At 40.8% G+C, this 105,644-nt stretch overlaps 1 protein-coding gene across 3 annotated transcripts; it reads right to left on the bottom strand.

The window, feature by feature from the left end:
* Positions 1-28,559: 28,559 nt before the first annotated feature.
* On the bottom strand, positions 28,560-91,678 carry WAPL (WAPL cohesin release factor). 3 transcript variants are annotated; one of them, XM_027897916.1, is made up of 19 exons: positions 91,603-91,678; positions 87,847-88,370; positions 74,124-75,170; positions 68,486-68,601; positions 54,140-54,235; positions 51,195-51,347; positions 50,808-50,944; positions 48,705-48,816; positions 43,343-43,570; positions 39,060-39,171; positions 37,984-38,081; positions 37,125-37,201; positions 35,753-35,928; positions 35,314-35,429; positions 34,436-34,597; positions 33,084-33,291; positions 31,851-31,939; positions 30,721-30,816; positions 28,560-30,370 (listed from the first exon to the last, which is right to left on the bottom strand). In XM_027897916.1, exons 2-19 carry the CDS (start codon positions 88,346-88,348, stop codon positions 30,305-30,307), a joined length of 3,591 nt encoding a protein of 1,196 aa, XP_027753717.1. In that variant the 5' UTR covers positions 88,349-88,370; positions 91,603-91,678; the 3' UTR covers positions 28,560-30,304. The 3 variants fall into 3 exon arrangements, with proteins under 3 accessions (XP_027753717.1, XP_027753716.1, XP_027753718.1); XM_027897915.1 differs by lacking the exon at positions 91,603-91,678 and adding an exon at positions 90,895-91,090; XM_027897917.1 differs by lacking the exons at positions 51,195-51,347; positions 91,603-91,678 and adding an exon at positions 90,895-91,090.
* Between the last annotated feature and the right edge of the window lie 13,966 nt (positions 91,679-105,644).

Genomic DNA, 105,644 nt, shown 5'->3' with positions numbered 1-105,644 from the left:
TAGCCTTCTCAGCAGGAAATGCCTGGGAAGGTACTGTCACCTCTTCTATTCTTCAGTCTGGGAGGGCTGCATTGTCATAGCTCCCCACCCAGTACACCACTAGATTTGTCAATCTTGGAAACAACTCTATTGATTTTATTAATTCTGAAGGTAAGGTACTCTTAATTTATAAAAAATATTCTTTTTTTTAGCTTTGGTTGTTAAGGTGAGTGGTCTGTTCCATACACTTTATCTTCTACTCCATTATTGACTGGAAGGATGGAACAACCTGTCTTCTGTTTCACAGTATTTCTTCACCTGGCTCTGTAGATATTTAGGATTCAGGGACTGCTGCAGGGGGCTGGTTAATTTAAGTTGGGGGGTGTTTATTTGTTTTTCTGTTAAATAATCTAAACAATTATGAAAGTATCAGAGCGCAAGAGAAAAAAATCCCTCATACTAGCATAAGGTGACAGAAATAACTCAAGCACTAGTCGGGAGGAGGGAAGAGCAGAAAACATCCCTCAGACTTTGCTAGTACTTAGCTGTCATAATAATATTTTTTTTAATCTCCTATACTGCCACATCACACCCCATACAAAAAATAATAATACCCTGGGGATCTTAGTATAATTTTGATTGGACTTGCTTCCAACAAAACTGTTATCTGGTGAACTACCACAACGGTTACAAGGGCAACGTTTGTGCAGAAGGAAAAAAATAAGTCCAAACATTTCATTTCTATGCACAGGTTCATCCTGTTTTCTCATCTTTTTAACTGTGGGGGGGTTTTTTCTTCTCTTAAATTTTTATCCATTAGAAATCTTGGCCTTCATTTAAATGAAACCCCTCGCATTTGAGCCACCTGGACTGCAGAGAGAACTCCCAGCACTGTGGTAACAATATATAAGAGGTGAATCAGCATTTGAACTCAGAATGATGATCATCCCAGTTCTTCAGCGCTGAGAACAGGAACAGAAACATAATCTCTACAGAAAGTACTTTTGAGAACTGTAGCTGGTGCATCCTCACCTGTCATCTGACTGAGCTTCTGCTGGGCTTTAGGGATCCATCCCACACACTTGGATTTAAGGTACAGATGTATCAGACTACAACTGATCCAAGTTAGACTGTGCTTGACAGACTGCAGGCAAACACCTATGCAAACATCATCTTCCCAAGTAAGCAATTTATATGGATGGGCTGGATAAACCACGGTGTTATACAGTCATTAAATGAAAGGTAGCAGTGAAGACAACATCTGCTGCAGGATAATGCAGAGTTACACACTCCAGCCAGCTCCAAATCTATTCCCCTAAAACATCAGGAGTAAAATTTTAACCTCTGAAGTCACAGCAGTTGCACTTTGGCTCAATCCAGCATTTAGCCATTGGTTAGGGTAAATATTCTTCAGACAAATCCAAACATCAAAATAAATATTAAAAAACAAAACAAAAAAACAACAAAAAAAAAACCCCAAACAACAACAAAAAAAACTTTGGAGGTGTGTTTTTTTCTTATATCATCTACAGTTTTTCTGGTTGCTTTACCTGCTGTCACGTGAAGCCTATATATTTCCTAAACTTTTTTTCTTCCTTTGGGAGTGCATACACTGATTTGTTGTACAGTTTCCCTATATTTATTCATTTATGAGAAATTTTTCCAGAGTGGCTGAAGGATTTAACCACACAAATCTCTTTGACTCTCAATGGGATTTGTTTTCCAAAATTCTCTAGAGGCTTTTGAAAACTTTAAAACCCCAGTCCTACAATAAGTCTGCTTTGTGTTCTATTGTACTTTTATTTCACAGTCGTTCTACTGAACTGGCTTACAGACATGCATATTTGCTGATCAGCACATTTTAAGGAATCCCAGAGAACACACATAAAATTCACTGTCTCCTGTAAGGTAATCATAAATCCCAACAACAGAATGTTTATGTGTCTTATTCTGCCCCAGCTCACATGTAAGTAAGGACACCAGAATTCAGGGAACTGACCCTGAAGGATCAGCAGAAGCCAAGAGTGAGTGGGAGAAATGTTTCATTGGGTAGTTTTAAATCTCCACTCATAAATCAGAGGAAACTGTGAACTGTTTGGAATAGGATATCAGCTACTTTATTCCCTGTCACACATCAGGGCAGCACTTTGGATCAAATTTACCCTGCTGAAAATACTGAATTCCTCAGCTCTACCGAGCATTTCAGAATAATAATACGGAGGAGGCAGATGAGGTGAATCATAAAAGATCAGAAAAGGCCTGATCATTGTACTAACCCTTCAGCTTTCCCCCATGACAGCGCTCACCAGGGCTGTTGCACCAGTGCACAAGGTGAAATAGTGGCCAGGTGTGGTGGGGTTAAAAACCTTAAAGATCTCAGCTGGGATCAGCCACACAGCGTGCCCAGTGTAGAACATGAAGCCTTTCATTCCTTTGTGTCTCAAGTTTAAAAATTAAGTTGACTGACAGAGTTCAGCCCAGACTCACTGCTCTCAGTTTGACTGCCATATCCAGGTTCATGACTAGGTCTATTAAGATTAATTTTTTCCCTCTTGAGACATAGCTGTGTTTTTCTCCAACAAAGCGACATCCTCTAGCACAGTCTGTACATTTATGGATTGTTGAAAGTCTCTTAACAGAAAAACATGGAATGAACTGTCCAGATTATTAATTAAACTCAACAGGGTTAAAATAAGAAAAATGCATTACAGAAATACACCTGCTGAAGCAACAGACATTTCAGCCTAGGAAATCATGACTCAGCAAGCTGTACAGCTATTGCAAACAACTCTCAGTGACCCTTTCCCATGTTTTAGGCAAGAGAAAAATATGCAAACCTGAAGTAAACTAGTTTTCAAGAGAAAGATGTTAAGAGGGTTCTCATTCAGAAATTGTTATGCCCTAAGTCAGTTAAAATTGTACGCAGGGTAGGTGAAAACAGCAAAGATGATGAAAGGCTGCAGGAAAAAAAGATATCAAATACCTCAGTCTAAAGAAAGTTTAATTACAAAGTAATACACATTGAATACCTACATCATTACCCACCTTTTGGAGTGAATAACTGGACCACCAGATTAGTAACTTTCTCTTAAAGCCTATATTTTCTGTAGGCTAAACAGAATGAGTTCAGCTTCTCTGAATACTCTGGGAAACAAATTCATCTGGCAGCACCAAAAATAATACAAAGCCTGAAATGGCAACTAGTGTTGGTAAGCTTTTATTTTTTTCTAAAAACCCCACACCTATTACTTTAGGGTCACAGTTTGTATTTTACCTTTTACAGCTCATATGAGATCAACTTGATTTTTCTTTTTTTCTATCTTTTTCCTAATTACTGGTAAAAATTTGAATTCAACTCTGCTTCTGATCTCCTAACTTAAAACAATTTAATGGAAATCGGTAACACTGAATCTAAGGAAATTATCATCAAGCAAAACCAACAAGCAGGTGACTGCAATGGAAAACCGAACCCGCCCCACCCTGGTCGGCTTGTTGTGATCAAAGAGAGAATACATCAATTGTAAGGTCATTAAAAAACAAGGGAAATACAATTGATATTGATGTAAGAGAAAACAAGCTTAGAGAAGTCTAATTGGTTATGCAGTCCTTTTAATGGAAGAACTACTCAAGTGGGACAAGGCCCACTACGTGCCCTCAGTCTCCTCCAAGAGGCAGAGGTCTCTTATTATTGGTGGACACGCCTGATTAACTCCTTACTCAGCCGCTCATCTGGCAAATGACCCGAGCTCTGTAAGTGATCCCAGTGGGACCACCAGGGTTTCCCCAGTTGTGAGCAATTACTGATTGTCCTGTTATGGCATTCAGCTGTCACCCCTGTGCCAAAGAAACCCATCTGATGCCACAAAATGCTTTTGTCACACTGCCTTTAAAATGTGTTCATGTGAAGAGACATTTTGTGGAGCAAAATAACAATAGATAAGCAATTGGAGTGAATTAATTTTACCTGATTCAACTAGTAGCATTACAATTACAAAACTAGCTCAGCTTGCTACAGAATTCTCTACTGATCCATTTTATCTCAAAGAGGGGTAGAGAAAGAAATACTTTTAAAGGTACCTTATTATCTTCCTGATTACAGATGAGGGCAGGAGCTGAGTATGGCTCTCACTGTCTGTCAGCTTCACTAAGCACTGCGTCAATAAAAAAACCAAAATCTAACAGAACTTGCGGAGTCACTTATTCCACGGAAATAATGATTTAGCAGTTAGTTTCACCATTAAGAGTCAAAAAGAAAAAAAAAAAAAAAGAGGAAAAAATCAAGATAATTTCTTTATATCGATGATAATTTTTCCTGGAAGAGAGACATATATAGTGGGTTTTTATTTATTTATTTATTTATTTATTTTTACTTGTGAGTAATCTCTTATTTTGGATCAGAGTCTTATTGTACAGTGAGGAAAAAAAAGCCTCATCGAAACTGGGGTAGATTCTGGAATTCAACCTGCAGGTTAATTTATCTCAGCATACCAAAAGTAAAGGTAGAAGTTTGACATCACAGCTGATAGCTAAGATTTGAACTTTAGCATTACAGATTACTTTGATTCAAATGCTGTCTGCAGTGTCACTCTCACGAGAGTTATGACATGGAAATTAAGATTTATGTTGCATTTACTTATTACAGTATAAGAAAAATATACACAATGATCCTGTCTTCCAAAATACAAAAGCAAATTTAATTGCTCTTCTGAAACTATCCTGAATTAAATACATGCAAATTGTGAACTTATGTGTTCTGAAGACTTAAAGGTAGTCAAATAAACTCATTATCGCAGTTTCACACAGACTGAAATGGAAAAATAAATCCTGTGATAAATATCTTGCAGCAACAGGTACGAGTGGCCTAAGGATTGAAACTGGCCAGGGAATAAATAAATAGCAACAGATGGGTTCACTCTTTCCCTGCCTCTTGTGGCATTAAATCTTTCTTGAAAGAGAAATCACACCTACCCCTTTTCCTAAAAGAAGAATGGATCCCTGACAAGGATAGAAGGTCAACAGCAATTTATCTATGTAACTCCCTGATAGAAGACTGACACATTTTATCAGCCTGCTCTCTTACAGATGCAACCTGATAGATTCAGTTATTTTGAAGGGCACTATTCCTTTCTGCCCATATGCTGAGAGCAGCTTTTGCCAAAAACACAGGAAATATGACAAAGTTGCTCTGAGAGATTTAAAAACAAGCACATGCATATTTAATTACTCATCTATGTGAGAAAAGAAAACTCTGCCTTAAGAAAACCAGCAACCAAACCAAGTTTTCATTTCCTAAATGGTCAGATATTATTCAAGTCCAAAGCAAAAAAGAACATGCAGGTAGGCCCCAGATCCAATTTCAGTGTTGATTTTCAGTGCTCTTCGTATGCTACAGCAATACCTGGCAACAAAATGCCCTGTGCCCACAGACATATCACATTTCAGCACGCTGCTTAGAGCTTCCCGTTTGTATATTTTTCTGACTTTTATTTTCCGACCTCTCTTTTCATAAGCAACGTGATTTACAGCAGACTCAGCGCTTGATTAGACGGGGCATGAGTTCAAAATGGGAGGGGTGTGAATTTACTGCTCACTGGCTACTTTACAAACTAAGTCTGAATGTGGGTAGAAATTTTAACTGTTAAGCTCTAGCCAGTCTTTGCTGAAACACATATGAATTCCCAGCATTTTGATAATGAAAAATTCACTCAAAGTTGGGTACAGAGTAAAAAGGGTTCCCTGATATGAAGCATCATTCTTACTGTACAATAAGTCTCTGATCCAAAATAAGAGATTACTCACAGGTAAAAATAAATAAACAAATACATAATAATTTTTTTTAAAAAACTATGTATGTATTTATTCCAGGACAAATTATCATCAGTATAAAAAATTTCTGACCTAATGCCTTATTTGAGCTGTAAAGCACTAAACTAATGCTCCTAGAGATCGGTGTAAGTAATACTGAGTAATACCAGCCCTATTTATATTGGGAAAAAGACCAAGCCTATGAGAATGCTGAGGCAGAACTGAATCACACCCTGTCCTTGCAGCTGCCCAGCACAGACTTACTGAACAGGACACAAATATGAATGTGCAAGCAGTTGCCTGAAACCTTTTGTCCAAAGAGGGTGCAAATCGTGGTCGGACTCCAGACCTGTGGCAGGCAGTGGGAAAAGTCTCCCACTGATTTTAAGGGACTCTTGTTCAGCTCTGCAATGTTTGTTTCCATGAAACCCAAGCTATGCTGCAGATTTCCAACCTGGCTGAACTTCTAAGCGTGAATTACAATGGAAACTGGAATGCAATCAAGTGTTATTGACTCTTCAGAAGTGGAGCCAAATTCACTAAAAAGCACTGTTTAACAGATAGGAATATGCTGATTTCCCCAAAATTGTGAGGATTAAAATGGCAGTGTTACAAAAACACTGAATTCTGTTTTGAGGCCAAGGGAGAGAGGGAAATAAGCAATCTGAGCCTGTTCCAGGCTCACAAAACACAGAGTATTGCTGGGCTTGCAACACATCCAGTGATAACAGAAAGTAGCAGGGATCAGCTGGAGTTTTGTGGTTATTTAAAGGCTGCTTTAATCAATAAGTTATTTACATGTGCAATTTTCCAGCTTAGCCACAGAAAGGTGGCAGTATATTGTTCAGAGGTAAATCATGTATATTAAAGTCTTTTTGCCTTTCTACCTTATATGTGCAAGTTGCTGTTACTTAATACTTATTACAGCATATTTCTGTATTTTTAAGCTGGTGCTTTGCTTCTGAGACCCTGTAGAGGGCATTAGGAAACACAAACACTGCCTCCTCCCAAGTCCTGCATTTCTGGGACTGTAACAGGAGCAGAGCTAATGAAGATGGACTGAAATCCAGCAGATACACCCACTTCTTATCACTTCTGCTGCACACATAGAGGATCACCATTTTTCTGCTGCCAGATATAGCATGGTCTGTGATCCAGTTCTTTGACCTGAAATAATTTCTTTTCACTTTCTTGCAAATGTGGAGTTTGTCTATGAGTTTGCTACAATGAGGTTCTTCAAGTCCCACTCCTAATATTCAGGGCAGAAATACTGAAGCAACATTTCCCCTCCTAATCTTGTTATTTTCCTCTTAGTCTTTAGTACTTTCTGCTTTTTCTTCACCCTTTGCTCTCCTGTTTTAGTGCAGAAAAGAAAAGTAAATCACCACAAGACTGGTGTCCATCCTGGAGGGTGGTAATAGCAAGTCTGTACCTGAGAAGAGATCCCGTGAATATCCACCTGCAGTAAGATGGGTCTGAGGAAGAGGACAGGCCTGGATAAAGAGTAGCTGTCATGTTTCAGTTATGGAAAAGAGTCTTTCCCACCAGGGGTCATCAAGGACAGTGACAGCTTCTTTTTGATCTTTCATAACTCTTCTATTCCCTGGATGGTCTGTTAATTGAATAACCAAAACAGGCCAGGCTGTCACATCCTCTTCTTATCTTCCCAGGTTTCTGAAGTGGTTGAAGCTCACGACAGTCTTGAGCTCATTTCTATTCAAGACCATGTGGAAATATAAAGCACGTTGGCAGGGGTTGTCTATACAATAGATCCACATTGGATTTATCAAAGTGGAAGGCTGTATGCCTCTTGGTTTTCTTCAAAAGAGTGTCTAATAGGATTAATTTCAAGGCCGTGGATGTGAGTTACCATGTTTTCTTCCAAACAAGGCAGAAGGGGCCACGGTGCAGGGCGTTATGGGGCTCCCTGCCAGCCAGTTCTGCTTCAGGCTTCTTTGCCAATTAGTCTTGCAATGTCTGCTCCGAACAAACAGGTTACCAGTGAGCTTCTCAATCAGCATTTCTGTATCCTATTTTCTCTCTACAATCACTTGTTCTTATGCTCTGGAGCTGGCAATTCAGAGACAAGAGATGAAAGGTAGGAGAGGGACAGACACACAGAAGCACATCTGCACCACCTCCATTCTTATTCCAATGGATCTCATTAGGGAACATCTGCCTGAATTCCCCCAAGCAGGATTGTAGAGGGAAGGTGAGAAGCCAAGGGAGCTCACAGGGAGCTGTCCAGGTCTCAGTAGAGGACAGAGGCAGTTGCCACTGCTCTGAGACCTGTAGGCTACACAGTATTTATAATAAAGGAAATGTGTATTTGCAGCTACTTCTCAGCAACTTTCCTCTGAAAAAGGACATTGCAATTTATATTAACCATAAAAGCTGGATATTGCCTTTCTGAGATGAGGGCAGGGGTGAGGAGTAGAAGAACTGAGGCATCTCTTTTCAACAGAACAACTGCATCTAGAGGTACAATTAATGGTCACATACCATGTTCCCTGAGTTTTGATAAAGATCTAGACCTAAGATTTATAAAAATTAAGCACTGGAGATTCAGAGGGGCTTAGGAAATGAGAAACTAGTCTGCTGACAAACCTTATGCTAATAGATGCTTGCAATTTAGAGAGTCACTTAACAACATAAAGCCTTTGCAGATTTTTGAGCTAAGCAGAAAGAAGTCAAAGTCAGTGCTCCCTACTCCAGCATTCTCTGATGCAAAATATCAGTCTGGGTCATCAAAGTGAAAAATTCTTTGAGTTACATCTTTGCTAAACAATATACCTATACCTATGTATGGTAACACTTTAGTTATGAAGACATAGGTCTGAAAGGCTACAGCAGTTAGATATACCCACTAGCTGAATTTTCATGCCTATTATTTATCATTGCAGAATCTATGGTTATCACAGAAAAACGTCTGGTTCCTATTTCTGCTGAGCACTACCTGTGATAAAAGACATTGTAAAGCTTCTCTGGGCAACTATTTACATCTTCCCTACCGTTCCCAAAGAATCTCTTTGAGGGCTGCCATAAGTCTGATGGAGTTTTTGCTTCATATACTGTACTGAATCAAATTTTCAGGAAGTGCTGTATTACAGACCTCAGAACCTCTAATATAATTTGTTCTACAGGCCTCTCTATTTTTCTGTGGGATCTCTGTAGCCTGGTGAGAGAGCAGCTAAGAAATTGTACTGCCTGTGTCACAGGGTTCCACATAGTGTCAGCTCAGCTTGGGGGAGGTGACCCTTGAATATTAACTGGATTTCTTGGGACCCTCTTCCCTCCAGGGCTTTATCCCATGGCACTCTACCAAGCAGATCCCTGATGAGGCCAAAATCTGCTCTCCTGAAGTCCGGGGTAGGGAGTTTGCCATGCACCCTTTTCCCTGCCCTGAGGATCTTGAACTCCACTGTTTCATGGTCAGTGCAGCCAAGCTGATTCCCCACATTCCCCACCAGTCCCTCCTTGCTGGTGACAGCAAGGTCCAGCATAGCACCTCTCCTCGCTGGCTTCTCTGTCACTTGGAGAAGGATGTGATTATCAGTGCATTCCAGGAACCTGCTGGATTGCTTATGCCTTGTTGTAGTGTCCCTCCAACAGATATTGGAATGGTTGAAATAGCACGAGGACCAGGACTTGTGAATTCCTGTCTGTCTATTCAGTCTTTCAGGTTGAACAGCTTGTGGCACTGTAATGTCACCTGTCCCCACCTTCCCTTTAATCCTGAACCCTAAGCTGTCTGTCAGCTCCTCATCCATTCCCAGGCAAGGCTCCCTGCCCTCCAGCTGGTCACTGACATAGAGGGTAACATCCCTTGCTCATCTCTGCTGCTTGTCATTCCCAAAGAGCCTGTATCCTTCCATTCCAAAACTCCACTCGTAGTAGCCACCCCACCCATCCCTGCGATGCCAATAAAATCATATCCCTGCAGGAGTGTGCACACCTCTAACTCCTCTAAATTACTCCCAATGCTACGAGCATAGAGGAAAATTCAGCCCCCAGTGAAGATGGAGAGTGGCTGAAATTCCTTTGTGCTGCCCTTCAGATGCTCTCCTGCTGAGCTGTACTGGATACTCCTCAGGTACTCCTCAGAGTGCTCCTGGCTGTATCACAGGTCCCCAGGTGAATCAGCAGCAGTGGATAATATTCAGTGGACTGTATAAGGCTTGTTAGTCTCTCAGTGACAACCCTGACATGACCCCCCAGCAGGCAGCCCGTCTCTCTAGAGAGAGGTCAGATGAGCAAATGGGTGCCTCCATGTTTGTTAAAAGAATCACCTGCTACTCTCATCTGTTGTCTTTTCTTAGTTGTGCTGGTTGTTACACGAGCAGCAGATGGGGCTGCCTTACTCAGTTCCAGCCTCTCTCACGATGTGAGGGGTCTTTTCAGCCTGGGGAGTGGTGAAGTGGTTCTGCAAGGGCACCTCAGGCTTCGGAGGACATCTCTTCCTCCTGCAGGTCCTTACCATTGCAAGCTTTTATTCTCCTGCATCACTTGCCCCTCTCCCTCCCTCCCTCCTTCCCACCCTTCTGCGTGTGCTGGTGGGGGAGTTTGTATTTGTTTGGCCATGGGCTGTGGGTCCACTGCAGGCTGCACTTGGAACCAGCTCTCCAGCTCCTTCCCAGCCTCCCTGATGTTACTCACCCTTCTCACCACCTCCTGCAGCTCAGCCAACTGTTGCAAATATGCAAATTGCAATTAGAAGGAAGTGTTAGAGCAGCCACATTAGCACTGATGTTGCAAACACACTGCAGCTTGATTTACACAACAACATTTTGACAGCACAATTATGTCAGTTAAAAACAGGGAGAAGAGTGTGGTATCGTAGCTGTGATGGACAGAGCTGATGAAATCACTCCTTGTTGAGGTCACAGTGAATATAAGATATTTTTTTCTGAAGCAGAACCAGAGCTGCACAGGGACTGCTCAGTTGGCTGTCAGTGGATAACAAGCTGTGAAGGCAAGAAAGTATAGCCAGGCAGCAAAGATGAACAATTGGAAGCAGTACAATTAGCACATAGAGGATCCACATAGCACATCCACAAGAGAATGACCTCTTCCTTTTTTAAATGTTCATAATTTTCGCTAGAAGAGAAACTCCTATTTAAATCAGTAGGCTACTGAGAATCTGCCACTGGGCAGGGTCTATCTAAAGTTCATACAGCAACTGGGATGATCCCATAATTATACCAATTAAATTGCTATAATTAGGAAGCTGGCTCAGCTCCAGCTGAATTTTGCAAATGCAGTCCCCTCATAAGCCTTCCCATACTTGAAAGTCCACACAAAGAGTTAGTAACAAACTGTTTGATTATCAAAAAAACCATACAGGATAAAAAAGAACTGACTGTGCAGAAACAAACCTCTTATTTAAATTATTGCTATCAAGCTAACATTTACCTCGTAGTCCTTTGAGAAGTCAGGCTCTGGATGAACATTTTACACCGTGAAATCAATGAAGACACCAAGTTCTTTTTCCAAAATGAAGAGATAGAATTCCTGTTTTAAATGAGGAAAAAAAGCATTGACATTCAAGAACAGTACAGTTTGTATTTCTGTGACAAGATATGAGCAGCATGAATTATGACTCTGATATTAAGTAGTTCTGGTCCATCTACTACTTTCCCTCAAGAACAGCTTCATTTTCCATCTCCACTGAAGCTAAAAAAAAAAAAAAAGACCAAATTATAAGCAAGTTTCTTCTCCAATTCAGTTCTCTTTAAATCAGAACAGGGGAGTTAAAAAAGTCTTGGACAGAGGGCAAGGAACTATGTATAGCTATAGCAAAGTCAGCAGTATTGTAGCACAAAAACAAACACTTGAGTTTTAAAATAGAAACTGCATGCCTGGATTTTAGCAAGGAACCGCTTACAGCCCTTCTCATTCCTTGTGTAATGGACAGGAGAAGGGGGTGGGGGGAACCCTCAAAACAAGGTATGTATTTCATCTAAGTTGTTCTCTAACCACGGAAATTAGAAAGAGATTTTGGCAGTGACAGTCCTTAAGAAGTCAAAAACCTCCTAAGCTTCTAAAACTGAGTAAAGAATACACTTAAAAGTGCAATTCCTTTCTATGAATTTCTATATCCCACTGGAGTCTTCAATCTGCAACACACCTGTATTTTAACAAAGTGCTGCCCAGAACCAAAGTATCCAAGCCCCATCAGTGAATGCACTGCAGTACTCACTTCTGCATTACATAGCAAGTTTTCTTCTCAGGCAGTATCTTCAAACTTCCTGCTTCCTAATTATTAATTGATTAAGCTCCAGCCATCACCTGCTGTGACAAATTAGGCAATTTTCTATTTTATGTAAAGGTCTTAAATGATATAACCATTCAGATCACTAGTCAAAGCAACTAACTGGGGTTTTTTTGAGTACCCCGTCATTTTATTATGAAGAACCTTTTTAGAGGTTCAAAAAGTAGCATTTCAACATTTGTTTTATTGTTCCTTTTTCATTGAGGTGAGGACTGTGCCCTGCTGCATCCCTAGGGCCCAGGGTCTGTTTCATGTTTAGTTTGCTGTTTGCTGCTTAAATCCTTTCACACAGAACTCACACCTACAGGAACAACAGTGTCTGATATTGAAGTAAATGGAACTGAATGGATCATGTCACTAAGCATGGATCCACTTGTTGGTAAGCTCCAAAGAACCTGTGACACCAAGTAACTTCCACAGCTGTCTGCTATGGGCAGCAAATAATGCCCAAAGTGACCACATAATCTCTTCTAATCTCTACAGAAATATGAGCCTTCAACATCAGTGCCTCAAAATATGGCCTGTTTCACATCAGCACCACCTATAAATTTATAAATTACAGCAAACTATCAGTGCTGCTCATGCTTAACTTTCCACATCCAGCTTTTCCACAGTCGTACTGATGCTGCTCCGTACTGGGTACACATAACCCTCAGGCTTTGCATTTAATGAGAGCAGATCACGAGCTGGCACACAGGAGAGGGACCAGAACCGTGTAGTGCATGGTGGGGAGATGTGAATTGGGTAGCACCAAACTCTGCTGCCATGGGGGGATAATGGCTTGGCAGGTACAGCTGGACAGAGATGCAGGAGCGTGAGCAGCCTGTGGGGGCCACAGTCCCGCTCTGGAGAGGAGGAGTCACAAACAAACCTTCAGAATGTGGATGGTAACATGTAGAAACATGTTTTACTCATTTGGTCTGGTCTCTTAGGAAAAAAGGGCAATGTAAATTTGAACAAATATACTTCTGTAAATATTTGTGAAATTGGATACTTCAGCCACGTACAAATCAATTCTTTTTTTTTTTTTTCTTATCAGGAAACACAGAATTCACAATTATTTCCTACAGTTCCATATGCAACTGTAGAAGATGATCATTATTTTTTCCACAAGGGAAAAGATTTCCATAGGAAATTCACAGCTAGTTGTGGCTAGTGTGCCCCAAACACAGCCCAGGAGAGCAGCAGACAAGTGGCTGGTTCATAGATAGCTCATAAAAGAAAATGTCTTCTTTACCTGCAGAGTTTTATCGTGAGTTCTGACCCTTAAAGAATTTAATGCCTCACTCCTGTACTCCTGAAGTTAAAATTTCAGCATGTCACCCTCTGGTGGCTACTGAAGGCAAATATAAGTGAGTGAGACACCTGGATGCTTTTAAGCCTTTTGGGGTCACACGGGGTGAGCTTAGCAAGGCCCTCTTCGGGGGAACAGCCAAGCACAAGAGCGCAAAACCCTTTCCTCCACGTGTGCTGGCGTAGGGCTGCCTCCTTTCCACAAAACCCAAAGGGAAAAAACACTGCCCAGCACCTGAAAGCACCACGAGTGCCGTGCCCTATCTCCTGCCTCAGGAAGGTTCATGTCTGGAAATGGCGGCAGCCGACAAGGAGCCCTCAGGGCTCAGGGGGCACCTCAGGCTACGGGCCGCCCTCACAACTCCCAGAGTCCCACCCAGGGGAGCAACACCCAGAAACCAACCTAAACTGAACACATACACTTAAAATTTTCCTTTCACCTCTCCCTAGTGGGTTGTTTCGGCTCCATCCCTCCCTGAGGAGCTGCTTGAGGCTGAGCTGTGTGAAGGGAAGGGCGGGGCTGGGTGGGATTCGTGCCCACCCCGCGTCCCACAGAAAGCAGCTGCCAGGCTGGGTGAAACCGGGCAGGCCGGGGGTATGAGGGGTGCCCACAGCCTGCCATGAGAGGCGCTCGGGGTTTTAGCCCGGTTGGAAATTAAAGCACCACACAGTCAGTCACTCAGCCCCTCTCACTCCCCCTCACCACGGTGGGAGGGGGAGGAGAATCAAAGTAAACTTGCAGGTTGAGGTAAGAGCAGTTAAATAATTGAAAACAAAGTAAAATACAGTAATGATGCTAAATAATAATAATAATGATGATTATAGTAAGAAGGGAAAGGGAAAAAAAAAAACCAAAACACACCAAAAAGTGATGCACAATGCAATTTCTCACCACCTGCTGACCGATGCCAGACCCCCCTTCCCAAATCCAGATCTTCCCCCTTTCAGGTAAATCCCTCAATTTACATACTGGGCATGACATTTTCTGGTATGGAGTACCAGTTTTGACCAATTAGAGTCACTTGTCCCAGCTATGCTCCCTCCCAGTTTCTTTTGGGTACCTCCCCACTGGCAGAGCACAAGACAAGAAACAGAAGTCCTTAACTTAGTATAAACACACCTCAGCAAAAAACAAAGCATGGGTGTGTTATCAACACCATTCTCATTCTGGATTCCAGCATAACAGCTACTGAGAAGAAATTAACTCTATCCCAGCTGAAACCAGGACACAGACCCTCTGCCACCTCATGTAGGGCCCGGCCGCTGCCACGGGAAACACGCGCGTCCTCATTTTCCAGCCTGGCCTAGAAGCGGGATTGCAGAGACATTTAAGCTCACAGCTCGAACACGGCGAGCCTCTGGGGATTGGGGTCAGGGAGAGCTGGTAAATGCTTGACTCAATCCCATTTGTGAATTAAACTAAAGCATGGGCTTAGCAGCCGTGCTGCGGGTTTAATGAAGTTCTAGCTGGTGCAGCCTTGCCTCTCATTAACTCAGATGGGCTTTCTGGAACGCCCCAGGTTGGGGAACGTCAAAGGACACCTGGGCCAAGTTGCTTGAGAGGCCTCTGGCCAAGCACAAACCACTTCCTCCGGCCTGCCAAGCTGTGCCTCGGCCCCTCCTGACTGGAGGCACGTCAGGACTACTGATTCCCACCCCCAAATACAAAGTCCAGCTGTAACCATGGAGAAATTCCCAGCCTATTGATACTTCCAGTGAAAACTGGGCATAGCTCCTGAAAATAAGCAAAGTATTATTTAAAAAATGATCTGTCTGAAACTTGGGCTGTTTTGACAACCTTTTTATAAAAACAAAGCCTGTTTTCTACATTGTATTAATTTTTAAAAGCTTGGCACTTGGTTCTTGTGAAAGCAGCATTTTCTCTGCCAAAAATATTTTACTCTCATAGCACAGAGGTAACTAAATCCAAAAAAGCATGTGGAACAAAGTCTCTGAGAAGATTTACCCAATTATTTGACAGGCAGAGGAATTGCCTCATTTTGCCTTCTATTTTAATAACGAGGGCTCTTCTCACTTCCCTGGGTTGAACAGGCTGATCTCACCAGCAAGCTATTTTTCCACTCAAGCATCTGCCAAGCCAACTTGGAGCAAGACTGTAATGCCAGCCCGGGTTCTTTTATTGTACGAGCAGTAATTAAGATCCCAGATGTTGCTACTTTGCACCTGTACAGCCTTGTTTTTGTCAGCAGGGCAGGCACTGCTGCCATTGCAGCTGGAATGTGACACAGCAGCATTACAGCAGCAGTCACTGCATCCTGCTGATGCAACAATTCCTGCCTGTGGCCCTGGATCAGGCACTGCCCCCGTCAGACACAGCCCACGTGCTCTGCGCTGAGTTTGCAAGGCCTCAGCACCGAGTCACGCCTGGCCTGCTTTGGCAGAACATTTGCTGACCTGCCTGCAAGTTTTCTTTTAACTTGGCTTAGCTGTAACAGCAGTTTTTCTCCTGACCACGTGGCCATGGATGATTTGTTTTTACTCTTGCTTATCCTCGTACGGTACCACCGTAGCTGGGTACAGACAGGAAGGGCAAATTGTTGTTCTCTGAGGAAGGAGATACTTACAAGCAACACAACGATGTGGTGCAGAGAAACACGGACCTGGGGTGACAGCAGAGGCCTGGAGAGGTGGAGACACAGGGGACAAAAGATGGGGGACAGGCTTGCCACTGGAGACCCCACAGCTATGAACAAAACAATAATTGCTTTCCATTAGAAGTACAGACCAAGAGTTAGACAAAACCACCATTTCAGGGATAGCAGAACAAAGAACAAGTTTCTGGCATATGCAAGATGCAGCATGTACAGTAATTTTGGATATCATGTGGGTTGCAAACCAGTGAGGAAGCAGCAAGGTGTGAAAGCCTGTTGGCAAACATGAAAAAGACCCCAAGTGAATCATGGGGTGAGAAAGATGCAGTCATCATCACATCCTTTCCAGCCAAAAGACCCCACGTGCTGGTGAGCAGCCTTAGCAGATCCCTACCCCTGCACTAAAGGCAGCAACCTGAGGACCCTGAGGAGTAGTGGCATGGTAAGTGTGGTACCAGGAATTTGGGAAGAATCTAGGAACTGGGAGTATATCAGTTTTAGCTGTGTTATTGTTATATTATTATTATTTTTTCAATTCTTTGTGCATATAAGTGTTTTTTTCTTTTTCTGTAACAATTAAGTTTGGGCTAATAATGATTCTTAGATTAAACGTGAGATTCCAACTATACTAACAATAAATTCTTGGCTTTGCATATATGATTTGTTTTCTCTGTCTTCATAAACAAGATTTCGAGGGTAAAATGCTTTAAGGCTAGTCTACATTGTCACAGTCCAAACACCACAGCTCAAAGTGCACTCAGAGATGCGGGTCCTTGTGTGTGGAGGAGATTCCAGACTACAGGTCACCTTTCTTGAAGAAAGTACAGCAAGCCAAAAAAAAAAAAAAAAAAAAAAAAAAAAAAAAAAAAAAAAAAAAAAAAAAAAAAAAAAAAAAAAAAAAAAAAAAAAAAAAAAAAAAAAAAAAAAAAAAAAAAAAAAAAAAAAAAAAAAAAGTAGTAAGAAGAGAATTCAGCAAGATTTAAAAGTTGTCATGGTAATGTACTCTTACATGTAAATTAGTCTATGAATTTAGGCAAATGATACCAAGAGCTGCCAACTGTTTAAGGATTTTCATCTCTTTTGTAAGAAAGATTGCAACTGTTGCAATTAGTTTAATTTTTTTTAAAGTATACATTTTTTCTCAACAGAATAGCAGATTATTTGTTGAACTTAAGACATTTATAAATTTCTTTGAAAGAATCTTCAGCTTCTTGTAAACCAACTGTTCTGCTTCCCCCCTTCTAAGGATATATATTTATATCCTGGGCAAACTTGCCACTCTGTGATGTCAGAAAGCACAGCTAAAACTCATTATGCCATTGTTTAGCCTTCCCCCTGGCGAGGGGGCAGGAAAGGAATCAAAGAGGTTTTTAGGAACATTTCTACTAATTGCAGCAGCACCTCTGAAATAAAGGTTAAAATTAATGAAACGTTGACATTGTGATGAACTTCCATGGGAACGAGGCTTCAGACACGTGGAATCTATTGCAAATACTGACTAAAAATACCCCTCCTTAATAATTAACACAGAGCTGGACTTACACCAGAGCAGTGTACATTTCTGGGAACAGCTCTTTGAATCTGTGTCACTTCCATATGCAATTAAGTTTCGGGAGCCCTGTTTAAAGCCTGGCTTTCCTAACTACGCTGAAGGCCTCCCTCCTCCTTGGACAGGCCCAGCACAAGCAGCATGTGATGGTGCAGGGGCTGAGCTCAGTGTTGCCACTTCGTGGGGCTCTGATCTGCTGCTGTCAGCACTCAGACTGCCCCGAGCCCGGCCCTTGGCAGCGGGAGTGGGAGGGTGCCTGCTGTTCCAGCTGCCCCCTCACTGATCCCCATGGCCAGACATTCATCTCACAGCTCCCTCCCTGTCACTCCCAGGAAGCCGCAGGGAAAATGGCATTAAAGGGAGAGCAGAGCTGCCCTGAAAGGCGTGTGTGATGCACCAGGCAGTGAGCAGCAGAAAGGCTGGATAAGGAGGCTTCTCCCCAGCCCTGGTTTCATGTGACCCAAACTGCTCAGGGGGATACGTGTGACCACGGAACTGGAGCCATCCCCAGTGAGCAGAAGCTGGAACTCTACCCAGGGTCAAAGTGGGAGCAAGATCTGCTGCCATGGCGTGTCTGTCTGTCTGTGGCATTTGTTCAGTATTTTTGGAAATGCAATCTGAGTGTAGCAGATTATACAGAGAGGACTTGGGCTATTTTTGAAAAGAATACAAATTATTTATACAGGAGTCGGTATGCATGTGGAGGCTGGGAGAAAGCAGAGAGGTGAAGGAAAATTAGAGCTAGAAAAGGGGATGAATAGGTATACAGTGAGCTCTGGAAAACTGATATACAAAAATTATGGAAGAAATGAGAATAGACCAATGCTGCCACCCAAGCAGATGCAAAGAAATCCCTCTGTAGGATGTGGAGTGCTTTGGCAGTGGGGGTGGAAACCGTCTCCCTGCCCTATGAGAGAGCCTGGCCTTGGCCAGTCTGCCCCTCCAGGATCGTGAGCCAGGGACATGACCCTTTAAGCCCAGCTAATCCCGAGGCACAGTGGTGTCTGGGACACTGCTGGGTAACTGAGGAATTAGGCTGGCAGTAAAGCTGCTCCTGCTGCATGTGCACCCTGGAGAGCACACGTGCTGCCACCAACAAAGGGCACAGTGGGACGGAGAGGGAGGCACTGCAAGATTTGAAAGGAGACACCAGAGAATTGCTACTGCTCCCTCATGCACTGCTGTGCATTTGAGCTGCCTGGTATGCAAAGGCTACTGTTAAGAAGCAAAATAGAGTGAGCTGTTCCCAGGATTGTGGGGGAGCAAGTTCCACAGCTTAATTCCATGCTGTGTTAAAATGTACTTGCTTTTGCTTATTTTAAATTCTGATACCTGGTAATTGCACTGGGCTCCCTGTTATAAGAACGAAGGAGAGCTCCGGGAGAAGCAGTCATTTCCTATCTTTTGGTTGCCCAGTCCTGTATCTCCAGTCATTACTTCTTCAAGCTTAAGAATTCTGGGCTATTTAATCTCTTCTGACTATTCCCCATTGCTGGTTATTCAGGTTATAGAGCAGAAGAAAGGAAGATAAAGAGGCTGAGCTTTCTATCTGCCCTTCTTGCTATTTCCTAAAATCCATGCTGAGGTCAAAACAAGGCAACATCATGGATGCATCCCATGGTACAAAAATGGTTCTTGTTTTCTTCTTTTTGTTTCCTAGTAACACCTGATGTTACAATTATCTTTCTGCCCTCTGCTGAAATTGATCAGCCAGGCTCCCACCCTCCAGGGAACAGTTAATTTGCAGTTTACCCTGCCCTAAGTATGGAATTATTTTTCCTCTCGTGCATTACTTCCATGTTTATCAGTGACAACCTTCACTGGGCTTTTCATCGAGCTGTCATTCCTTAGAGCCTCTCCACCTCTTGGCATTCAGGTTTGTATCTGATTCTCACAAATACCCAAATACCCCCAGACTGCAGAAGGCCTGCAGTCCATCACCCCTCCCACCCAGCAGGCTCCTCTCACCAAATCGGTCACAAACTCCTGCAACAGCACAGCACTCGCCCCACGGCCCTTGGGAATTCAGCATGTCCTCCTTTCCTGCTGGGAGGAGATTTCTGCTCAGCTCTTCTAAGCCCTTGGATTGAAGGTTATGAGTCCAAGAGAGGGAGGACTTGTCACTCTTTCCACAGCTTAGGGTCTGTAGGAAGCTTTAGTAAAAACTCTAATTTTTTAACTGTATTTTTGAGTTTGGCAAGTACACCCTACTTTTTTTTTCCACTAGGAAAGTAGCCCAGCCCTGGTGTGTAAGACCCAGAGAGGTTGTGAAATCTCATTCATTAGATGTTTTCAAGTCTTGGCTAGACAAAAGCTAGGGCTTTGAAGAAGCTCAAACTAGCTTCGAGCACAAGTGGGGACTAGATGGCCTCCCAAATTTCTTTCAGTGAACACTTGCCTGTTTTTATTTTAACTGTGTCACACCTGTCTATGCTTACTCATAAGGTCCTCTGCAGTTTTTAGGAGCAATCCTTACTTACAGTTTCTCTTGTTCCCCCAATATTTGGCTAAGTACCTCATCAGCTGCCTATGTTTTATTGTAGTGTTTAACTTTCAGCAATTTCTTTTGGAATGAAACTAAACTTGCTAGCCTGTGGTTAGTAGGACTATTTCTGAAGCTCTTCTGAAAGCTTGTGGTCACAATCTTTTCCTCTTGTTCCAGCTGTGACATGTTATAAACCACAGCCATTTGCTGAGTTGCTTTAGGGCTCTTGGTCCACACCAGTTGGGCCTGAGAGTCACTGACACAGTTCTTCCCTGGACACTGGCACTTCATTGACTCTTCTCCCTCCCCCAAGTTTCTGAGAAGTCTATTTTTAATCACTGTGCTCTCTGTCTTCAGATCCTCTGCAGATAGTGACAAACAGCAAGAGAGCAGAGCACTGTGCATCTGGCAGACACTGGTGGGGATGTCTCCTTAGTGAACCCTGTGTTTAAGTTGCAGTGCTGCAAGGAAGCTCTACACACATACTACATTCACACACCATCTCTTTCATAAAGTCATCTGTTAACTCCAGCAAACGTGGTGGCTTTTCTCATTTAACCCCCTGCAGGACACAATCGAACACTTTGCCTTTCATAAAACCTCATATTCCCATCTCAAATTCCACATTATTTCCAACAAGCCTATGTTCAAAAGATCTGCCCTGAACACACCCAGAACTGACCAGAGTGTGTTACCTGTTATGCAGTAACAGAGTTTCCAGCCAGTGTGACCAGGGCAGCATAAACCACTACAACAGCTTCAGAGCAGCAAGGGACTCGTCTGCTCTCCCTGTGCTGCATCCCCCAGGAAAGGCTCCAGGTGCATTTAGAGCTCCTTGCATAAATCAGGATTCTGGAAGCCAAGCACACACACACATTTACCTCCTCTGCCCTTACACGCATAGCAAGGCAGAGCTCAGCTCTCCTCCAGGGCAACGGGGCAGAGAACCATAGAGACAGGACTCCAGACATAGTTCAACAACCCTTCAAGGGCCCTGACAGGCACAGAAGCTCAGCAAGAGAATTCCTGGGGGCCGCAGGGGCAATCAGAGGAGCCGGAGGAACAATGTGCTTCCAGCAGTTACTGTGGATCTAAAAAGATGAAGGAGTCGGCATGAAACCTGCTAGAGGAATACCTGCTGCTCCTGAACTTAGGATCTTCAGCTTGTTTGGGCAAGATGTATTCGAAGCTGTGCTGTTAATGTTCCTGGGCCTCCTGGTTCTCTCCTTATGCAAGTAAAAACAGCAAAATACCTGTAAACTTCCTCTCGCTCCTTGCATTTCGATGCTTATGATGGTTTTTCTGAAACATTGACAGCAAGAGATTGTTTCACACCTTTCACAACATCTCTAACAACTAGCGTTATAATCTAGCAAGTATTATTACAACTGGACATCATGGTTGATGAGTTCACTTCTGACTAAACCACCTCTTATTTTCTTTTTGGAAGCAGACCACAGTATCCTGAAATGCAGCAATTTTAAGAGTCTTTCCAGTAGACCAGGATGATTCCCGTGCCCTCCTCCCCTCTCTCCCCGAGGAAAGAAGAGAAATTCCAGAATGTTTCTTCCTGGTGCTAAAGAACAACTCTGAGGTACTCCTGCAAAGGACTTCTCTCTTGTAAAATCATACTTCAGCACTGATACTGAAATGAGATAGAGGGAGATGAATAGACTATGATGTAAATAGATTTACTGGCCATGTACTACAATTTTCGACTGCATTCAATGGAAGAAAGCAAAGCAGCTTCCAAGGAGAGCACCTGGCAGCTTAGTGCCAGTGTTGTCCTGGAGCCTGACATCATGTTTGCAGATGTTACACTTTGCACCACCAAACTGAGAGCAGGACACCGACCTGGGCTTACTTTGCAAAGTTCTGTGTTGCAACACTGCTTACGGGGCAGCAGTGCATGCAATCTCCACGGCAACTGCTTGTAGCTTTGCAGTACGCTGGGAGACAGCAATCCCAGAGAGCATGCAGTACTCCTGGAATATCATTTGGGAAGTAAAAGGCCCTCACAGGTGAATTGCTGGTCCATTTGGAGACCCTCAGAGCCTTCAGCAGCTGCTTGGTTTTTGAAGAAATACCTGATACTTCAGAACAGGAGGCCCAGATGTTGATCCAGTTTCTGATGTCATAACTTGCATGACGGTTCTTCACCCTGTCAGACCTCTGTCTCTCTGATTTCATCTCCAGGGAAAGCTTGTTAACTGAGGGTATTCTCCATCCCCACTGCTGGCCACAGGCAGATAAGTTTTTAGCATGCTAGTGCTGAAACATCCTTTTCTTTCACAAGTCTGAATCTGTAGAATTCTTATTTTATCTCCAGGAACACCAACAATTTCACACACTCCTGAAATAATCTGACATTTACTGGTGTTGAGGAAGCTTCATCAATTAAGACTGACTAAGACGTGCAGAACAGTCCTGCTCTTCCAGATCTGCTTCTCTTACATATGCCTAAAATCCTGTTTGAAAGAGAGAGAATCTCCACCCCTCTAAGCGTACAACTCCTGCCTGGGAATTCAAGCCACATACTCACAGTCTAAGTCGAATTTCACACATGACAGTAGTTAGTGCAAACTGCGTTCACAGAATTCCTTCAAGTCTTTTGGTCGTACCCTTCTAAAATCTTAATTCATGGATTTCTAGACCCAGGAAAGAATCATCCCAATGGTGCCCTGTGCTGCTCTCCCTGCAATGGGGCTCACAGCGGCTCAGCAACCAGGTTCTGAAGGCAGGCCCAGGAAGCAGAGCAGGGTTCTGGTGTCAGCAAAACCTGGTGTTGAGCAGAAACAGCCTGAGCAGGTGCCCTCCCCCACTTACATCTTAGACCCTTCCTCTGTGAACAGCTCGAGCTGTCTGTGAACAGCCAGAGCCCGAGTTGGACACTCGCAGTGACCTCAGTAATCCCCCTCTGAACACACCACCATCTCCAGACGCATTTGGCCCCGTGCCCCTGCTCAGAGGACTCCAAGCCCACGGGCCCGGCCACAAGCCAAGCTCCCCGAGCTCTGACCTCAAGCTCACATTGACACAAGAGCACTTTTGGCCTTGCTGAGCACTGAGCATTTCTGAGGGTTTCTCCCAGAAAAAGGGACACAGACTGAGCTCAGCTTTACCAACATCAGCACCATGGAGCACACACTAAGGTGGTAACTTCAGGCTTTGAACTGAGCATTCTGAAAACTGTGTCCAGGTAAAATCTGCACAGGGTAGGAACGTGTAGACAGCTGTGGTTCAAGAGCCACTTCACTTGGTCCCAGGTACCAAAGGTCAAAAACCAAAGCAGATTCTAAGTGATTTTCCAAATTAAAAATGACTAAAGAATGTACATTATATATGTTAATCAAACAGCACAAACCAGTTCTCCTGAGAACTTCTGAAGGCTAATCAGAAGTGTTACATAAAATTAGCATATATTTCATCTTTGTATAAACCTCTTAACACTGTACACCACCAACAGGACAGCTGTATATTTGTGTCTTCTTGTGAGGAGCACCAAAATTGATTTAAGTTTTTATATTTACAATCCTCAACTGGATGCTTACCAGACTAACAAATCAGAATACTGGTTTGCCCCAGCAATCTTAACTTCTGTTCAACAAGAATATATAAAATGGCTTGAAGTCCATCATAACTTACACAAAATAAGGAAGATGGAACTTTTATGGTTACCTGGGAAAAAACAGCTACAAATCTGTTCTTGCAAAATCCTCACTAGGACTCTCACTGTAATCTAAGGTATCACTCATAAAAAAAACATTGTTTTGCAAGATGAAGCTCCATCTTAAAACTGGATGTATGACATGCATGAAATGCTCAGCCCACAAATTCCATTGGATTTTTCCATTAGAAAGATTAAATTTTTTTTCTTATTTAAAAATGTATCACCAGGCTTTAAAAACAGCTAAGGCAAAGGAAACTAGAAACAATAACTGCATCTGTTCTATTTAATTTAAAATGCTCCATTTCTGCTGCTAAAGTATGATTTCACTATAGTACTTTAACCTAGACATTTTTAATTCAGGTAAGGAAGCTTTGCTTTGAAATTCCTTGTTGAACAGAGACAAAATCTAAAATATGAGCCCAACAAAATGACAACAGATGTTTTACAGCATTTTATATAACACATTACTGAACTACTTTTTGAGGCTCAGTAACCTGATTATCAACCTTTTGAACCTAAATTCATGCCTGAGAGTAAAGCTCTGACACAAAGTGATCTTACTGCAAGTTTTCCTTGTGATTTATACTGCAATTCCAACACAGGCTATAACTTTAACAGCAGATCAGAAAAGATCTTAGGCTGGTTTTTTTTAAACTTTTTGCCTTAGAAATGCTTTTCAGAGCGGCAGGTCTGGGACAAGAGGCCAACAACACATCCATGAATAAAACCCCAAGTTCTACAGCTTGGGCATCATTTCCAGGGGCAGCAAGGTGGGTGCATTGCTCCTGAATGGTCTCATTTGACACAAAAGCAACTCCTTCCTTTCCTTTCTCATTCTAACTCCTGCAGTAATGCCCTTCACCTTGATTTTCATGCTTTATGTACTGATAACAATGAGATAAAAATAACTATATATGTGTGTGTGTGTGTGTGTGTGTATGCACATACATACCCATATTTTTCCATCAAGGCTTGTTAAGCACCAAGTGAACAATGTAATGCAGGAGGACACCAAACAGCAGCAAAGGGCACTAGGACACATCACAGCCACATTCACAAGCCTTTCTCCCATCAAACAGGCTACTTAAACACGTTTCAATCCGTGTCAGTTACTGGCTGGGAAAAAATAAGATTATTTATAGCACCTGTGTGTTTGTTTGTTGCCTTTTTTTTTTCTTACTTCAAATTGTAGCCCTTTCAGTTTTGCTCAAGTATTGGCTTCTACTCATTAAACATTAGGGAATTTAAAGGTGAAAACAATGGAAGCTAAGAATCCATTGAAGAAGTCTGGTTTGTGTCTTTAACAGAAATACAGATGGTAAATATTCACCTCCCCAATGAAACCTTAACACTCTGGTGCAACTTTGACTCAAGTATTTCCCCCGGTTGAATATCCCCCTTTTTTCATTGTCTCTATTCCTTGTTTTCAGTGGTGAAAATCCCCTCAAATGGGTGAAATGACAGAGCTAGAAAGTTCAGGGAAGAGAGCAACACACACACACACATCCTATTATTACTCACTCATCTGACCAACACTGAACTGCCGGCCTAGGACACAATCACAGGGTCAGATTTACAGGCAGAATAAAAGCCATTTCATCCACTTCACACTCCAGGTCAACACTCTTCCTCCTCACTTCTAAAAAACTAAATGCAGAGACAACTAAATCTCCTGCCATAATACAGGAAACTTAAAAGGATTCTCACACTAAACAGCAGATCTAAATAAAATTCCTGTTATTCTCTACTTCAAGCAGAGTCCTCTTTTCCCTATCACCTCATTTTAGAGAGACTTAGAGATACAGTTTGAAGACAGGAGGTGACAGATACGACACGTCTGTCTCTCAAATGTCAGGTGGTCTCCAGTGCAGTTCACTTGCCTCCCAACAAGGACCGCTTTTTCCAGGGCTCCTGACTCCACCCTCCCATCACCAGAGTGCCTGTTGTCACGGACACACCTATCATACCCAGTATGGAAACGCGGGGCCTAACCCAGAGCTGAAGATGAAGTTCAGTTTTCACAGTTGGAACAAAGATTCTGTGGCATTAGTAAACCAATCTACCCTTGGGTAACGATTTCTAGCAGTTGCATTATTTATAAGGGTTTCACTTTTATTGACAGTAAGACTATCTGAACATACTGATGCTGCAAACAGCCGAGTAAGTTACAGTCCCTTAGGCAGGGGACCTCTAGGGCAAGTAAAAAAGAATATGTATGAAAGGCTTCTGTTCCAGGTAGCTAAAAGAATCCAGTAGTGTCCTTTACCCAAAGACAAATTAACATATTACACAGAGGAAGAGAAGCAGCAGCATCAAGAATTACACTGGCCTGGTTTTGAAAACACTTGGCTGGTAGAATTCAGGGCAAATTCAATCTCATTATCTTCAAAAACCCAATTAACAGGTCATCCTATAAGGAAGGGCTTGGTGCAGCTACCTTAGTCCTCTTTATCTTTTAAACTCAAATACACATTTTTGTTTTCCAAGCCCTTTAAGCAAGAAAAGTACCACATCCGTGAAAAGAAACTTGACTGTGGCTTGGCTAAAAGTGGCCCCAGCCAGCCAAGCATGCTCTGATGACAGAAGGCTCACTAACGTGTCTGACAATGAAAACATCTTCATCAACTCAGTGAGGTACTTGAGCCCAAAAACATGGTTCAAAGCAAGAAGTTGCTTTAAAGTATTTTTATACAAATTTTTATATTTTTATATATAAAACTCAGACCAATATAACACCCCAGAGCCCTGAGATCAGCTCAGCTGGTCAGAACACGGTGCTAACACCACCAAGGTTGTGGGTTCAATCCCCAGATGGTCCATTCACTTCAGAGTTGGGCTCAGTGATCCTTGTGGGTCCCCCTGAACTCAGAATACTCTGTGAGATCTGTGAACTCACAATACAGAGGTGATATGAGAATCCCCACTGTCACCCTGCCCACCCAAAGAGGCCGTGCAGCATTCCCTGGCCCCCCACACTATTCCAGCTGTGTGCCTGGCACTGATGCTTGGCTAGGGGGGAAGAGGGAAGCTTTTATACCTTTGTGAGCAGCTTCTACTGACAGCACAGAAACAGCTCTGCTAGGCCAGCTTAAGGAATCCTCTCCAGCACTACCGCCTGCTCTCCTGTTGAGCTCCTGGGAAACCAGTGTCGTCACATCGTGCCAGCTCACTTTGCTATTATGCAAATCGAGCACTGCAGACAGTCTGAAAGGGAAGCAATTTATGTGAAAGGCTATGACTCCCAAATCTTCTGCAGAAACTTCACAATTGTCCCATTAATCTGAAAATGCTGACGTCATCTCAAAGCATCCACACACAGGGCTTCCATTACATAACTACCAACAAAATAAACAAGAGGAAATACTTTTACCAGATTTTTTTTAAACATTTGCTTACACAAAGCTGCATTTGCCTCTTACAGTACCACATACCAATAACATACCACTCAGCATTTCAAACTCCAGTAACGTTCCTTTACAGCACAGAAATAGTTACATTATGCTGAAGCTTGTTGAAGTGGCAACGCGATGACACATCACATTCAACTCACTTTACAGCTCATGAATTATTGCATATTGTACCCGTATCAAGTTGTACCAATTAAGGAGAAATCCATGGGGAAAAAAAAAAAAAATCCATCAGGAAATTAAAGCATCGTTCATATTAATCGAGAAACAGAGCAACGCGCATGGTAATTTCCTCACTTTTCACTGAATAAAGAAGCCATTGACATGCCCCTTGATGTGAAAAGTACCACCAGAATCACAACCGCCCCATTTCCCCTACGCTCTACCACATTTCTGTTACTCTGACTACAGCTCCTGAGAGTTGATACTGAAGGATCAGTGGCAACTTAGGTAGAGAACTTCAGAATGCATCCAGAGACACAGCACATCACCTCCAGAAAGCGTCCAGGCTCGGCTGCTTTGACTGACCACAGCCTCAGGTCCAGGCACTGAATTTTGTTGTCCCAACACACAAGAGAAGAGCAAAGCACCACCTTCAGGATGCTCCACTACTATTTTTGTCTTTTTTTTTTTTTTTTTTTTTTTTTTTTTTTTTTTTTTTTTTTTTTTTTTTTTTTTTTTTTTTTTTTTTTTTTTTTTTTTTTTTTTTTTTTTTTTTTTTTTGTTGTTGTTGTTGTTGTTGTCTTTTAGCAATTTACCTGACACTGCCTTCTTGCTGCAACCACTCACAGGAGTGTTTTATTGCATGTTAAAAGACAAGATATGTATTGAAAGTAGCAATTTTATTTGAGTTAAAATTATTTACAAAAACCCAAAGACATACTTCATGAAACTGGTACAAACTATTTTTCCTGCCGTTGGCTTTTGCTCCAAAGATCACAGCTGAGAAATACTGTATAAAATAAAAATAGGATTGGATTCAGAAAAGTACTCTACTGTTCTAATTTCCAATTGAGAGTATTTACACAAATATTTACAGTGGAAAAAAAGTTACTTTAAAACTTTAATTTGCAAGTTGGCCTCAAGTACCCTTTAATGCAGAGTTATTTGAGGGTCTAACACACAAAAATGCACTGCAGTTCACAGGGTGATTTCTCCCCCCACCCTCAAAAAAAAGTATCTGCATTTGTCAGTGCTTGACAATTAGTTACATTTAAAAAAAACTGTTAAACACTGAGGTAAATCAATTCCCAAACAATTACCAGTGTAACAAAGAAAGGTAGTTGTCCCTGCTTTCCCCCATCATCACATTTGGATTTTCTTGTCTCTTGCAATTGCTCCCCAGAAAACTATATAATCAATTTGAAATCCCATTATAAGTGAAAATCTCTAAAATCAGAAAAGTAGATTGGCCAAATATCCAATAATTTCCTCCTGATATAGATCATTTACATCCAGCTTCTCCCTCTCTCTCAGTACTGCTTTTACGTCTCGTTTTTTAAGGACGGGGAATACAACCTCAAAAACTTTTCTAAGTTACACTGATACACTAACTTTTAGAAGGTGATGAGAGAAAATGCAAAAAAATATGACCAACATAAGATTTTTGCCGCTAATCAGTTACTTCCTTACAGAATTCCCAACAATCTGCATTATCAAAAATAGGAAGACATAGAAGGCAGCCACTGTATGTAAAAAATTTACAGCTGGCACTGATACAAAAGCACAAGTTCTTAACTTTATACATGGAGATAACACAAGATCTAAAAGCAGGTTAGATTTCCTGTTATTTCCTCCTCATTATACATAGAACTAATATTCTTATGGCTTCAAGTTTTACAAATTCAATGGAGTAACACGATGTAACTACCTATACAGGTATTTAAAAATGTCAGCGAAGCAGATCTCAGAACAGTCTGCAAATATTCAAGACCACCTTAATAAAAATAATTACCAATTCTGTTGGTCTGAATAGTGAGTGCAAGAAAAAAATTGCTAAAAAAAGTCATGTATTTTCTGGGATTCTTTGTTCCACTTCAGTCTTCAAACACAATGCTTTGCTGTGAACTAGACCTCAGACTGAACAAAATCTTAGCTATATCAGCAATTTAAGGCTTTGTGTTGTATGCATTTCAACTTCGTCATACTACAGAAGAATGCAATAGAAAGATTATGTCAGCTGGAAACATTAATCCCCATTGGTGTTTTAGCTTCTTTAAAACTCTCCCCCCTAAAGCATCCAAATTCTCTGCACTGAACATTATAAAACACACCTTGAGTTCTTCCTTGAAACAAATTAAAACAGCGTTTCAAAGTTTTTGCTTATTAGAAGTGTAAACTACCCTGGGATTAAGTATCTTTTTTTTATATATATTTTTTTTTCTCCTTTATTTCATTTGCTTTTTTCAACAGGGCACGACTTTTTACAGTTCCTATTTCCTTAGTGGATAACATACCCTCAGAATGGCTTTGTGTGTCGATGGGGCTGCATGCTTGGAACTACAAAGCGTTATGGTCTGGCAGGTTACAGTACGTGGGCCACGGTGGTTGTAGAACTGAGAAAGAGTTCAACGACCTAATTTCAATCAAAACAGTATAAAAAATAAACTATCCAATCCTCGCCTCTTTGGATTCCGACAAATTTTAAATATAGACAGTAGTTAAAATCACAAAAGTATTTAAAAATTTATATTTTATGATTTTGGAATTATCTAGTAATAAAAAAAGCAAGAGCAAATTAAACTCAAATAGGAGCGGTGCTGCTGTCCAGAACTTCTTTATTAGAACATTTGTTTGATACCTCAGTAGCTAAGCTGCCTTTGCACCTGGCTGGCATGAAACAGTGGCTCAACAGTAAACAGCAGTTGCACTATCAGCAGCAAGGTTTTCCCCTTGAAACTTGTCACGAACAAAGCAAGAAAAAAAAAAAGATAGGGAGGGCAGACCCTGCCAAAAATATTTAAATACTGCACTGCATCATAAACAGCAAGGTTTCTTTATTTACTTTCCTCAGAACCTTTTTCCCCTCATTTTTGATAGTTGCAGATTGATGTAGTAACTGTCTTTTGGAAAATGCTGAATGCATGGTTAAGAGACCAGGTAGCCTTAAAAATCCGAACACGAATGACACAGATGAATGCTCTTGGTATATCCTTCAAGGACTTCTTTCATGACTTCTTCTTTTGTCTAAGGGTAGCTCCAGCATTAGAGTGCCTGCAGCGGAAGTTAAGTATCTAGCAGTGTTCCAAGTATTCAATCACCCTAGAGATAGATTTCTGGCCTGTTGTTCCAACTGCACACTGGAAATGTAACAGAAAACAGAAGTAACAAACAAGCATTTGTAGCACCTTGTCAAAATATTTGAGAGCTATTCTAATTGCAGAATTTTAGTATTGACAATTATATATCAGTAAAAGCAACTACAGTTCGTGCAGACAATCAAAAGTATTTTCCTGACCAATCACAATATAATGACAGGCAAAATTAGGACAGACAAATGGGTCTTCAGTATTTAAAAAGAGAGTATCACCATGTGCTGTTACAAAGACAAAACTGAAGACTTAATGTTTCTAAAAATACATGAAATATTAACAAAAAACAAAGTGACAAAGATATCTACACACATCAATTTAAAATATATATTACTTACAGTAAGGTTCATAAAACTGAGAAATTTTTTGAGCATTTCAGTCATTATCGAGAAGTCCCCTTCAGGTAAGTACTCCCTCACAGTAGTCACATTGATCTAAGAAATAAAAGAGTCTTTTTTCATTTGGGAAATATTTTTCCAACACAGAACTATAGTACTCTGCATGTGATATGCAGTAAGACAAGTATTTTAATAGGATTATTAAGATGGCTTTTGCTGTCATCTTTATGATTTAAGTCTCTTTTAAGCAACACTCCTATGTTTACAGCATTTATGTTTCTAGACAACAACAACTGCTAAACTATTTTTTGTTGTTGGTTTGAGGGTTTGTTTTTTTCCCCCTTAAAAAAATAGGAAAAAAATAAAAAAAGAACTGTCAGACCTCCCCAGGACCCACAAGACTACCAAGAACTAAAAACCCCACCAGATCACTCTTCTGACGTGAAGAGACTCCCCCTTTACAACTGCTAAGGGTTGAAAATTACTGAACTTACTGTCACTCTCACTCTAAACACTACAGTTGTACAGACACTAATCAGTACAAAGGCACAGGCAGCACTTTAAAGGCCATTTCTGCCACCACAGAAAATTTAGTCGAGCCTGGAGGCAGGTCTGAACCTCATTTTCATTCAAGCATATATTTGATAGGAAACTTGAGGAAGTTCTCAGTCATTAAAGTTCTGTACTTTTAATTTCAGCTTTCTATTACATCTTTCCAATCTGAGGCAATCATCTTGAACTAATATGGGCATACACAATTTCATGTCATTTCAATGGGGGACAAAAAATAAAGCAGACTGATAAAGAATAAACAACTCTGATGGTAACTTGCTTATTAAAACTACTGAGAAAGCACAGGCTTGCCAATTTTCCTTTGCCTTTCCAAAGTAAGTTCTTTTGCTGGCTACGACTAAGGGGAGAGAGGTGGCAGAGGTTAAATATTCAATTCCAACTGTTTTTGAGAAATATACTGACATTCAGAAAATTTGTTTTGGATGGAATACGTCTGGCAATGTAGCTTCATCAATGTACTTGGTCAGAGTGAAGCCGAACTTAATTAACCTCTTTCAATACAGCAAATTATTACTTCACTAAAAATTATAGGACTTAAGAGCAACTTATTCCCTTACTGGACTCTCCTGGCAGAGACAGCCTAGAAGCAATGCTGTGTATGAGGCCACAATGCAGTCTTCCATGTGCTTCCCAGCATGCTGAAGAGCTGTAAAAAGAGACAACTGAGTGTATTGTATTCTCTAACCAGCTGCTAGCTTTTACTGCTTCAAATACAATCTTTCATTATCGCTTTCCAGAATTCTTTTTGCTCAGACAAAACGAGCTCTTGGACTGAGATTTCAGAGGCAGGAATCAGGAAGCACCCTACTTACTGACTCAGCAGCACGTTCTCGGCAAGAAAAATGGTCTTCATTCACTTTTAACTCATTCTGCTGGATAGTATTTTATTATCTGCCATTTCCACGTGCGAACTTTATGCTGAACACACCAAACTACAAAGTGTAAATGTTGCATGTGATACTGAAAGCCAGTAAGACTTCCACCCAGAGCAGTTTATAGTGTTAGGGAAGCAGACATAGGATTTTTTTTTTGCTGATGACTCAGCACTTTTTGCAAACTGCAAATAACTGCAGACGGCACCAGTTGGTGGGGCTACAAAAAGGAGGAAGGGTATAAAGCAAGGTTGGAGAAAGTAATGTACCACACCCATGGACAACAGATTAAAACACTATTGGAAGTAATACACTGCACCTGCATGTGGAAGATTAAAGAAGGACTGATGTTTCAGACGTGTCTCTATTCCAGAGACAAACTACATCACAGCTTAGAGATACTCAGAGTCCTGGGACAAGTTACCAAAGATGCAGCACATCAAGGCATTACACAGACACCTGAGATACCACTGAGGGAGTGAGGAGACAGACACAAACAAGATGGGGACAGAGGAGGTACACATGCAAATAGTGGGACGAGGGTAAAAAGCCCCAACCCTTTAAAGTAGCTTAAAACAGGAACCCTGGGACACAAAATTAAGGCAGATAACTTACAAGGACTGTTTCAGAAGAACAAAAAGGTCCCTAAAAAGGTTTTGGGTTTTTTGTGTCTCTTTTGGTTTAAATTTTTTTAAGAAACTGATAAAAGGTACTATTAAAAAAATAAAAAGTAGCATAATTCCTTCCACTTCTCATACTTCAGCTCTGAACTGCTCCTACTTCTGGTCTGTAGCAGTTTCACCTAGAAATCTGAGCCCAAGAGACTGCATGTAGATGGGAAGCAGAGAACAAGGTAGGACCTCACGCAGTCACACCGTTCTTTGCCTTTTCTGAGCTCATCACAGCCAGACAACGTACCTTTATTAAGATCAAGTTCTTCATCATCTTCTTCCTTCTTAACCTTCTCTTCAGTACTGTCTGACTTTTCTGTGGAGACCCACTGGATCTCCCCACTTGTCTCCTGCCATTCCCCACTCTTGTCATGCTGAGCAGTGGGAGCTTCTTTAATCAACTCGTCTGTCTGGCTCTCGGCCAGCTGTGCCGCTCGCTCACACTCCAGGAATAGCTGAGGGGGAAAATTTCAGGACAATTTCCGTTATAAGTTAAACCCTAAACACTCTGAGTTAACACTGGAAAGTTTATTTCCCATTCACAATTCACCCCTTAGTACAGTTAGTCTTCAATACTTTTCTTAACAATAGCCTTTTCTTCTTCACAGGAAAATATAATCTGTCCCAACAGCTCCACAGCGAGACCTCCCTCCCCAGGGTTGAACTGGTTGCCAGGCTCCTCTCGGGCCCTGTAAACGTTTAATTGCTTTCTTTGAGACATGGCTTGAGGACTATAAGTTGCCATAATTTCCTGTCCATCTTTGTTATCTACCAATTTTCAGTTTCTTCTTATGCTAGCTACACACCCTTGGCTTTCTTAGCTTTACCTTGATATGTAAAAAGCAGAAGTATGAAGGAGTAATTTAAAATGACTTACCAAAAAAGTGAATAACCAGTAATCTCATATTGTGCATTTATATCTTGTCAATTATTTTCCAAACCATAAAATGACCACTTTTAAATACTGCCAAACTGCATACATTAAGACATTTAATATCATTATTTTTATTGTTGATTTTTTGTTTAGTCTGCTGCTAGACAGTTATTCCATACACTTAAACAGAATGCTAAAAACAACCACAAAATTAACTCCATTGACATAAGAAGTCTGTCATTTCCTTTCCATTTTTTAATTTTGGTGTGCATGGTAGAACTCATTCGCCAAAATTACTGGTGGATTTCTTTTTTTTAACAAGGCAGTCAATACAGTATTCAAGAATGCCGTTTCACATCCAAAATAACAACTTCTGTATGCAAGAGAAAAGTATCTTACAGTTTTTACAGCTGGCTTAAAACAAAAGTCTAAGTAAACCATTTAGAAACAATAAAACCAGAAATAAATTCTATAGTAACAAAAAAGCTTTATGGACACGAGAGCAGCCTTTGGATGTCTGTGATGATGATACCACTGTCTTTTATCAGTGGTAAAAGCTGTTTCTGTAATGGACAGCACTGCAAAAGGCAGAATTTTGAGCAGCACCCTCTCCCCCACCGTGTTGTACTGCTTAAAACACTAAACAGAAAACATTCAGTTCTCCCTTCTCCCCTGACAGTCTGATATCAAGAAATGGGAGCTCTCAGAGGACAAGCATTTCTCACCTGCACTAAAGCCTGAACAGCATCGATCTGTCCAGTGATCTTCAGGCTCTCGTCTCCTTCTCCCGTGCACAGGGAGTCAAAGGAACACGATGTCTCCATGTTGACAAGGCAGTGCCTGTTCCGGGCACTGTATTCCACCAGATTGATCAACAGACCCAATCCCTGCAAGAATTGGAGAGTCAAAAAGGATTGCACACGTTAACAAAAGACATTCTAGCAAAAAAAACATCTAGCTAGACAAATGTCTTCTTTAGGCCTTACCTGAGGATACAGAACTTGTAGCCTTATGAAACAGCCTGATAGACAGAGGGAACTGGATTTAAAGCAATGCAAGGCAGAGATCCCTGTACACGAGAACTTTTATAGAGGCATCTCTGTTTTTCCAGTTCTGAACATGCAAACATTTCTGGAGCTGAGAATTCATTTACAGGTTAGGGATTCATGTGTCCAAGCTTCAGATTATGTTCTTATGAGATCCTTCACGTACACAATTTCACTGTTGCTATTTAGGACACACTGGGCCATTTTACATAAGCTGAGGTAAATTTGACAAAGCCTTTACCCTAAATAATAACATCATATTTCTGAAGCTGAGAAGATGTTTGAAAATTAGTAATTCACAGTCTTATTTAGCTAAACCTCTTTGTTCACCAAGCAGTGCACTTTTTTCCCCACCAAGCGCAGTAAAAAAACCCTCAAACTCACCAAATCCTTGCAGAAATTTTAAATACCTCACTAAGTGTGTATATATATATATATATTTTTTTAAACAATGAAAACTGTAGAGGAAACTATTCCTTAATGCAGAACCAAAGTAGTTCAATTGACAAGAAGGGGGCAAATCATTTTCTGTGAATGGAACAAACACAACAGCTTACCAGCACCCGAATATCAAATCTCTGTTCTTGAGGTAGGAACTTTGGAACCTGAAGCACACAATTCATTGCTGTGCCTATCAGACCATCCTGTTCACCTGTTTTTGTACTACCCCATTCTGTAAACAAAGAGAGTTGAGAGGCTCAATTTTGCAAATACTCATGTTCATAATGGTAAGAAGATTGATAAAAACCTTTTTTGGTCCTAAGGACAAACCAGCCTCCCCCAGCCCAAGCACACACCTCAGACACTTTACACTTGCGATTACTCATCCAGCTTGCAAAGACAAGTTACCCACGGCTCTAAGCAAGCATCTACCACACATAACTGCTTCATTGCACTGTACATGCAAAAACCCTCATCAGTACCAAAAAAAAGGTTTATATTAATGTCTTATTTGATGCTTTAACAGAGAATATGCAAAAAAAATTGTTGGTTTACCATTATCATTTGTCAGGTTGAGCAAGACCCCAATGATGGCCCTCATACAGTCTTCCACTGCTTTACCCACGTGGTTGGTTACATTCTGGTGAGGCAAAGGCTTGTTGTCTGGTAAACAGATACTGTCTTCAGCACGATTATATCGCTGGATTAACTCCTCACAATGCTGCAGGGCTCTGCAGGGAGAAGAAGCAGAACAAATTTATCTTCACAATATACAGAACCTTCATATCTGTTTCACCAGGAAAAAAATTCAAACAGGGCTCATGCAGAATTTTTCTGATATCCAGATGCCCAGTCTGTAGGGAGAGATAAACTTATCACCTATAAAATCTTTTATAAGCTCAACTGAAATTATGAAAAACAAAGACCAGGGAAGCTTTGTGGCTTAGAGCTTTATCAGCTTGGTATTTCCAGAGGAAAAGTTAATTTTCTTTCCCAGGTTCAACACTTGGTCTTACAAAAGATATCTCCTCTTCCCACAAACTCAGCCTCTCATATCCTCTGGCCATCAAGGCACAACATGATCTGACAGTGTTATCTCAACTTTCTCTTGTTCTCTTCTCAGAGCTATTTCCATTCTGTAAGAAATGACACGTGACTTCCTAGTAGTAAAATCTTCATCTTGTACCACTAATGGACCACAGGCACAATTCTACTGCGTAACATCAGTTTCATGTTAAACCCCCTACACTGATTTAAATTACAAATAAAACTACAAATGTCCAAAATATATACTGGTCTAAATAGCATTTGTTTTGTTTTAGTTTAAATTAATACTCCAATATCTAAGCTACAACCATTAAATTATGTTTCCAATGAGGTCTGCAAAGTCAAACTTTCAGCTTCATTTGCTCTCTTATGAAGAGCAATACAGGGGGCAGACAGTCTCTGCCAGCCAGCTGAGACCTCACCCAGATTGATAAACGGCTTAGAGGTGTTTGTACAAGAACCTCTGCCAGGGAGAACAGCCTAGAACAGAATTGCACCATTTTAATTCTTACTTACGCTGTCAATTCTGTTATGCTCCACTTCAGCAAATACATAAGCATACTGAAAACAGAGCAAATAAGTGTAGCTTCGTAACTGCCCTCTTCTGTGTTCCTGCTAAACTTGGGACAGATGGAGCTGAATCCACAGTTTACAGCTTCTACAGAACCAGCAGTAGCAGCACTACAAAGCTGGTAGTACTCTGTTAGTTGCCCATACCCTCATCTAAATTAACTTCAGCATTACTTAATGGAAAGCAACAGTGGAAATTGTGGCATTATGCCCCCCTAGAATATTCTGGTACAGCCTTTTGTTTATTTTTCCCCCATCACGTGAAGTGTTGCACCAAGTAGTCTTTTTTTTTTTTTTTTTAACAACTTACTTAGCAGAGGAGACTATGAGTTGTGAGTCTTTGTATGCTATCAGATAGCTCTGATTTTCTGGATTATGCACAGTTACCTAAAAAGAGAAGGAGAAAGTAATATTAAAAATAGGAGGGGTTTTCTTTCCCTCACAGAGAAGCATTCCCTTTCACTACTACCCCACTTTACTCAGTTCCACATTTCTTGGTTATTATCCAGTGTAAACTTTATCTTCTCATTGTCCATTACTACATTACGAACCATTCTTAAGCTCAAATTTGAATATTCTAACACTAAAACAACGCTATTCTAGTGTTGCTTGGAAATTCCACCTATCCAGTTTAAAAGCAGAAAACAGATCTGAAAATTTTTTTCTCACCTTTGAGAAGGGATATAATCAGGCAGACACCCTGCAACAATTGTTCATCTTTCTCAGTTTTCAGCTTGTGTTTATACTGCCTTGGAGTCTGTCCTTTTATTTTAGTGAAGGAAGTTACCACTAGTAATAGCTGATCATTATGGTTCAAATTAGCAATTCTTAAAATATACATTGATTTATTGCTTCTAAGAAAATACTGCTTCTATAATGATCAGCTATTACTAGACACACACTAAAGAGTCAAACTCATGCCATGAAAACAACATCCATAAACAGCAGCTTTTCATAGAAACCTCAGAAAAAGCATCGTGTTGCATTTAGTTATTCTTACCAAAAATAAATGTGGAACGCAGAGCATACATACAGAACACTGATAAACACCAGAAAGTTAGTACAGTCTATGAAAAAAATAAATTATAAAGTGTTCCAATGTAACTGTATCCTGAAAAGGTCTGCTTAAGAAGGGTTTTCAGAAATGCAATGTGTCTGCTCATACTCACACTTTCTAAGACCCGTAAACATCTTTCTGCACCCCATAACGAAGCAACCAACTTCTCTTCATTTTCATCACTGCTTAGGTGATCCACACATTCCTTAACTAAACACAAAAAGAAGTTGTTTTCCACTATCAGAAAGAGGTCTTCAAAAGCCAACTGCACAAACTAAGTAGCTACTCAGAGTTGCTATCAACCTTGTTTTACACTTTACACACTTGCAATCAATGCTAGGAAACAATTAGGAAGACACGATCAGCATTTTTCATTTCTCCAAGTAAATTTAAAAAACAAACCTTAAAATTTTGGCTTTACAAGTTTGTGACTGTTGCTACAAATTACCTCATCATATATTTTATTTTCTCCCGAGAAAGAAGAGATTAACCAGCACATGACCATGTAATGGACTGGTTTTTAGCAGAGAAAAGAGACACAGGAAGCACACACTCCCCACACTTCACAAATCTGAAACCATAACTAGAAACCATGTGCAAGTTGAACACTTTCATTTCTCCAAGCATTCCTTTGTTCTTCCTCTGCTTACTTAAGACCAAGCTTTATTCAGCTCAATATTCACTTTAAAAATGTCACTTTTCCTACCTGTGAGATGCTCAAAAAAACCTGAAACATATCTTTGAAAAATTAATGAAAACAAATCCTCCACCGCGTTTTCTTGAAGGCCTGACTTCCTCTGGGATATTTAGTTAAAAATTATTAGGTCTGAATATAATTACAGAAGACTGCAAAGGAGATCTACTCAACAAAAAGTGTGCTGTATTTGTGTGCTGAACAGAGATATGTAACACAGTAATCTTTACTCTAGTTTAAGACATTTTTAATCTCACACATTACATGCAACATTATACACATTCTGTTTAACATTAAAACTGCTTTTGACCCCACATGCAACAGAATAAAGTCACTAATATTTCTCAAAAATTTGATACTGAATTGTGCACTTCATTTTTAACACAGCTAATAATTTTACTGGTTTTACCCACAGGAAATGAACATTAGAAAAGCAAACATCTGATTATGCTTCATTATTTTTTCACACTGCCAAAGCAGCATCTTCCATGTACCTTTATCTACAATATGATCCAGACCACCCAGAAGCCGCAGTTCTTCTTTAAACCAGTCCCCAGCTCGCTTTGAGGTGAGTGACAGTAACGTCTCCATTGCCAAATGCCCGGTCTGAAAGAGGCAGGTTCTGGAATTAGTGAAATCCTCACAGGCAGCTGTACATACCAAATCATACAAATACACGTCACACAAAAACCATACAAACCAGCAGCAGAGATTCTGAGTAGAAGAACCAGCAGAGGGAGCAAGAACAGACTTAAAAATATGCATATGTTTAAAAAAAAATGTGGGTATTAATAAAGAGGTACTTTGCATTTTCAGTTTTTCTTTATTTTATTAATAGCTTAGAAAACCCAAGCAGACTCAGTTCATTTGTTTCTTTTGTTATCAAAAGAAACAACTGGAGGAAGGAAATGGACAAATCATTCAGGCAGGAAAAAAAAAAACAACCAAGAAAAGCCAGAGTGAGCACAGCTACTCTATCTCTCTGATACGTTCACTCTGTGCTCGTAGAGCACGTTTCCTTCCAGCGTAGGAGTTTTGTGTTTTTAATTTTAAACCCAAAGAATAAGCAATTAAACTGAAACACTGTAGAAACATTACTCTATTTACTGATTTACTTTTATTTTTAGAAAAGAGGAACACATATAGAAATTCAGCTATAGCAAAGGTAAGTTCACTCCCTGCAAATGGAAGTTAAAAGAGATTTTAGGTGACTGTCTCAAATAATCCCCTGCATAACCAAAACCAACACCATTTGTTAAGTTCAGACTATAACTTGTTTTTCCAAAGGCCTCTAATAAAGACATGTTAACAGTGAAACATTTGTATACATACAGATTTACATCTGTGCAAAAGCAACTAGTACAGATTTCTTGTAACACCTGGAAAACACAGAGGCAAGTCTGAACTACCACAAGCTTAAGTAATTCATACACGGTGCATAAATACAACAAGGAAAGGTTAAAGAAAAAGCCATGAGATCTCATTGAAACCAACTGAATTTTATCACTCTCAGGTTACCTTCCCTCCCTGACAGATTGGATGAGCAGTGCTCCAAGGAGGGCTCTGCTTTCTTGGAGCTGTGCAGGATGTCCCAGGACAGCAGCTCAAACCTCAGCCCCTCCTGGAATAACAGCACTCACCAGGCTCGGGCTCAGGTGAGTCCTCTCACTTTACAGACTGAGCTTGAAACATGGATGACTGAAATCATGCATAATCTAAACCTGACTGATGGAAGCTCATTCAAAACTCTCCTTGGAGAACTTTACAGCTACAGAAGATTTAGTTAACTTCCTAAATACCTTCGCCACAAAAGCTCAAAGGCCACACAAGGTTTGAAATAGGGTGATTAGTTTTCTGCCAAAGGGCAGTAAGACTTAAAAAACTCCAGGAGAACATAATCTGATATTTGTACTACTGGCCATAAGAACATTTTTTTTTTTTTTTAAATAATAAATCCAATGAAACCTTGTAACCCTCTTGCTTTTAAGGGAAGTAGTCCATGACATCAAATTTTTATGTCAATTATGACAGAATTTTAACACCAAGTATCAAAACGTGGTTCCCTTAAGCTTTCAGCCTCATGCTGAGAGTGAAAACCAGAATAACCTCTTTCATCATCTGGAAAAAGAAGTCACTCCTGAGGGTTCTCGTTATGATGTGGCAGAGAGGAGCTGGCTACAAGCATGAGCTCCAGAGGCTGTGCTGACTGACAGGCAGGGGCCGTTCGCTAACACGAAGCTGAGTTCTTCAGGTTTTATCTTCTTCTAAGCCAGTACAAAAACCCTGGAACAAATTCAACCCTCCTTTTTAGAAGAAACTCCTTTTTAGAGCTCCTTTTTAGTTTCTGGGTTCACGTTTTTAATAGTAAGAGTAGAACCCTTTGAATACCTGTTTGAGTACTCAAAAATTAGTCCAACCTAGTTTCTAGACAGTCACACAAACAACATGGTCTGTGGGAAGAGACAGCCAGTACTGACCATCTTATCTTGCTCTGTGTAAGATTTGAGAAAGAGAAGGTGTAACTCTAACTGGTTAGGCAAAAACTGGAGTTAGCAAAACATTTGCTGCAATCCTCCTGTTTCTCAGTGGATATGTCTGAGTCTGAAAAAGCCCAGATCTTTTCTTTACTCCCAGAAGATCTGCATTTTTGTTAGCATTTTCTGCCTGTCATCTGGTACGAAACAGATTACTTATTGTATCTCATGACAGAGATCCATCCGAAAGCAGCTTGATCTTCTACATATGAAGTTCATCATTGTCTCAACTTACCATTGCTACTATCTTAAATTGGAAGAGAACCCAATCATCTCATTTGGCTTGCAAATATTCTCTGAACACTATATAGTCTCTGCTTCTAGATGGTGCAGCTGGGAGGAAACCAGTTTCCATCTGTGAGGTACTACAGTATTCAGTGCATTTACAGCAACAGCTCGAAATCAATTTAAAAAATAGAGCTGCCTCAGAAAAAAAAACCCACAAATAAAACAGCTGAAATTGATGGCCTAGGATATTATTACTCATGAACAGCTTCCTCACAAGACAGAGAGACAGAGTCCCTTTTGATATATCCTCTCCCTTTAAAACCCATGCCTAAGAAAACACAGGAACAGAATTACAGTTCATAAAAAAGCATCAGGCTAGATCAGATTATGAATATGAGAGAAGCTCAAGCAGGAGACAGTGGTCTTTGTGGCTGGATGCTTTAGCAATGAGGAACCTGTACCAGCTGTTCCATGCTTAATAAAGGGAGCTGTCTTACATTTTATAGTGCAAGAGATATCCTGGCACTGACAAACTGTGTGCTATGTGAGCTGCCTTCAGTGCCAAAACAGCACTGAAATAAGACTCTGATTATACCAATTCCTAGCTGATCACCACCTAGAGAAAGATTTTCATTCTTTGTTGGTATTTTCAGACTGTAAACGCAAAGTGGAGAATATCACCTCAGATTCCTTCTTCCTTTGCAGATTTCCAAGGTCAGAAAATTAATATCAGCCCCCTACCTGCATGGTTCATATGTTCACAGGAAACAAAAAACAAATTTCTAAACAGTTCTCCACTGTCACCACAAACTGCTTACCAAGATTAAGAATGATGTCATCAATACCATCTTCCTCATCCAAAATTCAGGTCTTGCTACATAACACTGACTTTTCACACCAACTCAGCTATCTGTCTCACAGCCAGAATTTGGATGGAAAACCCCCCGAAGTAAACCCTTCCTAAAGTGTCACAAAAGCTACAGGAGAAAATGCCAGCTCAACAAGGCATATCATCTTTTAGTCTAACCGAATATGGAATACAATCTTGACTGCAGATTACTGGCAGGAGTTGGAACACTACCGGCAGAGATAAAGGTCTAAAAAACTCCCTTCATAAACAATAAATCAGAAGCTTCTCCTGTGGGGTATAAATATTACAAGAAAAATGGCAAAAACCTAGTAAGAATTTTGAACAGAATGTATTACAGGATGCTAAAAAATTAAGATCACACCAACATCCACTACACTGCAATATGGTGAATGCAAAAACATATTAGTAATTTTTGTCATTTATGACCACTCATCTAGTCAATCTGTCAATCAATTCTTTAAATACACTCTTTCAAAAAGCCTTTGTAACTTGCCCTTTATTTTCTAAGCTAACATCAAACCATGACTAAATTTATTTTTAAACAAAAACAGTTCACTCTGCTGCAGCTGAAGGTATTTTCATGAAAAGCAAGTATGTTGAGAAAGGGAAGAAAAAAAATTCATCCACATTTATGGTAATCGACAGATCTGCCACCACACTTCGGGCAGGGAGAAATCGGTTTCTGTAGGACAGATTGTCGGGTTTTTTTTTTTTAATGGGAAAACCTGTACCACATTTTTAATTTACCCAAAACACTCTTATTCCCATGCACAAGCCCCTATCTGCTTGTGAAAGTACATACAAAACTGAGGCAAAGAAATGGAGTCCAATAATGTAAGCATGGTTTTCAAACACACGGTTATTTAAAGTGGTACTTGTTTGTAACTGCTCCCTTAGCAGGGGCAAATGGACACCCAGACAGCTGAGGAACACCGTAACTTTTATCCTACCAACAGCCTTTTAAAAAGGGCATTTTAAACTGGAAGAAGAAAATTCTTGCAGTGCAGTCATGTATATATCAAGGGTAGACAAAGTGACACGACTCCTTCGCTGGGGATAAGAAATTAGAGATGATGCTCACAAGTCCCACTTTATTAAGCATTCCACAACTGCCAAGGCGTTCCAGTAAAAGCGTGTTACCCACCGTGATGTTTTCGAGATCAAGATGTTTGTTGTGAACAGTTTCACACAGTCTCCGAATTTTTTCCTTAATTTTGTTCATGTCTTTCTCATTCAGCAGCTTGGCAGAAGAAGCGTCTTGTTCCAATTCCAAAAGCCGTATCATCAGATCTAGACTAGCTCTGTCTAAATCCATGTTCAAGCGATCTCTGCTCAGGATGTACATCAGAGCTGCTGTACAAAGGGACAAATTCTTGGGGTGGGAGAGAAAGAAAGAGACCAGTCAGTTTTTAATAATCATTCCAAGCAGACCTTTTACCATTTTTCATAAACGAGCTGAAGATTTATAAAAGAAAATGCCTGGCAAGTCCCAGTGTACACCAGCACTCTCACGAGCACTCACTGTTGTACAGATTCCTTCTCCCAAGTTGCTAATGCTTTCTCCTAACAAATTAAACTGAGACACAAAGCACTCAGTATTTTAGAAAATCCAAGTAGAAAAGCACAGGTTTCTGGTTTTGAGGGAGTCAGTGCTGCAGACAGAATAAGAAACAGAACCTCCAGTAACACAGTATTACAGGGGAGACAGATGGCAGGGGAACAAAGTGAAAAAGCACAGGGTACACCGCAGGGTGGGTGAACATTCTGATTCAAGGGGATGAACTGGTGACAGCACCACAAAATACAGAGACCACAGGGACAGTGTCTGGGCAGGGGGCAACACAGGGGAAGTACCTGATGACAAATTCTGATTCTGCCAAAAAGGTCTGTCAGTCAATAGTTTATCCAAACCTTTCCAGCATAAACTCATTTTAGTTCCAGGGGAATTCTGCTTTTTGGAAGCAGTCAGAGCATAAACCAGTTTCCCCCTGCCCTGTCCCTACATGTGAATGTTATTATCCTGACCATCCCTATCTCATACAGAACTGGTGTACAGGGATCTCTTACTGCCTAAAGAAGATTAAAGCCTCCTTAAAGAAGGAATTAAATTTCACCTTCACGAGGATCCAAAAAAGCAAAGGCAGAAGTTGACTGTCAGGAAGAGACACAGAAGACAGTGAAGAGGGAGAGCAAAGCTATCCATTCCCAGTGTTTTAAGTACAGCACTTGCACCGAGAGCACTGAGCTCCAAGCCATGGTAAAGAGCAGAATGTTCCAGGGAACTGAGCTGTGCTGGGCACAAAACTTTCAGAAACCTTTGATGAAAACTGGAGGAGATAAGAGCTGGGGTGTGTGTAGGGTATGAGTGTCCTACAGAGATCAACTCTCTAAGAGTCAACAAGCTGCATGCATCCACTGCAATTGTTTCTGTATGAGGTAAATTAAAAATGGAAACAAACCAACTCTGTGACCTGAGTGTTGTACAGCTCAACAGGAAAGGGCAGAATTTCTGTGTCATACCTCATTAACATCTTGTTTAGAGTTCAGCCAACCACCAAAGCAATCATTAACTGCTGTTTATTTTAGAAGCAAGTAATGATCATACTTGGTCATACTAAGCAGTATCAGCATTTCCAAGACAGGATTAGGCAGATGACAGTCTATCAAAAGGTATGTTAAAACTCCTTCCTGTCTGAGCCAAGGAAATTCTCAGGTGAATGAAGACTTCAATCTGACCAACTACCAAAGATGCATTTGAAGTACTGAAGGAAGGAAGCAAGGGTTTCCAAATCCACAGCTCCTTTTGTGAACACAACCTTGAGACAAGGTTGTTTAAAAAAAAAACCAAAAAAAAAAACCATCCAACAAAATCTTAGCTGTGAACATCACTACTCAAGCCTTTTATCACTACTCCAGCCTTCCCTGATATAAAGCAGAAAGCAATCTATGCAACTTGTCTACACAGACAGGGTATACATTGTTCTCCCTTAATTTTTATTACCTTTCCCCAGTAAGCCTTGCAATTCTTTAATTTTAATTATAGAAATGTTTACTCTTGATTTACTTGCAGCTGGCTTATCCTGTAATAAATGTCAGGTTCCTGGAAGACTCTGAAAGACTAGGTTCTTCGGAATGACAGTGAGGAAACAGGACACAGGAGCACAGGTATTTCAGAGAAACTAAAGGTTACTCCACTAACCATTGTTCAGCTAATGTGGGACCTAATAAAGCAGTATCTATGAAGAACTATTTTCTAATGACCAGCATTATCTAGGTGGGTTTCCTGCTAAAAAAAAAGAAAAAAAAAATTGCTTAAGCCCCCAGAGGAGTTTCTATCAGCGAGACAGCATGCAGCAGTCAACAGAGGGAAACTGCTGCATTTATAATCTGGGTTGCCAATAATTAAGCATTTCAAAAAGTCAGAGACTGTTCTTAGATCACTGCTCAGAAATGCTTTACAGATACTCCAGTCTGATAAGGCCAATCACACCCATTTTGTAAAGTCCTGTGCCAAGCCATTGCCTGTCCCAGGTTCTTTTCTTTTCAGCCCATCCAGCTTTCCATTACACAGGGAGCAACGATTCTCCCTCTGCACCCCTTCAGATCTGCCTCCCAGGCTATCAAATGCTTAAATTGTGATCTGAAGTGACCAAGATAGAAGGTCTCAGGCTGCAGGACTGCTGGGATAGCAAAAAGGAGAGGACTAGCTCTGTGTAAGAAGCAGCAGACTCCTGCCACAGCACACAGACGGGAGGGACTTGGGCCAATAGGCCTCCAAATGCTCTCTCTGTGCAACAGGAAAAGAGTGATGTCGTAAATGTAAGGACCTCAAATGTGGAAGGTGCTTATGACATGGAATAAACCTGCTTTAGCCTCGTGCCAGTGATTTGGGTTTTCTAAAACTGTTTTCTCTTAGCCCCTATAAGCAAGTTGGTTTCATCTTGAATGAAACAACTCTAAATTTTGCTCTGATCTGCTGTTCAACCGCCCTGCCTGCTGAAAGCTGTCTCATGCCCTAAAGGTACTATACACAGAATTCTGAGCTGAGAAGGAGGGGGAAATTGTTAGTACAACTTATTTTTGATCAGTATCCTAAGAAAACAAAGCAGCCAAAGAATACAATCAATCCCTTAAAATCCCTCCCTTACAGATTGCAGTACAGGGGCGGGTTTTTTTTGGATGAGCTTCCCCGATCCCATTCTATTCCTCAAGATGCTTAAGGCACATTCTGCTTCCAAATAAATGTGGAGAGAAGAAAAAATTAAAATAAATAGAATTTGCTCTAGACAGAAATTTTATGGCATATCTAACTACGGATTTGCACTCCATACCTCTACAGAATTCAGGAAAACATCCTAGTTGAACATACACTCCAGAAACAGCAGACCATTTACACCCACTCTCATCCTTGTCTTCTCTTGCTTGTTCTATTTATACTCCAGCTTGTGGGAACAGATGGTTATTTTCTAGGGTTCAGCACTACATTTAATACACTTTTATTTTTTTTAAAGTTATTCACATGCTGAAGACATTAGAAAACCACGTTTCTGTGCTTAACTACAGACAGTTATTATGAAAATATAGTTTTTATTTTAAAAAAATTAATGATACTTCATAACCTTCATAGAGCATCACTGAAGAGACAAAATCAATTAAGAACTTAAGCTCAAACACAACTCTACAAGAAAAATTTGGTGGAACAAGTAATTTTCATGTGATTATTTTTGGGCATAGCTCAGTAAGATACCTGGTTATTTTGTTGTCCTTGCTGGTTAAAGAAATGCCAACTGCCAATCTGCAACTGCTATTTTATACTCCTTATGGAAAGTTAAGGTGTCCACTCCACCCTCAGTCTCTTCCACTGTATCAGAACACTGAATGCAATATATGTTCATATCTGTTTCTATCAGCAATGTAATTGTGGCACTTTTCCCATCTCCAAAATACTTGAAAGAAAAATATTAACCAAATAATTGTGCATTTTTCCCCTCAGTTGTTATTCATCTTAAATGGCTTTGAGCCACGCCTGCAAAGACTAGTGTAATTTATTATTCTTGAGTTACTTCAAACTGAGATTTAGTACACAAATTTTATTCATTTTGAATAGTGAAGTAATTAATGAATGGGAATATAGAAAGACAGCTTGCTTATACAGAGAAGACCACGTTAGAGCATATACTGTCAGCAGTCAGGGCACATATATTAGCATTTATCAAGAGTAGTTTAATAAAGCAGTAATTTCAAGATACTTTAAAACCTGCACCGAGAATGTACTGTAACTATATTAAAACATGAACTACAATTTTTTTTTCCTTGACAAAAGGGAGCGTTTCATCAAATATACTGAAAATAGTGAATATAATCAATGCTTTTTGCGACTGCAGACTAATAATAGCAGGCAATTTCCTTTTGAACTGCATGTGCTACTTCTTTGGAAAAATGAAGGAATAATGGTAACTGTTAAAAGGCAGCCAAAAATACACCCAGCAAAGCTTGTCCGCTTTCCAAGGAACCGTAGCTGTCCTCTGCCCATCTCCTGCAACTCAGTGGTAGCAACTGGCCTAAATAGCGTGACTGCACTTTATTTATTTCTAGTATCACTTGGCACTATTTTGACAGCTCACAAAATAATGAATTCATTGAACCTGGTGCCTGTGTTTGACAGTTAGCCATCGCTAATTTTTAAGGGAGATGGAAAATAAGCTATTACTCTAAATCAGTTACTTAAGACTCCAAAGCTTTTCCCTCCACCCACAGTAAGATGTCAAACAGCATCTCCGAAATATCCATTTCTGTGGGTGCAAAGTTTCATTCTGCATTGTATATCATTCTTCTAGAGCTATTAGAGAAAATAATAAACCTGACTGGCCATACAGATCTACTACCCATTACTACCCAGCAACATCTTGTATGTTCAGTGTCTGTAAAAAGATCTCAAGGGACACCCCACAGAGGTAACACTGCTAAGAAGGAAAACCCAAACTGCTTCAGTTTAACCCTCAGGTCATGTTATCATAAGTAGCTAAAATTTACCTTTTCTAGATTTCTCACAGAACACTCAAGGCATCCCACAACTGCAGTTACAGCAGTGCTCAAGGAGACAGGCACATGACATGACAAATTCCCCCCAGTAGCTACAGAAAAGGTGATAATTCACACACAAGCAAGTGTGGAGATGAGCACTTAGAGCCATCTTTAAATACAAGAAGGAAGGATTCCTTTCACATGTATTGTATTTGAAAGAAATCGAACACAACAAGAAAACAATGAAAAAAAGCTTAAGAGATGCCATAAAATAGCAATCCAAAGTGCAGCCAGCTTTTTAAAAAAGCTTAAATAATTTCTTAAAAAAGAATTTCCAAACCCAGAAGCACATGAACAGCGGAAGAGGGATTTGCCATTGGAACACATTCTCAAATGGAGCCACTGATTCCAGATGCACACAGAATTCACACACAGTAGACAGGTATCAACTAATTCTAACAAAATATGCAATGTATCCATACCTGGTGGTGCTGGGAATCATCCAGTGTTTTGAAAACCATGGCTACCATCCCATGTGCTCTCAGATGCATTCGGAAGCTGGGCATGGCGCACTTGGTCGCCAAGCTGATTACACTGCAGAAAATTAATTCTGGATTAGAACAACTGAAATGACCACCCCGAGAAAAACAGCAGGTAAACAAGTCCACAACACAGGACTGACCAGATGCCTCAGATCCTGACAAACTCTGTGGGGATGTTTCTTCTGAAATTTATAGAAGGTGAGTTTGCAATTGGTGAATTTGCAGCGGTTTATTCAGCAGTTGCTCACCAGCACCAAACTATGTCGGCTTTATTCTAAGCCTGGTTAAAAACAGGATTTGAAAAGGGCACCTTGAACTTGCTTCTTAAACAAAACAAAACCAAAAAAAAAAGCCAAACCCAGTAGTTTAAGTGAAAACATTCACGGATTCAGCATGAAGGTCTGATTTAGAGACATGGGAGAGCTTATTATGGACCAAGGCAATACGAGAAATTGTAAATGTGAACTTTCACTGCTATCTGATGGTTATCTAATTGACTGACTAGTCCCACTTATTCCTGACACTACTTTTACATTACACATTTTTTATATTTATTGCTGCATTTTTGATTGATGGAAACACTACAGATTTCAGAAAAAATCTGACAAATATATTAGTGTAATCAGTGACCAGCATAGCAGCTCATTTCAAAAATGCAGCCCTTCCCCTGGTTTTATCAGTAAGCTGCCATTTCTAGCACAGTGAAGCAAAGCAACTATTAAAAATAAATTGCTTTCAAATGTGCAGTAATGTGGGAGTGTTTCTGCAGTCGAGTCTTCCATGACTACTGAGGAATCTGATCGTAAGAGATTCACACAGTAAGGTGTGGAAAGAACAAGGGGCCTTTCTGTCTCCAGTCACAACAGCAGCAGGGAGAGCTTACCTACCAGTTTCTGATTCTTTTACGTCTATTCCTATCCTTACACACTGACTTCCTTTGGAAAAAAACTTTTCTTTTTAATTTGTTAACTGAAAGAAAACATTTTTATTGTGTTTATACAAGTTATATTCCATTATATAAATCTGGAAAGTAAAGGATTCAGTTTAAGATTTTAGTACATTTGCCATATGAGCAAATTAAGAGCACTCAATATGAAAAATACCCCAAACTGTCATTATAGTAGTAATTTACTCTTAATGTATATACAAACTGGATAACAGAGTTCTTGTATTTATAGTCCAGCAACAATATTCATTGCTAGCTTCTGAAGAACAAAGAAGAGATTTTAAAATAGCTCTGTTAAAGGCATATAAAGCTTTTTTCCAGTCACAGTCAAGCCACTAATAAAGCATTGCCATCATTGTCTCTATGAGTTTAAATTTTATCTTCTCTGTTATTTCAGTTTTACTGAACAGAGAGGAAAATGTACACGTATATAAAAATTACTATAAATGGTTATTATATTTAACAATATGATAATTACTTTTACGTCCAGGGAATGGACACCGATATTAATTCATCAACTTTTCAAGACTAACATGTTTCATACTAACTTAACAATAATGTGTAACTTGGATATTAAGAGTGCAATGAGTGGTCCAAGACAACTGAAGGGAGCTTCCAATTAACACTGAGACTTCTTTACTTCCAGTGTTATTTCTCAATAGAAGATAAAGAACATGCAGCTGGATTTAAATGATAACCCAGTATTACATCAGTTCTAGACTACCATCAGCAAAATTTCCAGTCTTAGGGATTTTATTTTAGAATTGAATTTTATATATAAAACAGAACAGACACCATACATTAGATTGCACTAAACAAAGAAAAGTTATCAGAATTTTTTTTTTTTAATTTGTAGCTAGGATAACAAGTGTGTCAGATGTCTCTTAAGGTACAATTTTCTATTTCATCTTCATAGTTATACTGCTTTTGGTTATTCACAAGATACCATCTTGATTATTATTTTCAAATGTTATTCTTCATAGGAGAAGTGCCAGGTAAATGGCAATGACATTTTAAAGCATGGTCTCTCCTCTGACAACTATTTAATTCAGTATGTCTTCAATACAGGTTCAGTGTTTTATGTTAAAATGTCTTACCTAAGGCAACGTGTGTTTAGGGGTTGATTGCTCTTCAATCCACTTAGCAAGTACTCAATATCATCTGTGAACTCTTGATTTTCACCAAATTCCACTACATCATTGAAGTGCTTTACATGCTGAACAACAGTGTATAACTGGAAAAGACAAATATTTTGACCTAGGTAAGTTGCTCTTGGGATTGATTATAATCTTAACAAGTACAGTGTAAAAATCTATTCAGTTTTAAGTGCAAGGAAACATTAATAAGTTAATGAAGGCCATTCAACTATTTAGATAAAAACATTATTTTTTAATAGGAAAGCCAAATTTCATTTTGACACTGCTCCATCAGTACTTAGGATTACTGATAATTCTTTATCTTAAAAATTTGTTAAAAATACTTACTTCTTTGTCTTCTTTCCTACATTTCAATGCAGTTACTATCTCTTGATAGGGCTGAGTAGGTATTGTCACAGTTTTTATCACTTTGGGAGGTGGTGCAGGAGCCTTAAAAACTCCATCATCTTTATGAATTGCCTCCTTTGAAGATAGCCTTACCTATTAATAAGAAAGTGCTAAAATGGGCAGATGTTTTGAGCACGTAAACATACACTAATACATCAGGAAACAGTACAGGTGTGCAATCGTCAAACTCACATTTTGGGACTATTTAGTCCTTGCCTTACACTACCAAGATGTACCTAAGCTGTGGGATAATGTGCCTATGCTTAAATTAAAAAAACAACAAACACAACCACAAAATCCAAAAAACATTTCTAAGTATCAAGAAAGCTCCAGCAGAATTCTGAAACTAAAAAACATAAGAAGACAAAGAAAAGTCTTCTGTCTTTTATACTGGTTCCTTAAGCTTTAGGCTAAGTCAACCAAGCAAATTCAGTGTTCAAAAACAGTTAAAGTTTGTAGCCCCATAAAAAATGCCACACAGAGAAGCGAGAGGCATGGTGCATGCCTCAAACAGGTACAGCATGCTCTTGTAAATTCATGGTATCCTCTGTACACGAGCCTTATTCCTATTCCTGCTGTTAACTATTTCAGGAACAAGATATCATAGCACAAAATACAGCAAAACCTGTTCTGAACTTAAAACAGGCAGGAGAGAAGTTGATGTTAGGTCCAGAATAACTACTGACAGGTTTCCAGACACATCAGGCAAGTATTACAGGTTTCTTCTCAACCTCCTCTGCTGTATTAGTTTGAGGCTACTGTAAGCTTCAGTGTCAGCTTATCTTCAGATTACTACTTTGGCACAAATTCAGACACGAAGACAAGCTACAGAAAGCAAGGCATACAGGAAACAGACTTCCAAATGCCAAATTCTCAATGTAGTGCCAGTGGTCATTTACTTACCCTCAATCTCTCAGTAACATCATGTACTCAGTTTCCTCACATGGAAAAATGAGAATGTTTTTAATGTGTGACTGAGAAAATAGAATTAACATGCAGGCAGAGAGGAGGCATGAACTTACTCTCTCCAGAGGGCAGCTGAAGAGGAAGCCTTCTTGTGCATTGTACATTGACAGTCAAAAATAAAACAGAAGCCAAAACAAGCTGCTCTATTAATGGAGCATTCTTCACACTGCCTTTATCAATGTGTGGCATTTCAGTATTCACTCAGACAACGTGGCAAAATGCTAATAAACCACTCTGAAAAGCTGGTTTAGAGCACATACTACAGGACCCTGATCTTATCAGTCTGTGAACACACGAGATCCACTGAAGTATCTCATCCAAGCCTTGGTCCACGGCTGCCCCTTCAAAGCCAGTTCCAAGGGAGGTTGGAGAGGCCATAAGAGAGAGCACTTGGCATAAGCAGCTGACTTGCTGTGGGTTTTTCACCATAAACCTGAGACAAATTTATGCCAGTCTTCAGGTAACAGATTTATACAGAAATTAAAGAGGCAGGATCACCTGCACAGGAATTACCACTGAATATTTGGGTTAAAGCTCATTTACCTTGCAGTTTTTAACACATGCAATTTACAGCCATGTAAATCAAGGTTTAAAAGTGACTGAAGTAACTCCTGATGTACATCTTAACCTGAGGAGCAGATACAAATTCCCCCAACTGGTTTGTTCAGCCAAACCTCTGCCATGTTCCTGAATTAATATTTTGATTGTTGCAGTTACAAAGGGGAAGTCTGAGAGAAGACAAAAGTGCCTGTCTGAATGAACGATCCAGACATTTTCCTGGCTTGAAGTTATATTCAAAGTCTGTCTGAGAAGACTCAGACAAAAATCTGCCTTTAAGTCAGCTATCAGAGTACTACACAAAAATCAGTATCAAAACAAAGGTTCAGTGAGGAACAAAAGCTTCAGTTCAAACGTACATAATTTAAACTGAGAAAGGGGTTTATGAAAAACCTAGGGCTGAAATTTCTGTCCTCAAACTCTAGTAGATATTGTTATTTTCAAATGAGTCATCTGCATTTTCCAGGCTGTGCAGTTACCATCCAAGGAAGGCTGTTCAGAGCACTGTGAGCAGGCAACTAAAACCTATCACAAACAGGCAGTATCAGAACACCATACACAGAAGTAGAATTAAAAAAAAAAAAGAGACATCAAAAGAAAAAATAAAAACCTCACCACAAACTGGTGACAACAACAGAAGCTGAAGACTTGTCACAGCAAAAAAGATCTACTTCCTGATTTTCTGTTCTCAGGCAAGTACTGCCAGCAAGGCACCAAATGAAATGAAGTTTACTGACAATGTACAGTGCTCTCTTAGCATGATCAGTAACAACATCTACACACAAAAGCCCAAGACCCTGGATTATCAGGGTCTCAAAAAAGAGTTAAAAAACAATTACTTTGAGCCTCAAAACAATCACTGACTTTTGAACAAACAGCTTCTAGTACGGTTCTCACCTCACCATGTTTTTTGTAGACATGCTTATATCCAACATGTTCCTATTAGCATTTCTGACTGTGCACAGAAAATGTTTCTTTCACAGTATCTAAAAACTCAAGTCAGCAACTGACATCACTCCATTACAAAGGAAAAACAAATTAACTCTCTGTTTAAGTTTCTCCTATTTGATCTGCAATTTGCTGATTTCTGTGGCCATAACTTGAAGGTATTTTTTGGTAACTGTATACTGTGATATGGAAGTGATATGGAAGATTCCATTCGACAGTATTTTCGCTGACAATGTCTTTTCTAGCAAATACCCAATGGCTCACATCACAAAGTGGACTTCATTCTGAATTACTGTGACATTACCAGGTAACAAGAACTTGTTGTTGTTGGTTTTGTTTTTTTTTTAAATATAAATCAGTGAATCTTAAAAGGAGATTTAGTAAACTTGAGAAAAAAACGACAGTCTACTTACTGGGACACTGGGAGTTTTCAAAGCTGGTGGTGCTGGCAGAGCCTCTGATTCTGGCTGGTTCCAGTGTCTAGCATTATACACAGCTTTTGTGGGAGACTGAAAAAGAAAAATAAAAGTTATTTTTTAAGTAAATTACCAGTAGTCACTGTACACTTCCTAAACTACTGTAGCAACAATGTAGCCATACAAGGAAAATGAGCTTCATTTTTCTCCCTTCTGTATTCCTAGCAACACAAGTTCTCATCACATATATATATATATATATCTCAGAAAACCAGACAGACTGTGAAGCATCTGATGGTTTGAAAGACATACAGACCCACTCAAATGGCAAAAGATATGATATGTACATATTTAAAGAATTTTTCAGTTGTTTAATCTTTAAAATTTACTCAAAGGCAAAAGGTCTGCAGCCTTCCTATAGACAAAACCAGACAGCTCTGGGGGAAAAAAACATGCTGGTAAACATTATGTCAGTAGAAATACGACTAGTTTAGAATCAAAATGCAGAACTGATACAGACTTTGATGCTCTGAGGAATAAAAACAGTCAAATGAAACGCCTTAATCCATATTAATAAATTAAGGAGCCTTTTCTTTTTGTCTTGCTGAAAAATGTGTCAAGGCAAATCAAAATGCATCGACATTTACTGTCCTTGAATTTCTGGGAAACATAACATAATTCTTAGAGAAAGCAAAGGCAGACTATATTTCTAGCACTTGAGTTTACCAATCTATTTGCATAACAATATTCCAGACTAATACACCATTGCAATTTTCACAATTTCCCAACAAGCCACGTATGGAATAAACTGTAATAAAGTGCTGCCTCCTCACAGCACTTTACAGCACTTAAACAGGAAAAAAGAATTTAAAAAAAGAAGAAGTCAGGCAATAAAAATATTTTTCTGTCAAAATATGATGTTTCAGGTGTTTAACCCAAACACAGCTCAAGTGCAGCCCGCAGAGGGGCTGTGAGAGGCAAACCCAGCAGCAGCAGCAAGGCAGTGAATGCCACTCCGTGAAGCGTAACAAGGTTCTGCCATGTCAAGAGCTACAAAGCAGATTTTGTAGCTCGTGGGTTTCTGTATTACTGTAGAGTAAAACTCTACTGCGCTGCATCCTTCCATTCTTCACAAGAGAAAGCCCTGACTAACAAAATTTCAAGGAACATAAGCAGAATGAAAGCCTCCATGAGGTTCGTAGGCAGAATGAAAATTACTATGAGTTTCAGGGCCTGAAAGACCTGTCAAGCACTAAATCATTTGAGTTTCCAGACAAGAGAAAACCTCTTTCCCTCCTATAGCGTGCTTTGACATGGTCAGGAGAAACAACTTAGATGGATTGTTAAATTATGTTTTTAAAGCAGTGCTCATTTACCGTTCAGCAACGTGCACACAGTAGTTATTAAGCTTCATCAATTTTTCCAGGGAAGCTCTTTTAAACAATATATATTCAGCTCAAAAATTTATACTGAGAAACCAGGTTCATTTCATGCTGCTACAGTTACAAGCAGACACCTGGGCCCACAAATAGGAAGACTGTGCCATACAGATGTTTACTTGAAAAAAGTTAACCAATGAAAAAATGGTGAAGAAGTTAACTATTTTCTCCTACACGTTTCAGAGCAGCAATTTTTTATCCACAATCTGACTCAGGATCTTCAATGAACAAAAGGAAGGACAACTTAGTAACCAAGATGTTTTCTTAAATGAAGAAAGATGCAAGTTTCCCAGACGTCTGTAATGGAAAAGAACCACTAAGTATTTTTTAGACACTTCTTATTCCTTGTATCACTCACAACTGTTCCACAATTTATCTCAGCGTCTATTTATGATTGGGAAGAGACAGTGTAAGTTTCTGGGTGCCCTATCCTGGTATATGGGATAGTTCAAGGAATTAACACACTCTGTCAAGTAACCTGCATGGATGTTCACCATATCAAAGAATCACAGATTGGTTTCGGTTGAATTGGAAGGGACCTTAAAAATCCTAATTCCAACCACCCCTGCCATGGGCAGAGACATCTCTCTCTCAGTTTGAAGCCATCACTCCTTGCCCTGTTTCTACATGTGCTTATAAAAATGCCCTCTCTCTCCAGCTTTCTTGTAGGCTCCTTTAGGTAGCGGAAAGATGCTCTAAGGTCTCCCTGGAGTCTTCTCCTCTCCAGGCTCAACAACCACCGCACTCTCAGCCATCTTCATATTTGAGCTATCCCAGCCCTCTCATCATCTTTGTGACCTGCTCTGGACTGATTCCTACAGATCCACGTCCTTGTGCTGGGGGCCCTAGAGCTGGATGCAGCTCCAGGTGGGGTCTCATGACAGTGGAGTAGAGGGGAGAACCCCCTCCCTTGATCTGCTGGCCCCACTTTTGATGCAGCCCAGGACACAGCGGGCTTTCTGGGCTGCAAGTGCACGTTGCCGGCTCACGTCAAGCTTCCCAAGTCCTCCTAAGGGTTGCTCTCAATCCATTTTCCATCCAGCCTGTATATTTAATATCAGTTTCAGCTGATGCATAATAATTCCTAATCTTGAAGGGAAGCTTAACTACTACAATTCTGACAGCAGTGTACTGCATTACAGCTGCCAGAAGTCCTGTTAGCATAGGATATTCTTTATTAAGAGTCCCAAATCTCAGTTATAGTCTCAAGCAGTATTCTATTCCTGCTTAAAGGATACTAATATATTAATATTTCTGAGTTTCCTGTCTGGGAGCACCACGCAGCACAGAAGCTTTTCAGGTCCCTGCAACAGCAGTGTCAGGCTCAGCACATGCAGCTTGAGATGCTGAATGGCGATGCAACCCACGCAACAGGATCCTACATCCGTGGCATTCTTTTAGCTCCACGCAGAAACAATGGGCCACAGACCCACGCAAGCTCTGCTGCAGGACTTGAATGAAGTTCGGGGGAAAAAAACACGCCACGCTTGGGACACCAAAGCCTCTGCCTGCACATTCCTTGTTCTTCACACTTCTGTGCTCCACAGCGAGCCAAACACAACCCGTGGCGGGCACGGGGGGAGCAGAGTCACACTGGCACTGGAGCTTGTCTTAGCAAGGCAGCAGCCGGGACAGGCCCTTGCTGACCACGCAACAGCCGCGCCTGCAACCTTGGCTTTTCCAAGCTGAGCACCTCTGCTGCGCTCACACACACACAGAGGCACAGCCACAGCAAGCGAGGCCACTGCTCCGCTCTGGAGTAAGAACAAAGCACACAAACAGCTGTGCCAGCGCAATCAAAAGGTCCACACGGCATCAGGGTAGCAGAGAGCAACAGCTGATGCGTAGGAAAGAGTTCAGCAGGGCAAACAGATAAAAACAAATTCTTTCTAAATACTCGGGGCTCAGAGGCTTTCCAAAGATGGCATGCTTTTTATTAAACAGTCAAAAATGGGCTTTTCTTCCCTGGTTTTCCTTAATCCCTTACTGAACCAAAAGCTAAGGTATCCCAAAGTGTTTTGTGACCTGGCACTTCACAGCTCGCTTAAGCATTACCAGTGCAATGTAGAAAAAAGCGCTACATTTTATGTAAGAAAACAAGCAATGCCACCAATAAATGCTTGCCCTGAGAAACAAGGACATCTTCATTTAATAGTTCTCTTGTAACAGAATCAAAGTGTATGTGGAAATAGTAATAATTACTACCTATGGTTTTAGGTAGTTTAGGTTAGTTTTAGCCACCATCCCTTGCGGTATCTTCCACTTTTGGATCAGAATTGACCTAAAAAAGTGATTAGGCCGGTGATTCCATGCCTTCCCAGCAACATTTCCTGCTTCCCAGCATCCCTAGCTGCCAGTGTCTGGTCCGTCTCACACTGACTGCACACAGCTCTACCCCCAAACACAACTGCAAAAATCCAACACTGCTTTCCAAAGAAATATGTTCTAATCAGTTCTAACACATCATGCAGAGACTTTGGAGCCTCTTTTACTACTCACATGGACTTCGACATAGCAAATACGTCCCTCCTTTACAACCACTGCTTAAAGTGACCTTCACATTGTCCCTTGCAGCGCAAAATTCAAGATGAATTTCCCAAACAACTGCAAAGAAACTGTGCCAACACTGACCAACCAGTGAGCTCTGTGTAGACTTGCTCTGGATTATCGTGTGACAGAACTGAAGGCAGGAAAAGCATCAAAGATCACATGAATGCTAGTGAAGAAAAACTTTTCTGAAGTGCTTGATCACAAAAGCAAAGAGGTTCGTTGGTTGGTTGGGTTTTGGTGGTCATTTTTTAAGGCAACTCAAATGCTTGTGTCCCTGAAGAAGCAACGCTGATATTTAAGCAGCAGGGATTTAAGAAACTGACTTACTTTCTCTTAAAGAACGCTGCAATTATTCAAATAATGCAGACTTTTCTTTAATAAGTCCTTCTCTCAAGATTAACTTAGAATAGATGCAAGTGGAAGTGCATCACTCCTTTGAATTCTGTGTTCTTAAGGCAAATAAGTTCTGCAATATTAATCAGCTGTAAGAGCTTCTGCTGAATAGCAGAGGAGTTTCCTTTTTCATACATACAGAGCTGACAGTTGCTTACACAGAGATACATGTCTGAAGGAGTGCAAATATTCCAGGGAGGGTATAAAGCATATGGTACTGTGGGACTCTGCATGTGGTTCTTCGGGGGTGAGTGGAGATGGAAAACCAGAACTAATGCCAGGGACTTCACAAAATGCACAGAGCTGTCACTTTTATAAGATCATCTCCAAATGGCATCAACTGTGGGTCATGCTTAACCTCCCATCCCTGAAAGCCTCCACGCTGAAATTTTCAAGAGCTGGCACTCTGCACATACTGATGCAGCACTGCCTGCCATTCACAGATGTAAGAATAGCAGAAAATAAGAGCCAGGGATATGAGTCACACAGAAAATACGAGCAAAATGAGAAAGACAGCATCTATTTGCAGGCAAGAATGCTTTCCAAGGTAGAAGACAATGGCAAAAGAAAACCCAAGAATATTTTAACAGATATCCTGATAAATGCATTATTTATATCTGAAGTGCATTCAGTAACACTGTATGCCAGATGCTTGTCAAAACTACAAGTTCCAAAAAAAACCCAATAAAGGAAATCTATGATTTACTATTCAGTATTGATAATCATTAAGAGTACTACCCTGTCCTGCATATCTCACTTTGAACAGAAGAAAGGTAACAGGCATGTTATGCAGCACAGACCTATTGATAATGGGCTGTTTCTTTGAACAATGAGAGAAATGAATATCATTCAGGGCAATGAAAGAGAAATCACGCTTTCAAACAGCAAGATGGAGTATCCATTCAGCACAGGCTGAGCCATGTGTATAGAGCAGAAAAAAAAGTTAATTTATGTTCCAGTAAGATAGCAGTTTCCAAGAGCAGTTTAAAATCGGAAGCAAACTAGGACCAAGTCATTTTTCCAGAGTTCAAAATGTGAACCAAATCTCCATTACGTGGATCACAGTAGCAGATTAGTGCCAGTAAGTCACCTCTGTGTGCCATGGATCATTTAACAGTGATAGCTATACCATTTCAACACAAAAGACACTATAAACACACATAGCCAGACAACTACAAGCTGTTAGTCCGACAAGGTGGAAGAGTATCAGCAGCAAACACAATGAGCAGAGGAAAAGAACTTCAGTGATGCTTGGCCTGCATTAAACTTGTGAAGAACTGCAAAACATTTTTTCCTCCTTGAAGCTCAAAAGGAGGCCCACAGGGCACAAGACAGTGGGTCAAACATCCAAGTGAAATATGAAAACTGAACTTGAAGAAACAGGATAGTTTGATAAACATGAGGTGAATTCTCTGACAGAAATAACTGATGGTGTTCTGTACGCTGCTTGCACTGAGCGTACTCAAAACTGGTCAGCTCAAAAGCAGAGGCCGTATGGTTATGGCCATTAATTTGGCCTGAAACCTCTGTTAAGTCTAATTGAGAAGGACAGGCTACCACAGTTTAGATGTATCAGCACAATACTGGACACAGAACGCTTCAATCAGGAGAAAAGAAAAACCTGCATCCACCTGCACTGGCAAAAACATATCCTAGTAGAAATCATTCAGACAAAATTACTGCCCTCTTGGTTGCTAAAGGGAGAGAGACACGGCAGACACAGATATCCATTTGCCCTACATCTCACCCTCCCCCCTCGCTAATTGTAATCTACACAAAGTGTATCAATCCACTAAGAGCAAAGCCTTACAGAACTGGAACTGCAATGAAATTCCAGAGGGCACATGGTAGGGGTGTGCAGACACCCACATAAGCATTTCCATTTGGATCAGTAGAACACCGTCCAAACGAATCTCCCAGATGTCCTCAGTTGCAACACTGGGGTTTGCATCAGAGGCTGAGTACACTTACCTGATTATCCTCCCAAAAAAACCAAACCTGAGATGCTCCTCCAGAGAGCACCTACCTCATGGCAGCTGTTACTGGGCACTGCCTGAATCAGGTCAGAATAAAGCTAACCCAAAGTAAAAACTTTGAAATGGGTATAATGAGGACACTGAGCCCTCAGCCATTTCACCCTCACGACGTGCTCGTGTTGAATTGTGCAATTCTCTCATGTACATCAAGTCACAGACAGAGCTGAGTGAACCAACCATACTCATACAGTACACAGGAGCTGGGAAGATAACTTTGCATATTCATCTGCATATAAATTAAGCTTCCTCTGGCAGATGAAACTCGTATATTTTAATCTCTGAGTGTTTTTCCCATTTGAGAACTTCCTACAGGACTGAGGCCTTGTGCAATGTAACATTTATCCTACTCAAGCTATCCTGATTGCCAAATTACTAAAACACTGAGTTAATTACTGGGAACTACAAAACTGGGGGGGTGGGGGGGCGTGTGTGTGCAGGGAATGTGAGGATGCAAGAGAGAATTTAGTTTCAAAAATATTTTAATGCAGCTTTGCTTCTTGCCTAAGAGCTAATGCCAGTAGGAGCTGGAAATATAAAACGCCAAGTTTCCACTGTGACATTAAACATTTTCCATTCAACTTGATTTTTCTACTTCCTGAAAAGCCTAAGTACACATGGGGGGAGAAGGGTTTCCACACTTATTTTTCATTTTTTCCTCTCGTCTCCATGAGAGCTAAGCCTGTTACCTCTATGTTGCACTTTGCATCCCCACCCTCTCAGACAAAGCTGGTAACAGCTCTGTTGGCACTGCAGAGAAGACATGCACTTCCAAGAACGCTACTGCCACAGTTCTACCCAACAATTGCACACGGAGGACACCCGAGGAAACAGTTTTGCCAGGCTGAAGTATCTCAGCTCAGCATCTACCAGAACACACCCTGTTCCCCACTGTTTAATAAGAAGGAGTGGGAAGAAAATAATTTTGATCAGAATCAAATGATTACCTTGAAGTTAGGAGACCAGCTCCTGGCATTCTGAAATGGTTTCAAGGTGTTACGTCCCAACTGAATTCAGTAAAATTACAGTGGCTACTTCACTCTTCAATTTAGGTGACTAATCTAAAAACCTGCCAGACCTCATTGGTATCCTGCTTACTAGCTGAAACACTAAGCATTTCTTTTGGTCTTTTTACATTAATAATGATTAAAAAAATGCCTACATGGTAAGCATTTGGAAGCCAGTACTAAATAAATATGCTTACAGAAGAATTCGGTTTTGTAAAGCTTAGGTGAAATAATAGTATCAATATGAAGTTGTGTTTTTTTAACAAATCAACTACTGATAAAAAGATTTATTCTTACCTTTTGTCATATTTTATACTTTTTTGAAATTGATTTTTATTTCAGCAACATAAAAGTTGCTTACAACACACAAGCTGTTTATAATTGGCTGGCACTTAGAACAGCTCATCTCTCGTGCATCATATTCCAACGAATAGTATTTGCACAAAAAAACCCACAAAACCCACTTCAGTTCAGGACCGGGCAAATGATCTGCCAGAAGCACCAACCAGCAAATGAAAGGAATGTAGCGCAGAAGCAGCAACATGCAGTCACAGGCTGTCAGCCCACTGACAGACCGACCGCGGGCTCAGCTCAGCTGACCCCAGCCACAGATTTCTCAGGATATTTCCATTGTCGTCATTCAGCTTTGAGTCCTCAGCACAGTCAAAACAGTGTATGCCAACTCATAATCCTTTCTATTAAAAACGTGCCATTTTGACTTTTTAAATTAGGATGCAAATAGCAGCTCAATATGCTTAATTATCAGCAGTTCAATATCGCTGATAAAAATGCTTTATTACAACTGTTCGTCCTTCCGGTAGGACACTCTTTTCCTAAAGGTTATGCAATATGAAGACAAGCAGTGCTTTTTCAAATTAGTTGTGGCCAGTCTACTCTGATCCTACCATTAAATTATGAAAAGGGCTATGGCTGATAGAGTAAAACTTCTGAATCCTGACTCCATTCCTGCTTCCTCAGGACTATTTACTTAAAATAAGCTATGGAAAAATAATTAAGCAAAACCACAAAGGGTTGTGCACTTAGGAGAGACTAATCTTCACATGCATTAAACCTATAAAGATGAAAAAAACGAAGAAAAATCTTTAAAAATTTAAGTCAGGGAAACGCTGATTCATTTGCAGGCCAGCAAAAAGAAATGTTACTTGCAGGATGTCTTTGATAAACATCTACTGTGAAGTATAACACGAGCTAAGTGGAAAACTACAGACCACAGCTCAGCCTAGTTTCTGTCCCCTCCCACGCACACGTCAGTGTCACATTAGCCGTCAGACCGCGCAGCCAACCCAGAGCCAGGCATGGGTTTGTACTTCTTCAATTTCAAAACACTCCCAGAGATCGGGTATAAGCATTTCATCTTGAACTCCCAGTTAACTTCGACACCGCGTTTGTTTTGAACCGGTATTTATAGTTCCTTCCAGTCAGCAGTGGAAAAAGGTCCCATCGACCTGTAAAAGATCTCACCGGTTATACCCTTAACACATGCATTACTGCATGTACATTTGCAGCGCTGCAAATCCTACAAGGAGCAACAGCATCACATGTAAGTTTTATTTTCAAGTATTGATAGTTTCTCACAATGCCTAAAATTTATAAGAGGTGTACGGCAACTCAAGGAAAATAACCTACTCATGGAAAAAACCTGCCTACAGGACAAGAAAGATGTAATTAAATAACAAACTATGGACTAGTTGCAAATCAGACAAAAGTCACACAAAAGGGAAAAATTAATTTCTCCTGTTTCAGCATTTGGTAATTGGAAATAAGTGCTCTTTACAGAGCAGGGATTTAACATTTCCTTCCAACTGACCTGTCTAAAAACAACACCTGGAAATCCTGCACACGTTTCTGTACTTTGTTGGGTAGAGAAGTTATTCTTAAAACTTCGATAAAACATGAAAAGCAATAAATAGTTACAGGGTTATGACTAGACCAAGTTTTTTTCTTGGATACAGAGTTAGCAGCAGTCTGTTGGCTAAGCCATGTCTGAATTCAGCAATGATTTCATTCACGTATTCGACACTACTGTCATGACTAACTCTACTAATGTCACTTGATCAAAGTACTGCCTGTAATCCTGCTAACACCGGCTGTGTTTAGTGAGCATTTCTCAGTTGCAGTGTGGACTTAACCAGGTTAAGACGACTTAATCTCTCTTCTTGGGTTCCTCAACTGAGTAGATACAATTGTTAACAGTCTCCCAGTGAACTGGACTGAGATTTATGTTAAATGTTTCCTTTTTAGTGAGTTATTTTTTTAGTAATCCACAATTCCCTGAGTTGGGAAACTCAAGGAGCGAGAAAACAGGAACGAGCAGGTGTTGCAAAATGAGAGCAAAAGCACCATAACCAAATGCTTCTGTCAGTATTTTTATTGTTTTAAGCAAAACCAGCCCGTATAGCAGATGGGGTTTTGTTAGGTTTGGGGTTGGGGTTTTTTTGGTCGGTGTTTGTTAATGCATAATCCAAGAAGATCTCAGTTTTTCCTGACAGATGCATTCCACACTAGTGGAATAACCTTCAAGCAATACCACTGCTAAAAGCACTGTTATCAAAATGTTCCCAGGCACAGCAAGTAGCAAAAGCAAAAAGCAGCCACCAAGGAGCACTGGGCTCTGACACAGCAACAACAGCTATAAATTTGATCTAGCACATCCCAATCAAATCTGTCATTACCTCCAACCCTTGAGCCTCATGCTGGGTGCCAAAAACGACTGTCGTGGTTTAACCCCAGCCAGCAACTGAGCCCCACCCAGCCAATCGCTCACTCATCCCCTGGGTGGGATGGGGGAGAGAACTGGAAGGGTCGAAGTGAGGAAACTCATGGGTCGAGGTAAAAGACAGTTTAACAGGGGAAGCAAAAGTCATCCATGTGAGCAAAACAAAACCCGGAGTTCATTCACCACTTCCTGTGGGCAGGCAGGTGTTCAGCCATCTCCAGGAGAGCAGGGCTCCATCACAGCTCACAGTTACTTGGGAACACAAACACCATCACTCCAAACGCGTCCTCCCTTCTTCCCCAGCTTTTTATATTGCTGAGCACAACGTCACACGGTATGGAATCTTCCTTTGGGTTAGTTGGAGTCAGCTCTCTGGGCTGTGTCCCCCCCTCCCAGCTCTTGTGCACTCCCACCCTCCTCACTGGTGGGGTGGGGTGAGAAGCAAAAAAGTCCTTGACTCAGTGTAAGCTCTGCTCAGCAATAACAAAACCATCCCTGGATTATGAATACCATTTTCAGCACAATTCCAAAACAGCCCCAGAAGAGCTACTCTAAAGAAAAGTCACTCTACCCCAGCCCAAACCAGCACACACAGGAAACTCCATGGTCAATACTTGAGGGGTCTGAAGCAAATACCATGATAATCAAGTTAGTGGCAATGAGGTTTTCCCAGACTTTTTCCCCTACAACCCTATGTGTGCACAACAAGAGGAAGAAAAAAACCCCACATTCATGTATTCCCATTCACTGTGCACATGTGGGGATGCACAGAGTCACAAACCAGACAGGTTTTCTAGAGCTAAGACTTCAACAAGTGAATTTAGAGAAATTTCTCCAGGCATAGCAACACAAGAGAGTAAGAAAAAAATTAAGCTAGCTTACATTCATTATTAAACATTCAATTCTCATGGCAAAAGTGAGTAGTTAAGGGAAATACACACATTTTAACTGAAATTTGGGGACAGACTAGTTCTCTTTATCTCACGCTTTAAAGTTGTTTTTTTCCAGATTCCTATTTAGAGACAGATATTTTGCATAAGACCACTGGAAACCTTCCCAGAGTATTCCTACAAAAACTGATTCTCTTTATTTCCTGACTCCAGCTAAAATCAGTCATGAGAGGAGCAGGAGCGAAAAATCTCAGGAAGTAATTTTTATGGTCTCTATTTTCAAGTCTTTAGTCTGAGTAGATTTGGTCCACAGCAACTAAAAATTGGTCTACCTTACAAGGTTTTGCCTGCTAAATAGAGAATTAATTTCATCATAGAAGGGGAACTAAGCTCAAAGGGGCCAGCAGGTGGGCGTATCCAGAGCTCCCAAACTTACATGCTAGAGCAAGAGTCATCCAACCAGTTGAATTAAAATCGTAAACAGCTGCAAACAAACTTTTGCAGATGTTACTCACGTATGCTTCACACCCATCATTTGCAAGTCAAGTAATGCCAATATTTATGTACTGTAAGTACATAATTATGTTGCCATGGAACGTAACACTCCTCCTGTAACTCGGGCTCGGGATAAAGAGGTTTAATTCACTTAAAAGCACCACTCTGGTTAAGGCTTTACATACCCATCATAATTTGTGGCTTCTGCAACCAGGCAGAGATTTCAGTGAGTCTCCTTACACTAAAAGCAGTCCAGAAACGCTGTTATTCACTAAGTCAATAATGTCTGTAATACTTCATTACACACATACTCCAAGTTTCAAGAACTGGACTTTGACACTAGAGGACAAATGGTCAGGTTTCAAAAGCACAAACATGGGTGAGAGTCCTGCTGACCACAAACTGCAAAAAAGAGTTGAGCTTTCTGGATCTACTGAAGTCTAACAACACCCTCTGTTGCTTCCTGAGTAACAGAGCTGTTTACCTGCTCAGTTTGATGCCAAGTGTCACGCCTCTAACATCACCACCTACCAGAAAATAATTAATAAATACTGCATCTGCTAGTTCCTACAAGAAAAAAAAATTGGTGCTGAGACAGTGAACAGGCTTCAGAGACTTTTTTTTTTTAGATCATTTAGTTATTATGGTCAGGTTAATACTTTTAGTCCTTTTTTTTTTTCCCCTTCATTCCCCGAATGAAAATTCCCTTAAGATACAACTGAGATTAAGAGCCTATATCTATGGTTTGGGAAGATAATTATAGCATCACTAATTACCATCAGAACAAGCTTTACAAGCTTTTTTAGTAACTCCATGTAACAGCCGTATGATTAGAGAACACTGAAGTTTAAATCTGAATCTCAATTACATCAGTTTCTACTTCTAAGTCCATTATATCACTACAGGGTCAAAAAGGCTGTTTAATTCTCACCTTTCCCACTTGAATTAAGTTTATTCCCGATTGAAAATTTTCTAGAGTTGAAATAATTTTCTCTTTTATACATTGCTGTCTTTTCCCCCTCCATAACTTCATGATATATGCATTGAAAATTAATTAAAACCATTTTTGCATAAACCCTCAAGTATTTAAAGAATAAAAATTAAACAAGAAACACATGAAATGCTATTATAGAATAATATTTGAAGCATATAAATATTTAAATGCTAAAAAAATTTCTGTATTTACCGGAAAACCCACAGCTGTTTTATGCTGTTAATATACAGCAAAAAAAGGTACTGTTAAATTTACACTTCCTGTACTTCAGTTTCTGTGTCTACTCTAATGTGTTCTCTGATAAGAAGCTGATTTTTAAAAAAATGATTATTTAATCAGCAGAAGCTGAGTAACTCATCTTCAAGAAACACTATTTCAGTTCTGAAAAGACTCCTCATTTATCTGACTCCAAACTCTGGAGGCAAGAGCTTCCCATTCTGCCCAGTCCCAAAGCAGCAAGGGACACTTCTTGTCCAAAGGGTGTCACAGCTGACAGGACTTACTGGTCACGTATCTTCCCACATGGAAGTATTCCCTTGCATGTTTTGAGAAATAAAACAAATCCACATTTTTAAACAAAAATTATGTACCAACACAGCTGGGGAGATAATAAATCTTCTGGTTCTGGAAGACTAAAAAAAAAAAAAAGGCACCTTGAAAAATTACTTAATGGGAAACTATCATATAACAAAAGTAACTAGGTACCTTCATGGGAAATTTTAGAGTAGTTTAATTATTAAAATTCCTTAGGAAAAATAACAAGGAAATTAAGTAAAAAAAAAAAAAAAAAAAAAGTTAGAACTGTTGGACTGATGAACACATTCTGAATACAAGCAGAAGGGAGTTTTTAGAACAACATGCCACTGCTGGGTCCATAAAACCTATGGAACTCCCAGGGAAAGGAGACACACAAGGTCATTTCCCCCTTTCTCTTACTACAGCAGTCCTGGATTGCCAGGATGGTGACACAGGTACTGTGTTCAGGATATGAGAATGAGGTTTGCAAAAAGCACATGAAGAGTTCCCAAGCTTTGGAAATGGTTGTCCTGGACATTCAGGTCATAAAAGCTCCATTTAACGGAGATTACACGGATCCCCCCACTGCAAACTTTCCCCTAACGGTAAACACAATTTTTGCTGAATGCACATTTTTAAAAGCCTCAAAATACTGAGTAACCTATAATAACAGGTAAGATAAACCCCACCTAACATCAGTAAAATGAATAAGCTCTTTTTACAGTACGAAAGGGCAAATTCGTACTCAATACTACATAGTTTGGGAATACTGGGGTGGGATCAAGGATTATCTTTTTTTAACTGAAAGAAAATCTCAATATTCTACATGCTATAAAGGCACTTGCCCTTATAAAGACTACACCAATGCCCAACTTGACACCTTCAGAAAAGTTCAATTCTATAACAGATGTTTCTTGAGAGACAAAGAAAAGAGACCCAAAAAATTTCCCCCAAAAGCCAACAAACCACAAAATAAAACACACAGCATTTACTGATGCTTTGCTTTAAAAATCATCTGCATCCAATTGCCACAAAAATCACCTGCATCTGGGTCCAAAGTCTGGTGCTCTGCAGCAGAAACGCAAATCTGAAAAGTGAAACTTCCAGTAACACATCCACAAATTTTGCACTTGAAGGTTCTGCTTTTCCAGAAATAATATTAAAAGCCAACAAATTATCTCAAGTGCAGATATAAACTGGGACAAAAGCTCTGTTAGATACATAAGAAGAAACATCAATACTGAAGAGCTTGTTAAAAGAAGAACTCACTCTCACGTGTTATTACTCACCCGCTTTGGCCCACTAAAAATCTTCCTGGTGTTTTCCTTAGATTTATCACCTTGTTTATTTGTGGATTTCTTATTGCCTTCAAGCACACCAGATGCATCCTCTGAAAACTCCAGATCTGTTAAAGGTAAATATAGACATGAAACAACCATGTTGAAAGCTGCTGAACCGCTAAAGCATTTCTCAGATCTGACAATTGCACATGTACAGCTTCTGAAATGATATAATGAACAATCAATCTTCATCACAAAAATCAGCTTGAAAGCCAAACACAGTTCTGGCTGGAGCTCAGGTTTACTGACTGGACTGTCATAGCACAAAGAAGCATGACAAGGTACAGGGTCACAACCATCTCTTGTCCACTGGGTAAGCTTCAAGCTACTCCTTCCCATTCCATATTCCTGTGAATCCCAGGTTGCCTCTTACATTTGCTTACTTATGGCTTACTGACAAAACTCTGAGCAACAGGTGAATAAAACAGTAGTCTGGGTTCTTTAAAAGTATGAGATTAAGAGATTTAGGAGAACACTTCACACTACAATTACAGGACTGAAGAATTGATCCTACTTCACTTCTCATGAAGGCAGCCTCTTTGTATTTGCTTATTCTGCTGTAAGCAGAAAAAACTATAGTCATCAGTCCAGGAAGGAGTCAGCTAGAAGGAACTGCTGAAATGGCCTTTCAATGCATTCAATACTTGCCTTACCAGTAATTCCAGTACTCAGTCTTGGACTGTAAATCTGCAATTCACTCATCTAAATAAATTTTTCTCCTTATTTTTTTTCTTTAAAGTTGTGTTGTATTTGAAACTTTATCCCTTGGAGACAAGGGAAAGGGTTTACTTGGCACAAACCAAGATGGAAATGAAGTCAAGGCACGGAGAGGCACTGCTTTATCTGATAAATTGTTTAGAAAATTGATCATTCCAGACAAGCTGCTATTTGAAAACTGCTCTGCCAAAATCCAAGCAGGTTGGATTGGTTACTCTAATCCCAAGTGCACCCACATCCAGTAAGCAGGATTGGCCAAGCACCTGTTAACAAGGGGAGCAAAGACAAATCAGGCAAGCCAATTTCTAATGGCACTCTCAAGGATACAAAACTTGTCTGAAGGATATAAGTATTCTTAAAATAAGGCCCAAAAGTTTGTGAAACTGCAGTAAATTTCAACAAGCCTGGCAGCACCAGGGCTCTACTTGAATCAGCCTCTGGCATCCCAGCCCACTGGTTTTCAGTTTAGTTGTGTGATGGACAATTCAAGGAGTAAAATCCAATTGCTTTGATACACATCCTTGCAAATCCTGAAGTACTTCTAAAGAAGTCAGGCCCTGAATTTCATTCCCAAAGAAAGCCAAACCAATCGAACTGGACCTTCCTATTATAGATTAAAAGCTGAAAACTAACTTAATTGACTGCAGCAATTACAAACACGCAAGTCACTCTAGAAATGCAAGATGTGTTTCACCAAATCAGCACAGTAATTTGTGCCCTGTGCTAAGAGTTGGAGCTGGCATTGTGTTCAATAATGATTAACAGAGCTCTGGATCGACTAAGTCACAATTTTAAAATCATCTAAAGTGTTTTTTTGAATTCTACTCTTATGTGATTCTGAACCATCCCATTTAAATTATGTAACTTTAAAGAAACTTCTTGATAAAAACGTTTCAACTCCTGCTTACAAAAGGATAATTCTGATTTTTCTGATGCTGCTAGCACATCAAACACTAACTAGCTTTGTAAGATCATCTGGAATGCTTTGATTTGAGCAGTGCTTTTGGAGGCCTTCTAGGTACCTTAAGAGCACTCTGCATACATTATCACAGCAGCCTTTCAAATCTCCTCCAAACCCCTGTTTAGTTTAGAAGTGTTTTGTTAACATTAACGGAGTGAGGCAAACACATGAATTGTTTGGTAAGCAGTGACCCTTGTTTTCCACCAGCTCTCTCCTGTGTGCATTTTTTTGCCCCCTCATGGAGAAGTTTGGCGCGTTGATCATTTTCTCAATATGGGAGCATGTAAGGTCTTTGCTCCTCTATCCAACCATTTTCAAGGCATTTATAATCTTCGAAATAATTTGCCTGTCTTGGTTAGAACTGGAAAGATGTTCAAAGATCAAGTAGAAGGCAACAACCACAGGAAATTTCCTGGGGAACAACAACATAGTTTTGTTTTAGTGTCTCAGAGTAATTCTGCAGAAGGTTTTGAAGTCCAAACAGGACTCTGCCTTTGAGGACTTTGATGTAGTTTTAACTGGCTTAAAATATTTACCCAATTAAGGTGATTTGTTATTTGAAAAGATGCAAAGGAATTAAAAAAAAAAATAAAAAGAACAGGGCAAGTTGGCTCCCCAGAAATGAACTGAGTGCTAGATACTGATATACAAAAGCTATACGATCCAGAAGGATTACAGGAATCCCACCCTGATCACTGAAAGTAAAAATGAACGCATGACACAAAGGTTAAGCTGCATATCAAAACTGATTTACAAAGCAAAAACTAAACTGCAATACAGATTTCTCCTGGATACAACTCCCCATTGATTATTACAGTCAAGTCAGGCATTTTCTTCTGGTACTAAAAGCTCCTGTTCACTGGAGTCATCCTGTGCTCTGGCTAAGGAGATGACAGAGGGAGTGTTTCAGATGTAGGAAAGTCTCCCCAGTCCTTTCAGCCCCTGGCACTCTGGCAGAACACAGCTGGGGAGCTCACCAGTCAAAGGGGCTTTTGCTTCTCTGGGCTGCTGCACTGACCAACGAGACAATTTCAGGTTACAAGGGCAAAATTTAAAAAAAAAAAATTAAACTAGAACTCAAAGCTTCAGCAAAAATCTAAGGCTAATAAAGTTATGAAGTAGGAATTTAAAATCTGAAGTTTGTTTGTTTGTTGAGTTGGGGGTTTTATTTGTTTTGCTTTTTGTGGAGACTTCTCACCACTTCAGGAGGAGAGCCTATCATGAAGTGAGCAACAGAAAAGACATTTCAGTGAAAGACAGCCTAACCAAAATTGAATTTATCTATTTTGTATTTTTCCTGCATTAACAATATTGTCCCTGTAGTCTTTGTAACTTCTTAAATGTCATTTGAAGAAACATTTAAATACGTATTGTTTAATTTACTTTCCCTCAATTGTGAACTACTAGGCTGGAAGGAACAGTCCATTTCCTGTTCTGTTACAAAATCTTAATAAGATATTTTAAACTAAGATTCTGAAATATGTTTCATAAAAATACACCTGGATTACAGTAAGTAACCAAATCAGTTTTAAGTAGGACTGAAGAGAGAGCAGAGAAAGCAGCAAGTTTCTTGCAGAACTGATTATGCCATGCAACATTCCTTATGCATGGAACACCAAAATCAGTCTTAGGTATTTCTGAGAATGAAATCCAGAGAGGCAATCTGGCATCTCACCTGTCAACCTGGAACAGGAACACCGGATTTTTGTCTGTGCATTTGTTCATTAGCACAAAAAAAGAACAGCACATACAGAACTCAGGTGACATTAGCAACCCTCAGTGCTGTTTGTCATTTCAGGAAACTTTTATTGTGCAAGATGTTCTGAAGGCTTTTTCTGAGGCTTGGAGTCAAAGCTGGCATTTTTCATGGACACAGAAGTCCCTTTTTTTCAGTATGTAAAGAAGATACCTCAGAGCAGTGTCACTTTTACTGCACTTTCAGACTTAGATCCAGAAGTCCAGAATTCTCAGACTCAGCATCACTATATTTAAGGACCTTAATATGGTTGTTCTGAGTGATCACGATGCTCAAAATTTGCCAAGGTCTGAGAGAAGACAGTATGAACTTTATCAAGGAGTCCTACCAATTTCAGGGCAGCATCAGACTCCCTGTTTTAAAAATCTGTACGACAGGACATCACCCTTTCAAATTTCAGAGGAAAAACTGCAAGTCAAATCCCACCTGGCTACAGCAGTGCAAAGCAGGAATCAAATGAGCAAAGGAGATGCAAAATAAAGGGGAAGCATCTCTCAGCAGAGGCACTGAGAGGTAGCTCTTACCTGAGAAGTGGAGAAGTGTATTAAGAACTAACAAAACATAAATTTACATCTACCTGTGCCACGGAAATCTCTCACGAAAATATTTCAGAGAAATAATCTATGATACCTCCAGAGTGTAAAGGCCTGCTCTCGGAAAATGCAGTGCTGAATGCAAACTGTAGATATTTTGAGACTCCTGAGGACAGCAGCTGAAAGGATTATTTGATGGGTCAGCATCTCAGCTGCATTAACTGTACAAGCAACTTTTTTCCCATGGAATAAATGGCTGAACAAAGACTCATCAGAGACAGGGACTCAGAGCATTTCTTAAGCGGCCCTGTAAGTTAAGCCCATTTTCCAAAGAGGCTCAAGAATTCAAGTGTCTCATCATAAGTAAAATTTATGAAAACAAATCAAGGTCTTTTTCATTAAAAACACAATCTTCTCATAGAACATCAGTATCCATTTGTTCCTTTTCAAATCTAACAAAAACCCCAGCAGTGACACCTTTGATTAAAAGGCTTTCAAAAAATTCTGGTTTTAGAAACAGCTATTATTAGAACAGAGAAATGAACATTTTTTTTCCTATGAAACTTTATTTCTGGATTATATTAGCAGAAGCTATTCATAGGGAAAAAAACCTCCAACATTCGCAAGGCTAGATTTGAGTTCCCCCCTCTCCCTATCCCAATGAAATACGTCTTACCGAAGTCTTAAAAATGTAACCACTTCAGTGAATGGATGAAAACTTCTTATACTTATGCTCCAAAATGGAGGACCAAAAAGTTCCATGGAACAGTGTTAGTGTTCTGAAATACTCACTCCAACACGTGCGATTCTTTGGCACTGGAGCTTTTCAAAACGAAAAAGCTAAAAGCAACCTTTCACCAGAGTTATTGGTTCTGTTCTTCACCAACACACCTCAGCCTTGATCTGAGTCATGGCTCAGCACCCGTCCAAGCAAGTCTGATTTTTCAGAGGATCTCAGCCACCAGAACTTGCTCACCAAATGCCACGTGCACAGTTTTACTCATGTTTGTGTGGGAGGAAACACACTCCCCCCACCACCACCACCTGTGCAGAACAGGGAGACACCTAAAAACTGAAAACAGGAGCAGAAGCACATGAAGACACAGAAGCTCTCCCAAAGCCAGTTATCTGACTGGCACTCTGCTGGGCCCCCACAGCCTCTCCCAGGCTGTGCATCCTCAGATAAGATGGAACTTGAGAAAGGTCCCAACTGCCTACAAACACACTCAAAAGCATGAAGAGAGATTTCACATCTCCTCAGAGTTACTTAAATTTCTGCACTCGGTTCCATAATGCTGGGTTGATGTGGAGCTTCTGTGGGAAGATATCTGCCTTCCAGGCATAGGCACTGTATGCTCAACACACCAGTAAGGGAAGAATCTTCTGTTCAAAAAGAAAACAAAAAGACTACCTCTGGCAAGAGATCAAGGAGTATAAAGCATACTTCAAGATAGATATGAAACACCAGACAGGTCCACAGCAGAATTAATGAATTTAACTGTTAGACTTCCAAATAGTGCTATTGCTCAACTAACTCTCAGGTATACTGCAAACAGAACAAAAGATTAAGGCCAATTAAAATTAAATGTTAAATATGTATTCCAGCAGAGTTCTACGTACCTGCATTAGTACTGAGCTGGTTGTCCTGGGAGCAGTTCTCATTGCCCTCAGAGGTTGACTGTAGTGAGGAAGATGGCACAGTTCTACTTCGTTTTTTGTTAGCCTTCCTTTCCGCTACCTGCCACTCTTCATCTTCATCCTCGCTTTCACTCAAGTCATCAAACCCAAAGTACTTGATTTTGTAATTGGAACTCCCAGAACTTCTAGAGGCGCCTTCATCTCCCCCGCCCTCATCTTGATCATCAAACCCGAAAAACTCTAATTTGACATCCTTTTTGGATTTGGTATTGCTGGGTCGGAACCTGGTCGTGGTTTTCGTGGTGGCAATGTCTGCTTTTTTCCTCAAGCGTCCAGCTTCTCCCAAGTCAGTGGGAGTTGCCGTGGTAAATTCATCGATGCGCTCCATGGTATCCTGGATGGTGACGTTACAAACCGACAAGCAAGATGGATGGAGAACAGTGTAGTCTCTAGTCCGTCCCACCGTCCCTCTAAAACTGGTCCCACTACTTAAAGAAACCTTTTTTCCTGGGTTCAGACCATCATTATTTGACTCATTGTTTGCTTTGGATAAAGACTGACTAGTGCCATCCATCAGCTTGTCAAAATTTGTTGCCCCCTGCAGTTTCGCTTTGTTGGATCGACAGTATGTCCTACAGTTGCTCGGCCTAGGAATAGTTTGCACAAGTTCTTCACTAATGGCTTCCTTTGGATTTTCAGTATCTTCTTTATCACCCTCCTCGTCCTTGCTCTTCATCTCTGAGAGATGTTCATTGTCAAAAGCTAATATATACTCTCCAGTTCTGGTGTCTTCGGTGTCATCCTCCCATTCATACAAGTGAGTTCTTAATGGCCCCTTTGTCTGAGATGTTTCTGATGGAGAGTCTGCTGCTTTCCCGATGTGGGAGTCCCAAGAATCAGTCAAGTCCTTGGCTTCAATGTTGCATCCAGAAATGTCTGTAGTCTCAGCATTGGTTTTGTTACTGTCTTCAGCATTCCCATAGATAAAATGACTGTTCTCATTATCTTCATTCAGATTCTGGATTTTATCTACAAGAAAAGATAAACTTAGTAATAAGTTGCAATTACAAAATATAGTCACTTGTGGGCAACTTTATCAAAGTCTCAATATACAACAAATACTCCGTGATCAATGATAAAAAACATGGAAAAGGTTCTTATCCATCTGGTTTAGACTTTTTAAGCCCTCCAGTTGAAAACTTTTACTATAATAAGGTCTTCCCATAATTTCTAGCAAATAAATCCTTAAAACAAGCACCACTTTGAAAACATGCTCATCATGAAAAAGACAGCAGTAAACCCTAAATACAACCACTTATTTGCCTAGACAAACTACACAAAAAAGACAAAGTCTGCAGTGAAATTTTCAGAGAAGATTATTATCAATGTTTCACTCACAAGAGACTTACAGGGAATAATTAGAGATAAAGAACATGCATAAACAATGTATTTTTAAATTATATAAGAAAATAATTTCCTTCCAGTCATAAGACTGCTTTATTTTATTCTTATGTAAACGTACTCCCCCCAAATCCTTATTTACATCAAACTGTGTCAGCTACAGTTGTGCTTCAAATGAAATTTTCACAATCCATAGATTTTAGTGTCTGATTTGCTTCAGACAAACTTAAAAAGCAAAACCTTTTTGCTTTCAGATGAAAGTTCAAAGCAAAAGTACTTTTAATTTTTGCACAGAACCTGAAAAAAACAGGCAGTGTCATTAGAAACACAAAACATCTAAGAATCAATGAGTTAGCTATGTTTGCATACTCATACAAACTCTGAAATGCAGGTTCTTACAATGAATTTCTGCCTCTCTGAAGAAAAGCTGCTGCCAAAAATTAGTCTTCTCCAACCTTACACTGTCCAAGAGAACAAATTCCTCTGTAAGAAGTCAGTTTTGCACACTTTGTTTCCAGCCGACCAGCATCCACACAATAGTAATGCCGGTACCTGCTGTCCCCTAAGCCGGCAGGGAAACCATTCCCTTTGTTTTCCCGGAATACCAATGAAAGCTCAGTGGATTTGGTGACGGTTTCATGATGGCTGCACCTGCAGTTCTCTGCTGTTGACCTCACACACACACAAAGACACTCAACAACACAAGTGTGTTATTTTCTGGAAACAAGAATTTCTTGGAAATTTCTGCAACGGTGTCACCAGACCCTGGAACCATCCTGATGAGGGAAGTGAGCACCAGCACCATCCAAATATGGTTTAGGGAAGAACTTGAGGGTACAAGCTGAAAATTCTGGAAAAAGAAATGGCTACCAAATCCAGTGTTGCAGGAAATTGCTTCACTCCCAGGCAAAACGCCTCAGGGAGCCAGGACAAGTCGTATTTCACAAATGGCATCTCAGTTTCCTGGGAATCCAGCTGAGGTCTCTCCCAGAAGTACACATACTCAGCTAGAAATCAAAAAAGCTCTTCACAGAACATATGAAACGCAAAACTAAATTTCTCAAAGAACAAGGAAACCTTTCCCTGTCATCTCAATGACGGAATCTTGGTTAGTCTTTTGAAGTATCAATACGTTATACAAGAAATCTTATTACTCCCATTTCAGTCTGATGCCTGGGATAATCCAAGAGGCCCAACCAAAATGAATTTCTGTAATCAGGCAGTGAGTCTGACAGTGTACCTGTCCCCCCATATATTTAATGTTATTGTGCAGCTGAAGACTACTACAATGCTTAGGCATGAAAAGCAACAAATTCAATTAAAATAATTTTCAGACCTTTCTGTTGCATATCTGAGTTGCTTGAGTTAATAATGTCTAAGTAACACTAAAATAAGTACATTTAAAATATGGCTGCCTTGGCTCACTAAACAACACTGAATTGTTAGGAAGAAGTGTCAGTATGAGCATCTGGGAAAGGAATAGCTTTCCCATCCTAAGAAAGTCCAGGATCATAAAAGAGCTGCATTTCATACCAGGACTGAAACAAATCCCATCTTCCCAGGAAAGGAACAGACTATACATGTCTTTATGTGCATTACAACCCAAGGGTCAAATAATTCAGGAATCTGTTTTGAGACAAAAAACCCTGAAGTTTTATTTGACATTGTCTTTGCTTGAATCACTATGATCTCAGCTACAGGCTATACCTCAAGCAGGAAACATGGTCAACACATCAGGCCTGGAAAACTGACTGAAGAGGCCAAAGCTGATACACATCAGTAGCACTGATAAAAAATTAATGGAAAAAATTATCAAGGAATCTGCCTCCAAAGAAATGCTAATCAACTATTCTGAAAAAGTTTAGTCTACTCGGTTTTTTGCACTCTGCTACCAGCAGATCACAAAAATCACAATTACTCTACATCACATAATTCCACATGTTTTCTTAAAATTCCAGGTTTCTGATCTTGCAAAAAGCAAAGACATTCAGGGAGTGCATTTTTAAGTCTTTCACTTAAGATGAGTTCATCTAAACCACTCCCTGAACTCTTCTGTCCGTTCCTCAGTTCTCACATGGTGTTCAGCAGTTGAAACCACTTTATTTTTGCAGTCCTTTGTCAGGAAGTTACCCTGTCAGTAGGCGAGAGGTAAAGCCATCATCTACTAGGCCACTGCAAGAAAGATGATTCTCATGACATTTATATCAACTAATATGATGCTTTTCTTTTTAAAAGTTTTTCCAACACACACTGGATATTTCACCGAGTAACAATAAAGTCAAACAGATAATCTATCCATTAAGAGTGAGTTTTAGTTAATTTTGATAATGTAGTTACACACACATAACAACTACTCCACAAATTGTTCTAGAACAATTTACAAGGTGCTAAAATTAGCCCAATATTTGTAGGACAAGCAACATGGCAAACAACACAATCCCATCTAGTTGTCTGTGACCTATTAAGGGAATAAAAAAATCCTACTCTTATTGCAGCAGCCTCATTTGGACAAACTGAAGCCTCACTTAAGAGATGCATCATGACAAGAACAATCCCACTTCCCATCTATTTTCTCCAGTTCAATTTTTTTTGTATTTGCTGTACTGAGATTGTTACCTCTTTCTTCCCAGAGTGGCTCCTATTCCAATCTCCAATTTCACACCTGCCCAACCCGCCTGCCCTTCTCATGCTTGTTCCCAAAAACCCAAAAACAAAACCAAGGAAACCGAGCCAGCTGTTAATTCCTCAGTGCCAGTCTCCACCAGCTCTATGAAAGCCACCATAAATGAAGAGGCACTTCAAGGCATTTACTGAAGATGAGTAAAATCTGATCAGACTGGGTTAAGGCAGTAGCACCACACAGCCAGCGCTTCCAGCCTGCAGTTCCCTGTTTCTCTTCATCTGTAAATGTAAGATCACTCTCTCAGGTCAGCTCAGCTGACTAATAACTACCAAATCCATTCTATCTCAGTCAAATGGCCTTACTGATTCCTGGTTTACTACACTCCCAAGGAATGATCTGAAAAGGCAAACACCACTAACGACTCGTTGTGTACTCAGCAGGACTTCTGTTGGCTTTGTAAAAGCCATGCAGGTTCTGAGGATCTGCAGGAGCAACTTGGAATTTTGAGTTGTCTGCGAAGACTCCACAAGTACCAACAAAGTGTTGCAAATAATTTTTAACTTTCAGTTAGTAATTTAATACAGCAGACCAGGTTACTGTGAAACAGCAAATAAGTGGCAGTTAACCTCCCCCTTCCTTTTGCAGCATCAACATTTTAAAAACACACAGTACTTCAAAAGTCTTCCTAACTGTACCAGGGAGGTTCTTCCACCTCCCATGATAAGTAAAGTTGATGGAAAATGTAACTACTAAATCGTTTAGTGCATACCAGGTAGAAAGTCTGGCTTTAAAACTGGATCATCCTAATGCATTAGAGGTAAGCTAAGCAGTGGCATTTAGAGGAATGCTTCCTCAAAGGATACCTTGTCAAGCCACTGTTCTCATCTCATCAGTGGGTCAATAGCTGTCAGACTGAAGCTTCTACACTAGAAATTACTGCAAATTACTTGCTAATTGCCCAAAGGTGTACAATAACTGCAATTCCAATAACCTTGATTTTAAAAATTACAGCATTTACTAGTAGTAACTATTACAGCAGAAGCTAGCATGACTGTAGGAAGAACATGAAAAAATGAACTAATGGTGAATTATTAGATGTTCTGTAGTCCAAGAGAGGCACGTAACTTCTCCTCCCGTTTTTAACTGCAATTAGGCTCTTTTGGGGCTCAAATAACAGAAGGAGTCTCCCAAGTAATTTCAATTCAGTGACAGCAAATAACTTTTCCCGTGCCCTGCCCAGGTACAAGCACAATATCCCCAGGAACCATAACAGTGTTCTGTGGTAATCATGATTTTTTTTTTCCTGTTTAAATCTTTAAAATTTGATTACCAGAGTACAAGAGAACCAATCTAAATGACTGGCAGGTCTGGATGGAACATGAACTGATAAACACTCCCGTACCACTTGATTTATTTTATGCTCTAGTTTATGTCACTTCACAAGACAGAGATGTCTTTAGTATTGCTGATGAATAAAAATTAAAAAAAACAAACAAGTGAAGCTTCTACTTTTTCCCACCAAACACGAGGTGTTTTCACACACACACAAAGATGCATATTACCAAACCTGTAAAACTATATTGAAGTGATTATGATGATTATTGTTCCAAACTACCTTCATAAAATGACCACTAGAGACAAAACTTCAAGTTCAGACAAGGCAAGATATACGATTCACTTAAGATAATGGAGTTTATGCTCCTCTACAAATATGAAAACATTCAAACAGCAGGAATGTAATAGAGTTGTCAAATCCCACTGCTTTTTCAGTAATAAACCTTTACACATTTAACAAATATGCATCTAGACCTGTACCAATTAGACTGGATAGATATAAAAATAACCTTCTGTTCATAACTTTTTAAAAAAATACATACTTAATATAAGCACTCACTTATCAGATGGAATAAATGCTTTTCTATACATCAAAAACACTAAATGCCTTGTGACTACCACAGGTACCCATAGTACTACTTCCTTCCTTTTCATTTTTAAGACCATGTACAAAACGAAGACTGCAATTCCAGACTTTAAAAAACCCACACCTCCTTTTTAAAAAAGAGAAATTAAATTTTTTTTAGAGATGAGACACCTACATGCTTCAGCTTGACATCTTTGACAATTCTGACGTTGAAATGTCTCACATTTCAACTTCATTTTTCCTTAATTACCTGTAACACATATCAGTCTTTTTTCTTAAAAGGTTTTCCTTAAGAAAAAACGCCTGAAAAGGTGTTCCCAAATAGCCCTCAGAAGCAGTGCCATTTCTTCTTTGTACTACATGAGAAAAAGAAGGAATATCTCCCCACCCACAAAATATTTAGTTTGATCACAATAATAATAAAATACATCATATAATTACAGACTTGTTGAGATGGTGGAAAGTCTAAAAATTGCAAAACTTTCAGGAACTGACAGAGTGAAAAGAATTACCTCCCCCTCCCCAATTTTATTCCACAAAACAAGCACACAACAGGGCAAGGATAGGGGACTATGGACAGGACAGGAGCTTAACAGGTTGCACAAGAGGTCCCAGGAGCCTGAAGTGTTTTTCCAGATTTCTGCCACAGCTTGTCAGAGTTGCTCTGTTTTGTCAAACTAACGCTACTTACCTTTTTGCCTGGACAACTTCACAGGTTCCTCAGAGGATTTTTTTTAGACAGCTCAAGCTGGTATATTCTGTTATCATGACTGATGACACACTGGTATATTTACAGTAATGAAACTTTTTTTTTTTCCCCAGGTAAGTATTTTTGTCCAAGTTGCACCTATAGTCTTACAGCTTGCACAGATGGAATAACTATCATTACTACTTCATTATTCTCTCTAATCTTGCTTAAAACTCTTCAACAACACTTTTTTTAATATTGCTTCACATCTGTCATCTCTCCATATTCATAATACAAATTATAACATGACTCTACAGACATCAATATTATATAAAAACCCAGCATATCATGCAGTACAGTACCAATGCACACCCCAACCTGCAAAGTCCACCACCCTTTCAAATAAAATACAAATTGAGTAAACAATGCTAAAGCCCCTTTCTACAGGCAGAAGACTTGTGTCCTCCAGCAAAGAATTAAGCTTTGAAGAACTCTACAACACCTCAAGCAAGACTACCTGGTCTCAGAAATCTAAAAATAAAATTATGAAGAGACAGAAATTGCCCAACATCAAATGCAATGGGCAGAAGAGCTGCTACACTTTGCAGCACCAGAGTTGTCAGAGCCTGAACGAGCTGTATCGTGTTCAGCTCTGATGGGAAGTGCATGGAAACAGGCACATTCTTCCTACTGGGAGCTCACAAGGGCATCTGTTGCTCAGAGCAGCAGGAAAGAGCTGACCCAGGAAGTTAACCACTACTAAGTGCCGTGGACAACACAGCGTGCTGGTACATGCCAAAAACACTTGTTTTCACCAACTTTTCCAAGGTAAGGTCTCTATGGAAAAAAAATTAAAATATATTATAATACAGCAGCACTAATAGCTGTCCAAATAGATGTATACTTAGGTAAAGTCAGTCTGAATTCAAACAGTACTCATAAATACGTTGAAACCCTTTACTGAACACAGGAGTAGTTTTTTAAAGAAAATATAAGCTAAGTTTGAATTTGAAGAAGGTTTTCCATAAAGGTAATAAAATCTCGGCAGTTTGAGCCCGAAATGGCTTCCTTACCAACGGGTTTCTGCTCTCCTGCAGCTTTGGCCCACTTCAGAGGTATGCAGGTTAACAGGGTTTGTTTGTTTTCTACAAGCACCAAACGTTTTAAATGCAAAGTTATTTCAACTTTTGAAACATCCAAGGTAAGCAGCAGCCAAAAGTATGATCTTTTAAAAACTAGCTGTACAAGTCCATAAAGAAAGAATGATTTAAGAAGTATTTAATGCAAAATTCACTGCTGAACGGGAAAGAGGAGGGATAGATTTAGGGGAAGGAAGTTTCATGTGCTCTGTATATGGACATACATAGTATGATTTTCCCTGTCATTAGAAGAAATATGTTGCAGGTATCAGATTCCTTCCTAAGTGCTGGGATTTTTTTTCCTGTATTGCTATTTCAGCAAACCAGCATAAACACTGGGATTTAAACAGAGTTTCAATCATTTCAGACTTTGAAAAACACCCCAGGAAGAAATCAACAAGCCACCACCAAAGAAGTATCAGACAAAAAAAAAACCAAAAATTTGAGAACAATTATCACACCAGTTTCAACTTGGGCTACTGACACAGCAAGGCAATCCTACCTGTAAGGGGGAAAGGGATATCTTCAAAAAGGGAAAACATAACAAAAAAAACCCCACAAAGAAACAAAAAAATAAACAAAACCCAAAAAAACCCTCAAACAAACAAACAAAACCACCGAAAAACTAAAGAAGAGAAGACTTGCAAAACCCAGCTATCCACATACCCATCACAACTACTGACATCCAAACTAACCTCCTAACACTGAAATTCTACGGGCATACATATTTTCTGGCAGACCTTTCCCCTTCTCTCCTATCAGTTTCTTAATGCTCTGACCCAGCCAGAGCACAGCTGCAGTTCTTTTTAATCATGGTTGCTGCCAGCTGTCTCCTAAGACAGCCAAATGCTCAGACCTCATTCAGTTTTCCCCAACTTTTTGTTCCATTTTTGGACAGAAAAAAGACTAAACTGAAATTCTTCCTCAAGAAGTAAATAACTTGCACTCAACAACTTTGCAGAGGAGGAAAGATAATATTACTCTGACCTAACTATTATCGTAAATGTCCATGTCACTGTTAAACACAAAATAGAAGCTCTGAAACAGTTTGAAAGCAATACCCTGCCCAATCTAGTTGTCAAATGCAATTATGCAACAAACCTGCATTTGAGAAGTTGAAACTTAACTCTAAAGATAGGGCTCCCCACCCACATAATCAGGATGCAGAGGCTTTGCACACACAGGCACTGAGGTACTATCAGGATAGTCTGTCGGGGACAGACCAGATGACTTAAACCATCTCCTTCCCAAGGGCAACCATTTTCTGCCAAGTGCTCTGGGCTCTCTCTGTGCTCTGCCAGCAACTCAACACAGCTGGATCCTGCATCCTGGGCCACGGAGCACCTGAGCACAGTCACGTCCCTTATCCTGCTCATAAGCACAAGTTACGAAGAAGGATTGCATTTGCCACTTTGATTTGATTCCAACACCCGCAGAGTCCCCAAGTGAAAAACGAGGGCATGAAGAACTACCTGGAAAAACAAAAGAATAGAATACACTCAACAGGTAAATGTTTCCTTAAAGCACCAAGAGCAAAACTACTGCCAGAACAAAGACCTGTTTGAGTACCAGCACAGAGCAACAAATGACAAGATGATGAAGAGCTATTTTCATTATTACTCTGAATGTTCGGGGGAAAACAAAAGAAAGCAAGTATCACAAATACATTACATGCAATAATTCGTTCTTTTAATCTTAAAAAGCCTCAAAGGGCACTGCCAAGACAATAACCACGAAATCTGTCCTTAGCATCACAACACAGCAGAAAGGGACACTATTCCTAAGCTGCTCTGTTGTCTGGAGAGACATTTTAAGCCATTCTATTTTCTGTTTCTCCACAGCAAGCAAAACACGTTTGCAGAAAATAAACTCACAGGCTTTAAAACAAACCAGATTTAATCCATGCACAACTCAAAAACTTTTCCATTGAGAACACAATTAAATACCTAATATTTTCACTTAGAATTAATGTAAAAAAGGAATATTATTTCATAGTCCATCAACAGGAATATGAGGTATGCAAAGACGAGAGACCTCTCTCGACCCAAGTACCTTCTCCAATGAACAGCACCAACCCCTTGGAATAGATCTACCAGAAGTTTGAGTTACAGAGCTCAGCACTGTGCACGAAAGCAAAAGAGGGCAGGTGATCACAACCCCCAGAGTCAAAATGCAAACCCTCACACAAGAATGTCAGAAGTAGTATTTCCCTAAACTGAAACAGCCGGCGTAGGCAAAGTGGTTATCCAATCTGAAACATATTGATACACTGATTATGAAATGTCATACCAATTTGTCAAATTCATCAAGCTTTGACTTTCATTTTTATCTGAAAAATTGTACCTCATTAATTTTGACCTACAAGCTAATATAAATATTCTAAAAGAGGAAAGTTATAAAAGTTTTTTAAAACTAGGGCCTCATGATTTGCTCTGCAAGGCCATAAGTGTGTTTATATTAAAGCTTGTGTGCAGGTGAATACCGCATGAAATACGATTTGGGTTATGCCTTACAGAATAAGTTTAACAGTTAAAAAAAAATAAATGAAATCCCACCAGAGTGTTTCAAAAATGCAAGTAAGTATTCTCTGCATGTTTTCATGTAAGGCTCTCCCATAAAAACCTCACTTTCTTAGTTGCTGCATTTTTCCTTGATATTAATTACCAGTGTGGTATTTTTCCAATAACACAACTTATTTTCTAGATACCAAGTCCTATAGCCTTCACAAGGATGACCTAACCATAACTATTAATCCTGAACAGTCTTTGGTTGTTTCTAATTTACCTGAACTCCCATCTCTAAATTACCTGTTACACACAGGATTACCCATGGACATGCTTCAGACAGTATTAAGTCTCGATCAAGCAACATTAGGGTAAGATTATGAGAAGCTTTACACATTAAGAGCTTCTCAAAGCCTTTAAAATAAGATTGTTACAAGCACTAGCTGAAGGCTATTAAAAAAAAAAAAAAAAAAGAGACCAGTGAGTTCTACCATTTTAAATAAACAATACAGCTCCTCAACTGTTACACAGCTGCACAACTACTAAAATAAACCCCCAAAACAACTGCTTCTTGGTATCAAACATTAGTTGAAATTAACCAATATTGCATCACCTTCATTTTAATGTCCAAAGGAATGCACATGGAGGCAGAAGTGGAGCAGGATTAATTGTACCTCTCACTTTGTGCATAGCCACGTTAAGGCCCAGTTTTCAAGACTGATTCCACCCAGGTTAAGAATTAAGGTACATTAGGATACAATGACGGCACACGCTCTCAGGAAGCCAGGACACCTTCACTCATGCACTGTCTAGTCAGTATTAGGACAAGGACCAGCAAACTGCACTTTAAACAAGTCAACAAGCCTTTTCTTGAATATCAGTATCAACATAGCCTAGTTTTCTGCACCTAGAGATACACTGCTGCATGTGGGTTAAGGTTGAGCTCACACTGCAACCTCTTACACTGGGAATATTAATATTCTTCTACACTTACCCCACCCCCCTTTCTTTCCTCTTCAGGAACAGCCGAGCTTGGAAAAATGTGGTTGAACCTGGTAGAGTTCAAGAGTCACCAGGAAGGGGGAAATAACTACAGGGAGGGTGAGGACGTGTCAGCAGTAGAAGTAGATACACTATACCTGTACACTCCCCACAGTTCCCTTCCCCAGAACCCTGCCCCAAATCAATCAAACTGACTCTCTGCAGCTCTGAAAGGCAGCTCCCAGCAAACCTGCCTTAGCAGTCACTACAACAAAGGAGCCTTTGAAGCACCTACATGTACACTGGCTGACTATACCACTATCTCTAATTGCTCAGTGTTCTGACTAACGTCCTCAGAGACGATTTTATTTGTTTTGGATCAGTTTACACACAAGCATAACAGCAGCTTAAACCATCCAAGTTTCATTTACACTAACTGTCAAAAACAAATACTGTCACCAAGACTACAGCCTTTAAATAAGGGTAAGGGAACCAAAGACCCTCCTAGGATGTTCTGCAAAGATTCATTCTCAGTTGATTTCAATTTCTGAAGAAAGATACAAAATGGGGTTTTATCTTCATTTGCCTGGGTGTCAACAGAATGCAGTACCTTCTGAAAGAAAAGGATCATCAGGCCAAGATCCACCTTGTCCTTCACTGCCACTGGTTGAACTGCAGCGGTTAACAAATATTTCAGCACAGCATGCAGGAACAGAACTCCTTCAGTAAACTGTTGCTTAAGTAGCCTCCCTCTCTGCATCCAGACCACCACCACCCTCAACAGCCACTGACAGCCTCATCCACCAAGATTCATCAGCTCCTTCCAATTAGAGTTGTATATTCATAGTATATATGGTATTTTCTTTTAAGAAGGAATTCTAGACTTTAAATAAGCACCAAATTAGAAAGTTTTTCTGTGCTAAATATGGTATTTTATTATTTTCCACAAAACTGGAACCAGGAAGCACCAATGTAACTGCTGAATTCTGTTCCTCCTGGCCTCTCATGCACTACGAACTTTCAGAGTTCTATTAACTTTTTCTGCCCACAGCTCTCTCACTTTCTTTTCCAACTTGAAAAATACAGTTCTAACAAAGCTTTTCTACAAGGAAACCACTTCACTGTAAAACCTGTTCTGCTACAATGGGCTCATTAACAACCAAGGAAACTCATTACTATTTCTTCTCCTTGTAAATACCGGGAGACGAACTTACTCAATCACTTATGAAAACTATATTCAAACTTAAAAAAAAAAAAAACATAAATTTTGTTTCCAGGCTGAAGATGAATCATATTTACAGATAAACTGCTGAAAACCATAAAAAAAAAGAAATACTTTAGCAGCAAAAACAAGAGCAAGATCAAAAGGCAACTACACATCCCAGCAATGTGTCTTTCAAACTACAGTTCAACATTTCTTGTGTTTTCTTCAATTAGATCACTAATAGAATTATATTGCAAATAACTGAGCTATGCATATCTTCTACTGTTCAGTATCTTCTTGTTCACTGTATAACTGAACAATTCCGCTCAAATTTCTGAGCCTAAGGTTAAGTTAACTATATCTGAGAAATGAAAGTTACGTAAGTTCTTCTCATTAAAGCTGATTTTGATAACCCAGAGCAAGTCAGTAGGTGTCATCTTCATCAAGGTTCAGCTAATGTGATCTTCGGCACAATTAGAGAAGCCGCGGTTTAATCAGCCCATTATACAAAAGCTTCTCATGAGATATAACACCACCTGATCCCCTCCAAAAATGGCTTGAAGAAAATTACAGAGATGTTCAGCTCCATGGGCCTTGTGAATTCCCTCTCAGAAGCATTAAAGTTCCTAACAAACACTCAAGAGCCCAGAAACAGCCCCTAAAAGATGTTCTGACAGAATTCAGTTCCACAGGCCTGAAGCTCTTTACAGCACAATGATAAAGGTGAGTTAATTACAAACCAAGCCGAACAAAAAACCTTTGTGCAACTGAAGTTCAGAAAACTACTTTTTTCCATCCAAATAATGAAATAAGACATGTTCTAATCTGTATCTGCACCTGCCTGGTAGTAAGCACATACCTACACTAAATTAAAGCCAGAAATCTAGTAATAAAGCCTTCTATTACCCCTAACTCATCCCTCTTCAAAACACATGTTTAAAAACCACAAATGCACTGAGCAATTTTAGAAAAGGAAGATTGATGATTCCATTTGATTCAAGGTGGTCTAAAGTACTGTATCTCAGCCTGCAGACACAAGGATTAGAGTGCCAACGATCTCACACCAATGTGTAAAACGCAGGATGCTTCCAAGTGTTCTCAGTGTATCCTCTAAAATTTTTTATAATCAATTGTCCCACAATTTTATTAGAACATTTAACCATCCCCTGAAAACACAAAGTCTAAAAGTAGATTAGCAAAAATCAGAGGAAAACAGAAGTATCTGGACTGCTGAGCAAACATACCTGCAGTTGCAAGTCTAGCACTGCTGCCCTTGCACTCTCCATCTTCCATGTTTCTGCTTGTGCTCTTTTCTTTTAAGAGAGGAACAGTACTGTCAAAAGGTATGCACTTGCTGGATGCAACATTTTCTCCACTGTCTGGTTGATTAATTCTGCTGTTAGCTTCAAGTAGAGGAGTGAAGTCCTCAGACTGAGCAGCTTCACCGGGTTCCAGCTGAGAGGAGGTTTTAGCCTGTGACACATTCTTTGAAGACACAGGAAGAGATTCTTCATCACTATCAAATCCAAATGGATCCTCTGTTACCTCATCTTCAACTTTGGGTTTTTTAGGAACTTCGGAAATATCTGGTTTGACACTGGGCCTCTTCTGTCCTAATTTGGCCATGAAGGTGGTTTCTCCCCATTTTGTACTAAGGGTGGTCCGTTTGTTGGAAAACACTTCGTCAAACTTGGAACTGCCGTTTCCCCCTTTCCGGCTGTAGGTCTTTCCAAATCGGGATGTCATTTTGGCTCCTGTTTCATATTCTCTGTTGGAAAAAAAAGAAGAAACATCAATTCACCAACTTTTTAGCACAAATGATTTGTTACTTTATTGGGCCTACAAGTACCAGGCATGCACATTTCACATGAGCGACTGATAGATCTTCTGCTTCTTTGCCAGACTCACCCATCCACACGTGACTGTCATTAGACCAAAAGCTTCTGCACTAAGTCTCTACCAAAGTAACTCAAAATTCACAGAATATGCTGAGCTGGAAGGGACCCATCAGGATCATGGAGTCCAACTCCAGTTGCTTGCACATTTATAAAACAATGGAAAGTTGGTAGGAAGACATTATTTTTGGTACTGCTTTGCTCTAATTTTGTATTTTCAAGTACTGAAGGCACTGCTATTATGAAACATCGTGAAACAACTAAACAGTATTTTCACCACATCTGAACACGCAGCTCTCTGCTAGAGTCCAATAGCACAGCATGGCTTAAAAAAGACTCTTTACAGTTAAATACAAAAACTGTGAGAATATTTCGAGCTGCTGTAGATATTTTAAGTACTAATTAATCAGAAATAACAACGGCAACTCCACCCCATGTTCTTCTCTCACGCTCAGACTTACTGAGCAAGTATATTCCTCAGTAATACGATGTGGCTGATGCCACCTGCACCAGTCCTGGTCAGGACTGGTACACAGCAATGCCCTGAGTAAATCTGACCAACCACAGCACAGGAACAGAGATGCTTCCCAATCCATTTCTAGGAACACCGAGGCCACCTCAAGCAGATCAGCACAAACCATTACTGTTTACTGGCTGTTACCGTCGTAGCCAATTCACATTTAAGTAGGAACAGATTAAACAGGAACACATTTAAGACTTCCTTGCATGTGTTCTATTTCTAGTTTTGTTTAACTCAAAAACCTAGTGGTCTGTCTTTCTTCTTGTTTCCCAAAACAAATACTTCAACTACCGGGCAAATGACAACATAAACCCAAACCCATCATATCTGTTTTGTAAACCACTATTTCTCTTTTTGGCCCAAACCCGGATAGGAAATTGCAGTTCTTTATAGTCAGTCTGAATCTAATCAAGTCCATCTTTCTCTCTGAAATTCCTCTCCATGCTAGAAAAAAGTCAGTTAAAAAAGGCAGGCAGTTGTCTACGCTACAGAATCAAAGAAATACAACTTTAAAAGTGTCAACTACCTCCATATAAAGTAACATATACGAAAATTAATTTTTAAAATAATTGCTGGTATACTTATCACGATTTATTTGTTCAGTATTAACTCTTGTTTGTGGTACATTTGAACGAATTTGTGGTATGCTGTCTTTCTTCCACATTTCAGTTTTCATCCCAAACACTTGCAGTTTCTCTGCCTGAAGTGCCAGGGCAGCTTCTGCCGGAATTGCCAGACTGGTTCCAGAAGTGCCCCTCTACCACTTCGCTCCAGCTGAACTGTCTCACTAAGAACAGTCTCCCTTTATCAGACCAGGCCAACCTCCACTTACTGTACAAACCCAGCAATTCACAGGGAGGAAACCCACGGAAAAAATGTCAAGTGAACTAAAAGGATCAGATCTGAACTCCAGAAGTTTACCAGGCAGACAGTGTTGCGATGCAGAAGAGATGCAGGAACAACCCCACTGGGAAAGGTTCTTCTGCCCCAGGGGTTCAGCAGAGAGATGCCAAAGGCACGTGTTTATTTACGGACCAGAGTCCTGCTAGGAAACCCCACTCTGCAGATGGATTCTGGCTGCTCCCAGTACACAGTGCTCTTTAACCCCATCTCCTCTTTATCCCCACAGTGTCATCAGCCTGCTCTGTGCTGCCACAAACACATCACTGCCAAACTTAATTCCTTCTTTTGCTCCCCTCTAGGTAGCTCTAGTTTGTTATTTTCTATCCACGCCTGCTTTAGCAAACAAACAGCAAAACAAATGTAAATTATCAGTTTTATTTTGCTGAAGCTTTAAAATATTTATAGCAGCAACCAAAATATTTTCGACCGGAAAGGCTAGGTTTTAGAGCTACAGAAACTAAAGTGAAATATTTATTAATATGTCCGTTTCTATATAACTCTTCCAGAAAAAAAAAAAAATCACTCATTATCAGCATTTTCCTCCCCTAAACCCTCAGTACCCAAAGGTAAGTACTATTAAAAAAAAAACCAAACTCAAATAAGTATTTTCAACACTACATTTCCAGCCCACGCAAAAATAACGATAGATTTAAATTATGAACTTGTGGTTCGCAGTTATTATTACAGAGAAGATTCCTGTAGTCGAGAGGGCTTCATTTTCAGAAAGCAGAGCCACATTTTCCTACTTATAATTTTTGAAATAAGGATCGTCTCATAAGCAGATTTGAATCAAAATATCAAGATCCAAATTAACACTAAATATGATATAAACAGGTTAAAAGACGAGGATCAGGAAAACATAAATACGCTATGCTATAAACTTGTATCTTGGACTGAGACTAAAGATAAAGAAATACATCGGTGCTTCCTTACAGGACAGCATCGAGAGAACAGGATTTTTACTATTTACTTACAATTTTCTCTTGCTTTTCAGTCAGAGTGAAATAAAAAACTTGGCCAACTGCACTCTGTTTCCAGTCCCTGCCACCCTCTCCTGCATTGTGCTGCAATATTTGGAGCAGTGCAAGCAAAGCAAATACACGTAAAAAAAACCCGACAGGCGGTTGTCCCGCATTTCCCAGCGTTAACTCGGAGGGCCAGCTGGACACACACGAAAAAAAAAACCAAAAAACAAAAAACACCAAAACACCCGGTAATTGCCCAAGGAAGCCCATCAGCCGCCCCTCCTCATCGCTGCTCTCCACACCGCTCCTCTTACATAACCAAAGGGACGAAAAATAGGTTGAATGCACGAAGGCAGAAGGAGCTGATGAAATCCCACGGTGACAGTTTCTTTTTTCCTCCCTCCCTTCCCTCCCCCCCGCGGCGGGGCGGGGGGGGAGGGGGGTGCGAGCGGAACCGGGTCACCCCCCCCTTCCCACCCCGCTCCTTGATGTCATTTCCCTTCCCGCCCGGCCGCTCCCCCGCCCCGCCGGCCCCATTACACAAGTGCCCGGGGCAGGGGGGCCCGCCACGGCCCCGGCCCCGCTCCCGCCCCGCAACTTCCCCACGGGCCGGAGCCGCGGCCCCCGCGCTGTGCCGGCCGGCACAGCGCGGGGGCCGCGGCTCCGGCCCGCGGGGAACACCCAGGCCTCGCCCGCCCCCCCCGCGCCCGGACCCACCTCGGCAGCAGCGGTGTCGGCGTGTCCCGGGCGCGGGCCCGGCCGATGCGGCTCCGGCCGCGGCTTCGGGGCCGCCCGGGGCGCCGCCCGCGAAAAAGGCGCTGGGGGCCGGCGGGGCGCCGCCTGCGCCGCTCCGGCTAGAGCGGGACCCCCGGCGGGCGGGAGGGTGTCGCGGGCCGTCAGGGCCCCCGGCGCCGCCTCCTCCGGCGGCGCTTCCTCCGCGCCGGGATTACCGCCGGGATCGCCGCCGGGATTATCGCCGCGCTCGGGACGGGCCCCGGGACCATCTCTCCGCCATTTGCCCCCCGCTCCTTCCTTGCCGTCACCGCGCGCGCGCCCCGCCCCGCCCGCCGCGCCGCCGCCGCCGCCAATCGCCGCGCGCCCCGCCCGCGCCGCGCCCGGCGCGCCTGCGCCGCGCGGGGCACGGCGGGAGCTGTAGTCCGCTGGGGGCTGTTCCGTCCCTCCCACGTGCGCCGGATGCGTGCCCACCTTCGAGGATTTAATTAGTGGTACCCGCGCGGGACCGATTAATGGGCCCTGCGCGCAGCGAAAGGACTCTCCGCGGGGGGGGATGTGCCACGCGGGTGGGCACCGAACAGCCACCCAAATTCAACGCTTTTACATTCCCCGGGCAGTTATTTCCTAAAACCCTCGCGGAATAGAAAACTGAAGAGATGCGCGACTAGAAAAGCAATATATTAAAAAAGAACGTCACACTGGCAGATGTAGTTTGGTAGTTTTTCGGAGGAGTGAGGAACTCGGGGAGGAAAAAAAAAAAAAAAAAAAAGAACAAAAAACCCTCTACAACCTTGAGCCTAAAATGGCTTCACAACATCTGCTCATATTTGCCATCCATCATTTGAGGCTTTGTAGTACAGGTCCCAAATGCAAAACAAATTAAAAAATCTAACAGGCTGATTTCACAGCAAGGAATAGGTTAGAGTTCTCTCAATGCTTCTAGTTAAGAAACGTTACTTTTTTCTTAGTTTTATATTTACTTTACCTAATGCAAAGTCATTGGCCTTCAATAAGGAGATTCGAGACTTAGGTTTTGTTCAGTGATCCCGTGAGTCAGTCTGGTCTGACCGCTGATGTGTTGCCAGCTTTCCGGTATTACTTCTGATGGACAAAATGTGCTCTCAAAAGCCAGTGTACTGTGCTACCAGAGAAAGTGAAGATAAAACTGACTGGGCCTTGCAAGGAGATGTGCAAGCTTCACTTGAAATATGGTTGGGGTTTATGTTGTGTTACTAACTTTAAAATTCATAATTTGAATGCAAAAATTGAGAAGTGTTTTTTTTTTCCCCTGGGACTGCTTTTGATCAGAGCTACTAATAAGTGTATTTAAACTTGGAGAGTAAAATGGAGAGCTGAACCAGTTTGAGTTTTGCATAATCTTACTTGGTCTATTTGCATAATCTAACTGATCTGTTAGACAAAGAGGAAAACACAGGACTGTGAGAGCTCAAAATACCTTGAGGCTCTGTGAAGTTCTTTACAATATAAAGAGAAGTTTGTCCAAAGAACCAGAAAAAAGTGAAGAATGTGGCCAGAGTAAGAAACTGACACCAAGAGACGATTAGGAAATAGTTTCTATTTTGATTTGAAGTTAAAAGAGTTGAAATTAAATTAAAACTGTTTCTAATGTAGAGCCTGGGCTACCTAAGTCACTTTCTCAGTAACTTAGAGAATTTTGCAGTCTAATGATAGTAATTGGATGTCATTAGAAAGCTCTCACACACCTCATACCCCCGGGATAGTTTCACATTTCCAGCAGCATTTCCAGTCTTTGTAGACTCCCCATACAGAGTAATCTAAACCACTGCAGATTCATGGTCATGATGGAATTTCCCATGACTAACAGAGGATAAATTAAACTCATTTATGTGCTGCCTATCCTATCTCGGGTATCAGCAGAAGTCTGCAAGCCTAATAAAGCCTTTTACTAGGATGGTGATGGAAAACAAACAAACGTTGTTGTGTTCAAGAACAGCAGAGATGGGCCAGTTTTGCTGCCCCTAACATACTTGAGATACTTTTGAAAAATTTCACACCTTGTGTCTTAGTAGGCTTGGCAGTTAACATGTTAAGCTTTGCTGTTTCCATTTTCATCTGGCTTACCTCAAATATGCAAGTACCAAGGCTGAGCAAACAAAAGCCAAATCCCATCTATGTTTGGCAGTAGGTGAGTTTAATTCTCAGGGGGTGGAATTTACCAGGCATCTATCTTAATGCTTTTTGTGAAATTCCATTACTGATAGTTACCATCTCCTTTCACACACACACAAAACAAACTAACAAAAACAACAAAAAAGCAACCAAACAAAACAAACAAAAACACAGACACACGAAAAAATCAAACCTCCAAAACTCAGCCACACAAAACCTTTTACCAAAAAAAAAAAAAAAACAGACATGAAATACTGCAGTTTGGCCTTTGCCTCCATGAGAACAGCAGCAGGAGATAAGCAGCCATCTTACAACTGTAGCTTTTCCACCCCCAACGAGAGAAACTATCATCTTTCCTACTTACAGTAAAGTCAGAAAGCCCTGAAAAGCACAGCTTAAATGCATCAAAGCTACACATAAGAGAGATAAAAGTATTACAGTAGAAGGAACATATAAGAGGGACAGAACAGTTGTTTGGATGCATTACATCTTAATACACTTTAGAACTCTCCCAGTTCTCTTTTTGAGGTTCTGGGCCAAGATCTTGGGGGGGGGGGGGACACACAAAACAGACTTTTCAAAATGAGCTGTAACCTCATAGAGAGTCTTTCACATAATTCAGTTTTGAGACACCATTGAATCATTTTAAACTGTTTCAGTTGCTTCCAGAAGAAAAGGTAGTTAATGCAGCAGGAAAATAGGAGGTTTCCCATGCAGCAGATACTCTTGGGGCAGATGAAGACAGTCATATCCTTCTAGAAGCTGTCAGGGAGGTTTCTCAGTGCTGCCTCATGGACCAAACCCAGCAGTTGACAGTAATATCAGCTTAACTGAGGCTACAGGCTCTAAAGGGACCATAGCACTAGGTATCCTTCATACCAAGTACATGAATTAGCAGCACAATACATCCTTGCTCCACCCCTTTTCCCACTAAAAGCTCCATAACAAGCTCCATAACCCCTTGCCCTGTTCCCTGCAAGGCGCTGCCCACGAAGAAAACAGCAGCTCACAGGAGCTCTCCCCTACTACTCCTCACGCCCCCACCACTCTCCTCACAGCTGTGCAAGCCAGCAGCCTCTCAGTCCACTCATCATCATTTCCTTTGCCTCTTCCCTGTTCTTCTGTCTCAGCCTAGTCACTATTTGTCTCCCAAGTCCTCCCCAGCTTCCTCTACTACTTCCTTCCTTGCCTCTTGTCCAGGTGGGAAGGGACAGGGGGGAAGGGGATGTCCTGCTGCTCTCACAGCTGCCGCAGCGCTTTCACGTCCCAGTTAGCACCACTCAAAACGCTAAACATTTTGGTGCTTTTTTGCCTTTTCTTGGCAAAATGTCAATCCCCTCCTGTTCCTGTCCTTCAAATGTCACCGGGCACGCACACGGGGGAGAGCGCACAGGCCCTCGGCATTTCGATTCACTGGGGCTAGAGCTTCCCCCTTGCTATTTGCTTAGCAAAGGTGAGGGGAGGGTAAAGAGGCACTTCAGGTAGCTAATTACCATACTTTGGTCAACTTCTCTGAAAATAGCCACACTGGAAACGCTGGCTGTGGGAAGTGCAGCAGCAGCTCCCCGGGGGCTGGGTGAGAACAGCGGCACCCAGAGCTGCAGCTGGGCACGTGTGGTGGGTGCACCCAGGCTGGACACCGGGGAGCAGGGGGCACTAAAACCGCTCTGCCACTGCCCTCCTCAGCTGCACAGGGGAGAGAAAATATCACCAAAGGCTCATGGGTCGAGATAAGGGCAGGAAGAGATCACCCAGCAGTTACTGTCACAGGCAAAACAGAACTGACTTGGGAAAATTAGCTTAATTTATTACCCAGTCAAGTCAGAGTAGGATAACAAGAAAGAAAACTAAATCTTAAAACACCTTCATCCCAAGCTTAACTTTGCTCCCAATTTTATGTACCTCCTCCCCTCTCTCACATATCTCTCACAATCCTCTCTCCAGCTGCAGTTGTACAGTTTTCTTCTTTTTAAATCCATTATTCCAGTGGTGCTGCCACCATCGCTGATGGGCTCAGCCTTGGCCAGTGGTGGGTCCAGAGCTGGCTGGCATTGGCTCTGCTGGGCACGAGGGAAGCTTCTGGCAGCTTCTCACAGAAGTCCCCTGTGGCCCCCCTGCTACCAAAACCTGGCTACACAAACCCAGTACAGCCAACAAAGCAGAATGTACAGGGGCAGGGAAGGAGAGGGAGATCTGCAACCCAAGTGTGATTTCTGTCAAGAATATGGCTTTTCTTAGTGAGGCATTTCCAATGGATAACGTATTGCTTATTTCTGACACTGAACCCCAAGAAGAAAGACTGAAAGGCATTCAGAGAGGGGACCTTTATACAGTTTGGGATCATTTTTTTCAGTATTTGCATCATGAGGTGGTCAAGCCAAGGCATTAAGTTTAGTAACTGAAAGGTTAAAACAAGTTTTGCTGGACAGAACAAAGGAATGCTCATAGGAGTGCCAGTTCTCCATGATTAAACAAAAAAAAAGAAAAAAAAAAAAAAGGCAAGTTCCCTGGATTGTGGCACTACTGAGCCAGGCCCAGGCACCCAGCAGAAAAAGTTGTGCTACTCCACTTTTTCTCTGGCCTCCACACCCCTCTGTTGTAATCACGAGAGGCAGCATCATGTCTGCAATGTAAGAGCCTCTGGAAAGACTCGTTTGACTCGATGAACCAACAGTAGTCATTCACCTACGGCTAAATTCTCAGTGGTTTTCTGTGCAGTTTTTTCCCCAGGTGATCAGCCTGTAAGTCTACTGGAAAAACCTGTGGTGAAACACCAGTGGGAAAAGCGCAAAGTAGCTTTCACCTTGTTATAATCATCAAGGTCAGAACTTTATTCTGCCATGCACTTTATCCCAGCAAGCTCTGCTGAGAAAGCAACCACCTGCACTGTTTCCCACTGAGGATTTTACAAGGTGCCAACACGTTTCAGGAAAAAAAAAAACACCAAAAACCAAAGGCATTTGTAGTAAGGATGCAACCTATCTTAAAAAGCTGCAAGGAAAGTCTAGGTTCCTTGGTCCTTTGAACAAAAGAAGTTCCCATTTTTTCTTAAGGAATAAAAGGGGGCTGACTCTCTCAAATGCCTGAGATATTTTGCAGCCTTATAGGAGGAGCAGATTAAATACCAACCTTTTCCTCTCTCTGAATTTTTTTTTACTCCTTCTTTTAAGATCTTATTGTTTCACGTTATTATTGAATTTCTGTCTGCCTTTACAGCAGCAGCCCTTAAGGAAAGCTACCAAAGTGCACCAAAATAATGCTTGTTGGGCAGAGAGAAACATGGGAACACAAGGAATCGGTGTTTTAAATTGCTCTTATAACAAGCTCATTGGAACTGTCATTGTCCTATTCTATTTCTCCTCCAGCAATAGGGGAGCAGCCATTTCTGTTGCCCATTTTGCTACTTTGCTTCCTTCAGCTTTTAAAAAGGGCAGGTATATGACCAACACTTTATGTTCCTTTGTCTTCTCATGTGGCTTTTATGAGCAGATCCTGTAACCTGTAACATCACCTTTTGCGTTTTAATTTGTAAAATCTTTGTTTTCACCTTTATATTTCCCAAGTACTTGTTTCTACCTTTTAGAAAGAGTAGAACTTGCCCAGTAATTAAGCACTTCTACAGCAGCTACAAAACATTAAATCCCAGCAATAGCAGGCCAACAACTGTGTTGGTGCTCTGAAACCAGTACATGTGGCCATTGAAGGTTGTGTGCAATGCTACACAGGACAGCAACATCAACTGCAGCTGGAAAAGAAGATCCACAGAGAATTAAAACTTGTGGGATTGATGAGGTCTGCATGGACGTGTCCTTGAACGTCATGACAGGATTAATGTACTATCTAGCAAATTAAGCTGATAAAATGAAAATTAAAAAAAATAATTAGGATTTCCTCATGGGAAGGTAGGAGGCAACAAAATACCAGTTAGTGACTTCACTACTTTCCTCCCAGAATACAGGCCTGAACAAATTACTTTCACCTTTATCAGAATACAATGCAACACTATGAGGAAAAGCTACAATGCCTTCTGCCTCTTGCACAAGACCCTGGTACAGCCAGGGCCATACATTGTGCCAGTTCTGCAAACCTGTTCACACTTAAGGATCTCTGCCCACAATAGAACCTTGTCCCATTAAATGGTCAAAGATCACTCTGCAGCATCAGTAGAGGGCCTGTTAACAAGTGCTGGCAGAGTACATTCAGAAATGTATTTAAAGATGATAACAAAAGGCTAAAAACAACCTGTGCACTGCTTGGTTCTTTAGACATATCAAAGAAATGACTCATTACCGGACCTAGCCACATGTAAGGGCAACAGAGCAGGCAGTGCATTTACTGTCCAAAAGCACATTATTATTCTAATAATACACTGGCCTCCAGGCAGCCTCCTTATGCTGTACTTCTCTGCTGGATCTGTGACCTTGAAATTCTGAAATAAATGTTTACAGTGCAGCAATTACTTTTTTTTTTTTTTTGGTAAACATTTGAAAGATCTGGAGGAATGTATTGATGCAAGAGCTTAGGCTCAAACTAAGATGCCTCGGCTAACTCAAAATGGCACCTTCTTGGGTTTTGTAACAAAGAAACCTTGTACCATACCTGGTGGACAGCAAAAATTAACTATTTTGTTGTGTGATACCGGGGGGTGGGGTGGTGGGGTTGAACAATATGCAGTAATCACAGGTGTCTACTCAGTGCTTTCTTGTGCCTTTCAGATAGTAAATACTTTAGCGTACCTGAGAGCTCGTTTCCATCAAAATACCTTTGCTGATCACCTGTTAAGCAAACACATAGCAGAGAAGAACTGCAGTTCGTTAAAAGGAGAAATCAGTCCATGGTCTACTTCAGCACAGTGTTGTGTCTTCTAATGCAAAGTACAGGACATTTTGCTCCCTACATGCTTTCTCAGTCTTGCAGAGAACTGCTCTGTGGCTGCCTGGTCCTTCCTGTCCCATTCAGTTCCCAGACTCCGTAATTTTCAACACAGAGCACACCCACGGCCCCCACCCTCCCCGCCCCCCCCAAAAAAAAATAGTGTTTGGCTTGATTTTCCATATTATTCCCACCACCAGATGCAAGATTGGGCAAGGGCTGAGTAATCATACAGGACTTGTAACTGGTTTCATCTTCGCATAAAGTAATCACTTTGGTCATTATCAGCTTGGACCAGATTCAGGCACGCGGGAGAGAAAAACTCAGAATTTTTTCTCAATCTATTGAATTATCCACCAACAGTCATCAGTAGCTGAGACAGGAAAAAAACATATTTGAAAGAGCATTGATCCCTGTTCTTCATTTTTATCCGATGTACGTCAGCAGGTACAACTACTGAATGTTTCTCTATGAAATAAACGTTCGATTAAGCAGAAAAGACGTTTTAAAGCAACAGTAGCTCTGTGCTGGGCTCCAGTGACACCTACTGGTAAATAAAGAAGTTACTAAACATTTCTTGAGAGGGTAGCAGCATTAATTTATGCACCTGCCCTTAGGATCACTAATAATTTCTTTTTGGCAGCTCAGGCTATGAACCGTGTTACAATCCGGTGTTAGAGTTAATAAACTGTGGTTATTTTTTAAAACCGGATTCCGACTCCATCTGATTATTAACTACTTGAAACTGCATTTTTATCACTCTAAAGGTATTTTGAAGCCATACAATTTACAGATCTACTGGCAGAAGTAAATTCAGGCCACTGGATTTATGGCTCACTAAAGTACACTGGGACATGTTTCCAATGATTTTCCTAGTGATTTCATTAATATGACTGTAGTCAAAAAATAAATAATACATCTCCATTTGCTTTCAATTGCACGCCTTTTAGCATGGATTCCAAAAATTAAGATCCCATTTAGTAGCACAACTGGGCTGAGCTCGTGGCTTTGCTTCTGACACATCCTTGCTGTTTGTGGTGCTGGACTGGTTTGTCACAGCTGTGTCAGTCTGGTAGGTCATACAGATTGTTCTGAGTGTAACTTCAGCCAGCACTTGCAAAAGAATAAATACCAGTAAACTCCCTGAAGAACAGTTGGGGGACCGTGATTCAAATAAGGTGTTTCAGCAAAAACTGGAACAAGCAACCCCATCTATGATGGAAATACAGCTGTCTCATTTCTACATGCCTTTTGATCAGATAATGCAGCCAAGAGTAACCAACTTCTTTTTAGGTACTTGATTATTTGGGGTTTTTTAAGTAAAGTGATATCCACTACAATTCTTGAAAAAACCCCCGCATGAAGCAGGACTTCCCCCCCAGAAAATGGATGCAATATGCGTGATGCACATTCAGAGACACCACAGCTGCCAGCTGGAACATGCAAAAGCAACACAACAAGCAAGAGCAGTCCTACTGCTTTGTGCACCACACTCATCTCCCCGTCTACATTAGGCTCCACCATGTGAACTGGTTTAGTGTATGGGCAGGAATATTTCTGTTTGAGACAATCTGGGACTGAGGGATTTCTTTGGGGATTGACAGGGAAATAACACATGCAAGATCTTCAAACCAGAGTCTGGCCAAAGAGTTGGCAGGAACCCTCACTGATGGAGGTCTTGCCATTCACGTTGCTTTAGGAAACTTTGCCCTTACTATCTCTGGCAAGCGTAGAGTTGTCTCAGTTTCATCTCTAACACTGAGGTACTTTCAAATATGGCTGAACAAAGCCACATAAAGTTTTTATCTCTTTGTCCTGTAGATCCTTCTTTCAAGGAACTGAAGCTTCCTATCCAAAAGCCTACTTTGGTGAAGTCTGCCAGTCTTCAGTGCAAATTGTCCCAAGTCAAGAAAAATGCCGTATGGAGTGGGGAGTTAGCATGGCAATGAGCACCCACCACCACAGAACAGCACAGCTCTCAAAGTATCAGCCCAGGCATCTCAGATCAAAAACTGCACACATTTTTGAGTACCAAACAGATTTTCACAGGCATGAATATTGTTATAAATTACTGGAGAGCAGACACAGGCAAGAGCAAGGCAGCCTAGTTCTATGGTAGAATACTTGCAATTAAATTCTGATCCCAGTTCTCAATAACAAAACACTTCTAAGATAGACTATAAAGTGGACAATTTCTAAAGGAAGTGTAGAGCCATTTTTAGAAGTCAGGCTATAAATCTGTTAAGTGCTAGTTAAACATTGATTTCTACAAACATGTCCATAGTAATGACTTCACAAACCTGTGTACATAATTAGAACAAGAAGACTCTACAGAAATGTTGCAGCTTGAAGATCTGGTCAAAGAATGTAATTCTTTGGTTTTAAACATGATGCATTAAACTTCATCAGCACAGCACTCTGCATGCTCCCGTGGAAATCAGATGCCCAGCTGTTACTCTCTGGCCCTCTACACTCAGGCCCCGGGATAACCACAACTTCTGTGAAGTGCAGTGTCAGGCAAACCCATAGAAAGTCGTCATGGTGACAAGCAAATGCAAATAAAGAGATGTATATAGAAAGAACAAGCCCATAAAAACCAAAGAGACTGTGTATTCATACCTTGACTAAACAGAGATTCACATAATATATTACACCAGGATTAATGATTCTCATAAATTAGATGTTAATTTCTCCACATGTGGAGCAAAAATGTTTAAATGAAATGGAGGAAAATCCATCCAGTCAAAGATAAGTGGGAAGCTTTTCTTGACAAATGAGGGAAGCCCAAGTAACCTGTTTCCAAGTTTCCATTTAAACAAGTAGTTCAAATTTCTCATTATTTCAGAAAAGGCAAGCCCAAAGATATCTTTCATGTGAACAGATGCTGCGCTGTTTTCTTGAAGCTCGGGGCTTAGAGGCAGATTTTTCCTGCAGCTGCAGAATGCAGTCAACAAGCCCACTCTGTTCCAGGGTTGCTATTCAGACCTTTTGGGCAGCAGTGAAAGAAGATCACATCCATTTCATGCTGGTTTCGCTGCTCTGCAAAGATATGAGCAGCAGATGCAGAAATGAATCATGCCTAGGTTGCAGGGGAGGAAGATGTGCCAAACTCCTTTGGAAAACAAGGTATAGAAGATTTAATCAAGTACAACTTTTACAAATAATCTCCTACTTCAGAGTACTTTTGGTGACATGGCACTGCTTTTGTAACAGCCCACACTCTGGCTGAGTTACAGACATTGAGTTCCATCTGCAGTTAAATACCACAGGAGTAGGGCCCCTGTATCCCTGCTGGAACAGATTTTACAGACCTTGGCCTCTCTCCCTGTCAGCAGCACTTCACCTGTGGCCCATGTAGGTTCTCAGCATTGTGTTCTCCATCTGACACTACTCCTGAACCACCATCCAACACACTTGTTTTACAATATGAATGTAATAATCATAACAAGAGAAATTCCAACTGCAGATACAGAAAAACCTTTGCAGGCAGGGAGGGTAACAAGGTGCCCAGAGAGGCTGTGTAGTTCCCGTCCTTGAAGATTTTCAAACCTAACTGGATAAAGCCCTGAGCAGTTGGGTCTGACCTTAGAGCTGACCCTGCTTTGAGCAACAGGTTAGATGAGAGACCTCCTGAGGTCCCTTCTCACCAGGGCTATTTTATAATTCTGTGGTAAATTACATAACCAAGTAAGTGCCAAGTGATCCATACGTTACTTGAAAAAGGCACCTCGTATATACACACATAAACTAATACCTATACATTAAAATAGACTAACTTCAACTCTCTATGCTTTTAAGAGCCTAAATTAGAGCCCACAGGACACAGCATTCTTTGTAACACCAGTGCTGTAGGTTGGGATGGCTGCAGTACATGAATAGAAAATAAAAGTCTCGGCTCTCACTGGGTTGTTCAGATGAATAGAGTAAGTGTGCATAGTTAGACATTGTTTTTGCAGTATTCCAAGGGAGAGGATATAAAGAATCAGTAGCATTTTGGAGGTGCATAGACTGCTTTGTTTTGCCACGAGTTAATAGCAAATCCTAGCATTTAGGGAGTTAAGAGTCTTGGAAGAAAAGCTTGGTAAAAACCAGCCCACTGACTAGATATCAGAATGACCCTACTCAGAGTTAGCCATGCTGAGATATGAACTTACAAAATTAGATAAAAGCCGAGGCACAACAGAGCTAGAAAAGCAAGCTGTTGCAATCGAGCCTGTCAAAATCCAGTTACCGAGCTTCGTCATCTCCCTGGTTTTGAGGGCACTCAGCAACCTCAACTGAGTACATTCATGTTATATTACACTTATGTCCTGTTTATTTGTACTGGTTTCCCATCTTTCATGCTGAACTCCAGAAATCTAATCTGTATTTTTCTCTACAGCACTAGGAAGTTAGTGTGAAGTATGCCTGCTAGTAGCATTGATTGATCCAAAGAGCCCTCAGATTGGGAACTTGGACATAAAAAAGAACAGGACTTCAAAAATCAACTGGATGAACTGCCTCTGGTTCAGCAGATTTGAAGTGTAACCTTCGATCTGCTGCAGGCCATACTTATCTGTTTCCCTGATTCCAGATGAAGTCTGATCTGCTACAACTGGGAATTCCTTCCCCTTCCCTCCCAAAGCAGCAACTCTGCCTGTACTGCAGGCAGGATGTCTGTGGCCTGACTGTGCACACTCAAACCAGCTCTCCCTCAGGTAGAGGACTGTGAAATCCAGAACTGCCACAGTGTCCCTGCTGCTGGGCAGATGAGAGCAAACTGGTATGACTCCAGCAAACCTGCTCTCATATCCCTCCACAGGAGACACTTGAGAAGGCACAAGGCAAGCACAGATCTCCTTCCTCTCTACTTATGTTTCATTTTACTTAGACATTCACAGTCAACATTTACTGTTCTGCTTGTTGGTAAATTATGAGTCAGGAGACTTCAGCACATTCCTTGCTAGAGAAGAGGGATTAAACTATCAGATATTACTTGGTTATATGTTTATGCTGAAAACTAATAAGGAAACACTATTTTACAGAAGTATTACACTTCAAACCTGCTGAACCTGAGGTAGTTAATTCAGTTGAATTTTGAAGTCCTGATCTTCTACGTCCAGAAAGGTTTTACATGTTACCATAACAATGGCTGCACCACATTAGACTGTAGAACCCTTTAATGCAATATCCTGCCTCCTGCCTAAGAAACAGCTCAAGAACAGGGCAAGCGTGTAGTAGTTTACAACTGATGCAGTAGAGCACCAAAAGGCTCTGCCACCCCCGCCTCTGAGTGCCCTGTGCTAAAGGCCAGGTCAGACACAGTGCAGCTGCCACACTGGGTCAGGCTCACCTGCAAAGACTCCATTTTACTTTAAGCAGACCCTCACACTGGCCTGGCTGAGCAGGTCTGAAGTGTACCATTTAGTCCTCAAGTATGTTTTGGGGAAGCCTCGCTGTGTGTGATGTGCCTCACTGATCTGGATCTGACTTGGCTTTTCCATTAGACCTTGGACACACCTCATTGCTGCGGTCTTGTCTAGTGAGGACTGTGGCTGCCACTGGACCTTCCCAGAAGTCTTGTGGGATTAGCCACTTCCTACACTTGCCTTGCTGGCATCCCCAGATCCTGGCTTGCCTGCCTTGCAGAGCAGCCCACTCTTACTGCTGCCTGTCAGCAACCTCTCTTTGAAACTAAACAGGAAGCCCAAATCTAACCCAATATAAAACCAAACACCAATTCTGTAATAGTTAAGGTGAACTAGAAAAGTCCTTGATGAATGCAATCCCCTCTCCCAGGTTCTTCTTCAAGCTCCATTGAGAAAGCATAAAATGCAAGCTCTCACATACTCTAGGTACAGAACAATTTAGGACAACTGGCCCATAAAAGCTACACTTCAGAAAAAAAAAAAGTGAGATCAAGCTTCTCTACAGCTTTCTTTACACATCTACTGGCTGGAAACCTGCTGCATGCCTTTGGCACCTTGTATGAGAAGTCAGACCCAGTAATCAGTAGGAAACAGAATTAGCAGTGAAGGCAATGATATTCATGCAGTGCAATTTACAACAAGGCATCTGCCTGTGCATGAATTAGTATTTTCCTTAATTATCTGTAATAGGAAATCCCAAGATTCTCAGCTGGCCCTGTCAGTCAATATTAACTACATACTTGGAAAATGATATAAAAATAGAAAGGAAATTGAATCCTGCAGAGGCTGCAGTAGCACTTTACAGGGAATGTAAATAGAACTTCACTGGGAGCGGCTGTATTGGCACTGTTGGTCCCACTCCACTGCAGAGTTTGCCAACACACCACACAACAATACAGCGTGACATCCGGTTAACTCGCAGCTCTCAAGCAGTGCAAAAAGACTACCAGAGACAGAAAAATTGGTGAAGGCAGCAAGTTCAGAGCAACACGAGATGATTATCCACCTACGCTCACCTTTTAACATTCAATGGTTTGTCTTTTCAAAACTGTTCCTTAACAACAAGGGATCTATTGTTCCTTATGTCAGACCTGGCTGTCTAATAGCCAGTCACTTGCTACAAAAGATGTAATCTGCACCTAGTAAACCGGGACCCTGGCAGGCTTGGTCTGGGGTGAGATTGCCACTCAAGAATATTAGGTAGTCCCACTTGAGGCTTCGGAGTAACAGCTGGCACAGACAATCCTCAGACTGCACGACAAAGTCCACCTGCAGTTGCACAGTTCAAGAACATCAGTTATCAAACACAGCTAATACAGACACAGTCTACAGGCTTCCAGATCAGCCAAGCATACTTATCTTCACTGAGGAGCAGCTGTAGAAGACAGGTCATACAGCACCTTGCACAGTGTCAGTCTTTCTGCACCATGATAGCTGTGACCATCATGGAGACAAGGGAGTGAAAACTAGCAAACCAGACACTTCTCCATTACTCTTGCACAAAAATAAAGCATGCAGTCATTCTCATCCTCATTCCTCGTTCATCTGTTTCGTCTGCTCACTGTTCCTCTGGCATTTCACATCCACATCCAT

The sequence above is a fragment of the Empidonax traillii genome, unplaced genomic scaffold (assembly GCF_003031625.1).
Source record: "Empidonax traillii isolate 1590-97213 ecotype Southwest subspecies unplaced genomic scaffold, ASM303162v1 scaffold567:size408382, whole genome shotgun sequence".
NCBI lineage: Eukaryota > Metazoa > Chordata > Aves > Passeriformes > Tyrannidae > Empidonax > Empidonax traillii.
The sequence above is the reverse complement of the archived record's forward strand: the minus strand, read 5'-3'. Positions and strand labels throughout refer to the sequence as shown.

Coding starts and splice junctions, on each gene's coding strand:
- WAPL (XM_027897916.1), bottom strand. CDS start 88,348: ATGACATCCCGATTTGGAAAGACCTACAGCCGGAAAGGGGGAAACGGC. Junction 54,236..68,485: donor TTTTTAGTGGGCCAAAGCGG/GTGAGTAATAAC, acceptor TTTCTTTTTCAG/TCTCCCACAAAAGCTGTGTA. Junction 35,430..35,752: donor CAACCTGACAAATGATAATG/GTAAACCAACAA, acceptor CTTTGTTTACAG/AATGGGGTAGTACAAAAACA.